At 41.9% G+C, this 144179-nt stretch overlaps 3 protein-coding genes across 3 annotated transcripts in view; 1 reads left to right on the top strand and 2 right to left on the bottom strand.

Moving 5' to 3' along the window:
* ccdc78 (coiled-coil domain containing 78) overlaps positions 1–21244 on the bottom strand; it is a gene marked incomplete at both ends in the record, with an annotated part of 25073 nt that extends 3829 nt beyond the window's left edge. Inside the window, 12 exons of the mRNA XM_080747513.1 lie at positions 1068–1072; positions 1903–2077; positions 4334–4542; positions 5283–5408; positions 9040–9118; positions 13438–13526; positions 13712–13762; positions 14173–14349; positions 15491–15670; positions 16896–16982; positions 17079–17210; positions 21233–21244. Of these exons, the coding sequence (XP_080603639.1) occupies positions 1068–1072; positions 1903–2077; positions 4334–4542; positions 5283–5408; positions 9040–9118; positions 13438–13526; positions 13712–13762; positions 14173–14349; positions 15491–15670; positions 16896–16982; positions 17079–17210; positions 21233–21244 (1322 nt within the window). The remainder of the gene's footprint in view (positions 1–1067; positions 1073–1902; positions 2078–4333; positions 4543–5282; positions 5409–9039; positions 9119–13437; positions 13527–13711; positions 13763–14172; positions 14350–15490; positions 15671–16895; positions 16983–17078; positions 17211–21232) is intronic.
* A 2686-nt stretch (positions 21245–23930) lies between these two features.
* Positions 23931–112280, bottom strand: ift140 (intraflagellar transport 140 homolog (Chlamydomonas); the record flags this gene model as incomplete). Its single annotated transcript, XM_080747512.1, has 31 exons — positions 112194–112280; positions 111273–111437; positions 106973–107194; positions 106233–106354; positions 105556–105698; positions 104493–104668; positions 103291–103382; positions 102616–102722; positions 102300–102442; positions 100247–100450; positions 98770–98842; positions 97519–97610; positions 95363–95490; positions 94616–94733; positions 93969–94090; positions 93204–93339; positions 92044–92175; positions 90586–90621; positions 86829–87082; positions 44237–44414; positions 41965–42155; positions 39386–39481; positions 38678–38810; positions 37931–38074; positions 35565–35693; positions 32613–32795; positions 31936–32142; positions 31276–31488; positions 29976–30142; positions 28655–28796; positions 23931–24152 (listed from the first exon to the last, which is right to left on the bottom strand). Exons 2-31 carry the CDS (start codon positions 111417–111419, stop codon positions 23931–23933), a joined length of 4452 nt encoding a protein of 1483 aa, XP_080603638.1. The 5' UTR covers positions 111420–111437; positions 112194–112280.
* tmem204 (transmembrane protein 204) lies at positions 49689–71687 on the top strand. The gene is made up of 4 exons (XM_080747753.1): positions 49689–49957; positions 50815–51157; positions 55191–55346; positions 69551–71687. Exons 2-4 carry the CDS (start codon positions 50845–50847, stop codon positions 69793–69795), a joined length of 714 nt encoding a protein of 237 aa, XP_080603879.1. The 5' UTR covers positions 49689–49957; positions 50815–50844; the 3' UTR covers positions 69796–71687.
* Positions 112281–144179: the final 31899 nt, after the last annotated feature.

Genomic DNA, 144179 nt, shown 5'->3' with positions numbered 1-144179 from the left:
TTAGGCCTAAATGGGTTAATCTTCATTTCGACTAAGGCTGGGCGATATTCGATAGCGTTGTTGAATACCTCGATATCGATATTACTCACAATATTAGTAAAAACAATTGCATTATAGTTTTTAATGTTTTTTCTGCTTTAGGTCCACTGCCTGCCTAACCCAGATAATGAATATCATATCCATGCATGCACACTGCATAGTACACATACTCTAGAACAATGACATTAAATGCCTTATTTCCATTTTACAACCATGGTTTTATTGAAATAACCACACCTGGTTACAGATGGACTGCTTTTTTGCATGTGCTACGTGCATGCATAGTGTGTCTGTTAATTAATTTGACATACACCAATACCTCATTTCAAGCCGTCTTCGTTGATATGTATACCTCGCATGTTGATGCCTCGATATTGATATTTTTTTTGATATAATGCCCAGCCTTAATTTCGACATAGCATCTTTTCGACGGTACATCTTTTCGACGTGGGTGAATGTTATCCTGGTGAAATGCTAACCTACCAACGCTGGTGAATGCTAACCTGGTGAATGTTAACCACTATGCCTAAACCTAACCCAAACCTCAGTAAAACTATGCCTAAACCTAACCCTAAAACCTAACCCCTAACCCTTAGTCGAAATGATGGGACGTCGAAACAGCGAGATTTCACCGATTGAAACATATTGATCATACTGTATAACCTGGGCTGCACGCTAGATAGTTAGTTTACTTTATTGACACAAATGTATAAAACATTGGGTCCAAACAATAATCGAAAACCCATTAATAAAAAACTTTAAAAGGTACAAATTACAATACATTAAAAAACATACATTTCTAAAGCCACTGGATAAGGGTGTACAAATTCTATACTCACTTGTGAAAGCCAACTGTTTGAAGTGGAATTCTGGGGGCAGCGTGCTGTAAAATAATAATCAGGGAGGGGATGATGGTGAGTGGTTTCATGTTTTCTTTGTCTTTATTACATTTAATTAGTGTATTTATTAATTAGTGTATTTATTAATCTTCACAAAATACAAACAACACATATAGCCTATCACAGCACCAAAACTAAAGAGGTGGCAGTTGGGAAGGTCACATTTCACAGAGAGAGTCCACTGCAACGGTATGAAAAAATATCCATAAGCCATGAGGAATGAACGTTTTCTTAATTCAGAGCCATTTCAAAAACAAATGGGAGTTTTACAGTCTGTGCAACAAAGCCTATAATCCTTCAAGACAAATACCGCCTTTATTATTTAAGATGGTCTTTGTTCCCTAATAAGATCGTCTTTGTTCTTTGAAAAGAAAACCAAATACCCCCCCACCCCTTTCAAACACAAACAAACAGCAGACAAAAGAGAGAGAGAGAGAGATCAGTCAACTTCAAAGCAGCCCGCCTGTCTTTTGAATTCTACCTCAGTGGTGTCAGTTCAGCCAAAAGCTAAGGTATGGCAACATGACTGGTGCTTCGCGCGCGTGCAAAACACCAGTCAAACAGGCATGATGAATTGATTATAAGAGTAAGCCATTTACCATGAGAGGAGTGGGTTGTTGGCTGATTTACCACTGTTTCAGGGTTGTGTTACCAGTTACCTCGAATGGTAAATTGCTTTTCTACCACTTCTACCATATAAATGAAAGAAAACACAGTTGTAACTTGCATTGATCTTGGAAATGTTACAACTGTAACACAACAGTGGGCGGGGTTGAGTTGGGGTCCAACTCAAGGTTGTTGGCCTATTTACCACTGTTTTAAACCAATCAGAATCCAGTATTTGAACATGATGTGACTAGAAAAAGTGGTAGAAAGTACATTTTATGTTGTTCCCCTGTAGCCAAAGTACGGCAGCTGCCGCAGCCGTACCTTGCCATACCCAATTGACGCCTACTTGTCCTACCTGCTCCTGGGCGGCTCGGAGCTGAGCCTCCAGCCTGGCCTTGTCCTGCCGCAGCCGCTGCACCTCCCTCTCCGCCTCGCCTTTCAGCTCACTGGAGTCCAGGCTGAAATGGTCCTCTGGGGGGCCAGGGTCCAGCCCGCCCTCCGGCCTGGACAAGATCTGCTCCCTCTGGACCCTAAAGCGGAGGGGGGAGAAGGGTATCAGTGGCGTCAGTTCAAGAAACCAGTCATGTTGCCATACCTTAGCAACAGGCATGATACATTTATTTTAATAGAAGTACATTCTATTTTTTCCCCCCGTTTCTACGGTTTCTTGGGCTGGATATGGCAGCCTGGAACAGTTGTTCAAGCGCAGCTAAACTTGGCATGTTAGTAAACGTGCCACAATTAACAATAATGAATTGCACCTGTGCAGCTGACCTACGGAACCTGACCTGCGGAACCTGGGAATATACCATTTTGTCAAGATGGGGAGAATAAAAGTGTGCAGAATATAATCATAATACCTTGTTAAAGTGACCATTTTGTAACATTTTGCATTTGTAGTTATTTTAATGTAATTTAACAACATAATAACCAGCACAAAGAGATGGATTCATGGATTCATATTTAAAAGTAACTTTTATTCTCCCCCTGGGTATGGCAGCTGCATACCCTTGCCATACCCAATTGACGCCCCCGGATGTCTGCAGTGTTGCTATGGCTCTGCTGCAGTATGTCCACATTAGCCTGGAAACCAGACAAATCTGCCAGTGTATATCACAAAAGAAGCCCTCTGCCGATTAGTCTAGCTCCGCTCGGTTGTGATTGGATTTAGCTGTCCCCGAAGTTGTGGGGCACCAATCAGGGCCCAGTACTCAATTGTTTGCATGGACAGTTTGGACACTGAAAGTGATCTGTGTTTACATGACTCAATTTAGTTGATACAGTATTGATACTTTTGTAAAAGTATCAATACTGCTACGCAGAAATACCATGTTAGGGCACGGTCACACCAAACTACCTATGAGAGTGGATTCCCCATTCCGTCAATGCATTTCAATGAGAATGGATTTTTTGGGGTAGAAATCCCCTACTGGCAGGAAACGGCTCTGTTCCCATTGAAATGCATTGGCAGAATGGGAAACCCACTCTCATAGGTAGTTTGGTGACCATACCCTTACGTAAAAGTCTGGAATTCAAAATTTACTTGAGTAAAAGTACAAAAGTAATGGTTTAAAAATATGGTAGCAAAATACTGAATGTCCCAGTCCCAAGTTTTCAAATGTACACTAATCTTTTGAAAATGAAATGGTGGTGAATGCATGTTTTGCCATAACGATTAAAACCGACAAAGTACGTTTTCAAACAATAGGCTCTATGCACAGCAGCCATTTTGGAGAGAAGTTGGATGGTCTTCTCACTTCCTTCAAAGGTGTTACCAATGATACTAATGAAGGCTCTGTTCCATTTCATGTAGCACAGTGGTTCTCAAACCTTTTACGGCTGCATTTGGTTCCATATTTGAACACTCTCAAGAGTAACACCTTCTAAGGGGTCATTTGAAACCCCCAAGGAACCATGAGGGTCCCTGTGAGGGACCACACTTTGAGACCCACTGGTGTAGCAGAGTGTTTCTAGTGAGCCAACATGCACAATATTACAGCACCCTGACTCTGTTTGACCAGAATGGAACAGAGCCTTCATTAGTTGTTGCGACCGAAGGTCGCATTATACCCTGAAAAACCTTGTCGCTTGTCTGTCTGTCTGACTGTCTGTCTGTCTGTCCGTCCGGCTGTACAGGAAGTGATGTCAGTGTGATGTCAGTGAGTCACAGTCAGGAAGTGATGTCAGTGTGATGTCAGTGAGTCACAGTGATGTGGTACAGAATGACTCATATATGGGCATAAAAAGGTACTGACAGTCAGACAAGCTACGAGATTTCTCAGGGTATAAAAGTCCATATATGGTCATTCCCAGAAAAAGAAGAAAGAGAATGTTAGGGTACCAAATATGGCCCATATATGGAGATCCAAAGGCATCAAACCAAGGCCCTAACTCACCAAGGCCCTGCTTGGCATTACTAATTAACGTACGTTTAATGCCCATATATGGAGATTCCTATATTGTCAATATTAAGGACATTATTAAGGATATTATGTTATCAATATTAAGGACATATGGGAATGCCCATATTTGGTAATGTCCATATATGGGCATGTTTCGACATAACTATCATGAAGGGGTCTCCATGTATGAGTAACTGGTCCCATATACATCACTGGCCAGATGGCCAAGAATCAACCTCGCCCTTTAGGTCGCATGTCACCCTGAGGTCGCAAGTCACCCTGAGGTGTCTTACTAGTATGGTAACACCTCTGAAGGAAGTGTATATAGCCTATTGCAGTGGAGTAAAAGTGCAACAATGGCCCAGGCTTTCCAGGAAGCGCCACCTGTATGCAATGAGCAGGGCGTGGTGCGTCCTGGTGGTCCTCTGCAGCCTCTTCTTGTAGGAGCGAGCGGCCGTGGCGAGCTGCTCCTCCCGGGCTCTGTAGGAAGAGCGCACGTCCTGGAGCATGCTGTCCACAAAGGCCCGGGTCTTCCCCCGCTCGGCGGGGGGGCCCTTCCCCCCGGCCTCCGCTCCCAAGCCGTCCACGTACTCCTGGAAGAAAGACACGACGCAGATGTTTTCTGGGGTTTGTGACGGCTGTGGGTTGAAAAAGGCTGGGCGGCGGACATATACTGTGAGGGACGAAACGTGCATGTGTTTAGGGGTTTGGGGGAAACGTAACCAGCAAACCGCCGCTGGAGGTCTGACGGCTTCTTTCCGGGATGGGGTGTGTGTGTGTGTGTGTGTGTGTGTGTGTGTGTGTGTGTGTGTGTGTGTGTGTGTGTGTGTGTGTGTGTGTGTGTGTGTGTGCGTGTGTGTGCTAGGGATGGGACGATGTGAAAATGTCATATCACGATTATTGTGACAAAAGAAATCGTGATTCACAATATTATCGCGATAATCAAAATCCATTACCTTGGGGCGGAACATTTGCCAAAAAATAGCAGATCTACAAGCTCACAACGCGTCGCAAAAGACATTTTATAGTGAGTGAAAAAAGACTGTATCAAGTATGTACAGTATATTATAAGTACCTTTTACCAATTATAGAGGGTTTAAATGGAGCTCGGCAAATAAAAGGTGAATTGATGCCAGTGCATGACGGAGGACGATATCACGATAAATTAAATCTCCACGATACGATTATCGTGAGTGTTCTTTATCACGATAAACGATAATATCGCTTATCGTCCCATCCCTAGTGTGTTGTTTGTGTGTGTGTGTGTGTGTGTGTGTGTGTGTGTGTGTGTGTGTGTGTGTGTGTGTGTGTGTGCATACGCTGTGGTGCTTACAGCTAAGTCCTGTAAATAGCACACCAGTCTTGTGCGGTATTCCTCGTTGAGCTCTTTGACTTGAAGCTGCAGTTTGGAGTTCTCCTCTTCTACCTCCTTTAGCTGGCTCTGGGAGCACATTAGGGCCTACATCGGAAACATACAGGCAACAGATTAATTAGGCCCTACATTAGACTGTCTCTGGTGGAAGGCTAACAGTGGTGGATAAAGAAATAATAATAATAATAATAATAATAAAACTTTATTTGTATAGCACCGTAAAGCTATCCACAGAGGCTGCCTGTCTCAGGTGTAGTGGGAGTTTATTCCAAGCTGTCGGTCCGTAGAAGCAGAAAGCTGCTTCACCATAGTACTCAAAATGTTTACTTAAGTAAAAGTATCAATACTGCAATATGGAAATACTTGGTTGCAAGTAAAAGTCTGTAATTCAAAATGTACTTGAGTACAGTATTGGCATCATAATGTATTTGAAGTACCAAAAGAAAAAGTACTCATTATGTCGAATGTCTCATTTCAAGTTTCTAAAAGTATAGAAATATTTAAAAAACTAGAAAAGAAAATTTCTAAGAAATTTTAAGTGTGCCTGCAGCTCGCTAAGTCTGTGCAACCTTGTGTAGCGGTTGGTGTTAGCATTAGCGTTATTAACATTAGCATTTTTTTGCATAAACGTTAACATTATTGTTCTTCATATGACACCACCCACATGTCTGTACGACAAACGGTTCACGAGAAAACGGGTCACTTCCTGTTTGGTGAGGGGCACTTCCTGTTTGGCGAAATAGGCCCCAATTAAGTTTAAGGACTCGCAGCTCTACCCACGTCACAAGGCCAGCAGCCAATCAGAAACCAAACAGGAAGTCAGCCATTTCGACTAATTAGTGGCGTTTTGGCGCATTTTTGGCCGTTATCACGGGTCGCACTTTAACGACAGTTTTGTGAGAAAAAAAAAGTTTTTTGAGAAAAAAAAAAGTTTTTTGAGAAAAAAACATTTTTTTGAGGAAAAAAAAAATTTGAGAAAAAAAAAATTGAGAAAAAAAAAATGTGAGAAAAAAAAATTGAGAAAAAAAATTTTTGAGAAAAAAAAAGTTTTGAGAAAAAAAAATTTGAGAAAAAAAAAATTTTGAGAAAAAATTTTTTTTGAGAAAAAAACATTTTTGAGAAAAAAAAATTTTTGAGAAAAAAAAAATTTGAGAAAAAAAAAATTTTGAGAAAAAAAAATTTTTGAGAAAAAAAAATTTTTGAGAAAAAAAAATTGAGAAAAAAAAAATTTGAGAAAAAAAAAAATTATGACACCAGCCGCGAGTCTGTACGACAAACGGTTCATGAGTTATAGAGGCACTTCCTGTTACAGAGGGGGCGGGGCTTAATCAATTACAGCTCATCCCTATTGGCCGGAAAAAGACCAAAGTTGTGTGTGCATTTTAAAGTTTAAATCACGTTGCTAGGCAAAAGTATGGCAGAGTTATGTGGCGCCAAAGTTTCTGGTTTTTTTTCGGAGTCCCCCATTCTAAGTCAATGGGGTTTTTGGGCGTCGTTTTTTGCGAATTACATCGCAATCGTATCGTGGATCGGAAAGAAAAGTAATAGCACACCATTCCCGGCCGAGCCGCACGTTTTGATGTGTATATTGCGGGGGTGGCGTAAATCGTGCGGCAGTTATTACGTGCCGAAATTTCCCCCATTCTAAGTGAATGGGGTTTTTTGGCGTCGTTTTTTGCGAATTACGTCGCAATGGTAACGCGGATCGGAAAGAAAAGTAATAGCACACCATTCCCGGCCGAGCCGCACGTTTTGATGTATATATTGCGGCGGTGGCGTAAATTGTGCGGCAGTTATTACGAGCAGAAATTTGCAAGAACATTACTTACTTACTTACTGACTGACTGACTGACTTAAGTATGGCGGATTACAATAAGTGTTCTGCTATTGCATAGCAGGCACACTTAATAATAATGAGTTGCATCGCATTCGCAACCCTGGTGACCTAGCCTGGGATCGCTTCTTATTTCGGGCTTTTGATCTGGTCGGGAGCGGAAACCGCCTACAGTACGTCTTTTTGTAGTCCTGGACGGACTACACTTTGGCCGGAACTACCAAAACGGAAATAGTTTTAACCCAAACAATAGGCTCTATGCATATACACCATTTTGTTCTACTTCCGGGTGTCTTTTGACTTCCTTCACAGGTGTTACTGATGATACTAATGAAGGGTCTGTTTGATTTATTGTACAGTGGTTCTTTAATTTCAAGGACCCCCATAACTCTATACAAATGGAATCAACAAATGGAATCAAATGGACCCAAACGGGTCCATTTTCTTCCATTTGTACACTCTCAGAGTTACACACCTGTATGGGGACATTTGGAAACCACTCAAGAACACTTTGAGACCCACTGGTGTAGCAGAGTGTTTCCAGTGAGCCAACATGCACAATATCAGCACCCTGACTCTGTTTGACCAGAATGGAACAGACCCTTCATTAGTATCATCGGTAACACCTGTGAAGGAAGTCGAAAGACACCCGGAAGTAGAACAAAATGGAGTATATGCATAGAGCCTATTCCCCACACTCAATGACATAGTTTTAGGGCCTACCCAATAAAACCCTTGATGCGGCCTTGTTTTGCTTCTTTTTTTTTTTTTTCTTTCTTTTTTTTAAGTTTGGTATATCCATCTTTTAGTCCAACTCACAGTGACTGGCAAGACTACACTTCTCTAGCATTTAAATGGGGAGTGGGGAAACAAACGGGGGGGACCGAAACAAAGTGACTTCTGCTGGTTTCTGGTTTAGGCCACGCCTAGACCGGATCAAACGGCCCGTTGTAAACGAATACCAGGCTTTCCTCCGAGGTGGAAAATCTGGTGATGCGAGGTTACTGGTGACTGGTGAAGTTAGCCACACCCACAGTGTTGTTGAATGGTAAAAAGGGAAGGGGATGATGTGATGTCATTACATCAGTGTATTTCAATTGGGCCTTTTGACTCAAGAGACTTTCAGCTTTCAGGAAGTAACCAAATATACACAGGGAAGACATGTTTGCGTATTATAACCACACCTGGGGTTCTATTAGAGTTATGTTAACTCCATAGACACTAGGGCATTCACCAAATATTCGAATATTCGAATATCAAAGTCACTATTCAACGTTGTTCACCAAAGTCGATTTTTTTTTTTTTTTTTTTTTTTTTTTATTGTTTTCTCTTTAAAAAATATATAGTTTATAAAGCTTGGCAAGATAGTAAGTCATAAGAATGAGTTGTCAATGCCCCTGGTGGATGAATTTGTTAATGCTCTATACCAGGGGTTCTCAAACCTTTTTAGCCCGTGACCCCCTAAATAAACATATTTAAACTGGGGACCCCCACCCTGAGAAGCACTTGGAATTGTAGGTACTACATTTAATGTGACTCGGTTCCGAAGACAAATATTGTGAAAATAGCAGATCTACATGCTCACAACGCCTCGCGTTGCGAGGCGTTGTGAGCATGTAGATCTGCTATTTTCACAATGTTCGCCTCTTGCTTACTTAATATTTGACAGTTTGACAGTCCTGTAGAATATTTGACTATTCGAATACTTTGAGGTCGAATAATTCGAATACTAAAAATCACTATTCGTGAATGCCCTAATAGACACATACAAAACGGAAAAAGTACAAAACCATGGCACCACCTCTTTAAAATGCAGATTTCTTTACGCCCTTGGCATTAAACTACCACTGAGTTAAGTGTGTGGCAGGGGATTGGTGCGCTCACCGTGCTCTGTTCCGACAGCTTCTGCTGGGTGGTGTGTATGGCTCTCCTGTTGTCCCACTGCTCTTTAGCCATGGCCACCCTGCATGGCCAGGACCACAACAGAGCGGTGACCATGCCCCAATGACAGCCACATCACAGGAGGAACCCCAGACAACCACATCAGACGCACAGAGAGAGAGAGAGAGAGAGAGAGAGAGAGAGAGAGAGAGAGAGAGAGAGAGGCCATGGAACAGAAATCAAAGGGGGGAAGAAACCACACAGCAGATGTGTGTGGGCAGTGTTGGGTTCAGGAGGGTTATACAATTGGTAACAGAGATATACTGTACACCAGGGGTTAGTGGGAGAAATATGTGAAAAAGGTGTTCACTTCCGGCAGAAAGCGTGAAAATTTGCACCTAGGGGTATTTTTGTGCGCTGAATTAAAAAATTGACGGTCCCAAGCACTTTTCTCAAATTCACTTTTCTCTAATTCACTTAAAAAGACCCCCCAAAAATCTTCTTTAAGTAGCATGTGAGGGGTCTATCTAGGGGGTTTTCATGATTCTGAATCCATTCCAAGCATTTGTTTTGCACAAAAAACATTCCTTGGGCAAGAAATGGACCCCACAAAACTATGGTTTAGTGATGAGTCATCACTTTTAACAGTTGTGTAGGGTCCATTTTTAGCCCAAGGAATGTTTTTTTGTGCAAAACAAATGCTTGCAATGGATTCAGAATCATGAAAACCCCCTAGATAGACCCCTCACATGCTAATTAAGGAAGATTTTTTGGGGGGTCTTTTTTCCCTAGTATGGTTAAGTGAATTAGAGCCACCAGATCCCATGGGAAAAGTGCTTGGGACAATTTTTGAATTCGGCACACAAAAATACCCTTAGGTGCAAATTTTCACGCTTTCTGCCGGAAGTGAACACATTAAACTATTTTTGTTACATATTTCTCCCACTAGGTAGGCAACCTTAGACACTGCTGCCAACAATGGCACAGAAGAGGGTGATCACTGGCACACTGGCATGACTGTGAGGGAGAGGATTTTTATTTTTGAATGAAAGAAAATGACAATAAAATCAAGACCCCTCACATCTTGCAAATGACATCCTGCACTCATCCTGCACTCTGAACTCCAACTGGGGAGGGAGTCTGGGAGATAGGCGAGTTATTTCCCCGAGTCTAATGATCATTACATCCTGATGTGAGAGAAGATTGTTCAAAAGAAGAAGGAAAAAAAAGATGCGTTTGTGTGCTGAAAATAGGCGATCTGAAAATAGCCGATCTACAAGCGCTGCGACACGTTGTGAGCTTTTTCAGCATGCAACACCTGAGAGCAACCAAACATAAAAATGACTCTCTTCTCCGCTAAAAGATGTGTTGGAATATTTTATATTGATATGGCACACTGACTATAGCAAGAAAATAAAACGTCATGTCTTCATGTCTAAAAGTTTGCCGACCCCTGCTGTACACTGTTAAATGAAATAATCCTAAATTTACTGAAAGTAATCAGATTGTGTGAGTTATTATGCTCCGGGAATACAATCACGTGCGGGTAATTGGTAACATGTACCTTTTGCATGTAATCTTCCCGACCCTGTGTGATGAACTGGATGATAATTATTACAAGATAATGATGGTAAGCTAGCTTACATCGTCTCAATCACTGTTGTTGAAGGGCCTTAGTGAGGGGGCATCCTAGCTGCTCTTTGGTTTATTTGTTATTTTATGGCGTGGCACCGAAGGGCCCTATAGCCATCTAGAACATTGTTTGTCTGTATATCTCTGTACCTTTCTATCTAGTTCTGTTCCCACAATAGTAGACCAATCACAGCTCAGCTCACACGGTCAGTCATGTGCATAGAATGGACGGTTCTCAAGTCGTGAACCACAGAATCCGACCCACAGAGAGATAATTAAGTGTGTTCCCACCGGTTCCCACATGTGAAGCTAATGGTAAATGTTAAATTTACCTTTATATAGTGCTTTTCTCCAAAGCCCTTTACAATGTATTTCACATTCACCCACTCAACCATTGACACCATTGACGTGGACATCCTACTTAATTCATGGACTTCATGACTAAAGCCCAGTGGAACTGAAGACTCTCAAAAGATCAGTTCACTTTGACTCAGATGCAATATAAAATGATATAAAAACTATTTACAGCACTGTAACATTCACACATCAGACATGTTGCTCCAGCAAGGCAAAAAGATGGACTGACTTGCTCTCCTCTAACCTTTCATTCTTAATTGGCTAAAACAAAACATCGCACATTCTTCTCTGCAGAGCTCATTAAAAGCCCCGAACCTTATCTCTTTCACACAGCCATAAAACAAGGGAGGCCACTACAGTATGTAGTACCCATCCTCCCTCGTCTCTACCAGCAGCTGTGTCTCAGGGTCATGAAAATATAATAATATCTAATTCACCTCAAGATGTAAGGCAACCAACCTGCTCATTGGGAGCGGTTAGGGGTTCAGAGTGTCTCGCTCAAGGACACCTCGACACTAAGCCAGGAGGAGCCGGGAATCGAACCTGGAACCTTCGGATTCCAAAGACGGCAGTGTTGTTTTTGACAGCAAATTTTGATTTAGTTTTAGTCATAGTCTTTTTAATAAAATGTCATTTGGTTTTAGTCATAATTTAGTCACCTGAAAAGTATTAGTTTTAGTCTAATTTTCATTGACAAAACACTCATTTTAGGCAACTAAATCTACAGTTAGTAAGGGGATTTTATAAGATATTTGACCAATCTGCAAAGTAAATCGTTACCAAGAAATCTCTTCACCAATGTGTTTCTAAAGGTGTGTAATAATATGTACTAAAAGGTTGAAATTCAACTCCCGGGGGAAACCTCATAAAAAAACTGATTTGTGTTTTAAGTAGCATGTGAGGGGTCAAACTAGGGGGTTTTCATGATGCTGAATCCATTTCAAGCATTTGTTTTGCATGAAACACATTCCTTGGGCTAAAAACAGACCCACAAAACGATGGTTTAGTGACGAATCATCACTTTTCACCGTTTTGTAGGGGCCATTTGTAGCCCACGGAATGTTTTTCGTGCAAAACAATGCTTGCAATGGATTCAGCATCATGAAAAAACCCTAGTTTGACCCCTCACATGCTACTTAAAGCATATTTATTTTTTGTATTTTGTATCTGTATAGTAAAGTTAATGGGACACAAACACAAATCATTTTTTATGAGGTTTCACCCGGGAGTTGAATTTCAACCTTTTAGTACATATTATTACACACCTTTAGAAACACAGTGGTGAAGAAATTTCTTGGTAACGATTTACTTTGCAGATTTTCTTATGTTCCCCTTACTAAGTTGATTTAGTCAACTGAAATGTATTTTGGCAGGCCTTGATTAGCCTGACACTTCAGTCCGCACATCACCACCCCCTGCTGGTGGGTGGTGTGTAGTGTGGACTGAAGCTGCACACATTTTAATCTATTTCGAAAGCGCCCAAAGAGCGGGCGCATTGAATGGACCAATCAGGGTTGTATGCTTGGGGCACGTGTGTGGCTGCTCCGGTCCCAGCCCCCTCCAAACAGAGCTCTTGAGCTCACGTGAGACTCGCTCGTGGACTCTGATTGGTGTCCTCTGCCCACGTGAGAGTCTAGTGGACTCTGATTGGTCCGTGAAAACTGTCATGGCGGAGTCAGACTCGACTCGTATTATTTTAATAAACTATGAAATAGTGCAGTTTCTTCACGTTTTAATACCATTTTGCACTAACGTAAACATGCAGACATATAATATGTTATGAGAAATAACGTATTTTTGCAATGTCACGCCACGTCGCCGTCGCGTGTGTGTGTGTGTGTGTATGTGTGTGTGTGTGACGTCAATAGGCTTTAGCCCCCCCCCCCCCCCCCCCGCCGAAATAGAATGTCTGCCCTCAATTTCAGACTCTCATCCCGAAGTGAAACGTAGTGTGAGATGTCTGGCGCTCGCAGTCAGGCAAGGCCTTGATAGCATCGTAATGACTGATTTTACACTTGGTTGTGTGCTGAGAATTAGCCGAACACCTGAGAGCAACCAAACCAAAAATGACTCTCTTCTCCACTAGTCCCTCCCTAACGTTTTAGTCTAGTTTTTATTTTGTTGACGAAATCGTCAATATATTTCGTCTTAGTTTTAGTCATCAAAGCTGAGTTTTTATTTTTCGTTTAGATTTCGTTTTCGTCAGTGAATAAAATGCAGTCGACAAACATTTTTCGTCATAGTTTTAGTCGACGAAATCAACACTGCCACTGCCACAAAACTGCCACTGCCACAAAACACTCACAAATTGCATAGCGCTGAATACCTCGTTACTTTCTAGATTGCATGGGGAATCCGCTCTGTGTCATATGTTTAAAAGTAAATGATAATAGACTTTTATTTCCAACTCACACTTTCTCCTCCAGTTTCTCCTGCTGTTCCTCGTAGCTCTTCTTTATCTTCTCCAACATGACCTTGATCTCATCCTGGTTTCCAAGCAGCTAATAAATAATAACATTAAATCATATTATAATATTCATGATAAAACATAAATAAGAGGCTGGTGACTTGAGCATATGAGTTTGGCTAGGGCTAGGCTACCACTGAAATGCATTTGAAGCTTGCTGACTGACCACTGTGTCATTTGAGCTCTGTTTTTTTATATCCAGCAAGAGAAAAAACTCACACTTTTCTCCATACTTTTTCGCTCTTGATCCAATGCTGCCAGGTCCTCTGGCTGTCAAACAACAACAACAACAAAAACACATGTCTAAGCTTGCAATTTCAATTACAGAAGATTACAGTAGGAAATATACTAAATATACTACCAGCAAATTCAGTTATTTTATGCATAGGCTATTGTCCCCAATTGTTTTTGCAGATTAATCTGATTTCATCGCAACTGATGCCAGTCCAAGCCTTTTATTGTATGCAAACATTAATTTATTAACCAATTTAAACGTGGTATCCCAATTTTGGGAATGTCATTGTAGAACAAGATATATATTCCCCTTTTCGCCCCCAAAAAATATCAAAAACAGTTGCTCTACAAGTAGATCAACTATTTTAGAAATGGTGACAACCCTTTTTTCTTTTTTGCCACCCTGCTATTTCTTCCTGAAACGACGGCCTCTGTTCTGTTCTAACCTTGACTCTGCTGTGTGACATGCGGCTGACCAGGGCCCTGACGCGGTCCAGCTCCCCGTGCAGACCCTGGGTGGAGACCCTGGCGCTCTGCTGCTGTTCCTCCAGCTGCCTGCGGAGGGCGTCCTGGGTCTGGGCCAGGCCCAGCAGCTCTGTGCTCAGCTCCTCACCGTGGGCCACCTCCAGGGGTGGAAAAAAGTAGTCACATTCTTTTTTTAAAACGTTTTCTTTTTTTAAGAAAATGTAGTAAAATGCAATGTGCTCTGCGCCAAGTAAAAGTCCGGAATTCAAAGTTTTCTTGAGTAAAACTACAAACATATTGGCATCGAAATGTACTTAAAGTACCTACCAAAGGTAAAAGTGCTCATTATGCAGACTGTCCCGTTTCAAGTTTTCAAATGTATACAAATCTTTCGAAAATAGCAGATCTACAAGCTCACAATGCGTCGCGACGCATTGTGAGCTTGTTGATCGGCTATTTTCAAATGGCCGAAATGTGCATAGATTTGAAGTGGTTAATATGTTTTGTAATAATAATCAATCTACAGAGTAACTAGTAACTACAGTTTTCAAATAAATGGAAGTGGAGTGAAAAGTACAATATTTGGATCCGAGACGTAGCAGAGTAGAAGTCAAAGAATTGGAAATTCTCAAGTAAAGTACAAATAACTAAAAAGTGTAGGCCTAAGTACAGTACTGAACCCATTTAGGCCTGAACACATTATGACGCAATATGTTATGCTTTAAATATTAAAAAATAGCAGATGCACGGCACTCGGTGCCGCGCTGTGAGCTTGTATATCTGCTATTTTTGAAAAATCGTGAAAATTCAAATTTTGACCCGATTCTATAAGTGTCTTTTGAATCCTTCTAAGATTTTTGGAAAAAACCTATGTTTCTATGACAGCAATCTGGCCAGCCATCGTCAAAGAAAAGGTCCTTTTCACTTAACTGGAGCTCAGTTAGTCTGTTCTTGAGAGACTACTATGTCAGTGGTTCTCAAACCTTTTCATGTGAAGGACCCCCAAACTGATATGTATTTGGCCACGGACCCCCATCTCAAAATATTTAGTTCCAGGGACCACCCAGAAGCAAAATTTGAGTTACAACCGTTCGCTTTGAAAATACATACAGTATATTCAAAGATTTGCACACATTTTCACGACTTTTTCAAAAATAGCAGATATACAAGCTCACAGCGCGGCACCGAGTGCCGCGCTGTGAGCTTGTATATCTGCTATTTTTTTTATATTTAAAGCATAAAATATTGCGTCATAATGTGTTCAGGCCTAATTATGGGTTTAGTTACTTTACAGCCCACCTCTGTGTCGTGGGCCTCGGCCAGAGCCAGGTAGTTCCTCTTCAGCACCACGTACTCGTCCCTCAGGTCTCCGCCGCTCTTCTCCGACAGCTGCAGGCGAGCCTCGGCCGCCTGGAGCTCCCTGCGCAGAGCCTCTCGCTCCGAGCCCAGCTCTGCTATCACGCCCTCTTGGTTCAAAATCTGCATTACATATTACATTATGCATTACATATTACATTATGCATTACATATTACATTATGCATTACATATTACATTATGCATTACATATTACGTTGTTTACAGTAAATGTTATGCACTTTAGAGGAACTGCATTTTTTTAATGAATCATACATAATAATAATAATAACAACTAGACTGCACTCTGTCGAGGTGCCAACTTGTGCCTTGTGCACTCGTGGCAATATATGGCCTATACGTGTGTGCCAGCAGAGCGCACAACTACTGCGATTGGTGCTGTTCACTGCTCTCTGTATGTATCAGGGCCGGATTAACACCTCAGAGGGCCCCTGGGCACTGAAGCGCCAAGGGGCCCCTGTGTGCACGCAAAATGTTTTGTAGGCATATGTAGGCATGTAGGTCCAATAGAACATCTGCAGCAGCAGTTGGCTCAGTGCGGCCCGGCAGAGTTTTAATCAGTTGACTTGACTTTCATGAAATATTCTACATTGCACTTAACATAATCAGCACTTTTCAGCAGCATTCTCACAGCATTTGTTTCAGGGAGTGGTGGACATCATTTATTTCATTCTGATTAAAAAATAAAAAATAAAACTTTTTTTTTCCACCTTGGAGGGCCCTTGATGCCCAGGGGCCCCTGGGCACGTGCCCAAAGTGTCCATATGGTAGATCCGGGCCTGGTATGTATGTATGTGGGTCTGTATGTATCAGGTCGCACTTGTTGGTGGTGATGTCACCAAGAACGCTGCTCCCTCATTGGATAAGGCCGGAGGCCCTGCTTTGTACTGTCGGCCGGAAACAGACGGCACCGAAAGTAGTACTTGCGCGCTCTGCTGGTGCAATTAATAAAAACTCTGTCGCAGACAGTACAAAGGCAGGGCCCTTAGCCAATGAAGTGTGAAAAATCTGGGAGTGGTGTTATTTGGTGGAGTATTGGTTGAGCTTCACATGACACGCTGTAGAATAGTCACGAGCGAGCCCACACTTGTTTCGTAGGAAAACATATTTCTAGTTATATTGTGATGTCATGTCGCCCAATCAGAAAAGGGACATTGAACTCAATGGACTTTTAGGGTTACTCTAGATGAAATAATAATAGCTGGACAAGGATTATATAGTCTGGTTGTGGTTGCCCTGTAGCCAACCACACTAACAACAGCAGCAACAACAATAATAAATCATATAAAAGCCTTTTGGATCATAGGCCTAAGTAAAGTAGATATTCACCTTGTTTTTCAATACAAAGGTCTCCTCCTCAAAGTGCTCTCTGAGTTTATTGGTCTCGATTTTGACTTCCACAAGTTCCTTAGATATCTGAAACATTAGTAATGGATGATTAATTCCTCTGGGAGCAGAAATGGTAAGGCTATACTTACAATACATGAAGTGAGGATATAGCTATAGGCCTACCTTCAGTTTCTCCTCTTCGCTCTGAACCAGCTTGGACGACAGGTCTGTCTTGGAAGCAGCCATGTGGGCTAATCTGCTCTCCAGGTAGCCCACTTTGGTAAAAAGGACTTCATGTTTGTCACGCAACTGACCCTACATGGTTTGAAGCAGACACAAGCAGTCATAGAAGCTTGTTGGCAGAGGTTGGACAAAATTGTATTATTTAGTTTTTCAACTGATTCTGTCAGGAAATTAGGTCTACTAGCCAGGATAAACAAATCTACCCTGATCTGCTCATGGCAAATACCCACAGTGGCCAAATCAAGTTGGGCTCCCATCGACTTTCTATACAGGAGGAAAATACCCAGAAACAAAAAAATCTGCTTTAAGTAGGATGTGAGGGGTCTAACTAGGGGTTTGCCATGATTCTGAATTCATTTGCAAGCATTTGTTTTGCACAAAAAACATTAATTGGCCCCAGAAAACGCCCACAAAAGGTGATGACTCATCACTTTTCATCACTTAACCGTCGCCTTAAAGCATCCTTCTTAAAGCAGATTTTTTTTTCTGGGTATTGTCCTCCTGTATAGAAAGTTGATGGGAGCCCAACTTGATTTGGCCGCTGTGGGTAGGCCTATTTGCCACGAGCAGATCAGGGTAGATTTTTTTTATCCTGGCTAGTAGACCTAATTTCCTGTCAGAATCAGTTGAAAAACTAAATAATACTATTTTGTCCAACCTGAGTGTATTTTTTGCCTAGATTTACTAGACTAGTATCTGCATGACTGTATCTGTTTGTAGTTAATAGATACATTTATAATTAGTTGCATTTCTGAAGCATTTGACAATGACAATGGTTGAAACCACATGTGTTTTTGGTTCACACTATGACATGTCTAGTCTAGTCCAACATCTTTCTTCTAAGAAAGCTATCATAATGCAGTAACGTAGGGAGAACCATATTCAAGTAGGCTACTGGAGCAGCACAGTTCACTTACATTTTCTTCAGTCAAAGACCTAATTCGTTCTTGGAGTTCAGTAAGTGCTAGACGAGGGTCAAGAGAATCCATCTTAATCGGAGAATCAACAGTAGGCCAGCTTTTTGTTACACTGACACTGTAACCATCAACAATGTTGCTATGACTACTTTTATGATAGGCCTAACTGTGGGGAAACAAAATAAATGTGGTATAGAAATGCACATGTGTTGCAGTATTATATTGTAAGGTAGGGCTATAGGCCCTAAACGGTTATTTTCGTGTGTGACTAAGAATCGTAGCTTACTAAATATTAAGTATTTCCTTCTTTGCAATTAACTCTTCTGAAATCACTGATGAGGACTGCCCGAGCCCTTATTTGCTTAACAACGGCGCCCTCGCGTGGCGACAGGTTGCTACTTGTCCAAATGACATGTCATGATGATGACTTAAGTGGTGGAAAAAGTAGCCTACTCAAATATTTTACTAGTAAGTAAAAGTATCAATACTGCAATATAGAAATACTCTGTTATAAGTAAAAGTCAGGAAATCAAAATATACTTGAGTAAAAGTACAATAGTACTGGCATAAAAATGTACTTAACATTTGCCTCTGAGATGTAGTGGAAATTGGAAATACTCAAGGAGAGTACAAATACCTAAATATTGTACTTAAGTACAGTACTTAAAGGAGCTATAGTCAACTTTTTCATTGTAGGGCTGACACTTTGTTTACATCCTAGTCTATAGACTAGAATGTAAACAAAGTGTCGGTCTGACAATGGCCAAAATGATTATTTTATCATTATTTTACGCTTTTTGTGGTCATTTTTGAATAGAAACACATATATGAAGCTTATTTTTTATAAAATATTTTCGAAACATTATTTTTATTTTAGCATCCGTTTTTCAAGAAAAAGTTGACTATAGCTCCTTTAAGTAAAGGTACTTAGTTACTGATGAAGACTATCATTTTCATGCATAGTCAGACGCATTGCAAAGATGGTCAGAGTACCAAATGACCAAGATGGGGTGGTTAAATACATTTTTACACCTTAATGTGGAATTCAACCTCTATGAATTAATTTTGGGTCAAATGTCCCCTGGGGTCTTTTTTCCTGTTAGGCCTGCAATGCAACAATTTTGACACAATTTTACCTTTTGTACTTTAAGAATAAATGCATCCATTTTCAACTTATTAGTCCTATAAGTGTATTGGTTAAAGCAATGGTCATAGAATACTGGGGCCTTTCTCCCCCTCCCAACATTCTCCATTCACCGTTCACTCTCACAGTCACGCTCAGGCCTTCTCCATTCACAAAGTATTTTCTCTCACATTTTCATTCTTACCAACAAAAAAAGCTCCCGCACACGGTCTTCAAATGCAACTAAGAATGTTTTGCATTTAAAGGACAACTTTTAGTTTTTTACAACAAGGGTTCATATTTTAGATTGTACTCATACCCTGCCAAAAAAGAAGTTTCTATGATAAAAACGTCTTTAAAACGTCTTAAAAAAAAAAAAAAAAATTGAAATTTTTTTTTTTGGACCTCCAACAGTGTACTAGGCATGATCGCGATCGCGAAATTGCATGTTTAACCCCCATACCAACCCCATCTTTCAAACATGGCAGCCATGTTTGTTTACATTTGAAGAAAACATAAGGGCTCCTTTCTCCTGAATGCCTGAACGGATTTCCAAGCAGATTTTTTTGTTTGAAAGCTGTGAAAAGCATGCACATGCATAGTGCATGATCTGTGCACGAATGTGTGCACCAGCGTGCACACTATTTTTTTAACCCTTTGTTGGCGAACCGGCAATATAAGAGGTCATCCCACTATAAATATGGCACCGACTGAGTTAAAGAATATAAAAGATGAGTGTTAAAATGTTTTCATTTACTTCTTTCTATTGTTTTAGAGATTCTTATTTCAGTGGTTGGGGGCATGTGTACAACTGGCTAAATATGTCATTTTACACAGAATAAGCCCAGGTTGGATGTGACTTATGGGGGCTAGAAGTGTTACTGTAAATAGCAATAAAGAAACTGCTGGCTTATTATGTCTAAAAAGACATTATTTAGCCACTTGTACGCGTGCCCGCATGCGTACGCATGCCCCACATTTTAGCACGGTGAACGCGATAAAACAATAGAACGAAGCAAATGAAAACATTTTAACTCACTTGTTCTTTTCTCTAATTACTGTACAATCTAAAATATGAACCCTTGTTGTAAAAGAACAAAGTTGTCCTTTAAAGACCCTTCAGTTCCCCGTTTGGTCTTCTCCTATGCACCTGTTGCTTTTCATTCTTACACACACGTCCAATCACATTTCTAATAGGTGAAATGTAAGATTGTATGTGTAAGTCAAAATATTGCAAGTGAAAGACTATTTAAGCGAAAGGAGAATTTGTGTATGAGTGACAATACTGTAGGCGTAGGCTATACAGTAGGCCTATGTGAAAGGAGAATGTCCAGTATGTGTCTGAGTGCCAGAATGAAGTGTGTACGTGGGTGTGAGAGACAATTACTGTGTCGTACACACAGTAATTGGAAGTGGGAATAAAAGTGGGAATAAAATACAAACATTGACATCAATTGCATGTTTTCACAAGCTTGATTTTAGTTTTGGTAGGTGGTCTATTAGAGATCCTTCAAAAACATTTTTTAAATAAAATAAGTTCATTCATCATTCACTTTTCACACTTTGCATTATCACCACCAGAAATACAACTTTCATGAAACAATGCATACAAGATTCTTGTATACTCCTCTTAGGAACAAAAACATTCTTCCTAGGCAATGTGAAAAATGTTTTCTGTGTTTGTTCGTTTTTCTTTTATTCCATTTGATAATCTTCAAAGAATAGGATTTTGTAAAACTATATGTTTTGAATACAAAAGCCATGTGGTGTACAATCACTTTTAAAGAAATATGTATTTTTTGGCTGCATGATCCAAGACAGACCTGTCCTCCAAACTGGTGCAGACTGCAATTAGGGGTTCAGTGTCTTGCTCAAAGACACGTTGACACCAACTCTAGGGGAGCCCGGGATCGAACTGGGAACCTTTCGGTTCCCAAGCGGACGCTCTACCTCCTCCGCTACGGCCGCCCCTGTATATAACGATTAGATTATTTTATTGTGCAGCACTTTTTAACTTTTATTCCGAAAGGTGCTTCATCAATAAAAAAATGTACCTTACCCGACATGTGATACCACCATACAATGATCTACTTCCCCTCAGACACACAAATCATTATATCAGGAGCTCACTTCACACATAATTTGAGTTTTGTTTGTAGTTCATTCACTAGGCTACAGTTTCAGCTACAGCTACCACACATAATCCAAAACATTACATGGTTGCTGTAATGTTAAGATCAACCAACTTTATACATTTTACTGCATATTGTTTCTGGATTCATTGAAACATGGGATGGCTCATCTTACTCAGTGGTTTGCGGTATTCTGATTTTGCTTTGTTTGCGAACTTGCTCTGTAAAGAATGTTGAATTGAAAAGCTCTATTCAAAGAAATTCATTGTCATTATCATTCTCCCTACACAACATTAAAAAAATCTTGCGCAAATGTACATTCTATCTCAGATGTGAAGTATAAATGCACCAGACATTATCAAAACAAAATATTCCATAGAAATCTATGTCTTACATGAATAATTTGTTGAGTTCATAAATAAAAAAATATACACATTCTTCAAATGTACAGAATTGTCACCATTTGGGGAGCACAACATCAAATATGAATACCAGCTGGCGAAAAAGGCAAATGTCCAGCTTTTATAAACCAAAGTCTGCTTAAAACCCATTTAGAACGGGTACACATTATTGTGTATCATTATTTTATGCTTTAACTATTGAAAAATAGCAGATATACAAGCTCACAGCGCGGCACCGAGTACTGTGCTGAAAAATCGTGAAAATTTGAATTTTGACCCGATTCTATAAGTGTCTTTCTACCACTTTTTCTAGTCACATGTTCAAATACCGGATTGTGATTGGCTTAAAACAGTAGTAAATGAGCCAACAATACTCATCTGTGTGAAATGCCCGGATGCGTTCTCATGCAAATGAGGCACATTTCCTAGATCAATGCGCCTCATAACGCATCCGGGGATTTTCAGAGCCGGAACACCTTTCCCCAACCAACAATAACATGGTCGCGGGCGTCCTATGTTTAGTAGCGAACGTACTATCGTCACCGATTTATTTGGATCCAATGCAATCTGGCAACTTTAAAGACCCTTTTCTCTGAACCTATGCTTTTCTGGAAGCGACCATCCTCTATTTGCGGCTGAAACTGTGCTTCTAACTGACGCTAGACTAGCAGCAAGCTAGTGATGCATCTAAATATGGATCAGTATGGAGTTGGCGCCATCTGGTGGTGACTAGAAAAGTTGTGTTTGTGGGACTATTTTACTGCGCTGAAACAATTAATGATTGTAACTAAAGATCCTTACAAGTTACAACTGTGTTTTCTTTCATGTATATGGGAAAAGTGGTAGAAAAGCAATTTACCATTCAAGGTCGTGGGTTGTTGTCTGATTTACCCACTGTTTCAGGGTTGTTTGCCACTCGCCTGCGGCTCGTGGCACAACCCTGAAACAGTGGGTAAATCAGACAACAACCCACTCCCTCTCATGATAAATTGCTTACTTTGAATCCTTCTAAGGTTTTTTGAAAAACCTATGTTTCTATGTCAGCAATCTGGCCAGCCATCGTCAAAGAAAAGGTCCTTTTCACTTAACTGGAGCCCAGTTAGTCTGTTCTTGAGAGACTACTATGTCAGTGGTGGCTCAAACCTTTTCATGTGAAGGACCCCCAAAATGATATGTATTTGGCCACGGACCGCCATCTCAAAGTATGTAGTTCCAGGGACCACCCAGAAGCTTTGAAAATACATATATTCAAAGATTTGCACACATTTTCACGACTTTTTCAAAAATAGCAGATCTACAAGCTCGCGGTGCCGCGCTGTGAGCTTGTATATCTGCTATTTTTCACTGGTTAAAGCATTCAATCATTCTAGGCCTAAATGGGTTAAGGCAAGCAGCAGAGTGGCTTTAAAACGTAACCGAATAGTTGCGTGAAATGAAATATTTGCGAAAACGTCCTCTAGATACAAAATATTTGGGCTTCCCTTGTTCTTTGCACATAGAAAATGCTTGTATAATAGTTAATAATACAAAATATATAGTCTATTGAAGTCTATGAAACATGTATGGCTCTGGTTAGCCTTTTGAGCCTTGTGGGACGGTGTTTAGAGTCATCTGAAGCTGGTTGATAAAAAAAAAGGTTATTGGGGTCCCCAGTGGCACCCCTGGTAAGAGTGCATACCGCATAAATAAGGCTATAGTCCTTGGCCCGGGTTTGGATATGACGGTATGACCCAAGGGTCTTCTTTGCTGCACGTCATCTCCCCCCCCCCCCCCCCCCCCTCCCCCCTCTCTCTCTCAAACATGTCCTGTCTCTCGATCAACGTCGATATAAAAAGCGGAAATTCCCCAAATATAATCATAAAAAAAAGACGTTATAAATGACAGCTTTAGCTAGCAGCTGTGATTTGTACCAGCAGCAGCGCTGCTGGTTTAAAACACATCCGGTGCCCTAGATGGCGCCAGAGCCCCCCCCCCCCCTAAGTGCCCAGATCCAGCTCCATTGTATTGTAAAGGGCTCTGTTGTGTCAGTGCATGCGTGATGTCATCACTTGGTCACATGACCGTAGACAGGATGTTGTTGTCATTCACCCTGTATGGGCCAGTATAGCCAAAAGCTACTGTTAGCCGATCATAATTTGGTCATTTTGCCAGCCATGCCTAGAGTTTTAGCCATAAAAACATACATCAGAGATAAAGAGCTTTAAGACAGAGTCTCAGGGTCAGTTGCCGTGGTGAGACTCCAAGGCTTCGTCCTCCTCCACTTCGTCCTCTTCTTCTCCGCCGCTGTCCCCGCGGTCCGCCCGGCCGGGGAGGTGTCCCCCCCGTCCCACGGGTAAACCCACCGCCCTCTGCAGGGCGTCCAGGCTGGCCTGGGTGACGTAGAAGCTCACGTCCAGCGAGGAGGGCAGCAGCTTCTGCAGTTCTTCGAGCTTGCGGTGAGCCTGGAGATCACAGGGAGGGGGAGGGGGGTGAAGAGTATTGGAACTGTCGTAGATTAGAGTTTATCGTGATTGATTATGTGTGACGTTATAGGGTAGATCATGTGTTCACTGTTCATTGATTATATTAATATCTAGGTCTTTATGATGATACTAATACCTGATAGTTAGGAGTAGAGAGGCCTCCAGTGGGCCTCAGTAACTATTGTTTTGGTAAAGCCTATCTTGTTATGGTACAGCTCGTTCCAGAGGCCTTGAAGCCACCCAGTGTAACTCTAGTGTTTGACCATTCTTCTGGGCAGAACTCATTTACCACTGCCCAGAGTGATAATTGTACTTCTGTCCATGATATCATGTTACATAAACTTGACCACCACCACCACCACCTAATATAATTGTCTTGTCTCCTCATTTTCTCATGATTATTGATTGATCTGAATTCCACCACAGAACTCAGAGGCGTAATTTGACCAATATCTAGGGTGTTGCAAGGAATGGAGTTTGTCCACGCACGTGAAAAATGTCGGGTTTTATCCGGTTTTGGGTGTTTTTTATTTCAGTTTCGGGTGTTTATTCCCCACACAGCAGTCTAACAAGGAGATGCAGATAGCTGTATAGATAGGCCTACTATTTGACATGCAGCGAAACACACATACAGTTTTTTTATTTTTTATTATTAGAAACAATACTTCCATAGGCGTAGTTTGACATTTGCCCTTTCATTATTGGTATCGCAGTTGCAGCAAGAAATTTGGTACGAGAGATATTTGCTTAAGAAGTGCCAATAAGAATAAACCATTTGATAATCTCTGCTATAATTTCTAAATGGCTACAAAACATTGTGTTTGATGCAGGACAATAATTATTTTAATAACAATAAGGGAATATCAGTGAATAATTATACTTTACATTTTAAACACCTTTTTAATTATTATTTTTTTGAAATTTAGAAAAAGTATTTTCTTAACTCACTTAGCGCCGAGCGAGCCAGATTTCAATATGAATCTGCGCTTATAACGCCAGGAAATAGCTATATTGAATCCCCAAAATCACATTACATAAACAGGTACACTGCCTGCAGATGCCACAAGATGACCACTAGAGTGAGCCATAGCCCATTGACTTTCCATGGTCCCATGTTAAGTCAGAATAAAAAACAAGGTTCATGACATAACAGGATGGTACAATGACATGCTCTCCATTGACATTCAATGGACAGGCCGCGGGCCGCCATTTGAGCTCAATACTGCTCAATTCGTGCTTGATCGTCTCAAACCACCATTGGTATGGGCATCGGAACGTATATAGATGCCACACAGAAAGTTTCCGAATCAAAATCCGACCTAGTGAAGCTACGTGAGGGTCGGATGGTTTGCATTGAGCCTAGCGGCTAACAGAGGCCTACGTAAACAGGAAGCTATGGCTTAAAGGTGACGTCATAATCGTATCCTTTTTTTTCACTGTTTTCATCTGTATGCTAGTCGAAGGTAAGCTAACCGTTCCGCTCCGTCTATCAACCCAAATTAAAAGCTTAAACAATGCTTTTATATAAAAGTCGCTCCGAGTCGCTCGGCACTAAACGCCATCATTAGTTAGTCGCCCCGAAAGTCGCTCGGCGCTAAGTGAGTTAACATCATTAATTTTCAAGCCTAATATGTGTAATCTTTGAGTACAGTTCGGATATTGCAGGTATGTACAGGTATATTCATAGCCAGACAACCAGAGAGAGAGACAAGAGAGAGAGAGATAGATGATCACTTAACATTCCAATCAATCAACTCAATTGTCGCCAGCTGGTCTCTGCGTGAAACCTAAACTCCAGTGAGCAGTTGGTTAATTCTTTAAAAAATCATAACTCTTGACAGGAATGGGCTAGAGACTTACTTTTTCCCCCTAAATGCTCAGAAATGCTAGGCCCAAATGACGCCACTTACGGCCACAGGAGGTGGGGCTGCATTCATTTAGCCTCAAGCAGTGGTGAAAGTGGTTTGAAATTCTTGCCGGAACTGTCATAAATTGGCCGCGCGGCGACCCAAGTGGGAAGCCGCGCGTCCGGAAAAAATTTGGGAGGCATAAGAAAACTGCATTTTGGGAGGCCCACCTGCTGCCCTTCTATAATAAGCCTCTTCATATTGTTCATTGTTCCATACAGAAGAGTAAGCATATATATATATATATATATATATATATATATATATATATATATATATATATATATATTATTATATTTATTATATTATTATATATATTATTATTAATATCATTATAACCAGTTATCTAAAGTAACTAAGTAGACCTACATTTACTAAAGTACTGTATTTAAGTACAGGTTTTAAGTATAGCCTAGCCTACTTTACTGGAGTATTTCCAATACTTTTAATTCTACTCCACTACATCTCCCATTTCCAGATGCAGAATTGAATCATTTTGGTCTATTCTGCATGTATTGCCGCATGCAGGCACAGACACGAGTCCTCCTAGAGATGGGATTTATGGCTCTTTGAAGTGAGCCGGATCTCTGGGATCCGTTCCTTTCAAAGAGCCGTTCAAAAGACGTAGGCCTACATTTTGATACTTCTACTACTCAAGTACATTAACATTCCAAACTTCTACTTGATTGCAGTATTGATATTTCTAAAGGAATTGAGTAATTTTCCCACCACTGTTCATTAGAAAGGAACGGCTCCCTACTGTGAACCGAATCATATCGTTCATTTCAAAGAGCCGTTCAAAAGACTCGATTCGTTCGCGAACGTCCCACCCACTCGCTCCGTGTCAAACAAACACTGAAACGCAAACAGACTGGATCACACTGACCTACACAAACCCACGGGAATAATTTAGAAGCACTTTATCAGAAAATATAACTATTAACACTTGTGTACTGTATGTTAATCTGACTTTAGTATAGGCTATTGTTTTCTTCCTGGACGTGCGTTTGTAGCTGGTTATTTAACATGGGATTTTGACAGCTGGCTTCTCCTCTTCTTAACGGAACTCCGTTCCGGCCCCGAATGTTTTAACGGAACGGGGGTTCCGGCCGTTCCGGCTCACTTTCACCACTGGCCTCAAGCCATAACTATGATCCTTGTTGAAAACAGCTAGCGATTGGTTGCATGCAATTGGTTAGCTATTGAAATATAGCAGATCTTGTAGATCTGCTATTTTTGAAAGTCATGAAATTCAACTCATTATAAGTACTTTGGTCGGATGTACAAGCATTTCAATTGGCACGATTGGTTGCATGCAGACGTATTATTGATCGGCATGAATCCTGGGTAACTTGGTATCTATCTAGTCCAGGGTTTCCCAAAGTGGGTGCCGTGGCACCCCGGGGTGCCTTGATGCCAGTCTAGGGGTGTCACAGAATAATCTGATAATATTTGGAATTCATATCACATCAACATCACTTCACTGTGCTTCACTGTGCCGTACTCGATGAGTTCTTTCTCCATCTACGGCCAACTCTCTTCACCAAAAATAGCAGATCTACAAGCTCACAACGCGTCACAGTGTGACGTGTTGTGAGCTTGTAGATCAGCTATTTTTGGTGAACCTTCCCCCTAGAATAGAGATGCTGGGGTTAAAGTGGTTAAATGCACTAAACGGATATTTCTCGGTGACATAGCCTACTGTATCCCAGGTGGAAAGATGTGCATATTGACGTCGCATAATATGATTAAAAAAATTGTCATTGTAATTCAGGGGTGCCGTGGATGAAAACGTTATCTACAGGGGTGCCCGAGTCAAAAAAGTGTGAAAACCACTGATCTAGTCCAGTGTTTTTCAACCTTTTCTCTGCATGGGCACACTTTTCATGTCCCAAGAATCCATGGGCACACCAACATAATACAGGGGTGTAAATATCGTCACTGTCGGGAAGAAACCTCGTATCTCCAAGTTTCAAATTTGTACGTTTCTTCGCGAGGTAAAGCCCTGCTTCATCATACAAGGCTGTGGCACAACAGTAGTGAAAACAGCAGATCTACAAGCACACAACGCCTCGCACCGCGAGGCGTTGTGTGCTCGTAGATCGGCTGTTTTCACCAGTTTAAAGGTGATACACCATGCATTTAAAAAGTATTTTATGTCATATTGTTTATCTAACTGCTTCACCCCCCCCCCCCCCCCCAAAAAAAAAATCTTTTTTTTAATGTTTTTTTTTCCTTCAAAAACGGCCGTTTATGACGTCACAAACGGCAGCAAATCTGGACAGCCTGTTTTGAGAACCCGTGGGATGCTTTTAACCTCCACCTTCCCAAAACCAGAGAAAGACACAAACGGTCAGAAATGGGACTTTGTGAGGATAGAAGGTGCTAGTGGGACCCCAAAAAAAGGTTTTAAAATAGGAAAAGTGAATTTTCATGGTGTTTTTAAAATGATAAATACAATACTGGCTTTCTTTCAAGCAGTTTCAAGGGGCACACTTGACCCTTCTCAGGGGCACACCAAAGGTCCCCAGGCACAGTGGGTGAAAAACACTGGTCTAGTCAGACAAGACTCACGACTTGGAAGCTGCCCTGCTGACAGTGGTGCTCCACCAGGAAGCCGTACGCGTCTCCGATCCGGACAGCCGGGTCCAACTCCGCCTCTTCCAGCAAGGCCTCACACAGCCGCACCGCCTCGCCTGGGTCCTCCTCGTACAACCTGGAGGAGGGATGGGACCATATGAGAACTTCACATCGCGATCATTGTGACCAAAAGATATCACCATTTACGATATTAACGCGATAATCAAAATATCCCCAACATCCATTATTATCCTGTGGCGGAACATTTGTCAAAAAAATTGCAGATCTACAAGCTCACAACGCGTCGCAATTTTATGGCAAAGAGATTTGGTAGAGAGTGAAAAAAAAAGACTGCATCAAGTACGTATATTATAAGTACCTTTTACAAATTATAGAGGGTTTAAAAGTGGTCCTGGATATGCAGCTCGGCCAATAAACCGAATTGATCCCAGTGCGTGACGGAGGACGCTTTCACGATGAATTAAATCTCCACGATACGATTATCGTGAGTGTTTTTTTTTATCACAATAAACAATAATATCGCTTATCGTCCCATCCCTAATCTGGAGATGACCCAGAAAGTAAATAAATAAAACACCACTGTGTTCTTCCTTACTTGAGTCCATGAGTAACAAAGTATACTCGGTTGATTGAGGCCACAGTTCTTACCCTTGCTGTGTTGCAGTTACTGTCTGTCTCAATCTCTGTCTTTTTTACTAGCTTTGGATTGGCAGCTTTTATACCTATTAACACATGGGAAGCCAAGGTTTCTAACATTTCTAGCTGTTGCTGCTGCCGTCGTTCACTTACGCTTTAATTTTGAAGAGCCTCGGAAGCTTCGTGCGTGTGCACGTGAGTGTCCACTGACGATTGAGGAGGATAATCCATTTGTTTACAAACGCTCGCGAAACTAAAATCCAAACCGGGGCCGACCATCGCGGTAAAGTGTCGCCGTGAAAACAGGCAGATCTCTGCTTCCCTGGCGTTCTTTGCACCTTATTCATAGATAAAGCTGTTTTTATGTTTCAGTCTAGAATGGAAGTCAATGCAGCCTAGACCATCCATTTTGCTTCTCTGCGAGCCACGGTATGACGTATGGACCAGGGTCTTTCACAGGGAACACAACATGCGCGCAGCAGCACGCTGCACAGTTAACCCTTTGTCTCGTTCCTGAACGAGACAACTCCTTTTGGCACAGCGACCTCCAGTGGCCTTATCTCGTTACTGAACGAGTTTGGCCCCTTGGGTGTTAAAGGGAGTAAAGACGCCACATTTAAAATCATGAAACAAGGCTAAAAGACGGCGATGCTCTCACCTGCGCACCTGGACGAACTTCTTGATCAGGGTGATCTTGTGTTGCAGGTCAGCCATTCGGGCCTCCTGTTCTCCGGGGTTGCGACCCTTGGCTTTAGAAAGACACTTATAAGCCTCCGTCAGAGCACCGAGCGCCTTCTCATAGTTCTGATAATCATCGATCTCAACCTGGACGAACATTAGAAAACATTGTTCTTAGTTTCTCCAACATGTATTCCACTCATTATATGCAAGTACTTTCTACACTAGTCATATGATAGACCACATGAGACTGACACAATGTCCATATATGGGCATTCACAGATATGGGCTTAATACTGATGACATCAGGGATCTCCATATATATGGGCAAAAAAGGGACAAGGAAGGAATTAATTTGCAAGTGACACAATATGTCCATATACGGAATTCTTTTGCAACATCATTGTGGCGTCAGAACAGGTCAGCTATATCCTTCAGCTGAGCTGGGATGAGGTGTCACACGCACATGAGGGTGTAACGCACTGCGACGCACGCACGGGATCTGGAGGTTTTTATAGTAAATGCGACCTACCGTCGCAAAAAAGGGTCATAACATGCTGCTCAGGCAAGCACACACACTTTTGCTTAGGAAATTAAATGAACAAATACAAGGGCACAAAACGAGAGGCAGATGTTGGGAAAGCGTTCTTAACCCATTTAGGCCTAGAATTATTGAATGCTTTAACCAGTGAAAAATAGCAGATCTACAAGCTCACACACTGCAAGCTTGTAGATCTGCTATTTTTGAAAAAGTCGTGAAAATGTGTGCAAATCTTTGAATATACGTATTTTCAAAGCGAACGTTTGTAACTAAAATTTTGCTTCTGGGTGGTCCCTGGCACTAAATATTTTGAGATGGGGGTCCGTGGCCAAATACATATCATTTTGGGGGTCCTTCACATGAAAAGGTTTGAGCACCACTGACATAGTAGTCTCTCAAGAACTGACTAACTGAGCTCCAGTTAAGTGAAAAGGACCTTTTCTTTGACGATGGCTGGCCGGATTGCTGACATAGAAACATAGGGTTTTTCAAAAAGTCTTAGAAGGATTCAAAAGACACTTATAGAATCGGGTCAAAATTCTAATTTTCACGATTTTTCAAAAAATAGCAGATCTACAAGCTCGCAGCGCGGCACTCGGTGCCGCGCTGTGAGCTTGTATATCTGCTATTTTTCAATAGTAAAAGCATAAAATAATAATACACTATAATGTGTACCCGTTCTAAATGGGTAAATAAACTGGCACTTGAATAATCCGTCCTGAATGCGGCGATATCCCACCTGAGCACAGGCTTCATAGAAGCCAGCCAGCAGCTCCGGTGCCCTGCCTTTGGTGTAGTAACCAATAATGTTCTTCATGATGTCTGGGTTCTTGCGCCAGTCCAGAGACTGCAGGTAGTTGGCAGCCATGATGTAGATCTCCTTCTGACGAGACACGCCGGCGAAGAACATGATCTTCTCGGTGTCACCGGACTTCAGAAGTGCCCTCATGGCCTGTTACAAATTAAATAAAAAATATCTAGCTATGGTGTTTGACATTTATACTGTGTGTATATACACAGACATGGCATATTCATGGGTTGCATTTATAGTCCTACACCAGCCATTTTGAGGACCAACACAGGTGTTTTGATTAACGTAGAACATTGGTTCTATGCCAATCAGACAAATTGAACACCTGTGTTGGTCCTCAATATGGCCGGTTTAGGACTTTAATGCAACCCATGAATAGATGTTACAGATGATTTGAATGCTATGTGGAATTTAAGACACAATTTAATAGGCTATAGTTTGCTTTAGTTAAGCCCAACCTTTTTTTGTAGTTGGAAAGGGAGCTAATGTAACACAGGTGGAGAGAAAAAGACTTATAGCCATGTCTTTTCTATCTCCTGTACATATGCCGACCTTTCTACAAGCATTTACCACACACCGCCTTCTAACCTTGAGCTTGTTGCCAGCCTGCGTGTATTTCTTGGTGGCCAGGTGGTAATTGCCCTGGCGCATGCAGCAGTCGGCTATCCTCTCCAGCAGGTCCTTGCGGGCGTCTTCGGACAAGTCTTTGGACTCTTTGGTGACGGTCATGTTCTCCGCCAGCTCCTCCGTGATGGTCAGATTCTGGTCCACGCACAGCTGCAGAGCGTCGTGATACTGACGAGGCACACCACACACACACACACACACACACACACACAAACACACACACACACACACACACACACACACACACACACATAGAGAATACTGTGTAAACGTGCATGTGACAACGACACCAACAGTGACAGAGAAACAGACATGACTGAAGTCTAAGTTTAAGTCTACATTTAATGTGACTCGGCTCTGCAGATGAATATTGTTAAAATAGCAGATCTACATGCTCACAACACCTCGCAACGCGAGGTGTTGTGAGCATGTAGATCGGCTATTTTCACAATGTTCGCCTCTTGCTTACTTAATATTTGACAGTTTGGACAGTCCTGTCGAATATTCGACTATTCGAATACTTTGAGGTCGAATAATTCGAATACTAAAAATCACTATTCGTGAATGCCCTAACACACACACACACACACACACCCACACCCACACACACACACACACACACACACACACGCCCCTACCTTCTTGGCTGCCAGCAGCATCTCCACAGCCTTCATGTATTGGTCATGTTTGATGAAGAAGTCCGAGCATCGCGCCAGGAGAGCAGGGTCAGAGTTCTCGTTGAGGTCCTCGGCTATGAACTGCAGCGCTGAGAACTGCTGCGTGGCGAAGGCCAACTCCAGTGCCTTGGACACATGACCTGCCTGAAACAGACGAGATGCGTGAAGGTCCAAACCTCATTTTGTGTGCCTTCGGTTCGTAGCTTTAAGCCAGGGGTGCCCACACTTTTTTGACGTGAGATCTACTTTTAAAATGACTAGCTCAGGATGATCTACCCATCCAAAATGTTTTAGCTGAGGGCCTGAGGGGGGCTTTGGAATAGCAGCACTGGCGTTACATTTTAGACAAACACACTTACTACAAGGGGGAAATAAATGGGACATAGGCTACTGTGGGAAATGTCTTCATCCAATTCTGTATGGAAGTGGTAGGTTTTGGGGTTCATTGTAATGCTACTGACTCTTGAACAAAGTATTGCATTGGAGGTTTGCCTACTTTAGAAGCCATGAAGGGAGCTGACAGGCCCTTCTTGATGTCATATTGACATACCGGTATTCTTTTTATATTTTAATTATATATTTAGAGGCATGTCATGTGGTCTACCTGCACACCCTTGGTGATCTACTGGTAGATCATGATCTACCTTTTGGGCACCCCTGCTTTAAGCCAGATCTACAAGCTCGTGCGAGCTTGTAGATCTGCCATTTTTGAAAAAACGTGAAAATTGGAATTTTGACCCGATTCTATAAGTGTCTTTTGAATCCTTCTATGTTTTTTTTTGGAAAAACCTGTGTTTCTATGTCAGCAATCTGGCTGGCCATTGTCAAAGAAAAGGTCCTTTTCACTTGAACTGGAGCTCAGTTAGTCTGTTCTTGAGGGACTACTATGTCAGTGGTGCTCAAACCTTTTCATGTGAAAGACCCCCAAAATGATAATGTATTTGGCCACAGACCCCCATCTCAAAGTATTGAGTTCCAGGGACCCCCCCAGAAGCAAAATTTGAGTTACAAACGTTCGCTTTAAGAATACATATATTCAAAGACATGTTCACGACTTTTTCAAAAATAGCAGATCTACAAGCTCGCAGCACGGCACTCGGTGCCGCGCTGTGAGCTTGTAGATCTGCTATTTTTCAATAGTTAAAGCATTCAATAATCCCAGGCCTAAATGGGTTTAAAAAAATGGACATACAAGAACCATAGGCAGAGCAACACCATTTACCATTTACAGCAATCTGTTTTTAATGTTTAGATAATGCTGAGAACAACATAACTAAATCTAACTATGTGACTCAGTATCCTTGTTTGGAAGTTCTGTTATTACTCTTGTCCAGGTTTTGTTGAGCTGGTCATCTATCACCCCCTTGTGGTAGGATTAAGAATGCCATGCATGTCTGACATACTGAGTGAACAGGGATCATCAATCACTATACTATGTTGGCTTGTGGAGGAATATTTTGTCAAAATGCAATTTTTGCTAAGAACATACAAAATGTGTGGACAACAATATTACCAGAAACACATAAAGAGCTAGCCCTGAATGACCATAACAGGTCAGTAACTCTGAGATTGTACACTCTCTGAGTTAAGAACCACTAGTTCTAGTTGGACTCCTAGGGTGCGTTCGGAAACCCGCACCGGGTGTGTGCTCGGTGTAGTGAGTGCAGTGGGCGTGGCGTTGTAGAGTGCGTTCAGTGTGGCTTATTTACGAACGACCAGTTTTAAGAGGCAGCTGTGTGCTTTTTCACTCTGAACTCTGAAGGTAAACTTTCTGAAAAGCAGCAGTTGCTAAAGTAACGTTGATAATGAAAGGAGATGTAATTCATAACATTGGCATACCTGCTGTTAGTTTACATGTTGATGTGTGTGAAACTATCAAGCCCAAACGACCAATAAAGCTGTAAATGCTGCATTTTGCTGTCATTTGCTCCATTGTTCACAGCTGAGAAGCGCTCGAGACATGGCGATGAAAGCCAACCAATCAAAACACCGCACCACCGCACCACACCGCCTAACCCCATCTTCTGAGTAGGGTTGGTGAGTGCGTGCACTCAACACACCAGTGCGCCGCGCACTGGATTTCCGAACGACAACGCACCAAGTGCACCGAATAAACGAACGACAACATGGCACACCAGTGCGTTGAGTGCGCATTTCCGAACGTGCCCATAATATGCCATAGTGTTGCAGTAGATACATGTCATACATATTTTGAAGTAAACCTGGAGTCTTGACATTCAGTAAGCGGGTCTTATGATCGGAATAAGAACATGATAATGGTGTGTAAAAGGCAAAATCTAGAATTTGCCAAGACTTTGCCACGGACATGTGTCCACGTACAGACATATTGATGACCCCTGTCTGGGTGTGAACCATTGAAGGACACACACACATGGCAGAGCATTGGGACTAGGGCATTCACGAATAGTGATTTTTAGTATTCGAATTATTCGACCTCAAAGTATTCGAATATATATTCGACAGGACTGGCTAAACTGGCAAATATTAAGTAAGCAAGAGGCGGACACTGTGAAAATAGCCGATCTACATGCTCACAACGCCTAGCGTTGCGAGGCGTTGTGAGCATGTAGATCTGCTATTTTCACAATATTCATCTGCGGGACCGAGTGCTTGTCAGGGTAGGGGTCCCCAGTTCATATATGTTTATTTTGGGGATCACGGCCTAAAAAGGTTTGAGAACCCCTGGTATAGAGCATTAACAAATTCATCCACCAGGGGCATTCACATCTCATTCTTATGACTTCCTATCTTAGCCAAGCTTTATAAACTATATATTTCTTAAAGAGAAAACGATAAAAATAAGCGAATATTCGACTTCGGTGAACAACATCGAATAGTGACTTTGATATTCGAATATTCGAATAGTTGGTGAATGCCCTAATTGGGACACACCTTATGGTAGAGTGCAACAGCCCGGTCCATGTGGTCTCCTTTCTCTTCATAGTAACACGCCGCCTCCATCATGTCCTCTGGGTTACTGAGCAGAGCTAGGTTCATCAGCTGGTCGTCCAAGCCATTCTCCTGCTCACACCCAAAGTCAGGGGCGTCACAAGGGGTAGGAAAGTGGGACTGAGTTACTGGGGCCCAAGGTGGAGGGGCCCTAATAACTTTATCCATTGAAAAATAGCAGATATACAAGCTCACAGCGCGGCAGTGAGCTTGTAGATCTGCTATTTTTGAAAAGTTGTGAAAATGTGTGAAAATCTTTGGATATATGTATTTTTTTAAGCGAACATCTAAACAACTAAAATTTCGCTTCTGGGGGTCCCTGGAACTAAATATTTTGAGATCGGGGTCTGTGGCCAAATACATATCATCTTGGGGGTCCTTGACATAGGTTTCTTGCACACATTTTCACGATTTTTCAAAAATAGCAGATCTACAAGCTCGCAGCGCGGCACTCGGTGCCGCGCTGTGAGCTTGTAGATCTGCTATTTTTCAATAGTTAAAGCACAGGGGCCCCACAGTGAATCCTTGTACCCGGGGCCCAGAATTTGGTGCGACACCCCTGCCCAAAGTAACACATTACAATTATTACAGCCCATCCGCACTGCCAGCGAGCGAGCGTTCCGACGCGTTGTCGCGCGAAAAGCCGTCCTCATACGGAGCGTCGAGCCATTGCGTTGCGACGTGGCCTGAACCAATCAAATAAAAATAAAAGAATAGTAATAAAGTGTTTGGGAGGCGGGACATGGCCACGAAACCTCGCTCATAGATACAGTTGTGCTCGAAATTATTCAACCCCCTCTGAAAGAAATGTTCATTAGTGTAGCCACTGTTCCTTTGACGTAGAACTTGTGAGCTATGCTCAAAACTGGAACATTCAGTGTCTTTGCAATTGTTTTATATCCTTTTCCTTTTTTATACAAAGCAATAATCTCTCCTCTGAACTTTTCTGACCATTCCTTAGACTTAGCCATGTTTCTAACTGCTCTAATCAAAGTCAACAAGTCAACAAACTTCTGGTCAGGCCAGATTGCACATCTGATGCTATTTAAGCCCTTGATTAGTCGATTGCAGTTGATTACAGATGTTTTCAGGTGTAACTAAGAGTAGAATAATTCAAAGTGAAAGTGACGTTGAAAGTGGCATTTAGCATTGAATTATTTAGCCTATAAAACTGATTTTCAGAGAAGAATTTTGAGCACAACCATAGATAGACTCTGCTGAGCGAATATAGGAGGGGTGGACGACGTCACTGCACGACGCGTTGTCGCTCGTGGTATGTCAGGGCGGTCTCATTGAAACAAATGTATTTTAATGAGATTTCATGGCTTGTGTTGCATTGCTCGCGTCACTGGCAGTGCAGATGAGCCGTTATAGTAGTGTTAAAGTTGTACCATGTAACTTTTTTTATAAAACAAATCTTAAAATTGTCCTAACTGTTAAATCGCTAAAGTTTTAGAACACCCACTCCGTTATTTTCAGCTTCTGAAGCCTTCTCTTTATATGTTTTCTATGATCCTGGCCGTGGACCGGATTTCGCGCCAAAATGACGTAATCTGCATCATCTGTATACGTTGTGTATACGTTGCCCAATCACATCGCCGATCATGCACACATGGTACACTACCGGCCAATCACAGCGCATCTTGAAGTGGGGTCGCCATATTTGTAGTCGCCCGTGTGTCTCTTTACTCAAAAGGTAATCTCGCCTACCAGGCAGGGTGAAGTAGTCCGTTTCTCCGGAATGCCTGAACGCACAGGAACCAGGGACCCCTCTAAAGATAGCTCTCGGCGTTGTGGAGGCAGACGCGGGGGTGTGAAGGTACGAAAAACGGGCGAAAGACGCGAACGCGACCGCGGTTTGCTATAGGGCTACTGACCACTAGTTGAGCATCTTACACAGTATAGCTTTAAAGCATAAGGGGCATTGTTAGGTGGACACAGAGCGGAGTGGCTAAATCTTTTGTAAAACTGTAACAACCTTTACTAGGCAATGTTTACACAAGCCCCCAAAAATATTAACAAACAATTCATGTGCCAAGCAATGTAGTTCTTCAGTGACATTTAGCAGACTGGTTGCCAAGCAACACACAGATGCAGCAACACACAGACGCGATGGAAAGCATGCTTAAAGATTGGGATGGGAAGATTACATGTATGATCATATCGGAGAGCTTTAAAATCAATAGTCTAGAAATGTCATAGTCAAACAATAACAGCATACCTTTGCTAATACTGTACATCTGGATGGTGTGTTGATGTTATGGTGCATATTACTGTAGCTACTAGCTAGTAGATGTACTATTGTTTACCTTGCAGAGCCGTATGGCGTTGTTGTAGGCCTGGGCTCGTGTGTAGAAGTGGACCGCCTGTCTGATCTCATCATGGCCCTCGTACTGTCTGGCCAGGTGGTAGGAAGCAGCCCTGTTCCCCGTGTCATTGGCTATCTCGGATGCCTGGCAAATAAGTAGTAAGTAGGCCATCAGCATGCACGCCATTGTGTCATCGCATACCGTGATGCATAAACATCACTGCACACTTGTGTACTCAAATTAAGACAGAGGCAAGACAGCGTTGAAGCAACGTTGGTTGAAGCATTTCATATCTCGTTTTGACCTTTCAGTACAGTATTCTTTACACACGATACAGAAACAGAGTAGACAATTTTTTTTTTTTTTTTTTTTTCAATTTAGTCGTTATGCGACTGCCAGTGAGGAGCCCCCACCAGGAGGACGTAGAGCCTTCGTCCAAGTCCTCCCGCCCAACACTCCCTGCTGACAGGTACCGCCCCCAGCCCGTAGGAGTACTGTACGTGCACGTCGTGCAGTTACATTTATCACCCTCCCCGCTCGGCATCCCTCCCCCGAACACAGGCCAATTGCGTTCGTGTAGACGCCTGACGAAGCCGGATGCACCACGGTGGATTTGAACCCTCAACCTCCGTGGTGGTGGGCAGGGACTTTACCACTGCGCCACCCGAGCAAAAGCAAAACATAAAACATCATCTTTCAAAATAATAAATGCATTCAACACCACCCAATCTTCCCGCAGTGCGTTACCTTCTGAATGTTCCCAACATAGCAGTGGACTCGGACCAAGGAGAGGTAATCCTGGGCATGCTCGTAGTAACGCAGCGCTGAGGTCATGTCTGACTGGCTCTCAAGGTACTGGGCCCACCACTTGTAGACGTTCCTGGATCGATGGGAGAAATGGTTCGTTTTCCTACATATCATTCATAACAAAGATCAATCACGTAAAGCAGAGGTCTTCAACAGGGGGTCCGGGACCCCTAGGGGGTCCTCGGAGTTACTACAGGGGGTCCTCCAAATCGTTGTGTGATAGAAACACATTTTTTCTCCCCTTTTTTATATTAACCACTTGAACCCTAGGGTCCATATTCGGAGAACTTTAGCCAAAAATAGCAGATCTACAAGCTCACAACGCCTCGGCTATTTTTGGCAAAGAGCTTTGGAGAGGGAAAAGAGCAGGCTAAGTACAGTGAAAGGTCAAGTGTATTAAGTATTTACGGTTCAAGTGGTTAAATAACTGAAAACCCACGTTAACATGAATCCAAAATATACTGATGATCGTGCTGTCAAACAATGAAACTATATGGAATCTTAATAAGGTTGTGGGGGGTCCCTGCTTCATCTCTATCTCAACTAAGGGGTCCTTGGCCTGAAAACGTTGAAGACCCCAGACCATTTTAATCGCGACGCAAATTAAGGATTGCAATCGATGTGTCTCCAGCGTTTCCCCAGACATACTTGTCCTTCATTTTGTTCACGTAGATCTCCAGAGACAAGGCATCTTCCTGGAGCATCCTGGGCACCTCAAACCTGTGGGTGTCCGACTTCTCATAGCTGAAACAGACATTCACAGTTGGACAACCCTCCAATACAGCCATGGTCAACAGTATAAATACCATATCACTTATTTCCAGGTGGTCCGCAACTAAATGATGTAGAGTCTGTAACCAAATGTACCCTTATAGATCTTTAACTCTTGAGAGCATAAAATGAAACCAAATGGAGACCTTACGGATCCATTTGGTTTCAAGAGTTAAATTATTGTTAAACATCTGTATTACTTACGTACAAGAAGTCTACACAATTAAGTACCATGCATAGACAAGAAACGGAGGGTGAGAGAAATTTCGTCCGGTTTGTCCGGTCTGACTCCCAAGCCTCCGTACTCCGGATGATTTAGATCTGTATACGGACCCTTACGGACAGCTCCCAACTGGACGGACTGAACGTACAAGATGTATATCCGTAGCAAGAAGTACCCACGGCCACCGTCATAAAACATAGTAGTGATGAAAATTACTTTAACTCTGCTCTATGACAGCGGTTCTCAAACTGTGTGTCCCAATATAAATATATTTTATCAAGAAACGGAAAAAAGGTCGTTACACAACCACTTGAAGAGGACGCCTCGACTCCTCACTCACTCGCACGCACGCACGCACGCACGTGCACACACACACAGACAGCGAGGCACACAAGTCACAAGAAGAGATGATGATGCGGTTCATTTATTACTTGGGAATTATGTTCAATATATGAGCGGGTGTACGTGTGTTTTGTTATAATTACTCCGGGTCCGCATCCATGTGGTTAAATTTGTACCCTCGCGGAGTTGCCATTTACCGCAATAACATTGCTGACAAACAGCAGAACCAGTCCAGACTGTTACCACGTATTTATACCAAACATCACGGCGGGTCAAAAAAGAAATCTGTGGTTCTACATATTTTGGCTAAATGCTTCGGTTTTTACACGTGTGAGAACCACCTTCATGTGGCGCGCGGCCTCAACGGGAGCAGAATTGGAGCGGAGAGCGGGTCTGCACATAAATAATGTGCATGTCTACTATGCATGGCGACGGATTTACCGTACGTAGTTTCTCACCCAAAACGTACACAAAATCAAGCATACGTAACTATAAATGGCCCTTAAGAGAATGTAGAAGAATTGTTATTTTGATTGGCCTGTTATCTCTCCTATGGCACCAACATCAACACAGCATGAAATCGTGGACAAAATCTTATCCAACGATAACAAAATAATATATACTGTATACGTTTTGGGTCTGAGAGGCTAAATCTCATCAAATGGTGGTACGTGACTCAAATGCAGAATAAACTAGAAGCAGTGTTCTTCCGAGCACAGGTCTCCACCAGGCTGTGCGTCCTGGTGGTGCTACTGTATAATAGGCCAATGTAAAAAGGGTGGCATATGTTCTTCACCTTAGACCTTTCATGGCAGTCGGACGCTGCATGCAGGTTTGAGGCATTGTGTTCCAAAAATGTGTTTTGCTAAAGTCTACCTGCTGGTGGCGCTATAACAGGCCAATGTGAAAAGGGTAGCATTAAGTTCCTTGACATAGTGGGAATATGTGTGGCAAATTTCACGGTAATCGCAAGCTGCGTTGATGATTTGAGGCATTTTGTTCAAAAAGGGGGCAATCCTGCAAACTTTGGAAGCTAATATTAGCCAATCAGGATGGAATATGAAATATCAGACAGATCAGACTTGATCACATGACTATAGAGATACTGTGTACTGATTTGTGTTATTCTTGGAGAAAATCTGAAGGAGTAATATCCAAAAATGTGTTTTACATAAGTCGGCCCAAAGGTGGCGCTATAAAAGGCTGATGTGAAAAATGCAGTGAAAAGGTTTTTCCTTGGTCTCTAGGGAGTGCGTGTACAAAGTTTGACACTGATCGGTGGAGTTATAGGTAAAAACACAAATTGGCCTGTTATAGCGCCACCATGGGGCTGATTTGAACATTTTGACGTGGCATTCCTTCCTCGGCCTAGTGGGAATGTGTGTGTGCGATTTCATGATAATTGCACTATGCGTTTGTGATTTGAGGCATTTTGTTCAAAACGTCTGAATCCTACAAACTTGATTTGGAAGCTAATCTTAGCCAATCAGGATGGAATATGCAAAATCGGACAGATCCATGTCGATCACATGACTGTCGAGATACTGCCTACCGATTTGTAGGATCTTTGGACAAAATCTGTAAGAGTAGTGTACAGAAATGTGTTTTGCGAACATCGGCCTCATGGTGGCGCTAGAAAAGGCCCATTTGAAAAATGTGGGTCAGAGGTTCTGAATTGGCATCCAGGGAGTGTGTGTGCTCATTTTGGCAGCGACCAGGCCAACGGCGACTGATTAGGTGGTAACAAACTGCGAGGACGCACGCACGGACGGACGGACGGACGGACGGACGGAGGGGAAAACATACTCTCCCCCATGCCTTCGGCTGGTGGAGACAACAATGGACCATGAAAAAGGCTGAAAAACACTGACTTATTGCTGCTGGGTCTTACAATGTGAGGGCCAGGCTCTTATCGCCCATGGCCTCCAGGTGTTTGGCATAGTTGTAGTAGGTGGTGCGCAGGTGGATGCGGTCGTGGTTTTCGGCCGTCTCCACTGCCTGCTGCCACTGGCCAGAGGCCTGGTAGAATTTGTTGAGGAGGTCGTAGCGTTGGCAGCTCTTATACAGCTTCTCCGCGTCGTCCTGTGAAAGCAGTGGTTCCCAAAGCTTTTAGCTCGTGACCCAAAAGAGACAATTTGTTTGCCCCGGAAAACTAGTGAAAACAATGTGACAGTGTAGCGGGTCCATTTGGTTCCATTTGTACACTGTCAGAGTTACAGACTTGTGTGGGCCAATTTAGACCCCCCTAAAGGAACCCACAGAGTCCCTGGAATCCACTTTGAGAACCACTGTTATAGAAAACCTCTCTAGAAAACTAGAAAATGTGCCCACTGGAGCACACATACCTCCATCAAGATGTTATAGAGCTTCTGGTGTCAGTTAATCAGTTGTTCCTTGACCCCGTTATACTAAATGGACCACGTTTTTGACATGATGTTGAAATGTGGGACAATACTAAGATGACTGATATTGTACATTGTGTGGTGCTCATTAGTCCTTAGTTTGCAGAGTGTATCAGTTGGTAATTCAATAAATCAACAGAGCACACAGACTATCCCCAGCCTCTAGTGGTGCCAACTGAGATGGTGTAATTTGAAAATAGACAATCCGGATCTACAAGCTCACAATGTGTCGCGTAGGTCTGCCATTTTCTAAATGTTTGTATTCATTTTATACATTTGAAAATGCATTTCTACACTGCAGCATTGAAACTTTTACTTAAAGGACAACTTTAGTTTTTTACAACAAGGGTTCATATTTTAGATGTAATTAAAGAATATAAAAGATGAGTGTTAAAATTATTTCATTTACTTCTTTCTATTGTTTTAGAGATTCTTATTTCAGTGGTTGGGAGCATGCGTACAAGTGGCTAAATGTGTAATTTTACACAGAATAAGCCCATTCCCAAGATACAACGCAACCTTTCATGGTTGGATGTGACTTATGGGGGCTAGAAGTGTTACTGTAAATAGCAATAAAGAAACTGCTGGCTTATTGTGTCCAAAAAGACATATTTAGCCACTTGTATGCATGCCCCCATGCATACGCATGCCCCACATTTTAGCACGGTAAACGCGATAAAACAATAGAACGAAGCAAATGAAAACATTTTAACACTCACTTTTTCTTTTCTCTAATTACAATCTAAAATATGAACCCTTGTTGTAAAAAAAACAAAGTTGTCCTTTAAGTCAAATATTAATTTGAGTATGTTTTACACCAGTGGTTCTCAAAGTGGATTCCAGGGACTCTGTGGGTTCCTTTAGAGGGGTCTAAATTGACCCATACAAGTATGTAACTCTGACAGTGTACAAATGGAACTAAATTAACCTGCTAGGGTTCTATGTGTACACTGTTAACTGATTTAATGCCAGGGGCCACAAGGTGCCGCTAGAGTGCCTGACATTTCTGTATAGGCCTTCGCTCTAACTTCCGTCGACACAGGCAGTAGTGGCTTGGGATTTCACTGCAACCACTGTTATGGATGAAGACCGGAGGAAGTTAGCTAACAGTTAGCTATTAGCTTCTTCATTTTTTAGAAGCCCGATCTGAAGCTATTTTAGCCGCAAAAAAACGTTGTCGCTGCACTGGGAACACAGTTCAGAGAAAAAGGTCTCTAAAGATGTGAGTTTGTATTGGAGTGGGCGGCGCGGTGCGGCGGCGTTGCCCGATTACGGGCCGATGTAAACAGAATCGCGGCCCCGGGCATGGATGGAAAATTAGACCGGGGCTTCGTTGAGGCCTCCGATTAATTAATTCATTTTATTAAATATCCCGGACTAGAGCGGGATAGGCACCCCGGAATACGTAGCGCTGCCGACAGTATAGATTGAGTTTTTGGGGGGGGGCTCTAAACTTTATTTTAAACCATTTTCAATGGAATAAATCGTCGGACCATCTAGAATCACTCGTTGGAAAGCGTAGGACGAGCCAGGACCACCCACATCTCTACAAGCAGCTCAGGGTAAGTAAAATAGCAAAAAAAAAACATTGTATTGGATTGAAAAAACGCCGAACTTGTCCGGGATAGGCACAAAAAGGGTTAAGAGTTAAGGGGAGACCTTGAAATGTGAAAGTTTGAGATTAACGGTTTTAACACCACTGCTGGAAGCTCGAGGAGCCATTGCTGTAGTTACTATTGACAGCTAATTCATTGGTCTTACCAGCATGCCAAGCTGCATGGCCAGTACTGCCACCTGGGCCTCCAGTTCAGGCTCGGCCTGGGCCTCCCTCAGTGAGCGTGCCACCCTGGCATTACCCATGTTCCCCAGACAGACTCGGGCCACGTCCAGCCGGCGGTTCTTCACGCACATTCGTGCCATGTTTTCCCATACCGCCTCACTGGAGAGAAGAGAGAAGATACGACTTTAGGCCCGTTACAATTATTACATAATCCTCTAATCGCGATTAGTTGACATGATTGATTATTTTGTCATCGTCGTCATAATCGTTTCCATGTTGAAAGACATAAAAATAGTGAAAATGGCAGATCTACAAGCTCACATTGCGACGCGTTGTGAGCTTGAAGATCGGCTATTTCCACCATCAATGTTCTTTATAAAGTATAAGGTTTTCAAACATGTCAGTTATTTCTTCGTATATTTAGGTATGTGTCATATCTGCCATGTGCAACTTCATAGCCTACAAGCCAAACAGAAATCTAATTGTCAACGACAAAAACAAATACATCGTTAATCGCAAATTATTTGAGTGACAATTAATCGTCACGTGAAATGTCAAAATCGTGACAGTCCTAGTAAGGGCTCGGTTATAGTTTGTTTGTTGCGTGTGGCTCTCATTACAAAAATGCATTGTGAATTTGGCAGAAACAACCAACAGAGTATTCTGCTAAACACTGAACGGCTCATTATCTCCATTTTCTTTATGTTGATCTACAAAGACGTTAACGTTTTCCTGCAGTTAATGGCCCTGAAAGCTTTCAGTGAGTGGTTCAACCATAAGTACGAATAATTTGCTAATGAGAGAAGTGCCGCTTTATCAGAGATATATCAAAATCTTAAAGAAAAATGCAGATTCTATCATGGTGCAGACATTAACTTCCCCAAATGTGATGGAGAATCTTAGTTGGTCTACACCAGGGGTCTTCAACAGGGGGTCCGGGAGCCCTAGGGGGTCCTCAGAGTTACTACAGGGGGTCCTCCAAATCTTTGCATGAATCCACTGGAACTCTAGTGTCCTTATTCTGAAAACTTTAGCCAAAAATAGCAGATCTACAAGCTCACAACGCCCCATTCTGTGAGGCGTTGTGAGCTTGTAGATCGACTATTTTCGGCAAAGAGCTCTGTTGTAGAGGGGAAAAAGAGCAGACTAAGTACAGAGTGAAAGGTCAAGTTTTATAAGTATTGACGGTTCAAGTGGTTAAATATCTGAAAACACAAATTGACATGAATCCAAAATACACTGATTATTGTCAAACAATGAAACTATATGGAATCTATGAACAGATTGTGGGGGTCCCTGCTTCATCTCTCTCGCAACTAAGGGGTCCTTGGAGTGAAAACGTTGAAGAACCCTGGTCTACACCGAGACTACATTACGTAATCCAGCTCCTCATTTCAACATCAAAACACACAACCACATGAATTTCCCACTAAAAATCTTTTCACAGGCAAATGGAATTTCAGCCACAACCTGTGTGTTGTGTGGGACCATGGAAATGAAACGAGCCAAACTAGAGGAATAGGGATGGGACGATAAGCCATATTATCGTTTATCGTGATAAAAAACACTCACGATAATCGTATCGCGGAGATTTAATTTATCGTGATATAATCCTCCGTCATGCACTGGGATCAATTCACCTTTTAGTTGCCGAGCTGCATATCCGGTACCACTTAACACTTCTGGTGCCAACCCCGAGTTTCCCGAGTTTGTATAGGTACCACCCCTGTGCCAACCCCGAGTTTGGGCCGTTTTTGAAAAAAGTTTTTTGGACCTCCAGAAATGTAATAGGCATGATCGCGATCGCGAAATTGCATGTTTAACCCCCATACCAACCCATTCTTTCAAACATGGCAGCCATGTTTGTTTACATCTGAAGAAAACATAATGGCTGCTAAATCATGAATGCCTGAACGGATTTCCAAGCGGATTTCTTTGTTTGAAAGCTGTGAACAGCATGCACACACGTGGTGCATGATCTAGGCATGGGCGTGCGCGATCCGTGCACTATGAATTACATGGAAGTCTATGGAGACCATGGCATCTTGGACCTTCAAAGAGAATAATTCATTGCAACTTAAGTGTTAAACTGGTAAAAGGTACTTATAATAGGCCTATACATACTTGATACAGTCTTTTTTCCCACTCTCTATCAAATGTCTTTGCCAAAAGATATCCGACCTCGGCTATTATTTGGCAAATGTTCCGCCCCAGGATTATGGATTTTGATTATCGCGACAATATCGCAAATCGCGATTTCTTTGGTCACAACGATCGTGATCTGAAATGTTCATATCGTCCCATCCCTACAAGCTAGAGGAATGCTTTTCTTGTTGCCCCTGGTCCTCTCCCCGTCTCTCACTGACGTCAAACCCTTAACACCAGCCCCGGCCCCCACCCCTTCTCTTCTGCCTCTATTTCAGATTTCAGATTCCACACCCATCTGGTCTCTATTTGTGTCCCTCCTCCCCCCCAGTCTCTTTAGCCGATACAGATGTGGGCTGTTTATTAACCCATTTAGGGCCTAGAATTATTGACTGCTTTAAACATTGAAAAATAGCAGATATACAAGCTCACAGCGCTGCACCGAGTGCCGCGCTGCGAGCTTGTAGATCTGCTATTTTTGGAAAAAGTCGTGAAAATGTGTGCAAATCTTTGAATATATGTATTTTCAAAGCGAACGTTTGTAACTCAAATTTTGCTTCTGGGGGGTCCCTGGAACTAGATATTTTGAGATGGGGGTCCGTGGCCAAATAAATATCATTTTGGGGGTCCTTCACATGAAAAGGTTTGAGAACCTCTGACATAACTGAGCTCCATTTAAGTGAAAAGGACCTTTTCTTTGACGATGGCTGGCCAGATCGCTGACATAGAAACATGGGTTTTTCAAAAAACCTTAGAAGGATTCAAAAGACACTTATAAAATCGGGTCCAAATTCTAATTTTAATGATTTTTCAAAAATAGCAGATCTACAAGCTCGCAGCGCGGCACTCGTATATCTGCTATTTTTCAATAGTTAAAGCATAAAATAATGATACACAAAATGTATACCCGTTCTAAGTAGGTTAAAGTTGGGCAACAGGAAATTCCCCAAATCTTTGGGGGCCCTGGGTAGTATGAGGGAACAGAGGCCAAAGACATACAGAGAGAGAGAGAGAGAGAGAGAGAGAGAGAGAGAGAGAGAGAGAGAGAGAGACCTTACACTGGAGGTCAAACGTGGTTTTCTATTCCTGAGGAGCAGCGTTTGTGTTTTCTCTGTGATTTGGGAGTTGTGGAGGATGAGTTTCATTTTGTTTTTCACGGTCCACTGTATCATGTCTTAAGAAACTCTGTATTTGAAAAAAATGCAAGCCAAAAATCCAAAAGCCAAAATTTGTTTTGGATGTAAGCCATTTACTATGAGAGGGAGTGGGTTGTTGGCTGATTTACCACTGTTTCAGGGTTGTGCCACGAGCCGCAGCGAGTGGCAAACAACCTCGCGTCACAACCTCGCGTTGTGAGCATGTAGATCGTCTATTTTAAATGGGCCCGTAATTGGCTATATGCGCAACAGCCATTTTGGAGAGAACTTGGGTCTCTTCTCACTTCCTTCAAAGGTGTCACCAATGATACTAATGAAGGCTCTGTTCCGTTTCATGTAGCACAGTGGTTATCAAACATTTTATTTCAGGGACCACCATAACTCTGAGAGCATACAAATGGAACCAAATGGACCCGTAAGGGTCCATTTGGTTCCATTTGTATGCTCTCAAGAGTTACACACCTTTAAGGGGTCATTTGGAACCCCCAACTGGACCACACTTTCAAACAGTGTTTCCAGTGAGCCAACATGAACAGTATCAGCACCCTGACTCTGTTTGACCGGAATGGAACAGAGCCTTCATTAGTATCATTGGTAACACCTGTGAAGGAAGTGAGAAGCGACCCAACTTCTCTCCAAAATGGCTGCTTTGCATAGAGCCTATTGGGACGCCAGGTTATTTTAGCCGTGTGTCAAATCAACCCAGTGTTTGACCGTGCATGGGAAAAGATGTGAGCTATTTACACAGAAGAACACACACAAAGACGAAAAAGGAAAGACAGGAGAAGGAAGAGAAGAGAAAGAGGGGTCTACGTACATATGAGCACCCCCCCCCCCTTCCCATCCTCTTTTCCTCTCAGGAAACGCATCCTGTTGCTAGTTGACCATGGCAGCCAGCAACCAGTTTGTCGCACACGAGAGAAAGAGGCTCGAACGAATGGCTCTCAGGGGCTCCGCAGAAAAAGTCGAACAAGCACACGCGCGAGCGGGCGGGCGGGCACGCGCACACACACAAATGCACACGCACTAAGGAGGTAGTAATGTGTGTCAAAGCATGCTGCAGCCACAGAGAGATGTCCCTACTGTGACACAAATGGCAAAAATGTCCCCTCCCACTTCAACTTTGACCTGTGGCACTGGAGCTGGAGCAGTAGTAGGAGCAGTGCCGATTCCCACAGAGAGAGAGAGAGAGAGAGAGAGAGAGAGAGAGGGTGAGAGGAGATACAGCGAACAAGCAAGAGAGACAGTGAGAGAGAGAGAGAGAGAGAGAGAGAGAGAGAGAGAGAGAGAGAGAGAGAGAGAGAGAGGGTGAGAGGAGATACAGCGAACAAGCAAGAGAGACAGTGAGAGAGAGAGAGAGAGAGAGAGAGAGAGAGAGAGAGAGAGAGAGAGAGAGAGAGGAGATACAGCGAACAAGCAAGAGAGACAGTGAGAGAGAGAGAGAGAGAGAGTGAGAGAGACAGTGAGAGAGAGAGAGAGAGAGAGAGAGAGAGAGAGGAGATACAGCGAACAAGCAAGAGAGACAGTGAGAGAGAGAGAGAGAGAGAGAGAGAGAGAGAGAGAGAGAGAGACAGTGAGAGAGAGAGAGAGAGAGAGACAGTGAGAGAGAGAGAGAGAGAGAGAGAGAGAGAGAGAGAGAGAGAGAGAGAGAGGGCGGGGGAGTTTGCAGCAAGGCAGAGTGGGAAGATCCTCCAGCAGAGTGTTGGGTACACTTTGGTTGAAGCCATCATCAGGGAGGCAGCCGACACACACTCTGACTGGACCCTCTGCAATTTCCCTGCTTCTCCAGCCCTCCCCACCCCTTCAGCCCCACACGGCATCTCGAGAGACAACACAGAAAGAAAGACATTTCTACGCCCAGACTACACGCACGGACTGCAAACCATTTGCACACTCACACAGTGTGAGTGCAACAAGTTGAGAGCTGAGTGGTGAAGAGAGAAGCGGAGAAACAAAAGGAAGCATAACGACAAAGTAGAGAAGGAGAATAAAAAGGGAACAGAGAGCGCGTCGGTGCAGGACAGTCGAGCGTGCATCCAGGCAGAGGCGGTTGGAATGGACCCGGGTGTCTGTCGGATTAACCCCTGTGTGCCCGCAGCACAGTCCGAGGAAGAGGGCTGAGGAGGAGGACCTCGCGGCCGACGCGAGGACGACACCCAGCTCCCCCCGAATGAGGATGAGCGGAGATGTCCTTTAGCTGAGACCTCGACGCAAAAACGCGCTCGCCATCCCCCCCTATCGTCCCTCGCTACCGCTCAGCGGCCCCGCCGCTCACTGGAGGCGGAGGAGGCAGCCGCGGCGGTGGTGGAGGAGGAGGGGGAGGTGGACAGGAGGACCCCGGAGGCCCCCCGGAGCGACACCCCCGCCCGCGGGGAGAGGCGGGGTGCCGAGGGAGAGGAGGTAGGGATGGGGCGATGAGCGATATTGTCGTTTATCACGATGAAAAGAAAAACACACTTGCGATGATCGTTATCGTGGAGATTTCATTTATCGTGAAATCGCCCTCCGTCATGCACTGGGATCAATTCGCCTTTTATTTGCCGAGCTGCATATCCGGTACCATTTAAACCCTCTATTGGTAATGTACTTATAATATACGTACGAATACAGGAAAGGTCGACCTAAAACCTTAAGTCGACCCAAACTCGTTTCCCAACGGGTCTGTGGCCTTAAGCTAGATGCGAATAGACCGAAATCTAATCTTTGCTTCTGGGGGTCCCTGGAACAAAATATTTTGCGATAGGGGTCCATCCGTATTTTGAGATGGGGGTCCGCGGCCAAAAACATTTTGAGGGTCCTTAACCACTGATAGGCACATTCTAAAAATGTCTTCCAAATCCTAACAGTTTTCCTGAAAAAACGTATGTTGCTATCATTGTTTCTCAAACTTTGTCATGTCAAGGACATGACAGGATCGCAAAATATTTTGTTCCAGGGACCCCCAGAGGCAAAGATTTGATTTTGGTCTATTCTGCATCTAGTTTAAGGCCACAGACCCGTTGGGAAACGAGTTTGGGTAGACTTTGTTTTAGGTCGACCTTTCCTGCTACCATGCGTACTTGATACAGTCTTTTTTTTCCCTCTCCACCAAATCTCGAGCTTGTAGACCATCGCACAAAAAACAGCCGATCTACAAGTTGTGCTTGTAGATCGTCTGTTTAAATCATTTTTAAAATGGCAAATGCAAAACGAACGGTTTTGGACGTACACGTTTTTCACCCGACAACGACGATATTATGGTCTCGTCCCCCATATAGGAGGAGGTGGTGGCCGGCGCCGGGCACCGCATGGCCGTGCAGCGGCTGGTGGTGGCGGCGGTGGCGGTGGCCATGCTGTCGCTGGTCTTCAACAACGTGGCGTGCTTCACGCCCGGCTGGGTGCTGCAGAAGCTGGAGGACGGGCGCAAGCGCAGCGTGGGGCTCTGGAGGATGTGCCCCGTCGGCGGCGGCGGCACAGGGGGCCACGACGAGCCCTCCTCCCCGGCCGCCGCGGCGGCGGCGGCCCCGGGGGGGAGGAGAGGGGGGCCGCAGAGGCAGTGCGAGAGCCTGGGCTGGGGCTCCGAGTTCGCGGGCTACCAGGAGTCCCGGAGCACCGTCAAACGTACGGTTTTATATTCGATGTTTTCTCTAGTTTTGTTCAAGTGGAAGTAGGGGTGGGCGATATGGTGATAATTATCGTTGAGAGACGATACAATGTCTCCACGATATGCCTTTTCAGAGCTATCGTATGTATCGTGATACGATTGGGGGAGCCTTGTAAAACATCCTGTTTAATCGTTAACACGGAGATTCATTGAAGTAGTTCTCGAACTTCAATGAACTTCAAAACGCATCAGTAGTTCTCAAACTTTAAAATGTCACGGTCTCCCCTTTTCATTTGTATACTACTGTCAGAGTTACATACTTGTAAAGTTCAATTTAGACCTCCCAAAAGGAACCCAGAGAGTCTAGTTTTTGTCAAGTACCTTGAAAAATAACCATAAAAAGACGTGAAAAAGAATCGTGATAAAATCGTGTATACAGCTTGGGAAAATATCGTGATATTGTATTTTTCCATATCGCCCACCCCTAAGTGGAAGTGTGATGATAAATCGTCGGGGCAGAAACCTTGTATCTCCCGAGTTTCAAAATGGTGTGTTATTTCGTAAAGTACTTCATCATACAAGAGCGTTGCACAGAAAATATATAGCAGATCTACAAGCGCACAATGCCTCGCATCGGCTATTTTCACCACTTTAACTCGTTTTTAAAATAATACAAAATTGACCTGTTTGGACAGACGAGGTTTCCACCCGACAAAGACGAAATGGGATAAGTCGCGCAATGTAACATTCCCATTGCAATTCGTCATTGAAGATGATGTAGTGACTAGCAACATTGTGAAATGTATATCAGCATGATGCCTAGATACAGCAGACAGACGTGTTGCATTGTGAATGTCAGGGGCTATCTCCTGTAAACCATTAGTCTGTATTGAGCTAATTTATGGCATGTACTGATAAGATAGGACATGTTGGGCCCCACTGTTTCCTGGGGAGTCTCTCTAATGGCTGGCCAGAGATCCATTATGTTGAAACTGAGAAACACAGAGGTCACGACAACAACATCTAATGGTTCTCCACTTTGTTCATCTAAAACATTGGACCGATGCTAGCGCGTGTATTTGAAAGGTAGACAAGTCTCGTCTCAAAAGTTCTTATCATCGTTGAGATAATATTTGGGCTAAATTTCAGAGATAACATCATGTCCTATGTCAGTGTTTCTCAAATGTTCAAATCTCAAGGTCTCCCCTTAACTCTGACAGTGTACAAATGGAACCAAATGAACCAGTTAGGGTTCATTTGGTTCCATTTGTACACTGTTAAGAGTTACAGACTTGTACGGGTCAATTTAGACCCCCTTAAAGGAACCCACAGGAGTCCCTGGGATCCACTTTGAGAACCACTGTCTTTATGTCATATGACAGTCTTTACAGAGTAATTCCAGGACTAGTGCTTGGGAAACAAATCGTCGTTGTCGGGTGGAAACCTTGTATGTCCAAAACAGTTTGTTTTGTATTTATCATTTTAAAAATGATTTAAACTAGTGAAAACAGCCGATCTACAAGCACACAACGCCTCGCTGTGCGAGGCGTTGTGTGCTTGTAGATCTGCTGTTTTCACTACTTTTGTGCAACGGCCTTGTATGGTGAAGCAGGGTTTAACTTTGCGAAATAATTTACAAATTTGAAACTTGGAGATACAAGGTTTCTGCTCGACAGTGACGAAATAGATGCACAATCCACCAGCAAACATTTTGGGGGTTGTTGATGGCCAGCAGAAGACAAAAGATAGATCTCAAAGTGCTCGCAGTGATTACCTAGCCTAGTTACTCGTGTCCGTTTCCCATAGTTAGGAATGTAGCCCAGCTATTTCGCCCATAAAGTGCCCCAGCAAGCCACAGCTTTCAAACGTTCTAGCTACAAAGACGTCTAGCCATATAAACCACATCAACCCAAGCATCAGTATTCTTCTGGGCTTAATAATTCATAGGCCTAGGATTATTGACTGCTTTAACTATTGAAAAATAGCAGATATACAAGCTCACAGCGCGGCACCGAGTGCCGCGCTGCGAGCTTGTAGATCTGCTATTTTTGAAAAATCGTGAAAATTTGAATTTTGACCAGATTCTTTAAGTGTCTTTTGAATCCTTCTAAGATTTTTTTGAAAAACCTATGTTTCTATGTCAGCAATCTGGCTTAGCCGTCGTCAAAGAAAAGGTCCTTTTCACTTAAATGGAGCTCAGTTAGTCTGTTCTTGAGAGACTACTATGTCAGTGATATGTATTTGGCCAAGGACACCCATCTCAAAATATTTAGTTCTAGGGACCCTCCAGAAGCAAAATCTGAGTTACAAACGTTCGCTTTGAAAATACATATATTCAAAGATTTGCACACATTTTCACGACTTTTTCAAAAATAGCAGATCTACAAGCTCGCAGCGCGGCACTAAATGGGTTAATTCTCGGAAAACACACTGAGGCCTGAGACTCTCTTTTCCTGTGGTGACGAGATTAGTTTGAGAAAAGCATATGACAATATAAAGATACATTTAAACAAAAAATAACATGATTAATAACATGAATAATAGGCAAATATGGATGAACATTAAGCAAACCTTTGTATAACAATCTACAAGCTCACAACATGTGAACCAGTGGAAAATATTGTCTTTAAAAAAATAGCAGATCTATAAATTCACAACACATTGCATTGTGAGCTTACGAATCGCCCAATCTTTTAATCATATCAAAATATGTTGGGGCCATTTCTACCTTTACTGATAGGGGATAGCGGAGATAGACAGGACACAGGGAGAGAGAGATGAAGGGTGACACACAACGAAGGTCATTGGGAACGGGAGTCGAACCTGCAACACGCTGTCAGGCTGCATAGATGCAACTGGACCGCTAGGCCAGTGGGCTCCCATGAATTGCTTATTTTTGCTACTCATGGTAGGGTGAATTATCAAGGGCTTGAATTGGTTAAGCGTTTTGATTTAGGCGCGATCAGGGCAACATTGTGTTCACCAATCTAAAACACTTCACTATGCCGTTGGTTCTCCAAGTGGGGCCCGGGGACCCCCAGGGGTCCTTGGGGGAGTTCCAGGGGGTCCCCAGATGAACGATAGTTAGGAACCAAATGGACCCTTATGGGTCTGTAACTCAGAGAGTGTGGAACCATTTTGTACACTCTCAAGAGTTAAATTAACATTGATTTTACAATATTATAGATTGGGGTCTCAGAGATTAATTAAGCCATTAAATGGGGGTCCGTAGCCTAAAATGCACATCAAACTGGGGGGTCCTTGAAATTAAAATGGTTGGGAATCACTGCTAGAGCCGTACAAAAAAAAACATTCTATTATGGGGTCCCTGGCATATCTTTTCAAATGGGGGGGTCAACGGGCTAATAAGTGTCAATTTGGGGGTCCTTGGTATGAAAAAGTTTGAGAAGCACTGCACTATGATGCCAACCCATTTAGGCCTAGAATTATTGAATGGTTTAACCAGGGAAAAATAGCAGATATACAAGATCTGCTATTTTTGAAAAAGTCGTGAAAATGTGTGCAAATCTTTGAATATATGTATTTTCAAAGCGAATGTTTGTAACTCAAATTTTGCTTCTGGGGGGTCCCTGGAACTAAATATTTTGAGATGGGGGTCCATGGCCAAATAAAAATCATTTTGGGGGTCCTTCACATGAAAAGGTTTGAGAACCACTGAGATAGTCATCTCTGAAGAACTAAAATGCCTGGGTTTCCGAGGCTACTCAAGAACAGACTAACTGAACTCCATTTAAGTGAAAAGGTCTTTTTCTTTGACGATGGCTGGCCAGATTGCTGACATAGAAACACAGATTTCTCAAAAAAAAAACCTTAGAAGGATTCAAAAGACACGTATAGAATCGGGTCAAAATTCTAATTTTCACGATTCTTAAAAAATAGCAGATCTACAAGCTCGAGTGCCGCGCTGCGAGCTTGTATATCTGCTATTTTTCAATAGTTTAAAGCATAAAATAACGATACACAATAATGTGTACCCCGTTCTGAATGGGTTGTTAACATGCACAACTCTCTTCCCTTTGGCCGCTCCAGTGCAGTTTGACATGATGCGGGCCTGTAACCTGATGGCCACGGTGGCCCTGACAGCCGGACAGCTGATCTTCCTCCTGGGGCTGATGGAGCTGCCCTTCGTCACCCAGGACTCACAGTGGTGGGAGGAGGCCATCGCTGCACTCTTCCAGCTAGCCAGTGAGTACCACTGTTTCAGCAAGTAGTCTAGTACGGTCTAGTACCACTGTTTCAGCAAGTAGTCTAGTACGGTCTAGTACCACTGTTTCAGTAAGTAGTCTAGTACAGTGGTTACCACTGTTTCAGTAAGTAGTCTAGTACAGTGGTTACCACTGTTTCAGCAAGTAGTCTAGTACAGTGGTTCTCAACCTTTCACTCTTCCAGCTAGCCAGTGAGTACCACTGTTTCAGCAAGTAGTCTAGTACAGTGGTTACCACTGTTTCAGCAAGTAGTCTAGTACGGTCTAGTACCACTGTTTCAGCAAGTAGTCTAGTACAGTGGTTACCACTGTTTCAGCAAGTAGTCTAGTAGGCCTACAGTCTAGTACCACTGTTTCAGCAAGTAGTCTAGTACAGTGGTTACCACTGTTTCAGCAAGTAGTCTAGTACAGTCTAGTACCACTGTTTCAGCAAGTAGTCTAGTACAGTGGTTACCACTGTTTCAGCAAGTAGTCTAGTACAGTCTAGTACCACTGTTTCAGCAAGTAGTCTAGTACAGTCTAGTACCACTGTTTCAGCAAGTAGTCTAGTACAGTCTAGTACCACTGTTTCAGCAAGTAGTCTAGTACAGTCTAGTACCACTGTTTCAGCAAGTAGTCTAGTACAGTCTAGTACCACTGTTTCAGCAAGTAGTCTAGTACAGTGGTTACCACTGTTTCAGCAAGTAGTCTAGTACAGTGAGTACCACTGTTTCAGCAAGTAGTCTAGTACGGTCTAGTACCACTGTTTCAGCAAGTAGTCTAGTATGGTCTAGTACCACTGTTTCAGCAAGTAGTCTAGTACGGTCTAGTACCACTGTTTCAGCAAGTAGTCTAGTACGGTCTAGTACCACTGTTTCAGCAAGTAGTCTAGTACCACTGTTTCAGCAAGTAGTCTAGTACGGTCTAGTACCACTGTTTCAGCAAGTAGTCTAGTACAGTCTAGTACCACTGTTTCAGCAAGTAGTCTAGTACCACTGTTTCAGCAAGTAGTCTAGTACAGTCTAGTACCACTGTTTCAGCAAGTAGTCTAGTACAGTCTAGTACCACTGTTTCAGCAAGTAGTCTAGTACAGTCTAGTACCACTGTTTCAGCAAGTAGTTTAGTACAGTGAGTACCACTGTTTCAGCAAGTAGTCTAGTACAGTGGTTCTCAACCTTTCACTCTTCCAGCTAGCAGTAGCCAGTGAGTACTACTGTTTCAGCAAGTAGTCTAGTACAGTGGTTCTCAACCTTTCACTCTTCCAGCTAGCCAGTGAGTACTACTGTTTCAGCAAGTAGTCTAGTACAGTGGTTCTCAACCTTTCACTCTTCCAGCTAGCCAGTGAGTACTACTGTTTCAGCAAGTAGTCTAGTACAGTCTAGTACCACTGTTTCAGCAAGTAGTCTAGTACAGTGGTTCTCAACCTTTCACTCTTCCAGCTAGCCAGTGAGTACCACTGTTTCAGCAAGTAGTCTAGTACAGTGGTTCTCAACCTTTCACTCTTCCAGCTAGCCAGTGAGTACCACTGTTTCAGCAAGTAGTCTAGTACAGTGGTTCTCAACCTTTCACTCTTCCAGCTAGCCAGTGAGTACTACTGTTTCAGCAAGTAGTCTAGTACAGTCTAGTACCACTGTTTCAGCAAGTAGTCTAGTACAGTGGTTCTCAACCTTTCACTCTTCCAGCTAGCCAGTGAGTACCACTGTTTCAGCAAGTAGTCTAGTGAGAAAGGGGGGTCCACGTGTATAGGGTGGATTTTTTTTTCGCCACCTGTTTTTTCTTAATCCTTAAAAGGGTATATTTTAAAAATCACACCCAATGTGAAGTGAGCGGTGGTCGTATTTGCATAACATCTTCAGACTAGGATTTAAGTCTAGGATGTACAGGCTATGCTACACACACACGTTTTGCTATGGCAAAACGCTGAGGAAAAAGGCTACAGACATACAACATATTACATCACTAGACAAACATGATGCTACGCACACACATTTTACTATGGCAAAACGCTGAGGAAAAAGGCTACGGACACACGCACAGCCACGTATAGGAGCGGTTTGCACCGCTCAAAAAGAAGACCCCCCCAAAAAAGTGCAAGGTGCAAGAAATCATTCAAAATGAACCCCAAGCTGGCAACATATAATTTAGGCTTTCATCTCAAACACCACAGAGCAGTCTCCCAGGACAACCACTGCACAGGCTAAAGAACATTGCCAAACCTTGCAGACATAAGACAAAACCTAAGCATTAAAGCTACTTGACCAAAATTAGAGACACGTAGATTTAAAAATTGCGATTAAAAAAAAACATTCTTCACACAAAACACTAGAACTAGTAGAACATGTCAGCATAGGAGTTTATGGTTGCAAGGAAGCCACAGCTCAATGCAAAATGCAAGTAAGTAGTTGAAAGGATGCTTTTCGTCATTTTAGTTTTCCTCCGGTCTAAAAACAGCCACATGGTTGCTATGCTTCACCGAAATGAATATCCCCCCCCCCCCAAATGAAACACCTGAGTGGAACCTTATGCACAATTACACCAAAATTAAACCGACTTTAAAGACTGAGGGACGGCAGAACAATAGTAAACCAGAAAAAAAAAAGAAAGCAGACGCATGGGCCCTTTGTCATATCAATGTGGGCATTTTCAAGTAAAAGTCAATCAAAGGAAAACAGAACAACCAGGAATAGAAGTGGGAAGAGAAGAGAGGAGGTGAAGGTGAAGGTACTTTAAGTACATTTTACTTGTAATGGAGTATGTCTATATATTGCAGTATTGATACTTTTACTTAAGTAAGGAATATGAGTACATTTTCCACCACTGGTGTTGTGTTGCAGCCATATTGTGGGCATGGCCAGTCTCAGTGGCCTCCACTGGGGACTGGGGACATTTGTGACGATATGTGCATGCATGTGTGGGCTTGGAGAGGGAGAGAGAGAGAGAGAGAGAGAGAGAGAGAGAGAGAGTTGTTTGGAGAGGGGCTTCGGCCACTGGGGTAGCATTGTGGAGGCAGTGCAGCCTGAAAGGGGGTCTTCTGGGCTAAATTTAGTCCTGGTCTTGAGCTGGTCGGCCGGAGCTGCAGCGCGCCAGAGAGCGACTGTCGGGCGCCAGGATATCCCTGCTCAGGACGAGGAAATGCCTGTGACTACCTGTTATGCAAACCCCCAGAACTGGAGGAGGAAAACGAGGGGGGGGGGGGGGGGGGGGGGGCGGTGGGAAGGGAACGGTGGCGGACGCGAAAAAGACAGTTCGACAGGGACTGTGTGTTTGTGTGTGCACGCAGTGGCGTCAGTTCAGAAAAAGCTAAGGTATGGCAACATGACTGGTGTCTTGCGCGCGCGCAAGACACCAGTCATGTTGCCATACCTTAGGAACAGGCATGATACATTTATTTTAAGAAGTACATGACATTTTCCCCCCCCGTTTCTACGGTTTCTTGGGCTGGATATGGCAGCCTGGAACGGTTGTTCAGCTAAAGTGCAGCTAAACTTGGCATGTTAGTAAGCGTGCCACAATTAACAATAATGAATTGCACCTGTACCATTTTTGTCAAGATGGGGAGAATACAAGTGTGGAGAATATCATTATAATACCTTGTTAAAGCATTGAAGTGACCATTTTGTAAAATTTTGCATTTTGTAGTTATTTTACTGTCATTTAACAACATAATAACCAGAACAGATAGACAAAGAGACATTCATGGATTTATATTTAAAAGGAGCTTTTATGTTCCCCCCTGGACCCAGGGTATGGCAGCTGCATACCCCTGACATACCCAAATTGACGCCCCTGTGTGCACGGCTGGGAGGAGTGTGTGTGTGTGTGTGTGTGCGTGCGTGTGTGTGTGTGTTGTGTGTTTATAGGGTGTTTCAGTAGAAAACTGTCCTGTGATACACACAGCATGCAGGGTGGGAACGGCTTACTGACCAGATAAGCTTGGCCTAGCTTTTTTTATGCCCGTGTTTACAAAATGTCCAGGAACAGAGGCAAATAAAAGAGTCCCCTCTCGACATGAGATAAAACACCCCAGTTCTTCGGCACGCACAAGACAAAAGCTTTTATCTGAAGGCCGTGGTGGTGTTGGGGACAGGGGAACCACCCAAATGAACGCTCATTCACAGAGAGCTCACACACACAGTCAAACTTATCACTTGGACAAAGCATAGTTTAATGGTAAAATAAGTTGTCATATTGTCATGTTCCTCTAGTCATTTACTTAAAATGGGTGGTGACTGTTTTTAGCCATTTGCACAAACTGGCAGATTGTGATTGATGAGGTGATGCCCGCCACAAACATGAGTTATAATAGTGACAATGGCTAGAGAGAAAGACACACACCTATTTCCCTCCCTGACTTCTAAAAATAGCGATCCTGTTTGGGGGAAAATGGCATCTTCCTTTTTAGCTCTTTCTGAACGCCTGCTGAAGTTCTTACCATATATAGTCACCAGTGTTGCAGAGTAATACGAGATGGATCTTTTTGGCAGATAGGATGTGTCCCAACAGAGTAACAAAACTCTGGAGGATATTACTGAAAATAAACCATTGGTGATGACACACACACAAGCAAAAACACGCAAGCCATTATGTCTGTCTTGGTCTTCATCTTAACATTATAGAATTAGCCAGCTCCCGAGCCTGGTTTGATGTGTGCGTTAAGGGTTAAGGGTCCCCGGAGCAGATCAATGGTCCAACTGCCTCCAAACGTAGCGATCAGGGGTCTAGCTTTTTGGAAGTCTACCTTTGGATGTGCGTGCGCGTGTGTGTGTGTGTGTGTGTGTGTGTGTGTGTGTGTGTGTGTGTGTGTGTGTGTGTGTGTGTGTGTGTGTGTGTGTGTGTGTGTGTGTGTGTGTCTGGGTGTGTGTGGGGGGGTTACTAGGAACTGCTTGGAAGATGGGGGGTATGGGAGTGCATACCTCCTCAGGTTGGAAGAGGCTAAATGCCCGAATGGCACATTTATTTTCTAGTCTTTCGGAATCTGAAGAGAAGGGGTCTGAAACAGTTGGTCAGCGACTGCAAGTAGCTTCCCTGTCAATATGCTCTACTCCGGACAGATTGTTCCATAGTACCCTTCATTAATCCATTCCTATTATGGTTCCTGGCAATGAATGAATGAATGAATGAATGAATGAATGAACGAACGAACTAGGTAATGTTTTCCTTCTCAGATGTGCCAAAAACCTCAGCTATCACACGTAGACTGTGGAATAATAATTCATCCAAAAAAAAAAACATCCAACTCCATTCAGTGATATCTCAACACTATGGGCCAGGCCAGGGACTGTGTCACCCCCCGGGACAGAGCTCTGAACGGACGGAGCTCTAGTGGGTCAGAGGTCCAGAGTGCAGGTCGTGTGGGTTTAGAATTAGAAGTGACGTCTATTGATTCAAACTAAAGTGTCGTTTCTTTTATTTTTTTGGTGGGCACAGCTGGCATCGAGCCCACACTGTGTCCTTGCCTATTGTGTCTCGCCACACACAAAATGGCAACGGCACTCAGAAATAAAAAGAACAATGCAGAGGGAAATGATATGTGCTTCTCTATTAGAGCCAGATAATGGCCAGTCAATCGCTACGGGCCTAGTTTCTGAATACAAGCACCAGGAGCCCTCTGGGCAGCATTTAATCTAGCTCAGATTGCATTTTGTTTTCAGCCGTGGGTTTCCTTTATTTGGAACAGATTCTTAGAAGGATTGGATGGAAGTTTGAGCGTTTGAGGAGTCATTGAGGCAAGTTGATTATCAGCCATGTGATGGGAAAAGTACTCTAATGATTTACACTTAAAAAGTATCAATGCTGCAATATAGAAATAGTATGTTAAAAGTAAAAGTTGTGAATTCAAAATGTACTTGAGTAAAAGCACCTAAGGTATCGTCATCAAAATGTACTTAAAGTACCAAAAGAACGACTCATTCTCGTACCAGAAGTACTCATTAGACAGAATGTCCTTTTTCAAGTTTTCAAATGTATAAAAATCTTTTGCAAAGCGATGCATTGTGAGCTTGCAGAACGGCTATTATCAAATGGTCGAAATGTAGGGCTGAAGTGATTCATGTATGTGTTGTGATAATAACACCTATATATATATATCTCCCAAGTAACTAGTAACTAGGGATGTCCCGATACCACTTTTTGGCTGACCAAGTACAAGTACGACTACTTAATTTGAGTACTTGCCGATACCGAATACCGATACTGTAAGTTAAGTTAAGTGCTTAAATAGTGTGTGGCGCTCCAAAATAAAATGCTTTAAATAATTATGTTGTCATGCCTAGAGTGAGAGAAGGTGAAAACACTGTTCATTTATTTGAACTAACACACTCAAAACTGTGTCTTAGGACTTTTGAAATGTTGTTACCAACATATTTATGAAACAAAATGGTATCTGGCGCTGCAGTGTACAATATCGGACGAGTATGAGTACAGCAAAATAGGCCAGTATCGGGGCGAGTACCGATACTGCGAGTACCGATACCGCATCCCTACTAGTAACTAAAGTTTTCAACAAAAGAAATGGAGTGGAGTGGCAGTAGAGTAAAAGTACAATATTTGGATCCGAGGTGTAGTGTAGTTGAAGTAAAAGTATTGAAAATACTCCAAGTAAAGTACAAATACCTCAAGTACAGTACTCGAGTAAATGCACTTAGTTACTTTCCACCACTGCCCTTAAGAATTAACAAAAATGCCATCATGGTTCGCAGTCAGGGGCGTCAACTGGGTATGGCAGGAGTATGCAGCTGCCATACCCTGGGCCAAGGGGGGGGAAAAAAATTGTCTATCTACAAACGCTAAATTTAACAAAATGGTCACTTTAACAAGGTATTATAATTATATTCTCCACACTTGTATTCTCCCCATCTTGACAAGATAGTATAGTATATTCCCAGGTTCCACTGGTCAGCTGCACAGGTGCAATGCCTTATTGTTAATTGTGGCACGTTTACTAACATGCCAAGTTTAGCTGCACTTGAACAACCGTTCCAGGCTGCCACATCCAGCCCAAGAAACCGTAGAAACGGGGGGGAAAAATAGAATTTACTTCTTATGCCTCATTCACACTACAGATATATAGTTGAACGTTTAGCTTGCTTGGTCAATGTTATCTCAATGGAAACCAGCTTTAAAGCTTTCAAAGCTTTGTTCTGTGTATGTCCTGTATCTTTAAAGCTGGTTTCCATTGAGATAACATTGACCAAGCAAGCAAAACGTTCAACTATATATCTGTAGTGTGAATGCAGCATTAAAATAAATGTATCATGCCTGTTGCTAAGGTATGGCAACATGACTGGTGTCTTGCGCGCGTGCAAGACACCAGTCATGTTGCCATACCTTAGCTTTTTCTGAACTGACGCGACTGTACTTTCCACCACTGCCCTTAAGAATGAACAAAAATGCCATCACGGTTCACAGTTACAGTTACAGTATATGGAGGGCGAGGCAGGGCAAGCTCAGTGAATTTCCAGAAGCGAGATAAGCCTTGTTTAGATTTTGTTTCTGCCTGACAGATCATGTCAAATGTCCAGCAAAATAGGTTAACCTTAAGCAAGGGGCGTGGCGGGGCGGGAAGGAAGGAAGGATGGAAAGAGGAAGAGAGGGAAGGAAGCCGCGACAGATAAGACCATGCCAAAAAAAAAAAAAAGAGTTTCACACACACACACACAGGCAGACCACCCTGGAACCTGGAAAGGAGATTATTAATTTTTCTTAGAAAAGGGAGCCAGACAGGTTAACCTATTCAGAACGGGTACACATTACTGTGTGTGTATCATTATTTTATGCTTTAACTACTGAAAAATAGCAGATATACAAGCTCGCAGCGCGGCACCGAGTGCCGCACTGCAAGCTTGTAGATTTGCTTTTTTTTTTTTTTTAATCGTGAACATTTGCATTTTTTTTTTTTAAAGATTTGTTTTTGGGCTTTTATGCCTTTATTTGACAGGATAGTAGACTGACAGGAAATGGGGAGAGAGATGGGGAATGACATGTGGCAAAGGTCGTCCGGATCGGGAATCGAACCGGCGACGCCAGCAGGCATCATAGCCTAATATATGGTACGCGCCTTGACCACCAGGCCAGCGGGCGCCCCAACATTTGCATTTTTTACCCGATTTTGACCCGATTCTATGAGTGTCTTCTAAATCTAAAATAAATATATATATTTTTTTACAGTATGTTTCTACTTCAGTGGTTCTCAAAATCTTTCACGTCAAGGACCCCTAGTTATATGCATTTTGCCACGGACCACCATCTCAAAATATTTAGTTCCAGGGACCCCCCAGAAGCAAAATATGAGTTACAAATACATATATCCAAAGATTTGCACATGTTTTCACGACGAAAATGGCAGATTTACAAGCTTGTATATCTGCTATTTTTCAATATTTAAAGCATTCAATAATTCTTGGCCTAAATGGCTTAAACATGAGCAGATAGGCGGAGCAAGCAGTTGCACGCTAACAACACACACACACACACACACACACACACACACACACACACACACACACACACACACACACACACACACACACACACACACACACACACACACACACACACACACACACACACACACACACACACACACACACACACACACACACACACTCTGCAGGTCGATGTGGCTATACACAATGACACACATACACAACATTTATCTTACATCCTCCTCACTCAAACAAAGGCAGACATATCACATTACAGTCGGCGGTGGAAAGTTATAAGTGCATTTACTCAAGTACAATTTGGAGGGACTTTTTACATTACTTGGTACTTCCGTTTCTTGATTTCTTCATACTTCCAACACTGCATCTCAGATGCAAATATTGTACTTTTAACTCCACTCAGAGGCGTCAATTGGGTATGGCAAGCTATGGCAGCTGCCATACCTTGGCTACAGTGGAAAATACTAAAATGTACTTTTCATTGTGCCTGTTGCTAAGGTATGACAACATGACTGGTGTCTTGCATGCGCGCGAAGGCGCGCGTGCAAGACACCAGTCATGTTGCCATACCTTAGCTTTTTGCTGAACTGACGCCACTGACTCCACTACAAAACCCGATCTACAAGCTCACAACGTGTCGCATTGATCTTGAAGACCCGCTATTTCATACACAATGATTTTTAGCTTTAAAAAAAAAAGAATTGTGCTTATACTTTGGTATCTATATTGTGATATTGCACCTTTTACTTAGATACATTGGATTACTTCTTCCGTCACTGATTACAGTACAAGGAGAGAGAGAGCGAGCGAGCGAGAGAGAGAGCGAGAGAGAGAGAGAGAGAGAGAGACTAGGGCATTAACGACTTGTGATTTTTGCAAGTCGACTCGACTCGGTAAAAAGTTGAGTTGAAGTCGACTTTATCGTTTGATGATGTCATCACATCACACACGACCCCCCCCCCCCCCCCCAATTATTTTTGGGGGGTCCCCAGATGATTAACTTAATGTGAAACATTGTTTTCTCACTCAACTGTAAACAAACCAACATAAAGTTTAAGTGTATAGACTGGGTATCTTCACATTTCTAAAGTGACAATTTAAGGACTTTTTTATACCTCTAAAGTGACAAATTAAACATTGTCCAAATTGGCAAATATATAGAGGCAGAAATTGTGAGAATAGCCGATCTACATGCTCACAACGCCTCGATCTGCTATTTTCACAATAGAAAGTATTGCTTTTTTTTCCAACTTCGACTTTCTCTGGTGGGAGTCGACTTGTGTAATGAAGTCGACTGAGTCGACTTCATTACACAAGTCGACTTTTTCGTTAATGCCCTAACAGAGACAGTGAGAAATAGCAGAAAAGCCTTCCACCGACAGAGTTCTGCCGCAGGAAAGCATTCTGATTCACATCCTAATGGGCCGACTGACATCCCCCCTTTCCAGTGATATTTTTGGTAGCCTTTATTTATACCAGTGTGGATGGGACAGGCTTTCAGACATGTGTTATTGTTGAACTAGCGACTGGCTCCAGGACACACTTGAGAAAGAAGGGGAACGGGGCGTGAATCCTCTGTCATTGACCAGAACGGGTGAATTGCACTCTGAATAGCCCTGATCCATTATCCTTTGTGGAGGGAATATTTCATTTCTTCTGTGAAGAATATGCATAATGTGGACATAATGAGGGGGTGAAAGGAGAAGTTCACCCCCAAAATGACTTTTGTTCTATTGATTACTCACGCCATGGAGACTTGAGTTCAATAATATTTTTTTAGTTTTTTGCCGCATTCCTAAGACAACAATTTGATTACAATAAATGTACCCCCATTGATTCTGGATGGGGACCCAAATACAGTCGGGTCCCCATCCGGAATCAATGTGGTAAAATTTACTATAATCAAAATGTTTGTCTTAGGAATGCGACAAATAAAAAAATATATTATTGAACTCAAGTCTCCATGGCGCGAGTAATCAATAGGAAAAAAAAGTCATTTTGGGGGTGAACTACTCCTTTAATATGAATAGACTTTATTTGTATAGCACCTTTGAGACCTGGGATGACAACAGAACCTAGAAATACAAAGTATGACTATATAAAGATTGACAAGAAGTTTAATACTAAACTGTTGCTTCGCTTTACAGTTTTATAACCTACATGCTGTTGACATAAAGTATCCTCCATAACATCACACAATCATTCTGTGCACGTCCAGACAGTGTCAAGTGCCAAAAATAGCAGATCCACAAGCTCAGAGGGTGTCATGCTGCGATGTGTTGTTGTGTGCTAGTATATTGGCAACCACGTGCAGTATAACTCAGTCATAACACTTTGATACTGTATCAGAGTCTGAGATACCATACGGTGCATTTCAAGAACAGTTTTAAGACATACATCATAACTGTCATGAACAAGGCATAGTCTGTGAAATGAGGCTTTAACCCATTTAGGGCCTAGAATTATTGAATGCTTTAACCAGTGAAAAATAGCAGATATACAAGCTCACAGCGCGGCACCGAGTGCCGCGCTGCGAGCTTGTAGATCTGCTATTTTTGAAAAAGTCGTGAAAATGTGTGCAAATCTTTGAATATATGTATTTTCAAAGCGAACGTTTGTAACTCAAATTTTGCTTCTGGGGGGTCCCTGGAACTAGATATTTTGAGATGGGGGTCCGTGCCAAATAAATATCATTTTGGGGGTCCTTCACATGAAAAGGTTTGAGAACCACTGACATAGTAGTCTCTCAAGAACAGACTAACTGAGCTCCAGTTAAGTGAAAAGGACCTTTTCTTTGACGATGGCTAGCCAGATTGCTGACATAGAAAAATCTTAGAAGGATTCAAAAGACACTTATAGAATCGGGTCAAAATTTAAATTTTCATGATTTTTCAAAAATAGCAGATCTACAAGCTCGCAGCGCAGCACTCGGTATCTGCTATTTTTCAATAGTTAAAGCATTCAATAATTCTAGGTCTTTATCTTTTTTGTATATATATGAAAATACAAGAGGGTATGTGGGACCACAATATATCCGTTTGTAACACGATTGGTCTCGCAACGATTGACCATAATGTGAGCTGGGAAAAAGCATTTCCTCTCCGAGGACAATAAACTACATCTTAACCCAATCTAATCTAATAACTTCCCATAGCAGACATTACAGCCTCGCCACCATTGTGATGAAGACAAAAGAAAGTAAAAAAAAAAACAGCATGACGCTTAAGATGGCGTGTTTATTTTACACCTTTGCGTGCAAGCTGCAGTTCCGTGATGCGTGAGATGCTATATAGTCTACTGTGAATCAAAGAAATGACGGGGTGGAAAAAAAGAAAGGCTCTCTCTCTGGGTACATACTGTGATATTTTTACGCTGTGGAGGCCTTTGATCCGAAAAATCTCAGAAGCTCTCCCTAGGAGGAAACAGACTTCTGGATTCAAAGACCCCTGCTGTGACTTTTCATCACTGTGGCAAAAAGGGGATATCCTTATCACTAGCCTCATCACTGACCGAAACAGTCGTATTATGAATTGCATTTCTTCAATGAACTCGCTTGGCAATCCTTGGCTCTCACGAGAGCAGTGCCAAAACCCTCCTTCATTAATAAATAAGAATGAAGATGAATCCAGTCGGCAAGTATAGGGCAGTCACGATTATGACATTTTACATGACGATTACTCATACAGTGCCAAACGACTTTCAGATCAACTTTCTCACTATGGACTTCCCTGCCAGACGACTTAAATCGACTTTTACTTAGAAAAAAAGTAGCAATATTATTATTATTATTATTATTATTTTTTTGGACCCCATTAAATCTAGTAAACATGATTTCAATCGCGATTTTGCATGTTCCACCCCCATACAACCCCATCTTTCATACAGGGTAGCCATCTTTGCTTACATAACATGTAAAACATAATGGCTATTATCTCAAGAATGCCTGAACGGATTTCCAATCTGTTTTTTTTGTTTGAAAGCTGTGAACAGCCTGCACAAACATGGTGCATGATCTGTGCATGGGCGAGCATGATCTGTGCACTATAAATTACATGGAAGTCTATGGAGAGGGCTGGCAGGGAGAACCCAAAGAAGGCATATTTAATTGGCAGTAACTGAGTTAATTGTCACTCAAATAATCGTGATTAACGATATAATTGTTTTTTCGTCCTTGACAATTACATTTCTGTTTGGCTTTTAGGCTTTGAAGTTGCACATGGTAGATATGACACATAACCTAAATAGACAAAGAAATTACTGACATATTTGACAACTTTATACTTAAAAAAAGAACATTGATAGTGGAAATAGCCAATCTACAAGCTCACAACACGTGGCGATGCGACGCGTTGTGAGCTTGTAGATCTGCTATTTTTTTTTAATATATGAACATTTTTCAACATGGAAACGATTATGACGATTATGAAAAATAATCACGATTATGTCAAATAATTGCGATTAGACGATTATGTAATAATTTTGACAGCCCTATTGGCAAGTAATGTTTTAGTTATCAATGCTTGCCCCGGCGATTCTCAACCTGCTCACTCGTGGGTAGGGAGGATAATAAATAACTGGCAAATCAACAAGACCACCAAAAAATAACTATCGACTTGATTAAAATAAATATGCTCCGAAAATGTATGCAGCCCATCCATCTGACCACTTGAGTCATTTAGCTGCCGTAAATGGTGGTTGGAACACTTTTAAGGCCCTGATCCTGAAAAGACTGGGTAGTACTGTAATGTATTTGTACTAGGACATTCACGAATAGTGATTTTTAGTATTCGAATTATTAATATTCGACAGGACTGGCCAAACTGCCAAATATTAAGTAAGCAAGAGGCGAACATTGTGAAAATAGCCGATCTACATGCTCACAACGCCTCGCGTTGCGAGGCGTTGTGAGCATGTAGATCTGCTATTTTCTCAATATTTATCTGCGGAACCGAGTCACATTAAATGTAATACCTGCAATTCCAAGTGCTTGTCAGGGTGAGGGTCCCCAGTTCAAATATGTTTATTTTGGGGGTCACAGCGTAAAAAGGTTTGAGAACCCCTGGTATAGAGCGTTAACAAATTCATCCACCAGGGGCACTGACAACTCATTCTTATGACTTCCTATCTAGCCAAGTTTTATAAACTATAGATTCTTTAAAGAGAAAACAATATAAAAAAACTTTGATTCGAATATTCAAATATTTGGTGAATGCCCTAATGTGTACCACTGGCTCAACTCATCAGGCGCAGTATATCCCTGCAAGACCCGAATTAATTTCTACTGGCCAAAAAAAAATAAAAAAAATCTGATGCTGTTGTAGGAGTCCTAATCACAGGAAAATGTAATGTTAAAAAATTAATAATGTTTTTGTAAGGTGTTATAGCGATAAATCATAAATCATGCTCTAATTTGCATTTTGCATATGTACATGTTCTAGACATTCTAATGATCACGAAAACATATATTACAGGCATTTTACTTATGTTTTAGTGAGGAATAGCTTCAGTTAAAAAGTGAGATGTTGTTCATCCAGACGCTGGAATTTCAACTTCTCTGGGAGGTGTGAATGTCAGCCCCTGTGGGGGGTATTTATATGCAAATATCGTGGCCAATGGCATTGTAATACTAAACAATAGGATTTAATGGTGATGTTAATGTGAAAAAAAGAACAGGAAAACTAATTATAACATTTTTTTTTAAAAAGCAATGCTGGGCCTTGCAGGGATTTGAATGCACCATTTACCATTCTTGTGATCTTATCCAGGTTTCGTGCTGGTGATCGGCCTCGTGACCTTCTACAGGATTGGGCCCAACACGTTCCTGTCATACTCCTGCTATGTGGACATAGCAGCGTGCCTCCTGGCCACGCTGGCCGCCGCCATGCTCATCTGGAACATTCTACACCGCCGCGACGACTGCCTCGCGCCCCGGGTCATCGTCATCAGCCGAGCCCTGGTGTCGCCCCTCCACCCGCGTCTGGACAACGACTACGTGGAGTCACCCTGCTGAAGCCCCGATTCATACTTCATACTCGCAGCGCGATGGTGGTCCTACAAGCTCACAACGCGCCGCGGATGCGACGCGCCGTGAGCTAGTAGATCGGCTATTCTTGGACGTTCTCGGCACACGACATTGGCCGGTCGACACTGAACTCGGATGTTTATTGGCTAGTCGGGACAAGACAAAAAAGAAAAGAGCTCTGACTCTTGCCTCGTTTTCAACCAGGTGTCTCGGATGTGACTCGCTGGATGACAGGACACTTACATTGCAGCTATGGTTGCAGGACAAACATGTACTTTGCTGTTGTGCAGCACTATATTTTACAGCTCCTCCCGCCACGAGCACATCGAAATTATATTGCTGCTTTGTGTTTGGATTTAAACTGATAAATAAACATATCCAGCTACGTGACTTAATACAACTTTTGGAATATCACTATTAATACACAAAAGACCAGGGTGATATGAACGTATCGTTTCAGGTATTACATTTACGCTGGATTTGAGCTGAAATATAGTTTAGCCTCGTAAAACGCCCACTTCCGGAAAACATTTCAGTTATTTCGCACCCGGATTACGGAAGTTGGTTGTTTTATTAGGCTAGTTTAACACAGAATTTTAATGGAATTTCCCTTTATGAAATCCCCTGCTTAACAAAAGATCAAGCTGGATCTTGACAATTATTATTATAAGGCATTTGTACTGGTATATACTTTCCGCATGATAAAGATAGGGTTAGAACTGCCCTAACCCTAACCCTAGGGTTAGAACTAAGAGTGACTTTGGATTGCAAACATGAAGTAGAATTTGCATTATGAAAATGAGTGAAAGCGCCATTTTAGATATTCTCCTGGAAAGTATTGGACACTTGAATAAAATAAATCGATAAACAGCTATTACAATACCATAATACCTCACCATGCCTTAGCTGTCTTAATTTAAAGATTTGCAGCACCTGCCAAGATAAACATGTGGGTCAAAAGCAGGATATTCAGCTGATCAAGGCCAAATATTTCATCAGATTTGATCAGGGTTCCCACACATCTTTACCAATTTATTTCCAAAACTTTTCCAAAGCTTTTCCAGAATATTTAACCCAATTTCCAGGACTATATAACAATAATTCAGCTCAATAACGAGCCACCCACTCCTATGCACAGTGCCCAAAGACAGGTAGTGTATGCCAGTGGTTCTCAACCTTTTCAGGCCGTGACCCCCGAAATCATATTTGAACTGGGGACCCCCCGGCACCCTGACAAGCACTAAGTTGAGGAATTTTGTATAACACGGTTTTATTGTGAAAATAGACGATCTACGCGAGGCGTTGTGAGCATGTAGATCGGCTATTTTCACAATTTCTGCCTTTAATATTTGACAATTTGGCCAATGTTTAATTTGTCATTTCAGAGGTATTAACAAAATCAATAACCAAAGACAATGCATAGCTATTTTTTCCAGGACCTTCCAGGACCCTTCCAGTACTGGAAAAAAAAATTCAAAATATTTCCAGGAATTTCATGACCGTGGGAACCCTGTTTGATTAATTAACTATTAACACGAGAACTTATTTTCACAAAACATAGAAAACAGCAAAGTCATCTGTACCTCTCCCAATATTTTTTTCCAGTGCCTTCTATTACTTGGTCAACCAACAATGGATAACCTAGAATCTTCATTTTAACATGAAGGCCATTTTTGGTAATGCTTTCCTCATGAAAATATGCTTACTTGTGGTACATAACAGTATACTTAAATTAATGTCCTACAATTGTATAAGGAATATTGCTATTATTATTGTGACCGTATCATACAGAACTCTGCTACGTTGCCAAACATACAGTAGGGGTGCCGGTGCATGAATACAATAATATATCATACAAATTCAATAAACATATTGTTGGATATCCAGATGTCAATGATTGCTATTATTTGGTTTTCTGCTAACACTTTTCTTTTTTACTGTTATTTCAGCCAGAGCCAGCTAAATAATGATTTGGATGCTTATTCACGAGAAACAAAAGAATTCACAATATATATATATATATATATATATATATATATCTATAAATGCGAGAAGTCTCTGCGTGTCTGTCTGTCTGTAATCCGCGTATCTCGAGAACCGTTCGTCCCACCAGCTTCAGATTCGGCACGCGCGTTCCCCGCCGCGGCATGGAGTGCAGTGCCGGGTCTCGACCCGACCCGACGCGCGGTTTTCCCGAACCGGCGCGAAACGTTCGGAATCTCCTTATGCGGGGTTGATTGTTGACATCAGGCTGTTCCGGAGGAAATCGGCGAAAGCTCTGACTCATTGTGACATCACTTCATAAAAGGCTCTGACATCACGTACGCCACATGAGTCAACAAAAAATCTCTGTGAGTGTGTATGTATGTATGTAATCCGCGTATCTCGAGAACCGTTCGTCCCACGGGCACGCGCGTTCTCCATATATGGGCATAAAATGAATGCCCCCATATATGGGCATAAAATGGATTGCAGACAGACAGATACAGATATCTCCATATATGGACATAAATGGACAGAGGCAAACAGATGGTCAAAGATCTCCATATATGGGCATAAAATGGACGCAGACAGACAGATACAGATATCTCCATATATGGGCATAAATGGACACAGGCAAACAGATGTTCAAAACGGGTCCTATGACAACAGGTGTGAGGTTTGCATTAAAGGGGGAACCGGCACTGTGTCTGCAACACAGTTGGAGGCACAGACAGATACTCCATATATGGGCATAAAATGGACGCAGATAGACAGATATCTCCATATCTGGGCATAAAATGGACCCAGAACTATAACTGCAGTGATCTCCATATATGGACATAAAATGGACGCCGACAGACAGACAGACATATACAGATATCTCCATATATGGGCATAAATGGACACAGGCAGACAGATGGTCAAAACGGGTCCTAAAGGGCGGGGCATTCATTCCCTATTTACATTGTTCCGAGTTGGCCAGGTCGCCGACTAGACTAGTATTATTAATAATAATAATAATGAATACTTTCATTGTTGTTTATGTTAGTGAGACAGTCAGAGAGAGAGAACAGAGACGGACCCAATGACAAATGTGTCCAGGAAGCTTTTGGATGTTAAATACAGAGAGGAATTTCAACGTGTCAGACTCAAAGGTCTGTCTGACAAATGTATTAGGATTTTATAGCAACACACCAAATAGTCAGTAATTAAGTTGCATTCAATTTCAGATTGATTGCTACTCTATGCCTTGTTGTGTCCGCAGCATTTACTGTGAAGCAATGATATAACAATTTATTTGCAGTGGAGTGCGAGAGTTCTTTTAGACACAGTCTAGGTTTTTCAAATGTTATGCTCCGACAAAGAGAAGGAAAGAGCAGTAATACAGAAACATTTATAACTTCTATTTGAATTGAGACTCTGTGCATGGTGTCAAATCCATTAACCACATGAACCTTACTGTCCCTATTCTGAAGCAAACATTCTGTGAAAATAGCAGATCTACAAACCAAGCTCACAACACATTGCATAATGCAATGTGTTGTGAGCTTGGTTTGCAGATTTGTAGCTTGGGTTTATCATCTGATGATAAACCCAGAGGGGGGAAATAGAATGGGCTTAGTACAGCTCCCTGGAGGACTCGAGTCAATGTATTATGTTTTATATGGTTTAAGTGGTTAAAAAGCTCAAAATGGCAGAGTTCCATTATTAAACTCCAGCAAATAGCCACTTGGAGCGCTTTAAAACTCAACAATGCTTCCTAGCTGCAGCCGCAACACAGTAAAAAATGATATTGGGTGATATTGGTTTGATTGTAATCCTTCGGGCTGGAGCGGCACCTGTCAGCAGGGAGAGTTGGCCTGGAGGAGTAGGATGAAGGCTCCATGTCACTAGTTGCGTTTCCATAAAGCTTGTTTGAAAATAGGAAGCAAATTATCAGAAATTTGCAAAAAGACAAAGCGAATTTAGCCTGTTTCCATTAAACCGATGAAATGCAATTCTTGGGAGAGCCTGGGTCCGTCTGACCGACCTGTTGGCTGGGATCGGGCTGATTTCTTTAGACCGAACCCGAGACGTGAGCACTGCACGTCTGACTGCTGTGACTCGCTGCACACTCATCCTGCAAGTTTCTGCGTCTGGAAGGTGGGCCGATCTGCAAGCTCACAGCGCGTCGCGGATGCGAGCTGCTGTGAGCCTGTAGATCGGCCACTTTTGGCACGCAACACGGTGTGATGATGAAGGGTTAGCCAGGATTTACTTGGGTGATGTGACGGACGAGGCCCGCTTGCACAGTAGATAGATAGATAGATAGATACCTTTATTATCCCAAGGGGGAAATTCAGTGCACACAACAAACAGCGCCGTAAAATAAACATCCAATGCAAGGTACAGTAGTTGGGAACACGGCGCCAACAAGTTCGTAGCTCCCTTCAGCTCCCTTCAGCCAAATCGATATCATGCAAGTTCAATGCATTTTAATTCAAAACCTATTTGCTTAGTGTTTCCATTGCACTAATGCGCATTACATTATTTCGATAAAGCCTCAAAATCCACCTTCTCTGAAAGTTTATTCGAATTTTGAAGTGTTTCCATTAAAAGATTTATGCGCAAAAGCGTTAATGAGCAAAAAACAGCTTCATGGAAACGCAACTATACTGACGCAACTAGGTGACTCAGTAGCATACAACAATTAGGGATGGTCCGATCAGGTTTTTTGGAACCGATCACCGAGCACCGATCACAAAAGTTTGATCACCCGATACCGATCAATCACCGATCCGATCAAGTTATTATTTATATATTATTTATATTTTCTAAATGTTAATGTTTTAACTTTAATTAATTAATTCACTCATGAATTCATTTATATATTTGCCTTATAGTTATTTACCAGCATTGCTATGTATTTATTATCATAGCAGCAACTAATTATTCCTTCAGCACTGTGGAAATCAATACCCCAAAATGGCCTCAAGTGGGCATACTGAACGGCTGGTTGATTGGATGCACCGATCGGATCGGATCGGTGAATTTACCTTTTGATCTAAACCACCGATTATCGCCGATCACGCTTTGATCGGCCCGATCCGATCCATTGCCGATTGATCGGTAACATCTCTAACAACAATAGTGACAACACACAAATTTGTGGGGGAGGAATCAATTGGCACAACAACTAAATTGGGAAGAAAAAGGGGGTAAAAGAATATTGTCTAATAAAAAAAAACCTACCACAACATTAGATCCTATCAACATGAATTGATATTTTAAAGGACCATAACAGTGTTATTACATATTTAGCCCGTTGACTAACAAGTCATGGATTCTTTACACTACTGACAATTTTCCAAAGCATACACCATTTTTAATTATTTTAAATAATTACCAAATATTGTAGCTCAAGCTCTCAGGTGACTGTCTGTGCTTCAACAACTAACATTCATATTATCATTACGAAGTCATGGACATCGGAATAAAATGTATTTCGCAAAACAACCTTTTCTACAGGGACTATTTCCATCAAGACTAGTCAATCTACAGCTTCGGCTGCATTCAAAAATGCTACAATAATGTAACAATCGACAAAATGAAGGAGATGCAAATTCACTATGTCTCTGCAAGTTGATTTTCATAAAATGCAATGCAAAGCATTGAATAAACACAATATATTATGGCTGATAGATATCGATCTAAATGTGTACATTTGATTTGTATCCTTTGAATACACATTTATGGCTCAAATGAAATGCTTGATTCATGGACCAAATATGACCTAAAACACTAGAATACCTTGTTTATAAGTCCATCTGTTATGCAATGGTATAGTGTTTGTTTCCTAACAATACAGTAGCTGCTGGGGGCGTGTTCCCTCCTCTGCGTCATCAGTGCCCACACCCTAGGTGGGGTTGGCAAAAGGGCCTTTCTGTGTGGAGTTTGCATGTTCTCCCCGTGTCTCCTAGGGTAGATACCCTCACAAAAACATGCAGTAATCCTGGTCTCTATAAAGCCTCCCCCTGGCCAGCCGGGGCGCCTGATGGAGGGGAATGGAACTGGTTGGAATAACGTGTTCCTTCCACGCGCTACGTCCAACCGGGGAAGCTCCCCCTGTCAGGTGATAAGAAGCGGCCTGCTCACTCCTCATGCATTGAAGGAAGCATGAGCTCAGTTCGGGGCCCTCCCCAGGTTGGCAGAGGGAGAGTAGAGCCCAGGATCACAGCTTAGGCAATTGGCACCGGGTGAAAAAATGGGTTACAAAAATCGTGGGATAAAAATTTAGAAAAAAAAACGAAAAAAAAAAAAAAAAAAAAAAAAAAAAAAACAATACAGTAGCTGGAGGATGACTTAGTCAGTCTTTCAAGTGTCTTTATTGGTTTTCTTGGGTACTAAGGAAGCTCAGTACCCAAACCCATTGTGAATGAATAAACATATACATGAAAAGCATGCATCCAAAAACTATTTGGCAATTATGGGAACATACGGTTACGGTATGAAATCCGTTGTATTTTTTGTAAACGTTTTAATATTAACACGATTTGAGACGACAACAATCGCAAAAAGAATTTACGCCGCCTGCGTCACTTAATATTTGGGTCTCGTTAAAACACAGATTCCATTGATTAAAATAGAGAGGAAGCAGGAATGAATACACTGTTTTCATGCAGTCAAGTGTTTCCCAAATAACAAACGGCACGAAGACCCGAGAGCCTGGACCGCGGCCAATTCCGGCATGCCACAACGTCACCCATCAAACTCCACTTTGCTCCTGGAGACTTCCCAGAGCAGGGACGTGCTGGGCCCCTGATTCAGCCCGGGAAAAAAGAGTTGTAGAGGCCCTCATTGCGCGCTATAGAGAGAGATCTCTCTCTATAGCGCTGCTGCTGCTACCATTTCAGATCATGACAAGTGACAAGCCAGTGGGCCAATTACATGGGTTAAATTTTTCGTTGTCGGGTGGAAACCTTGTATGTCCAAAACCGTTTGTTTTGTATTTATCATTTTAAGAATGATTTAAACTAGTGAAAACAGCCGATCTACAAGCACACAACGCCTCGCACCGCGAGGCGTTGTGTGCTTGTAGATCTGCTGTTTTCACTACTTTTGTGCGTATGATGAAGCAGGGCTTTGCTTTGCGAAAAAAACTTGGAGATACGAGGTTTCTGCCCTATAGTGACGATTTACTTTGTTGGCCGCCCAGCCCCCAAAATGGAACGAAGGCCGACATTTTATTTTTATTTTTTTCCTAATGGCCGGCCTGGACCGGCCGGGAATGAACCGGCCGTTCGGGAGTTGTCCCACTTTTCCCAATGGCCAGCACGTCTCTGTCCCAGAGTGTTTTTTTTTGTCTCAGATGGGAAATGAGGAACTATCCCCTTTGAATAGGAGTGCCACGGTAAAAAAAAAAAAAAGGACATTTGTAAACGAAGGCTTGTGTTCATATGGACAGAGAACCCGGCAGCATGTCACCTGAAGTCAAGGACAACTTGAATGAGAGGAAATAGCGCTGTGGTCTGGACTGAAAAAAAAGAAAAGAAAAAAAGACATTCCACTTTGTATTGACACACTGCTTCAGGGCAGGGGCGTCAATTGGGTATGGCAGGGGAATGCAGCTGCCATACCCTGGGTCCAGGGGGGAAATAAATGTTACTTTTAAATATAAAGCCATGAATGTCTCTTTGTCTATCTGCGCTGGTTATTATGTTGTTAAATTACAGTAAAATAACTACAAATGCAAAATTTAACAAAAATGGTCACTTTAACAAGGTATTATAATTGTATTCTCCACACTTGTATTCTCCCCATCTTGACAGAATGGTATATTCCCAGGTTCTGCAGGTCAGCTGCACAAGTGCAATGCATTATTGTTAATTGTGGCACATTTACGAACATGCTTAGCTGCACTTGAACAACCGTTCCAGGCTGCCATATCCAGCCCAAGAAACCGTAGAAACCTGTAAAACCGTAAAAATTGAAAAAAAAATAAAAAATAAAATAAATGTTTTTTTCCAGACATTGTGAAAATAGCAGATCTACATGCTCACAACGCCTTGTGAGCATGTAGATCTGCTATTTTCACAATAGAACCGTGTTATACAAAATGTAATGGCTCTTTTCCAAGAGGACTCCCATCTTTGCCATACCCTAGCTTTTGCTGAACTGACGCCACTGCTTCAGGGGGGCTTCCACAGCGTACTGTAGATACAGCTGCTTTGGATTAGGCTGTGTGTGAATGTACTGTAAAAGGCTTTGCAAATGTAACCTTGCTATTTTATCTTTATATCTACCAACCATCCAGGACACAGGCCAGGCCAACCGACGTTCATTTCAAGTGGGATCTGGCCACCGGGGAGCTCCCAAAGCAAGCAAGGAATATGTCATTATTATTATTGTTTTATTCACATTACGACATGGTTATCTTACTCGACTCAACTGACATGTAATGTATTGTACAGTGTATGTAAAGTGGTGATAATTAAATTTGTGACCCATTTTCATGCACATAATAAAACAAGGTGCTTTTCAAAGAGTACTTTTTTTTTTTGTAAATGTGAGCTTGTAGATCTGCCATTTTCAAAAGATTGTTATACATTTGATTTTAGGGACATATTATGTCTACTTTTGGTACTTTAAAGGACAACTTTGTTTTTTTACAACAAGGGTTCATATTTTAGATTGTAATTAGAGAAAAGAGCAAGTGAGTGTTAAAATGTTTTCATTTGCTTTGTTCTATTGTTTTATCTTAAATTCTTTATTTTAAAATGTGGGGCATGCGTACGCATGGGGGCATGCGTACAAGTGGCTAAATATGTATTTTTAGACACAATAAGCCAGCAGTTTATTTATTGCTATTTACAGTAACACTGCTAGCCCCCACAAGTCACATCCAACCATGAAAGGTTGCGTTGTATCTTGGGAATGGGCTTATTCTGTGTAAAATCACATATTTAGCCACTTGTACGCATGCCCCCAACCACTGAAATAAGAATCTCTAAAACAATAGAAAGAAGTAAATGAAATCAATTTAACACTCATCTTTTCTATTCTTTAATTTCAATCTAAAATATATGAACCCTTGTTGTAAAAAAAAAAAACTAAAGTTGTCCTTTAAGTACATTTTTGATGCCAATACTTTTGTATTTTTTTTTTACTCAACTACATTTTGAATTCCCAGACTTTTACTTTTAAGACAGTATATCTACAGTACATTGAGTACTTTATCCACTTCTGGGGAGCAGGGATAATGTACAGTACCTGCCCAACACCACCATGGAGACTGGTGGTCCAATTCAGGCTTTTGCAAATCCCGCCCCATTCTGCCCTGTTACTATGGTGGGACATTAACCCTGGGCAGATTGTTTTTATAGTGGCAGTGAATGGGATTTTTTTTTTTCATAGCCTCATTATTGCAATTTAAAGTATCAAAGGAAAAACATCTAGGTGATATTAATAAAAAGGGAAGACAAAGGTACAGTAGTTACATTGCAAAACAGGGGGTTTCCCCGAAAATATATGTTTTAATTTGTTTAATCCCAGTGGGACAGAATCACTATTGCAGATTATGTTATAGTGGAAGTGGATGGGATTTTTTTTCCCTTCATAGCCTCATTACAGCTATATAAAGTACCAAAAAAAACACATCTACGTGATATTAATAAAAAGGGAAGAAAAAGTTACAGTAATTACATAGCAAAACAGTAATTTCCCCCCGAAAATATATGTTTTAATTAGTTTAATCCTCTGGATCAGAGAGAGAATAGAAATAGAAGGAGAAAGCGCATTGCATCTTGGGTAGGAAGAGGAGAACTATAATCTGTTCTCCTCACATAATAGGCTGGCTTTTCGTAATTCTGCCCATTTAAAATATATGTACCCAATCGTAACAAGTTAGACCATTGATAAGGTCCATGTGAACTAGTCTGTTGAAGCTTATTCATTACAATGATCGCAAACGCTATGGTCGCGAGCGGCCTGGCCGTGCTCCGCAGTGCGGACAGCCGCTGAAAGACGGCTGCCACTTTCTCCGACTGCAGAACTCCACCCCCGCTTGCAAAAAGTGAATGTATTTTTCTGGTTGGCCAGTCAGGGAGTCTCAGGGACCAATCAGAAGGCTGACAAACGGTGAATTCCTTCACAGTGCCTCTGGCTTGGCCGGGCGCTCCAACAAGCACAAATGGCTATGCTTGTACTGGGTGAGAAGCCGGCAAGGGAGGGTCATCTCTATTATTATTAAATAGAATATTACATAATAGCCTAATCCCAATTATTTGAGATGAACGCAATTATTTTGCATAATCGCCATAGTCGTTTCCATGTCGATCATTGTTTATACGTGTTCAAACAATTTATGAAAATAGCAGAATAGCAGTTCAACAAACAACCTCGCGACACTCTTTTTACGTTTTGAACGTCAGTAATATCTTTGTATTATAACCACGACTAGAAGCCAAACAGAAATCAAGTTTGTAGGAGAGAAGATCTCTGTCGCTGCAAAATTGCAAGTGCAGCGACAGAGATCACACTCATATAGTTTGGTCAGGGCACCTGTTCAGGACTCGGGGGCCGGAACTGGGAGCTACGTATTGTACATGGACGATCCTAGGAATAATAGTTCCTAGTCCCATAGTTCTCAATCACAGCAGGAAACCAGGGGATTGCCCACTTCAGGTAGGGAACGAGTCGAGGACGGAGCAGTATAGTGTAAGCTTTGGCACACCGTTGTGAGTTGAGCTGGAAGGCAAGGCAAAGTTCTAGTCTAGATCTTCATTCCTATATGGTCATGAAAATGAAAAGGGTCATGACCGAAAGATCGCAGATACTATGGGCCATAATTGGTTTTCTCAGGAGGGTGGTCACAGGTCAGCACCTCCCTTAGGGATAAAGTGAGAAGCTCACTCATTCCACGAGACTTGTATAGATAGAAAGAAGCAGCATGTGGTACGCATGCCTCCTTTCCAGGCACATGCCAGCTGGGAAGAGGCCACGGGGTAGACCAGGGTTCCCCAATAGGCGGCCCGCAGGGGGCTACTGTCTGGCCCACACCAACCCCAGTAATAATGGTGGTATAAGAGCAGCAACAACACTAGTATATCGTCGTTGTCGGGTGGAAATCTCGCATCTCCAAATTTGTAAGTTATTTTGCAAATCATACAAGGCCGTCGCACTAAAGTAGTGAAAACAGCAGATCTACAAGCACACAACGCCTCGCACCGCGAGGCGTTGTGTGCTTGTAGATCGGCTGTTTTCACTAGTTTAAATCATTTTTAAAATGATAAATTCAAAACGAACGGTTTTGGACATACAAGATTTTCACCCGACAACGACGAAAACTGTCGCTGGAGTAGCGGGAACGCCACCGTCGCCCCCTGCAATGTTGTGGCCCTCGGCTTGGTACCCTAGACATAACTCGGCCCTTGGGGAAAACTAATTGGGGAACCCTGGGGTAGACCAAGGTCCAAGTGTTGGGATTATACCCCCACACTGGTCTGAACGCCTTGGGATCCCCCAATTCATGGCAGGCAAATGTGGCCAGGGAAAGGTTTGTCTGGCGTTCTCTATGGGGCTGTTAAGTATGACATCATTTTGGCAGAGGAGAATTTCTGCCCCCAGTTTCCGTGAATCTTTTTGCTATTTTTACTATTTACACATTTTTCTTCTCTTTGTTGTTGAAAGGAAAGTGTTAGAATTATACTTTAGTCGTTATTTTTGTCTCGGATCTGTTGAAATAGCGAGGGACAGAAAATGTTCTGGGGGCAGAGTTCTCCTCTGCTTACAAAATGATGTCACGGCTTAAAAGCCCCATATAAACTTCTACCTCCACGACAAGACTTCGGATGAGAGGTTGAAGATGGATTGATGGATGTATTATCACTGGTATATATATATAGTATCAAAATTGGTATGTACAATGTATTATTGCGACCGTAGTTATCTTGTCAGTAGTCTCTCGAGAACAAGCTTCTATGCTCTGCAGAAAAGGACCTTTTTCTTTGACGATGGCTGGCCAGATTGTCTTGTCAGTAACGTCAGTAACGCCTGTCAGAGGCCGGATAACGCCTCCATGTCAATAGCACATTGTTGTGACGTCACATTGCGTCCATGTCCCTTGTAAGCCCATATATGGAGATCCCTGATGTCATCAATATTAAGCCCATAGCTTGGAATGCCCATATATGGACATATTGTGTGAGTCTCATGTGGTCTATACAACATAAGACATCTATGATGTCAGGCATATCCATCCATATTTGGGAAAATATTCTGTCCAACTTAAACAACCAACCGCAACTCATATCACATGCACTTGCAAATGAATTCCGTCCTGCTCTTTTCGCCCTTAGGCATCTTACTGGTATACTATTCATGTATTATCAGTTCTAGCTTTTGAAAACGTCAGTAGAAGTTCACACAGCTTAAATGACAGTAGGCCTGTCACAATTATTACATGTTTGTCTAATCACAATTGTTTTGTCATAATCGCCATAATCGTTAACAGTTCATATATTTTCAAACATTTAAAAATAAATTATGGAAATAGCCGATCTTGTAGATCGTCTATTTCTACTATCAGTGTTCTTTTATATGTATAAAGTTGTCAAATATAATTTCTTTGTATATTTAGGTTATGTGTCATATCTGCCATGTGCAACTTCAAAGCCTACAAGCCAAACAGAAATGTAATCGCCAACGACAAAAAACACAATTAAATCGTTAATCGTAATTATTTGAGTGACAATTAATCGTCATGTTAAGTGTCCTAATCGTGACAGCCCTACATGGCAGCCCCTGGATTTGCTATGTGAGAACTGTTTGCCCGTTCAAAGACCATTTCCATGGAGACGAGTCCCAGCAGATAGAGGTTAGTGGCCTGACACAGACCAGGAAGTGCATCACACCGTTGGGCGGCGATATGCGGGAATCTAACACAATACATATCTCTTTTCTTTTTTTCCCCCCCTTTAAACCCATTTAGGCCCAGAATTATTGAATGCTTTAACCAGTGAAAAATAGCAGATATACAAGCTCACAGCGTGGCACCGAGTGCCGCGCTGCGAGCTTGTAGATCTGCTATTTTTGAAAAAAAGTTGTGAAAACGTGTGCAAATCTTTGAATGTATGTATTTTCAAAGCGAACGTTTGTAACTCAAATTTTGCTTCTGGAACTCAATATTTTGAGATGCGGGTCCGTGGCCAAATAAATATAATTTTTGGTCCTTCACATGAAAAGGTTTGAGAACCACTGACATAGTAGTCTCTCAAGAACAGACTAACTGAGCTCCAGTTAAGTGAAAAGGACCTTTTGTTTGACAATGGCTGGCCAGATTGCTGACATAGAAACATAGGTTTTTCAAAAAACCTTAGAAGGATTCAAAAGACACTTATAGAATCGGGTCAAAATTCTAATTTTCACGATTTTTCAAAAATAGCAGATCTACAAGCTCGCAGCGCGGCACTCGGTGCCGCGCTGTGAGCTTGTATATCTGCTATTTTTCAATAGTTAAAGCATAAAATAATGATACACAATATGTGTACCCGTTCTGAATGGGTTAAACGAAGCTGCAGTAAAAATAGCCGTGAATGAGTGACTTACTAAAGCTGTCATCACGCATATTAAGTTCTATGGAACATCCGGACAATGGGATATGCCATTTTCCCCTTTTTGTTTGTGTGTTTTGAGCTATTTACGTAGAGTATAATGATTGTACCGTACGTGGGGGAAAGCGGTACCTCAGTCAGATTTCCCCCGAACCATGTATTCCTCTAAATGTGATGCGTTACGTCACTGACATTGCTCCCCAAGTTCTCTTGTACATGTTCACCTTAACCAACACCTTGGCACGCACGCACGCACGCACGCACGCACGCACGCACGCACGCACGCACACGGTATTCACGCAAGTGACAGTTTAGAAGTGCATCGCTTCATTGTAACGTTCAGTGCTACTTCTGCACACATAATGAGCGTGCGTTCGTGCAAAAACTTCACAGTAGTCCTTAATCACATCCTGTGCTTAAGAATCCATTTCACATCCTCAACAAGTACATAAAGGTTTGCTTAAGAGGATATGAGTAAACCACAGTGTTCCTTGTATAATACAAGCCTCAGAGTTGAAGCTCGGTGCTTAGTTGCGCAAACATCATTGAATGTCCCAAGGGATCAACTGACCAAGCGCAGGCACATTCAGTCTTTCTTCTTCCCAAAGCAGTGTCAAGTGCCGTTCTCATTTCTTACACAAGCGGCAAGGCTTCAGAGTCCTGCATTCCCTATGCAAACGCAAGGGACGTTGTTTTCCGGACCTCAGGTCCAGGGATGGGACGATATGAACATTTCGTGTCATGATTATTGTGACCAAAGAAATTGTGATTTACGATATAGCGATAATCGAAATATCCCCGACATCCATTATCTTGGGGCGGAACATTTGCCAAAAAACAGTTTTTGGGCAAAAAGGTTTGGTAGAGAGTGAAAAAAGAGTGTATCAAGTATGTTATTTCCAGGTCCGTTTTACCAATTATAAAGGGTTTAAAGCAGGGGTGGGCAACTTTGATGATGGCGAGGGCCACTATAGTTCCACCTTCACTCCAGAGGGCCACATTGCATAATTGTTACGTCCTACTTTGTCATTCTACTATCTCATACAAAAAAAGCAAAAATAGCAGATCTACAAGCTCAAAACGCATCGCGCTGCGATGCGTTTTGAGCTTGTAAATCGGCTATTTTTGCTTCTTTTGAATTGGAATCCTGAAATGTAACATTTTGATTTAATTTCAAACGCATTTAGTTATTTACTCATTAACTTTATGAACTTAAATACAAATACATTGGACATAAAAAATATACTACTATACTAGTCATTAAGCTACTAATATAGTCTGACAGAATTAAAATCAATAATATATCAGTATTCCAGTATTAACCTGCGGGCTGCATTAAGCGACTATTTCACGATAAATTAAATCTCCACGATAGGATTATCGTGAGTGTTTTTTATCACGATAAATGATAATATGAATTAACGTCCCATCCCTAGTTCTTCATTCCCTGTGCAAACGCAAGGGACGTTTTTTTTCCTGACCTCAGGTCAGAGAGAGATCATGACCTCTTCCTCTTCACCGACCTCAACGGTTGAAAGGTGCCGAGTGAAGTGACAGGGGGCGATCGAAAAGCCACTGACAACAATGTCCCGTTCAGCCATATCAAGTCAAAGCGCGGTTTGTTAAGGCTCTCCCGGCCGAAAAACCCCTCAAGAGAGGGTCCGGAGAGGAGTCAAGGCCACGCTAACAATACACATCTCCCCCCCTGCCTTTCCTGAGCCTTTGAACTAGAGCGCCGCACAGGGTGCAATCACAGCCCCTTTTTAACCCATTCAGAACGGGTACGCATTATTACGCGTTATTTTTATGCTTTAACTATAAAAAAATAACAGATATACAAGCTCACAAGTTGTGAAAATGTGTGGAAATCTTTGAACATATGTATTTTTAAAGCCAACGTTTGTAACTCAAATTTTGCTTCTGGGTGGTCCCTGGAACAAGATATTTTGAGACGGGGGTCCGTGGCCAAATTCATATCATTTTGGGGGGTCCTTCACATGAAAACGTTTGAGAACCACTGACATAGCAGTCTCTCAAGAACAGACCAACTGAGCTCCAGTTAAGTGAAAAAAGGACCTTTTCTTTGACGACGGCTGGCCAGATTGCTGACACAGAAACACAGGTTTTTCAAAAAACCTTAAAGAAGGATTCAAAAAGACACTTATAGAATCGGGTCAAAAATCAAATTTTCACGATTTTTCAAAAATAGCAGATCTACAAGCTCGCAGCGCGGCACTCGGTGCCGCGCTGTGAGCTTGTAGATCTGCTATTTTTTTCAAAAGTTAAAGCATAAAATAATGATACACAATAATGTGTACCCCGTTCTGAATGGGTTTAACGGGGCCCTGGTGGAAGCGCCTGCCGTGGCTGGCAAGAGGAAGTGATGACAGCCAATCAAACAGGGCAGGGAGGGAGGGATGAACGGTTCCGGCTAGCAGGCATGCCCTCCTGCACGTCTTCCCCCCCACCCCCTCCCCCTCTCTTCTCACGCTGTTGGCTGGGCAATGACATGACACAGTCACACACACACACACACACACACACACACACACACACACACACACACACACACACACACAATGGCCACGCATTCAAAGAAGGATCCCGGGCATCCTTCAGGGACTGAGACGTGGAGGGTCACAATGTCATATAACAACACGGCTGAAGTGTGTAGGCACGTAGGCACCCGCGGGGTACGTGCGTGCATACATAGCGCACACTACACACACACACACACACATTAGGGCTAGGGGTGGGCGATATGGAAAAATACAATATCACAATATTCTCCCAGGCTGTATCATGATAGATGATTTTATCACGATTCTTTTTCACGTTGGTTTTTATGGTTATTTTTCAAGTTACTTGACAAAAACTAGACTCTCTGGGTTCCTTTTGGGAGGTCTAACAAATGGAACCAAATGGACCCGTTTCATTTGTATACTGTCAGAGTTAAGTGGAGACCTTGACATTGTAAAGTTTGAGAACTACTGATTTAGACCAAAATGCAGGTTTAAATTGAATTCTGCAAAGAATCTCTGTATTAACGATTAAACAGGATTTTTTACAAGGCTCCATCAATTGTATCACGATATAAACGATACCTCTTAAAAGGCATATCGTGGAGACATTGTATCGCCTCAACGATAATTATCACCATATCGCCCGTGACCCAAAAGAGAAATGGGACCTGGGACCCAAACTCACAACGAGCTTGTAGATCGTCTATTTTCATTAATTCCAAAACTTTTGTGTTCTAATTTATGACATTTCTTAGATTTAAAATACTTACGTTTTGAAATAATAACAATTAACAACAAAAATGTTGGAAACCAAAAGGTTAAGGGACCCCAAATAAATGGGTCCCAACCCAGTGCATTAGGGAATCCTGGACAGCGACGGACACCGAGACTGCGAGACACCGAACAGACACCCGGGTAAAGACATTACCTTTTGATGAGCTTGATGGACTTGAAGGCCTCGTCCATGTCGCCGATGGTCAGGTAGAAGCTGAAGTTGAGCATGGCGTCGCGGGTGGCCTTCTCGCAGTCCTCCAGGCCCACGAAGTCCCTGAGGGCCCGTCTGGACACCATGTGGGCGTTCGGGGAAGGGCCGTCTGCGGCCGGCGACTCGCCCGAGGCCAGGGCCTGGCCCGGGGTGGAGGAGGAGGCTGGGGCTGACAGGCCCACATCTGTCTCACCAGGCTGGGGAGAACATTGGCGATGATACAGATCAGTGTTTCTCAAACTTTCAAATTCCAAGGTCTCCCCTTAAAGGAGCTATAGTCAACCTAGACTAGAATGTAAACAAAGTGTCGGTCTGACAATGGCCAAAATGATTATTTTATCATTATTTTACGCTTTTTGTGGTCATTTTTGAATAGAAACACATATATGAAGCTTATTTTTTTAATAAAATATTTTCGAAACATTATTTCTATTTTAGCATCCGTTTTTCAAGAAAAAGTTGACTATAGCTCCTTTAACTCTGGCAAAACAACAATGAATGAATGGCTAAGCGGCTAAAATAAGAACACAGTAAAGGATATCTATTTTCAGGCGTTGACACTAAGGGTTGCTTTCGGGTTGCCTGACCGGGCAAGGGCTCGTTTGAGAGAGGAAGCAAAAAAAAAAGGGAACGATAATTCAAATTTTACCTATAATTTTAATATGGACGTGGCAAGTGGGCATGACCTTTGGGCAAGTAGAACATGACCTGCAGTTGCCCGACGATCAAGTGCGTCTGAGACCTTAGTGTCAACCCCTGTATTTTCTTATATAACTTAAAGGACAACTTTAGTTTTTTACAACAAGGGTTCATATTTTAGATTGTAATTAAAGAATACTAGAAGCTGGCCCAGCGTCTAGTCGGCGACCTGGCCAACTCGGGAACGATGTAAATAGAGAATGAATGCCCCGCCCTTTAATGCAAACCCCATTATACCTGTTGTCATAGGACCCGTTTTGACCATCTGTCTGTCTGTCGGCGTCCATTTTATGTCCATATATGGAGATCACTGCAGATATAGTTCTGGGTCCATTTTATGCCCATATGCCCATATATGGAGATATCTGTCTATTTGCGTCCATTTTATGCCTGCCCCACCCTTTAATGCAAACCCCAATATACCTGTTGTCATAGGACCCGTTTTGACCATCTGTTAGCCTTTGTCCCCACCCTTTAATGCAAACCCCAATATACCTGTTGTCATAGGACCCGTTTTGACCATCTGTTTGCCTTCTGTTAGCCTTTGTCCCCACCCTTTAATGCAAACCCCAATATACCTGTTGTCATGTTGTCATAGGACCCGTTTTGACCATTTTGCGTCCATTTTATGCCTGCCCCACCCTTTAATGCAAACCCCAATATACCTGTTGTCATAGGACCCGTTTTGACCATCTGTTAGCCTTTGTCCCCACCCTTTAATGCAAACCCCAATATACCTGTTGTCATAGGACCCGTTTTGACCATCTGTTTGCCTTCTGTTAGCCTTTGTCCCCACCCTTTAATGCAAACCCCAATATACCTGTTGTCATGTTGTCATAGGACCCGTTTTGACCATCTGTTTGCCTTCTGTTAGCCTTTGTCCCCACCCTTTAATGCAAACCCCAATATATGGAGATCTCTGCACACACAGTACCGGTTGCGGAAAACTCTGATGTCAGACATCAGCTCCGCATTCAGGGATTCATTTTATGCCCATATCTGGAGAACGCGCGTGCCGGTGGGAAGAACGGTTCTCGAGATTCACATACATACATACACATTCACAGAGATTTTTTGTTGACTCCTGGCGTACGTGATGTCAGAGCCTTTTATGAAGTGATGTCACAATGAGTCAGCGATTGTGCCGATTTCCTCAGGAACAGCCTGATGTTAACAATCAGCTCTGCATAAGGAGATTCCGAACGTTTCGCGCCGCTTCGGGAAAACCGCATGCCGAGTCGGGCCGAGGCCCGGCACTGCACTCCGCGCCGCAGCGGGGAACGCGCGTGCCGAATCTGAAGCCGGTGGGACGAACGGTTCTCGAGATACGCGGATTACAAACAAACAAACAAACAAACAAACAGACAGAGATTTGTCGCATTTATAGATAGATAAAAGATGGGTGTTAAAATTATTTCATGTACTTCTTTCTATTGTTTTAGAGATTAATATTTCAGTGTTTGGGGGCATGCATACAAGTGGCTAAATATGACATTTTACACAGAATAAGCCCATTCCCAAGATACAACGAAACCTTTCATGGTTGGATGTGACTTATGGGGGCTAGAAGTTTTACAGTAAATAGCAATAAAGAAACTGCTGGCTTATTGTGTCTAAAAAGACATATTTAGCCACTTGTACGCATGCCCCCATGCGTACGCATGCCCCACATTTTAGCACGGTAAACGCGATAAAACAATAGAACGAAGCAAATGAAAACATTTTAACACTCACTTTTTCTTTTCTCTAATTACAATCTAAAATATGAACCCTTGTTGTGAAAAAACAAAGTTGTCCTTTAATAACGTAAAACTTAAAAATAAGAGTTTTAACATGATATTGAGGAGGAGACTTAGGGAGACGGGCACAAAGGAGCTGGCCTTCAAACAGAAACACCAATACGGAACAACACGGAGCTACAGTATATCACTTAAGACCTGGAACACATTATTACGAATTATTACTTTTAGAAGACATTCATAGAATCAATATAGTCAAATACTTGCACAAAGTGCCACGATGTGAGCTTGTAGATCTGCTATTGTTTTTATAGTTAAAGCATAAAATGACAGCGGTTCAGGTCTAACACGACACACAACACATATACCGATGTTTCCTGTGGATATTGGCAGATTTCACCCAGGTTTTTTAACTCTCACTCATGTCACTTTGTCTGCTAAACAAAAATAAAAGTAAAACAATTCAGAGGAGGCAAGCAGTGATCACCCCATGATGTGCACTGCAATGTAGTTTCAAATGCACCGCTTTTTTGAGAGTAAAAGAGAAAAAAAGACATGTGTGACTTGGCAGGTTGCCCCAGGAAATGTGCCAATCTCAACAGGACACAACGGTGCGTTCCAGGCCTTAATGGGCAAACATGACGGGTAACTCGCTGTACCTGAGCTTGATAAATATACATAAAAAGGGCCAAACGGGGTCATTTTAAGGCTGAAAGCACACAGCACAAGGCATTTTACTGAACTACTCAGTCAATGGAGGTTGGGGCGATGGAGGAAGGTCACAGTGGTGCTGAACTGACTGCAGGTGCGGTGCACTCTGCACAGGGCTGTCACGATTATGACATTTTACGTGACGATTAATTGTCACTCAAATAATTGTGATTAACGATTTAATTGTGTTTTTGTCGTTGACAATTACATTTCTGTTTGGCTTGTAGGCTTTGAAGTTGCACATGGCAAATATGACAAATAACCTAAATATACAAATAAATTACTGACATATTTGACAACTTTATACTTAAAAAAGAACATTGGTAGTGGAAATAGCCGATCTACAAGCTCACAACGCGTCGCATCGCGACGCGTTGTGAGCTTGTAGATCTGCTATTTCCACTATTTTTTACGTTTTTTTTAAATATATGAACATTTTTCAAAATGGAAACGATTATGACGATTATGAAAAAGAATCACGATTATGTCAAATAATTGCGATTAGGTGATTATGTAATAATTGTGACAGCCCTAACTGTGCACACACTTACTTCTGGTAGGAAGACGCCACCCCTCCGAAACAACAGCTGTTGGGAGGTGGTGTTGAGACCAAATGCACGCATGTGATATATGGCAAAATCTAGCGGTGTTCATTAAGTCACAGTTCACACACAGTCCCAAGTGGCCAACGTGGTAATAATGTTCCACGGATGAGCCCTGCATAGAGTATATCCACCATACAGTATCAGGCTAATCTCACTGAAACTACTGAAATTCAAAAAGTAAAATGCAAAAGCATAATACACAGTGGTGGAAAAAGCACTCAAATGTATTTACCTGTAAGTAAAAGTGTCAATACTGCTATGTAGAAGTACAAAAGTATTGGTATCAACATATATTTATATATATATTTAGCTATTCGTTTTCAAATGTATAAACCCTTTTGAAAATAGCAGATCTACAAGCTCACAAAGCTTGTAGATCGGCTATTTTCAAATGGCCAAAATGTATAGGGTTTAAGTGGTTAATGTATGTTTTGTAATAATAATAATCCAAATATTTTGCCTCTGAGATGTGTAGTGGAGTAGAAGTTAAAGCAAAAAATTGGACTTAAAGGCCTATAAGTAGAGCACTTGAGTAAATGTAAGCAGTTACTTTACACAAAGGACCAGAACCTTTTCAGGCCGCGACCCCCAAAATGATCATATTTTAACTGGGGACCCCCCCTCCCCCCCGCCCCGAGTCCCTGACAAGCGATAATCTTGAGTTGAGGCATTACATTTTGTATAACACGGTTCTAAATTGTCACTTTGGAAACGTGCATATAGCTACACTTAAACTTTACGTTGGTTTGTTTACTGTTGAGTGAGAAAACAATGTTGCACGTTAAGTTAATCATCATGGGGACCGCCCAAATTTATTTGGGGACCCCCCCTGGGTTCACATGTTGAGAACCACTGCATAACCCAGAGTAAGCTGTGTGGCTCCCTGCAGTAAGCTTTCACGAATAGTGATTTTTAGTATTCGAATGATTCGACCTCAAAGTATTCGAATAGTCGAATATTCGACAGGACTGGCCAAACTGTCAAATATGAAGTAAGCAAGAGGCGAACATTGTGAAAATAGCCGATCTACTATAGATCTGCTATTTTCACAATATTTATCTGCGGAACCGAGTCACATTAAATGTAATACCTGCAATTCCAAGTGCTTCTCAGGGTGGGGGTCCCCAGTTCAAATATGTTTATTTTGGGGGTCACGGCCTAAAAAAGGTTTGAGAACCCCTGGTATAGAGCATTAACAAATTCATCCACCAGGGTCATTGGCAACTCATTCTTATGACTTCCTATCTAGCCAAGCTTTATAAACTATATATATTTTTAAAGAGAAAACAATAAAAAAATAAAAAATAAGCGAATATTCGACTTCGGTGAACAACGTCGAATAGTGACTTTGATATTAGAATATTAGAATATTTGGTGAATGCCCTACTACAGTGCCTACGGTACCTTGCAGGTGAAGTAATAGTAGGGCACGTCGAGGGCCAGCAGAGCCTGTTGTCCTGTGGGTTTGGGGTAGCAGTCCTGCAGCAGCAGCCCGTGTTCCTGAGTGCAGAAGAACGTCACCACCGACACGTCCACCTGGGCCAGGAGGAGAGCACAACACACTGGCTGTTAGTCAGTGGTTCTCAAACTTTTATATTTAAGGTCTCCCCTTATAGGGATATTTCACTTTCAAAAACACTTTGTCATTTTATCGTCTAATCGGGCTTTTGGGAACACCCAGGACAGTTTTTGAATTTCTTCATTCAGTATTTAGATATTTGATATTCATTTCCCCCCCATTTCCCCCCTTCCAGGACCTCCCTATACAAACCCATTATAACTTCAAACTCCATTTTAACTATGATAGATTCGATGAAAACAACTGTCCTTTTTTCTGGTGACTCCTCCTGGCGCCCTCTGAATACGGGAGCAGACCGTGTTTTTTCGATAACCTTTTTCATTGATTTCTATTAATCGTTTATTTATTTTTAATTAAATACCATAAAAGATTATAAACAATAAATGAAAAAGGTTATCAAAAAAAACACGGCCAGCTCACATATTCAGAGGGTGCCAGGACAAAAGCATCAGAGCTTGTTGATCTGCTATTTTCTTAGGAAAGTTTCAGATTTCAGATTTTCAAGAGTTCTCTACAGAGATACTGTTCCCCCCCCCCCCCCCCCCAGCCCGCCCGCCCACCCGCCTGCACACACACCCGCCTGCCTGCACACACACACACACACACACACACACACACACACACACACACACACACACACACACACACACACACACACACACACACACACACACACACACACACACACACAGAGCTGGTTAAACATTTTGCCTCAAGCTAGATGCAGAATAGATGTGCCTCATGCTAGATGCAGAATAGATAGTAGATACACCATAAAAATGCTAATATACAGCATACGATTTGTGAAAGTGACAAACGGGCTTCACAGTTATGTCAGGTGTGTTCATATGCTAATGGTGATGCGATTTCAGATCAATTGCTCCAGCCACTGAGGAGAAACGCTGTGACAGACACTCAGACACTCACTCAGACACTCACTCAGACATTCGCAAAATTATAGTATAGATAGAACGCATGTTTCTACCGTGTCTGAGGGGCTCGTTGAAAGAGATTCACAGCTGACCGGCACCGTCTCGACCACAAACAGACGAGGCTCACTCTCGTCCCAGAAGTGAGACACAGGGCAGCGGCCATTGAGCTCCAGGGCCTGAGTGTGTTCCCTTGAAGACAGAACAGACACATACAACGTTAGCTCGGCAATCTCTGTATATACACCATACATGGGCAACTGGCGGCCCGGGGGCCACATGCGGCCCCCACCTTCACTTTATGCGGCCCGCAGGTTGATACCGGAATACTGATATATTATTGATTTCAGCTGTTACAATTCCAAACATGACCTGCATTAATTCCTTCAGTCTATATTAGTAGCTTAATGACTATTACAGTAGTATTAAAATGTTCAATGTATTTGTATTCAAGTTCATAAAGTTAACATGAGTATATAATTAAATGTGTTTGAAATTAAATCAAAATGTTACATTTCAGGTATTCCAATTCAAAAATAACAAAAAATTATTCAGGATTCCAATTCAAAAGAAGCAAAGAATAGCCGATCTACAAGCTCAAAACGCATCGCAGCGCGATGCGTTTTGAGCTTGTAGATCTGCTATGTTTTGCTTCTGTTGTTTGAGATATTAGAATGACAAAGTAGGACATAGCAATATGCTATATGTGGCCCTCTGGAGTGAAGGTGGAAATATAGTGGCCCTCCACCATCATCAAAGTTGCCCACCCCTGGTATACACACAACAACACAAGCGTGGACTAGCATGGCTGAAAATAGCACCTTTCACCATCTTCAGGCTGCGAGATGCCGCTGGGCGGTCGGCCTGTGAAGAAGTCAAAGTGTGTTACGGTGTCCATCTCCACGTCATAGAAGTACACTTTGTGATCCGGTCGCCCGTTCACCTGAGAGGAGCGGGAGAGTGAAAATGACTTCAAAAACAGGGCTGGTAAAAAAACAAGATCCCACGATTTCCGTAAACCCATTTTTCACCCGGTGCCAATGCCTAAGCTGTAATCCTGGGCCCTACTCTCCCTTTGCCAACCTGGGGAGAGCCCAGAAACTGAGCTCATGCTTCCTTCAGTGCAAGAGGAGTGAGCAAGCCGCTTCTTATCACCTGATAGGGGGATGTTTCCCCTGTAGAGTGTAGCGTGTGGAAGGAACACGTTATTCCAACCAGTTCCTTTCCCCTCCATCAGGCGCCCTGGCTTACCAGGGGGAGGCAGTATAGAGACAAGGATTACTGCAAGTTTTTTGAGAGGGTGTTTTTTTTATGACTAGCACGGCTTGGGTGCAGCAATACTGGGACCTGATGGTAGGTGTGGAGACAGCACTACTGACTGCGCCACCGTGCCCCCCACTGGTGCATTTTAATTAAAACAGTGAACTTGAGTTTGTAGAATTGAGACCTGGAGGAGATGAATGCTCACCTGAGTAATGAGGATGCTGACTTGGTTGCCGTTGGCGTTACACTTGACTGACCGCAGGGCTCCCAGATTGGAGATCTGGTCTGCCAAGCTCTTAGCATTGCAGTGAGCTTTGGCCTCTCTATGAACACAAACAGTAACACTGTGTTTGTTGTTGTTTTTAATGTTAAATGTGTTATATAAATAACAAGTGTCTTCACTTGACTAATCTGAGTGTCTTAGATATGGGTACACATTTAGTAAGCATTGACAACACAACACTATTGATTATTGTCAATTGGCATGATCACATCATTAGTGATGTATGCGTTAATGCGTAGCATTTCAATTCACCCTTTGTTAGCCTTCTGGTTGGTCCCTGACTGACCAACCAGCAGGCTCTATCTGCCTTGTCCCGCCCTGGTTCTGCCTTTTTTTTATGTTGAATTTGCTAAAATATATTTTTTGGAGAAATACAAACATTGAGAAACATGCTGAGTCACTATACTGCCACTGAGCAGCTCCATTTTACTGAAACCAAGTTTGAAATTAGAATTGAACACACAGAATAACAATGCAAAGCAACTGAATTACAATGGTAGTGGATGGAGTGTCCCACCAGTCCAAGACACAGCAACCAATGGGTGTGAAGACGAGCAGGACAACGGGCGGGACTTGACAAAGGGTGAATTGCACAGGGAAGGCACGGTTTTATTTCCACTTTAAATATGGACTGACTGGTGGAAGTATTCATTAAAACAAATACTGCACCTCCTCGTGAGGTCAAACACTTTGATATGTGCCGCGTCCGTGCCAACCACCAGGTAAGCCTGGCACACGCTGAGCAGAACGGGGTTGCCCTCTGCCTCCGAAAAGACCAGCAGCTGCTTCACTGTGCCCTGGTTAGCAGAGAGAAGGACAAAAACATGGTTCAGCTTTCCAGAGAGGGAGAAAGAGTGAGAGAGATTAACAGAGAGACCACTAAGCTGTATGTCCTATTCATTCCGCTTCTGTTAAGTTTAACCATGTTTGTTATTGTGTAAAATGTTATTCACACAATATAGTAGTGGTGTGCATTAAAGGCGCCAAGTAGGGGTGGGCGATATGGCGATAATTATCGTCTCGACGATACAGCTTTGCCACGATATGCCTTTTCAGATTATCGTTTCTCTCGTGATACAAACAGTCATACAGAAAAGGCTCTGGATACAGCGAGTGCACGTTCTATGAGTCGCTGCTCTATTGCTTAATTTATACTTCTATAGTACGGTGGTGTAATTCACCAAAAAGAACAGATCTACAAGCTAACAACGTGTCGCGGCTCAACGTGTCATATGGCTTGAGGATCTGTACCTTTGCTTTCACGGCCCCGCCCCCGGGCAGCACGCAGACAGGCTCCGAGTGTCTACACTCTACAGTGACTGACCGGAGCACCGAGCAGCACGGCACACTGGTCCACGACCACGATTTAGTTTCACTTTCACGGGACTTTATAAAGCAGTGATGCAGCTTGCCCTGCATTCTTTGAAGCATATTTTTCACAATGGATGCATTAAACTAACAGGACGCAAACTACTTTATCCGTCCTGCTATCGCTATCAGCCATCTCACTGCAAACTGCTGAGCTGTGTGTGTGTGTGTGTGTGTGTGTGTGTGTGTGTGCGTGTGCTGGAGTGGAGTCCACAGCTGTGTGTTCTGGCAGTATTGATGAGGTGATTTAGATCGCCTTGTAAATGCATGCTTCTGTTTTTATTAACTACAAACAAGTAGCTATAAAGTGCTTTGTTTGTTATGCTTTCACCGTTGAAGCATGCGTGTGTCTCGCGGTGAAATCGTAGCGTCTATTTCGCGTCTATTTCATAATTGGCTTAGTTATAAAACCATGCCATTTTTGTTTAGTAGAAAAGCTAAAAGCTAGGATGATAACTGTATTGTAAAATACGGAGTAATTCTGTAAAAAGAAAGCTTGTATCATAACAAACCTCCTGACTTTGGTTGGTCGTAGGGTAATTTGTTTTCCCCCAAGTTTCAATGGTAAGGCATGGGTTGTTGTCAACCTGTGGGTCGAGACCCCCAGAGAGGTCCCGAAATGATTTAGCCAAATTGTTTTGAAAATAGCCGATCTACAAGCTCACAACACTCAAAAACATTTTATGGGAACCCATAAAACATTTCTTGGACCCATTTGAATGACCTGAACCATCATCACACCAACTAGTAAATATTTTGAGGTAAAAGATGTTAATTGTTTAATCAAAAATCAAAATGTTATCATTAAAAAAATCATAGATTAGGATATCTATCTTTCTATATGCAGCATAACAATGAATAGATTATCAATAGAATATCTGTGTGGGTCTAATAATCATAATAAACCTAAAAACTCGCATAAAACAGTATCGTGATAATATCGTGTATCGTGATACTGCATGAAGAGTATCGTGATAATGTTTTTTTCCAGTATCGCCCACCCCTAGCGCCAAGTGTCACATAATGTAAGTGTTGGCACAAACATAGTTTAACAGTTTTCCGTTAATGGCATTATTCTTAGATTTCACATTTGTTTTTCTCCAGTCATTAAATAATTACCAAACTTATGTGAACTATGGAGTCAATAATGACGAAATATAATGACGAAATATCACTTCGTCATGGATGGCTGAATACGGTATATATTTATAGCTACAGTTTTCAGATAAGTTACGCTTTACATAAATAAAAAAATACATTCAGACGCCACAATAATATAACTTTGAGTCTTTGACAAAGAATAACTATGCGATGAAATTCATCTCTAGCGAGTTTCGCGAGTTCTCTGCAAGTTGATTTTCATACTGTACTGAGAAGAACAAAGCAATACAAATTCAAGCTGTGGATCTGCTCAAATCTGACACAGGTGGTGAATGGAGAATTGGAGGGAAACACACCTGTGGCGTGCGGACCTGGACCCGGTTGGGTTCCACGGTGTAGATGTTCTCCCCGTGCATGGCTAACACTTGGGACTCGCACTGGAAAGAACCTGGGGACATCAGCAGTGACAGGACATTAGGGACGGGACGATATGAAAAGTTTCATGTCACGATTATTGTGACCAAAGAAATTGCGATTTACGATATTATCACGGTAATCAAAATATCCCCAACATCCATTATCCTGGGGCGAAACATTTGCCAAAGAATAGCAGATCTACAAGCTCACAACGTGTCTTGAGCTAGTAGATCGTCTAGTTTTTGGCAAAGAGATTTGGTAGAGAGTGAAAGAAGACTGCATCAAGAGCTGTGGAAGGCCAGGAGTGATCGTGAGATGAGATGGAGAGAAGACGAGAGTAAAAGTAGACAATTTAAATAAAAATCACACCCGTGTGAACTGAGCGGTGGTCGTGGAGGCTGCGCAACAGCAAAACAAATATATAATAATAATTATAATTATAATAAAAAAGATTAAATAAATATTTTTTAAAAATATTTAAAATAATAATAATAATAATAATAATATGGGGGGGGGGGGGGGGGTGCTTGCTTGCGTGTGAGAGAGAGAGCCATCCATCCATCCATGTCACTCAGGCCACCACTGGTATTGCAGTTGATGCTCAGGGCAGACTAGACTCAACAGCACCTCTCTGGTCACCAGGGGTACTTAGGCTACATACGGACCCACCCACATACATAGACGGATACACACACGGCCACGCTATGGAGACGGTGTGACCACCGCTCAAAAAGAGAGTTAGGATGATAGCTTTTGCCAGGTCTGTTCAGAGTAGGGATGGGACGATATGAAAATGTCATATCACGATTGTTGTGACAAAAGAAATCGCGATTTACGATATTATCGCGATAATCAAAATCCATTAACCTGGGGCGGAACATTTGCCAAAATATAGCAGGTCTACAAGCTCACAACGCGTCGTAAAGACATTTGATAGAGAGTGAAAAAAAGACTGTATCAAGTACGTATATTATAAGTGCCTTTTACCAATTATAAAGGGTTTCAATTATACCGGATGTGCAGCTCGGCAAATAAAAGGTGAATTGATCCCAGTGCATGACGGAGGACATATGACGATATATTAAATCCCCACTATACGATTATCGTGAGTGTTTTTTATCACGATAAACGATAATATCGCTTATCGTCCCATCCCTTGTTCAGAGAGCTTGTGCTCAGAGAGTGATTACCTGTGTTGCGTAGTGCTTTGCCTGCGAGCTCATACACAGTGACATGTTTGCCGCTCCATACGGTCACCGTGTCCTATGGACACAAAATCAACATCACGTTAAAGTGAGGACACATTGATTCACTCATCTTGCGTGGGAATAGCCTCGAATGGGCATTCAGCAATTTATGGCTCTTTTCGACAATGAAGCGTATCAGAAACTGACATTTTCCAAAAAGTTATTTTTTCTGGTTCATGTTTGCAAAATAACCAGAACTAAGCTGAAGCTCCTAGTGCTTTTCAATGGGGCATGCTGGGCTTGTAGATCAGCTATTTTAGCTATTTTAGGAAACATTTAGGAAACAAACAAGTATATTTTCTGAGTTATGGGTTCTCAGAACTCTATCTATCTCTAATCTAATCTACTCCTGAGCAGGGCCCAAATTAGGTTCTGTGAACCTTCTCTGAAACAGAGCCATAGCGGAAACAAGTCCAGAACTCTTGTGAAATGTCGGCACGACATGCTTCGCTTAGTTCTTGTAGTCGAAAAGAGGTATTAGGCAACTGGTTGTCTGAAAGAACGAAACAAGCTAAATCTCCCCATTTTAGATTTTATACAATTCTGTTAAATGTTAACCCCACTTTTTTTTCTTTTTCTTTTTTTACTTGTGACCAAAAGTGTACAGTTTTCCCTACGCAATCTCCTATTGACATAGATAGAACAGCATTTGTCCTTTTATCATATTTAATTTTTCTATCCACCCGTGTCTGCGAGGTACAAGAAGTACAAGCTCACGTCGTGTCGCAGATGCAACCGTTGTGAGCTTGTAGATCACACTTGGCTTTGCGACGCCGGAACTGCCGCACAACTCTGTGCAATGCACTATGGGACGTTGGAAACTTGTGGATATAAGATGATGTTCTGGCCACACACGTGATGTCTATTTGTTTGTCTTTTGTCATGAAAAATGGATAAACTTTAAGTGGGGAAAAAAAGCAGAAAAGAGGTATTAGTAGGGCTGTCACGATTAGGACATTTTACATGACGATTAATTGTCACTCAAATAATTGCGATTAACGATTTAATTGTGTATTTGTCGTTGACAATTACATTCCTTTTTGGCTTTTAGGCTTTGAATTTGCACTTGGCAATCATGACACATAAATATACAAAGAAATTACTGACATATTTGACAACTTTATACTTAAAAAAGAACATCGATAGTGGAAATAGCCGATCTACAAGCTCACAACGCGCCGCGATGCGGCGCGTTGTGAGCTTGTAGATCTGCTATTTCCACTACTTTTTGAAAGTGTTTGTAACTATATTAACATTTCTCAACATGGAAACGATTATGACGATTATGCAAAAGAATTGCGATTATCTCAAATAATTGCGATTAGACGATTATGTAATAATTGTGACAGCCCTAGGTATTAGGGAACATAAACTATGAACAACACACTGACAACCAGGCCACTATAGTCTCCTGGGTTACCTGGGTGACGCAGACTCCCTTGACGTGCATGTCAGAGCGCAGAGTGAGCTGCTCCCCTGTGCCCAGCAGTGAGATGTTGAGCTGAGAGGGGGTGAGCTGCACTGCCGCCACCTGCTGGCCAAAGTGGGCTGACATCACATGCTCACTCAGGATGGTCACCGTGGTCAAACTGTTGGCTGCCAACAGGTTCAGACTGGAGCCCCACTGGGAAGTGCACAAAAAAAGACAAAACAAAAAAAAAGTCCTGTTTGTACAGAACTCTATTGCGATTTCAAAGCATGTATAGCTCTGAGCATTTGTATTTACATCTGAAGCATGTAGCTGACAATATGAACAACCTACAGGGCTGGAGCCATTTTAATATTATACACTATGTCTAATGTGAGCGCCACACTAGAAAATACTGTTCCTGAACAAACAGTGTGGGTTCGAGTAGCATGATAAGTACACTATGATCAGGGGTGCACATAACTGGTACGCAAGTGCGCATGCGCCGTCAAAATAAATATTGCGTGCCGGATCAAACAACGTGAAGCGCTTTTGCGTACTGCCGCTGGTAGCTTTATTTAATTCTTTATTTAGCGTCAGACAATAGCTCTGGTGTCACTTGCTGCACGTTAACACGTACGTCCTGTAAGTAGACCTAAAGATAAAAGTGGTGTGTTGACTAATCATTAAAAGTGTCTCTTATTTTGAAATCCGATTTTAGAAGAAGTCAGTCCTAACCCAGCTGCCATGACACTTCTGTTGTTATGCTGTTCGAAACTCTAGTGTAACTAAGTAAACACGGACCCACGTGGATTAAAAACAATATATTAGCCACAGTTCATATTTACGATAGCATATTTAAACCATGCTGTGACTTAAACAAGAACACACTTTGGAAATACGGCACGTTAAACTCTTGGAATCTCCACAGCAGCATACAGTGAGTAGATCATTATCTCATCTGTCTGTGTCTCTCATGCTGGTTTACGTCGTGTCACAAGGCTTTCGCGTAACATTGTGGGAGCAGAGCTTGTAGCTCCAATAAAACGTTTGCTGTGCAGTTATCAGGTGCAAACGAGATCGGCCATCGCCGGCGTCTTTTCTCTTTACTAGGCTATTATTTATTTTGTCTTGCACTCGCATGAGCGACAACTGGATGTGCAGCATATCTATTTGATACATGAACATCTGCCGTCATTGCTTTTAAAAAATGGCACTTTTGAATAGGATAACTATTTAACGTGCAGCACTGAAAGGCTTGCATTGTAGACCTAGTGTTCTATTTATTTGGTCATGTCAGAACCCTGGTCATGTTTATAGGCCTATTTAAAGAAAAAAGAAACAAACAAAAAAAAGTGCACACCAAGCAACATATCCAGGTCCTCCCCTGAGTACTAGCCCCAAAAAGTTATGTGCACCCCTGACAATGATGATGATGTATGATGATGATGTATAGCTATGTGCTCATCATTATATTGGCCAATCAGAAAAGGGACACACGGATAGGGACATCAGTATTTGACACAATTGAACACTGTGATAATGGACATGGACAAAAATAAAAATAAATGACACTCAACAGTTCAAAGTAGGGCATTCACGAATAGTGATTTTTAGTATTCAAATTATTCAACCTCAAAGTATTCGAATAGTCGAATATTCGACAGGACTGGCCAAACTGTCAAATATTAAGTAAGCAAGAGGCGAACATTGTGAAAATAGCCGATCTACATAGGTCTGCTATTTTCACAATATTTATCTGTGGAACCGAGTCACATTAAATGTAATACCTACAATTCCAAGTGCTTGTCAGGGTGGGGGTCCCCAGTTCAAATATGTTTATATTGGGGGTCACAGCCTAAAAAGGGTTGAGAACCCCTGGTATAGAGCATTAACAAATTCATCCACCAGGGGAATTGGCAACTCAAAAAAGAAAAAAAAATATATTCGACTTCGGTGAAAAACGTCGAATAGTGACTTTGATATTCGAATATTCGACTATTCGAATATTTGGTGAATGCCCTAGTTCAAAGTAAAGTACGGGTAAATAAGATCCAAAAAGTACCTGTATCTGGGTGACATTGCCATCTATCTCAGTGGGAGTCTGTAGTTTCCACTGAGCCTTGGTGTCTGCCCTGTTGCTGCCTGGCTGGACCACCATCTTCCACATTGCTATATGACCCCGGCTCGTTCCTGCCGCTAGGATTTCTGGGGAAGATGCAATATTTTTAATAAGCTGACTGAGACATTTAGACTGGCCTAAACTGAGAGCTTGAGTGAACTCATGGCAGTTCTTGTTAATGGAAGATGCTTAAAAAGATGTGTGAATTGGAAATGTATTTTTGGGAGTACAGTCAGCAGTATATTGTATTTCTACTTACCTTTTCCAGGACAATAGGAAACACAATTGATCATCTCTCCTCTCTCAAAGCCCAGAGTCTCATCCAAAGACAGAACATAGTTGTCGTCTCTCTCCAAGTCCCACAGCCTACAAAAACAAAATGATGATTGCATTACCTAGTACGTAGTAAGCGTGTGTTCCTAGTAGGGCTGTCATGATTATGACATTTTACATTACGATTAATTGTCACTCAAATAATTGCGATTAACGATCTAATTGTGTTTTTGTCATTGACAATTATATTTCTGTTTGGCTTTTAGGCTTTGAAGTTGCACGTGGTAGATATGAAACAGAACCTAAATATAAAAAGAAATGACTGACATATTTGACAACTTTAGACTTAAAAAAGAACATTGATAGTGGAAATAGCCGATCTACAAGCTCACAACACGTCGTGATGCGACACGTTGTGAGCTTGTAGATCTGCTATTTCCACTAGATTTGACTTATATGAAAATTGTTCAACATGGAAACGATTATGACAATTATGAAAAATAATCACGATTATGTCAAATAATCACGATTAGACGATTATGTAATAATTGTGACAGCCCTAGTTCCTAGTGTGTGTGTGTGTGTGTGTGTGTGTGTGTGTGTGTGTGTGTGTGTGTGTGTGTGTGTGTGTGAGAGAGAGAGATAGAGAGAGTTTTCTGACCTTATGACCTGTTCACCCGTGGCTGTGATGAGGAGGCCATTATCTGTCCAGACGATATCTGCACACTGGCCGCTCTTGCTACTCAATTTCACCTTATTGAGATAAACAAACAATAATGTGATTGGGGGGACTTTACTTTTTAACACATCTGGTGCCAACCCCGAGTTTCCCGAGTTTGAAAAGGTACTACCCCTGTGCCAACCCCGAGTTTCCCGAGTTTGGGCCGTTTTTGAAAGAAAAAAAAACGTTTTTTTTTTTTTGTTTTTTTTTTTCAAAAAGTTTTTTTGGACCTCCAGAAATGTATTAGGCATGATCGCGATCGCGAAATTGCATGTTTAACCCCCATACCAACCCATTCTTTCAAACATGGCAGCCATGTTTGTTTACATCTGAAGAAAACATAATGGCTGATAAATCATGAATGCCTGAACGGATTTCCAAGCGGATTCTTTTGTTTGAAAGCTGTGAACAGTGTGCACACACGTGGTGCATCATCTAGGCATGGGCGTGCACTTTTTACACAATTGCACAATTACATGGAAGTCTATGGTAACCATGGCAACGTGGGACATTGGCCGGAAAAAATCATTGCAACATAAGTGTTAATAACCAATTGTCTGGATAGTGACGGACAGATGTACAGACAGAGACACAGGACCGACAGCATAATCTCCAGTAGGGGTGGGCGATATGGTGATAAGTATCGTTGAGATGATACAATGTCTCCACGATATGCCTTCTCAGAGAAATTGTATATATCGTGATACAATGAGGGGGCCTTATAAACAAATCCTGTTGAATTGTTAATATAGAGAATTAATTTAAACCTGCATTTTAAGTTTACAATGTCAAGGTCTCCCCTTAACTCTGACAGTATACTGTCAGAGTTACATACTTGTAAGGGTCAATTTAGACCTCCCAAAAGGAACCCTGTGCCCCACTTTGAGGACCACTGGTCTAAATGGTCTGTTACTCCTTTTTCTTTTCGTTTTTGTTACATTGTAGGTGGTTGTACTGTCAAGTAACTTGAAAAAAGAACCATAAAACCAACATGAAAAAGAATCGTGATCAGATTGTGTATTGTGATACCGCTTGGAAAGATATTGTGATTTAGTATTTTTCCATATCGCTCACCCCTAATCTCCAGCATCTGGCTGTCTGGCCATGGCGGAGATAAAGAACTGTATGGTTGTTTGTGTTACCTTCATGAGCTCCTGAGCGCCTCCCTCAGGCCCAAGGGTGTACTGAGACAACAGCAGGGTCTCTGTGACCACGCACAGGGCCTCCCTCTTCCCCAGGTAGAAGAGTTTCTGAATGGGGCCGTCCACGCTCAGGAGCGCCCCGCTCTTACCGCGTTCATCCACACCATGGACCTTGCCTTCATAGGAGAAAAAGATAAGCACATGAATCCTAGCGTCTCTATTCTGGAGTAAACATTCGTGAAGATACCCAATCTAACAGGCGCACAACGTGTTGCATTGTGGCACGTTGTGAGCTTGAAGATCGGCTATTTTTGGCAAAAAGAAGTTTGGTCTGGTGTAGAGGGAGAAAAGGAGTGGGGTATAGTAGACCCCAGAGGGACCCTGCTGGTTAATAAAGTAGTAGTAAAAAACAAAACTAAAAAGTGATTGTGAACTTCCTGTTTTTTTAGCCGCTATATTTGGTGGCCTTGACATTATACTTTTCTACTGTGATTGCTAGGGCTGTCACGATATAACATTTTACATGACGATTAATTGTCACTCAAATAATTGGCGATTAACGATTTAATTGTGTATTTGTCGTTGATAATTACATTTCTGTTTGGCTTTTAGGCTTTGAAGTTGCATATGGTAGATATGACACAAGACATAACCTAAATATACAAATACATTACTGACATATTTGACAACTTACTACTTAAAAAATAACATTGATAGTGGAAATAGCCGATCTACAAGCTCACAACGCGTCGCGATGCGACGCGTTGTGAGCTTGTAGATCTGCTATTTCCACTATTTTTTACTTTAAAAAATATGTATGAACATTTTTCAACATGGAAACGATTATGAAAAATAATCCCGATTATGTCAAATAATTGCGTTTGACGATTATGTAATAATTGTGATAGCCCTAGTGATTGCAGCAAAATTGGGGTTTAAGAACTTGCGACTAAGATCCAGCGTGAATGAACCCAATTCATGTTTGGGTTGTAGAGTTATGCTAGGGCACAGAAAATGCCCAAATACACGCTTGCATAAAAAGACCCCACACACACACACATACCATCCGCTGTGCTAACGTAGAAGACAAGTCCCTCCTGAGGACCCATCTTGAGAGGAGCTCCCCTCCCATCTTTCCTCCAGTTGAACATGTCCAGAGCACTCTGGTCTCCACTCACTGCAGCCCGGGCTAACATCGCCACATCTCTGGAACAGCGGGGATTGGAAGGTTGTCAATTATTTTAACTTAAGTAAAAGTATCAATACTGCACTGTAGAAATACTGTAAAAGTCCGGAATTAAAAATTTACTGGAGAAGAGTATCAAAATGTACTTAAAGGTACCGAAAGTAGAAAGTACTCATTACGCAGCATGTCCCGTTTCAGAGGTTTTCAAATGTATAAAAATCTTTTGAAAATAGCAGATCTACAAGCTCACAATGCATCGCATTGCGCAACGTATTGTGAGCTTGTAGATCGGCTATTTTCAATTTCAAATGGCCGAAATGTATAGGGCTGAAGTATTGACTCAAGTAAAGTACAAATACCTCAAAATTGTACTTAAGTACAGTAAAAAATATATACTAAATAGCAGTGATTATAACCACAGTCACAACCACTTCAAACAACAACAGTACAGTCTGGAGTTTGTTATAATATTCACAAAAGGTGAACGGGTGCAAAATGACAAGGTGAACCACATACTGCGTAAGAGCATGCTTTCCAGAGCCATGGTGACTTACTGTCCAGGCAAGGCTGGTCTGAAGATGCAGGAGGTTATAGGTTTGTTGTATTCGTGCTTGACAAGGTGGTTTCCCTGAACTCTCCCTCTGGCATCCAGCTTCCACACTGCTAGCACTCCCATCTATCACAGCAGGTGAAGAATACAATTGGTTCCATTTGTACACTCTCAGAGTTACAGACCTGTACGTGATCATTATTGGTACTCCGCTACTCCCTAGGAATCGTTAAGGGGAACCGTTAAGGAATCGGACCCTTAAGAGGGAATCGTTAAATCATTAAAATTCTAATGGCTCTCAACCCTCAGGGTTCCCACACATGTTTACCAATTAATTTCCAAAACTTTTCCAGAATATTTAACCAGATTTCCAGGACTATATAACAATAATTCAGCTCAATAACGAGTCGCTTACTCCTATGCGCAATGCCCAAAGACAGGTAGTGTATGCTAGTGGTTCTCAACCTTTTCAGGCTGTGACCCCCGAAATAATCATATTTGAACTGGGGACCCCGGCACCCTGACGAGCACTAAGAGTTGAGGAATTTTGTATAACATGGTTTTATTGTGAAAATATTATACAAAATTATATTGTTCTAATTTCAAAATATTTCCAGGAATTTCATGACAGTGGGAACCCAGAACCCTAGACTCGATACTGCATGTCACATTGCAAATAGCGTCTGTGCAGTAAAACCCACAAACGCAGCGATCACGAGACAGCTTCCGGCGCTCGGCACACACCTGGTCCCCGGTGACCAGTCGACTGCCGGAGCTGCTCCACTCCAGCAGCGTGATGCAGGCGGCGTGCGTGGCGGGCAGGCCCGCCTGCTCCCCGGTGGGGTGCGTCAGAAGCAGCACCTCGCCGTTGTCCCAGCCCAGCGCCAGCAGGGGCTTGACGGGGTGCCAGCGCAGCACCGTGGGCTGGTGAGGACGCTCCACGTGGCAGCTCTCCACGAACTCCCCCTGCAATGGTAAACGGGGTGGATTTCAGCGAGTCTGTGGTGAACAACTTCCTAACTTAGACTGACGGAACTATTGCTGTATTGACTTTGACCTCTAAGGAACTATTGCTGTATTGACTTTGACCTCTAAGGACCTTCCAGGGAGAGTGCTCATGTGCGTCTTGCGGTGACACGCTTCCTAGTTTCTTCTTCTCTGAGCTGTCTTTTTGTTTTTTGTTTCGCACTGATTTTTGACATTGCACTATTAGGTTGTGTTGGTAGTTTCTGAGTATTTTGCTTTGTTTAACAATGACAGTGAGATACTTGTTTGCACTAACTAGCATTGACTGCTATGGTCTCTTTTGTAAGACACTTTATGTATATATACTTATATATTATTCGCCCCCTCTATTGATGCACCTTCTCTTTATTGGTACTGTACTGCTCTTGTTTTTGTTTGTTTTTTTCCCTCTTATCTATCTTTTTTCTTACGTCTCTGTAACTTTGTAAATAACTGTATACTATACTGCTGTGCTACAACTGGACAACTGAATTTCCCCCTTGGGATAATAAAGGTATCTATCTAACGTACACGCAAGTTGCTTCCATACAGTATGTACGGTAGCCATGTAAAAGTGCAGGAGGATTCAGGGAGTCTAGGACTGTAGATCACTGGTTCTCAAACTTTTTCAATGTCAAGGACCCCCAAATTGACACTTATTAGCCCACCACTGCTGATTATATATTTTATATTAATGTATGCATCATTTCTGTACTATTAGGGCTGTCGTGATTATGCCATTTAATGTGACTATTAATTGTCTCATAAATAATTGCGATTGGCGGTTTAATTGGGCTTTTGTCATTGAACACTGGAACATAATGAGGCTTTCCTCTGAGGCTTTGAAGTTGAGGGCAGACATGTCAAACAACCTCCTAAATATACAAAGACATAGCTGACATATTTAATAACTTTAAATTAAAATCTGCCATTTCCACTATTTGAAAATATATGATCATATTTCAACATACAAGCAATTGTGATTATCTCAAATAATTGCGATTAGGTGATTATGTCATATTATTACCCGGCTTGTTTGGACTCTTGATTCTGATTGGTCGAGCGCTGAAATCAGAGGTCTGATATTCCCCGATAACAGACCGCTCCACTCTATAACAGACCGCTGCCTAATCAAAGGCTCAGAGCACCTGCTGCAGTCCAGCTGCACTGCGAGAATCTTAGCTGTATCCAAAATGTCAGCCATGTAAACACACACACAGCGACATTTAGAATAGAGATGGACCGATTGCAAAATTATTGGCCGATTCCGATTTCCGGTTTTATTAAATTCTGATCTGCCGATACCGATTTTTCCGATACCGATTTTCTATCTAAGAAAGAACAATAATTATACAATACACCATATATTTTTTGGCTTGAGTACCCTTTCCATGATTTTTTTATCCAAGTACTCCCTTTCCCAGACAACATTTTGCTTATATAACTGCAATTAAAACCACAACTATGGTAGGCTATATGCATAACACCCCTGTTCAACAATATAACATCACAAATAAGAAATGGAGTGAGTTTCAAACAGTGCATCCTGAGCAGATTTATTTTCAACACTGACAATAAGAGTCAGTTTTCATGTCAATAACTAGTAATCAACAACCAATCATCAACTGATCAACAAAATTCAAAAACACATCTCAGTTGGCTGGTATTCTACCATGTAATTTCTTCAGTATCCCATGCAGTACCTCTGGGTATCACCAGGGGTACTCGTAGTACCCCAGTTAAACACTGGAATAGTTGACTTTCAATGTCACAATCAACAATTTTTTAAGCAGCACTGAGTTAACTTAAGAAAATAAAACTTGAACTCAATCTAGTGCAATGTTTGTACTTGAAAAATGAAAGCTGGTGCTATTTAACTATTATTATTATCATTGTTATTAACACTTGGGGAGCCAAACTCGTTCAGGGACGAGTTATGGCCACTAGATGTCACCCTGCCACAGGAAGTTATATCGTCGAGGGACGAGTCAACAAATAGTTAACTTTTCGAGACCGCAGCTTCCCTTTGCATGCCCTGAATCCATTACGTCACCCAGCCAGGGCAGGAAGCCCCCTGTCTCTCCCCACACGGAAGGATTTTACATGGCTTTAGATTCTACTTTGAAACATAAGAACGGCTTTATCTGAGAATGAGGTAAAAACAGCCCCATGGAGGCAGAGAGCTGATTGTTTTCACGGCGACACTTTACCGCGAATTTACCGCGATTTTTTTACCGCGAGTTTCGCGAGCGTTTGTAAACAAATGGAGTACCTCCTCAATCTTCTCTGGACACGCACGTGCACACGCACGAAGCTTGCGGGGCTCATCAAAACATAACGTAAGTCAATGGTGGCACCAGCAACAGCTATAAATGTTATAAACCTTGGCCGCCCATGTGTTAATATGCTGGTGAAATTGGCTTGGCAATCCTTTCTGTTTTTATACTGTCATTAGTATCAACAAGCAACCCCCCTGGTTGCTTGTTTCTCTCTCAAAAACAAAACCTGGCAACATTGGGTGATGAGACTCAGAGAAGTGTTTATCTTAGCACAGGACGCTAAACAAGCAGGCTACAGTGGACACTCATGCTGCTCATGATTACATGCATTTATGTAGCGCAATATTTGGGATATGTGTGGCTGGCTACCAACAGGGAGGGAACATCGGAAAATCACTGTTGATAGCACGTAAAATAGACGATTCGCACGGGAAATAAAATAGACGCTTCTCGGACATTTTTAGCGCTTCTTCGGCAGCCTTTGCTATAGAGCACATAAAGCGTGTGCATTAATCTGGCCATTCTTTAGCATGATGTGAGTTTGTATGCCTTGTAGATCAGCTGTTTTCGACTAAACTCACGCAGCCAGCCACCAGTACACCACTCGCTGCTGTTCGTTGTGGGTGTGAGAGTCAGAGTGTGTGTGGAGGGAGGGAGGGACAGGGAGAGAGAGCGAGAGAGATAGACGGAACACTATAGCACCGTTCAGCTCGCATCGTTGCTTTTGTTCAGATGTACTGTAATGAGATGGAGTTATTTATTTGAGCGAACGGGTAATATCAATGCAAAGAGCGAGTTTTGGATCATCCTGGCACACAGTGAAATAAGTCCAAATCTGCAACATGTTTTCTTCATGAGTCTGTTAGCGTTAGCTTCGCTGCTGCTTTGTTTTGGTCAGCGCGCGTTGAGCCACATGTTGCGTACTGCGAATGCGTGTCATTTTTGATCGGCGGAAAACCGGAAATTACGTTAGGACCGGCCGGTCACCGATTGAGGCCGATTTTATATAATACCGGCCGATTTTCGATACCGGCCGATACCGATGTCCATCTCTAATTTAGAACTAAATGTTGCTCTCAAGAATGTTTTTCAGAATATTTTAAGCGAGAAATAGACAACGTAGTATCAGAAAATGGATTCTATCTAATCAGCACTTCCTTGTTTTCCAAGGCGACCGTGTCGCGCTGGGGGGACGCCAGCGCGACACTTGTGGAAAACTTCCAGCCGTCTGTAAACAAGGAAATACTTTGTTTTTTTTTTAGTTTTGAGTCGAATTATTAATTTTATTTAGTAGCCGGGTAATAAGCGGGATAATGAATGGCTACAGTATAACTGTCCTATATATGTTTATTGGGTTAGTTCAGTGTTTCTCAACCTTTTTTCTGCATGGGCACACGCACATGTCCCAAGAATCCATGGGCACACCAACATACTACGGGGGTGTAAATATCGTCACTGTCAGGAAGAAACCTTGTACCTAGTTTCAGATTTGTACATTTCTTCACAAAGTAAAGCCCTACTTCATCATACAAGGCTGTAGCACAACAGTAGTGAAAACAGCCGATCTACAAGCACACAACGCCTCGCACCGCGAGGCGTTGTGTGCTTGTAGATCGGCTGTTTTCACTAGTTTAAATCATTTTTAAAATGATAAATACAACACTGGCTTTCAAGCAGTTTCGAGGGGCACACTTGACCCTTCTCAGGGGCACACCAAAAGTCCCCAGGCACAGTGGTTGAGAAACACTGGGTTAGTTTACTTGTTGCAGGTAAAGGTCGATCTTGCCCCCGGTAGAAGGGTGGTTGGATGCTACAGCCAGGACGGGGTGAGTGGAGTGCCATGCCACCTGAGAAGGGACCCCACTGGACTCCGGGGCAGCAATGCGGTGGTCAAAGTAGACTGCCATGTCCCCAAGGGCCCTGCTCTGTTCATTAAAGAGAAGAGAAAAGATAGATACCTTTATTATCCCACGGGGGGAAATTCAGTCGCCCAGAGGCGGCACAGGAGTTAAGGATACAAGTTACAGGGAAGTATGAAAAAGAAAAAGTACTGTTGTGAACAGCGAGAAGAAAACAAAACGAGGAAGAAGTGTCAAGAAAATAATACTCACAAAAAGTAGCCTACAATGTTTATTATAGATTATTTATCCATAATCCAGATCATGGCACTGTCACAAGTTAACCAAAGTTCCATTCAAAAATACTATATATTAGTAATGAAAGGTGCACCATTCATTTGTAGTTAGATAATATTAAAGCTGGAAATCAAAATACATATTTTATATACATATACTCATCAACTTGCAGTACTTTCTGTCTCATACTGCATATATAGCCTATACTTTTGATATAAGAGAAGCAATGCCAACCAACAGGTTGGAACTGCTTATTAGCTTCACAGCTAATTATAAAATACTAGTAGCCAATAGCCAGGTTAGCTTTTTTTACTGGCTAAATGCATAGATATAGATCACTCGTGATAAGTTGTGAACTTGCCTACTGTATGTTCATCCGTGCGTTCACTATATTCATTATTAATGATGATAATCAACTAGCAAACGCTAATCCACTGATGCTTGGAGGGCCCTTAGCTACAGTAACATTAGCATTCCTCGCTAGCCAGCAATGCCATATAACGAAAACGAAGCATTCCTTGCGTCGGACTTGGAACCTTCACTTACCTGAAGACCTCCTTCACGGGTGTCGTGTTGTGAGTTATATGTTAAAGAAGAGGGAAAAGGTGCAGAACTGCTAAATGCTACTTTGTGTTGTCAAGCCTCCCCTGTGAGGAAAAAAGCGTCTCTTCTAGTTACCCCTGACAACTGGTCTGGAGGAGGAGCTACGGAAATGACCGAGGAGGACCCGAAGATGTTCAACTCTTGTTTACATGCCGAAAATGGTTCGTTCAACTAGTGGTTCTCAAACATTTTCATGTCAAGGACCCCCAAATTGAGAATGACACTTAATTAGCCCGCGGACCCCCATTTGAAAAGATATGCTAGGGACCCCCATATAAGAGAAGATTTTAGGGCTCTATAGGCAGTGATTCTCATTTCGCAACCATTTTAATTTCAAGGACCCCCCTATTTGACATGCATTAGTACATTTAATGGCATTCCTATCTCTGGGCCCACCATTTATTTATTAACGTAAAATCAAAGGGTTCATTTGTACACTCTCAGTTACATACCCATAAGGGTCCATTTGGTTCCTAACTATAATTTTGCTGGGGACCCCCTGAAACTCCCTTAAGGACCCCACGTTGAGAACCGGCGTGGCCAGCGATTCAGGGGCCGAAGCCAAGCTATGGTTAACTTAAACAGCAGGCAAAAAGGACATATAATTGCACAAGGATAAACTTAAAGTGCAAAGAAAAATCCCCAGTTGTCGTCAATTTCACCCAGCGCCACTTTAACCCCCACAGGCCCCAAACAATTTGTTGTGATTTCTTGGGTTTAAATCCTATTAGTAGACCTTGTATCTGAACTATACTGTCCTGTGTTTTTCCTATGCAAACTGCTAATAAAGTATTCAATCAATCAAAACAATGATTGGCATTAGGTTAAGTTTTCCCACCGATTTTAAAAATGAGAAAGCAGTACTGACGCCTCTCTTACATGAAGTTAATTAATAATGTACTTGCTAGCAATATAAAGTTTACAACCACTTTACCTTGTGACTTAAAGGACAACTTTGTTTTTTTACAACAAGGGTTCATATTTTAGATTGTAATTAGAGAAAAGAAAAAGTGAGTGTTAAAATATTTTCATTTGCTTCGTTCTATTGTTTTATTGCGTTTGCCGTGCTAAAATGTGGGGCAGGCGTACGCATGCAGGGGCATGCGTACGCATGGGGGCATGCGTACGCATGGGGGCATGCGTAAAGTGGCTAAATATGTCTTTTTAGACACAATAAGCCAGCAGTTTCTTTATTGCTATTTACAGTAACACTTCTAGCCCCCATAAGTCACATCCAAACATGAAAGGTTGCGTTGTATCTTGGGAATGGGCTTATTCTGTGTAAAAAGACATATTTAGCCACTTGTACGCATGCCCCCAACCACTGAAATAAGAATCTCTAAAACAATAGAAAGAAGTAAATGAAATAATCTTAACACTCATCTTTTATATTCTTTAATTACAATCTAAAATATGAACCCTTGTTGTAAAAAACTAAAGTTAATAATGTCAAGAAAAAAGTGAGCCCATCTTCAAAAAGATTTTATTGTTCAGTAGCAGACATTACCCAATGTTCCAGTTATATCACATGGGATGAGTAACATCTGTATTGTGTGTGTGTGTGTGTGTGTATGCATGTTCACAGGATGTCCTTTGTAAACAAACGACTACAGTGCAGAGATTTTCCTGTACAGGAAATGGTAAAAAAAAAAGAAGGACATCCTCAATACATACATTTTATTTTAGGATAATGGCATCCTCCTGAAATGTTTCATCTGATAGATGTGGGTGAACATCATGGATGTGTGAACACATTATGTGTACACACATAATGTAATATTTAACATGCAAACACAAAAACGTGCTCACGCATAAACATAGAGAAACAGACAGGCACACGCAAACGCACAGGTTGACCACATGTTCCAGGAAATGAATGCTACGATATGAATTGAGTGGGCCCGCACCTGCGGCCACCAGCTCTTATGCTGAAAGGACGTCCTTCAGTGTCAGGATCATGTCCATCCGCCTGGCCCCTCTGCCAGCTTACGTCCGGTGGGGAGGGGAGGGGAGGGGAGGGGTGGAATGGCATTCATCATCCTTAACCCACTACTCCAGTCCCCATGGGTTCCATGAGAACCAGGACCACGTGGCTTCTGTCCGCTAGTCAAACCGAATCTGCCCTGCATTTATGAGACTTATTTATTTTATTTTATTTATTTATTATCCCACTGAATATCGTCACTGTCGGGCAGAAACCTCGTATCTCCAAGTTTCAAATGTGTTAATCTTTTCGCAAAGCAAAGCCCTGCTTCATCATACAAGGCCGTCGCACAAAGGTAGTGAAAACAGCAGATCTACAAGCACACAACGCCTTGTAGATCGGCTGTTTTCACTAGTTTAAATCATTTTTAAAATGATAAATACAAAACAAATGGTTTTGGACATACAAGGTTTCCACCCGACAACGACGATATGTTTGTCCTTCATACTCATATACTGCATGGTAAAAAAAAAAAAGATATACCGGTATATCTACATCAATATGTCCATACACGGCCAAATATGTCCATGGCAAGACTTGGTTTTGTCCATGGCAAATTCTAGATAAGTCCCCAGGTTTTCTTCAGAATATGTATGACACTTATTTACTATGACACTATGGCATATTGGGAGTCCACTACTAGTGGTTCTCAAATGTTTTATTTGCAAGGACCCCCATAACACCGAGGGGCCTTTTCCACCGGCAAAGAACCGGTTCTGGTTCTTTCTCCCACCTATGGGATGAACCAGAGGCAAGAACGAGCCAAGGTTCCAATAAAGTTGAACCGGCACTGGTTCTGGAACCAAGGTTCTTTTGGTGGAAAAGGCCGCCTGAGTGTGTGCAAATGGAACCAAATTTGTACACTCTGTATTACAGACCTGTTATGGCCAAATAAAGTGAATATCGGGTGGCAAATTGAGTGCTGGCAAAGTGAGTTTAATGCAATCAGATGGGACTTTTCTGTTTTTTTTGCCACTCAGTAGGCATTGCTGCATAACTTCCGGGTGTGTTGATGATACCCTCTATATCAGTGTTTCTCAACCTTTTTTCTGCATGGGCACACTTTTCATGTCCCAAGAATCCATGGGCGTGTAAATATCGTCACTGTCGGGAAGAAACCTTGTATTTCCAATTTTCAAATTTGTATGTTTCTTCGCAAAGTAAAGCCCTGCTTCATCATACAAGGCTGTCGCACAACAGTAGTGAAAACAGCCGATCTACAAGCACACAACGCCTCGCACCGCGAGGCGTTGTGCGAGGCACACTTGACCCTTCTCAGGGGCACACCAAAGGTCCCCAGGCACAGTGGTTGAGAAACACTGCTCTATATGATCTCAAATATGATCTCAAATATTTGACAAAAGTGTCCACCACAAGCCAGCATGGCGACGACCACTGCTTGTGGATTTAGCGATTTGTAATGCAGACCCAGTGCTTGTGGATCCAGCTGTGTCTTCAGGCTCTTGTCAAGCATTACCAGGCTCTGCACATCCAAACTCCTGCAGTCTCCGTCGGCATCCCTATCAGCCACATGTGTGAATTATACAACAAAGACAAGTTTATTGTCTGGCAGCACTCCTCAATGTTCAACCATAGATATGTAGACGTAAATAGCATTGGCTGCTGCTGTTCATTGGCATGATGTGTAAGTGCGGCCCCCATACTGCCATTGCATGTACAGTATATGCCTGTTGAAGCAGGTGGTCTCTCCACACTCAAAATCATCATAACTCACTGAATTGTCAGGCAATTTTGAATCAACCGTGGTATGGTTTGTTACAAATGCCAGACATTATCACATGGGAAATTAATATAGAAATATCAAAACAATCACGCAATATTGTACTATTGCCTCGTCAAACAATGCAATTTTTATCCTTGGAGGGTAAAACTTTTTTTTGTAATGATTATCGGCCAATCGCGTCAGGGATGGACTTTATAGGACAGGAAATCCTGGATCCTCATCTATTTCCCAGCAATGGTCTCCCCAGCTGTGCATGGCTGTGGGCTGTCCATGTATGTATGTCTGTGTGTCTGTGTCTGTGGCTGTGTGTGTGTGTGTGTGTGTGTGTGTGTGTGTGTGTGTGTGTGTGTGTGTGTGTGTGTGTGTGTGTGTGTGTGTGTGTGTGTGTGTGTGTGTGTGTGCGCACGCGCGCGCACGCGCATGCGTACGTTTCAAGGGTGGAAGGGACATCCCTGACTGACGCACCAACTGCAGGTGCAACCTTAGGCCCACTTAAAGTTATGTATAACCGTATTCCTTACTAGGAATAACCAGGGGATTTCACCCTGTACTCTGATTAAACAGTAGGATGGTAATAGTTGTTAACATTTTATAACACCATATTAAACTGTAAAACCGAAACACCGTACAACCCTAATTGGTGTGCGGAACTCCAGTGGTGTAAAGTAACTAAGTACTTTTACTTAAGTACTGTACTTAAGTACAATTTTGAGGTATCTGTACTTTACTTGAGTATTTCCAATTTCTAATACTTTTACTTCTACTCCACTACATCTCGGATCCAAATATTGTACTTTTACTTCGCTACATATTTTGAAAACCTTAGCTACAAGTTACTTTGCAGTTATACATTATAATATAAAAAAACATATATTAACCACTTTAGCATTATTTTATCCCTTGGCTATTTGAAAATAGCCGATCTACAAGCTCACAACGCGTCGCGATGCGACGCGTTTTGAGCTTGTAGATCTGCTATTTTCAAACATTTTGTACTTTTACTTTTGGCACATTAAGTACATTTTGATGCCAATACTTTCATACTTTTACTCAAGTACATTTTGAATTCAGGACTTTTACTTGTAATGGAGTAGTTTTATATTGCTGTATTGATACCTTTACTTAAGTATAAAATGTGAGTACTTTTTACAACACTGCGGAACTCCCCAACAGGGGTCTGGAGGTCCTCCCCCCAAAACTTCTTAACAGATATATATTTTCCTGTGTTCTGTTGAATTTTGTGCATGTTTGATACTTGTATCAGGCTTGCTTTACTATAAAGCCTGCTATAGCAGGGGTACAATTTCAGCCTTAAAATGCCAAATGTAGGTGTACAGATTTGATGGCTGAAGCAAAGTAAGCCATCCTTAATAATGACTTATCATGTGGGAGTCCTCCCCCAGAAAATATTTAACATAGTAGTAATTGCCAATCATACTGGCGAATCCAGGAGCATTGACAAGCCTGCCCAATGAGCCTGGACAATTTGGCGAGTTGGATTTTTGGAGAAGTGACCGGTTACCCATATATAGATACTGTTATGTTTGTTCCATATCGTCTCTGTCGGATAGAAACATCATATGTATGGGTGGGTGACGTGACGTAACGTTTTCGCTGTTCTCGGTGTCAAACATGTATAAATAAAAAATATATTTGTCAAAAACCTTCTGAATATTGTGCAGGACATTAAGCTTTATGTGAACTTACTCAAGATTAAAACATTTCATTCCTCATTTCTTCAGAATCTTCAACCAAACATGGCAAAACTCATATGGTGTGACTGTCCTGACCTTGTTTCTCAAAGTGGGAACTTGAATAAAACTAAGAAAAAGAATTGCTAAAAATCATTTGAAAATGAATTTAGGCTAAAAAAAAATGTCTATTTTGAGCCTATATCTTTTCAAAGTCAAAGCATAATGTTTTCAGTCATTTCTGATCAAAAACATTTTGTCCCCCAACCCAAAATCATTTGGTGTGACACTAGTTTGGAAAAATTAAACAGGCAATTATTTGGACACCTATTGGCTAGAGAGGTCCTTCTTCTGTAAGGCTATTCAGCACTCCCAGCACAACTGCAAGACAGGTGTCTGAGGTGAGTTATGATTTTAACATTTTCATGAAATGCCATCTTGTTGAAACGTTGACAAACTCACCATTCTGGATGTCTTTTGGTGTGACACCTTTTCTTTAAAAAAAGCTTAAGTTATTTGAAGTTTTGGTCATATTTCCATGTAGATCTAGGCTGCTTTGTTATAGCTAGCATGCTGTTAGCATGCTAATGTGTACATAGTAGCCTCAAGGTAAACCTAAATGGAGAAAACAGTAATATGGTGTGACAGTGACACTTAATCATATGGTGTGACATGTCTGCTTGTCACACCATATGACTTGACTGTCACACCATATGATTTATACTGTATTTAACTACAGATATAACAACAAATAACAAAGTTCCATGTTTCTTTTGTACATTTAAACATTTGTTTTAAACATTTTTACATAAAATGTAATTTAGCTTCATTCAGTGATACTTCAAATTCATCAGACAGAGCAGAAACCCCTTCACAGAAACCTTAACATATTGTTTCAATCTAAACAATATTTTCTCTTTGTCTTAAACTATACATTGCATTTTCTTTTGTCAGCTGGAAAATGACAAGTGCTGAGAGAACGAGAAAGTACAGGGAGAAACTAAACAATGACCCAGCAAGGAGAGAGGAGCCAAAGGGGCGAGACTGCATTTTCTACGAAGAGCAGGAGGTTGTCTGTGGCATAGCAGAACCGCAACAAGGCAGCCGGTTTGCTACCCTCACCAAATACGACTGGCTGATGTACAATACAGTCTAAATGTATAATCTAATCTGATCTAATACTTTTGTACTTTCACTCACTGGACTGGACAGTGGACAGTGTTAAGGTAGGACCCGAGACAAAACTAGCGAAAATAGCTGATCTACAAGCTCTCAACACGTTGTGCTGCGAGAGCTTGTAGATCAGCTATTTTCGGAGTTGCGCAACCCAGCACTCTTTAGCTAGTGGAGATGTGGTGTAATGTCATGATTCCTAATTACATTTGTTCAACACAAAATGCTGTGTTCAAGTTCAGGAGACTTCGGAAAAAAGCAATTTACCTGAATGCTGAGTTCTGTTTCCACTAATTGGTGTTAATAAAATGTTGCATTCAATGCCTTGGCTCCAAGTGTGGCTATGCGCCTTATTGTCCCTTTAGGATCCTTCTGCCGTGGGCCGGCAGAAGACTTAGGTGTGCGTAGCATTCCTGTGCACATCCTCATCATCCATCTACTACTACAATTCTTTCTTATCCCATGTTAAAGCCCTACAATAATATCCTGTTCAGAAATATTAAGGCCATGTTATCCTGGGTAATTGTTTAATCAATCAGTAGTTCAGTTCAGTACTCACTAATAGGTAGGTTAAAACACAGTTTGCTTTGACACATGAAGATATGATCATACGGTGTGACACTAAATCATTTGGTGTGACATTCCAAATAGTGAGAAATCATACCTTTATTAATGATTAAACCAAAAAAATGTTTATGGATTACATAGAGAATATTATCAGGAAGAGTCACAAATATTTGTGTAATTTTAGAGAAAGTTTTGACAGAATACATTTAAAATATGTTGTAAGATCATGAACATGGGCCTCACACAGAGTGTCGATTATGAAAAAAATATACAGATATAATTAATTTTCAAAAAACTATAGTGGATCACTGGTTAGTTATGATAAAGGACTTTGATAAAGTGAGTAACTTAAGAAAGATGTATTCCATTTTCATTTTATGAACAATTATTTTCATGTCACACCATATGACGATTTTAGGCACAAGTACAACAAACTGCTGAATAAAGTCTGATTCCAATAAAATATCTAAAAACAAAATGTATTTCCATAAGGTTGAGAGTGAGTAGAACAAAAGTAAATAACTTTTATGCCTGCAATTTAATTTTTTTTTAAAAACACATTTTTTGGGGCGTCACGTCACTGACCCGTATATCTACTTTTTTTAGTCACAGTATTATATTGGTAGCCTGTATGGTCGCCTGTAGATGGAGCTGGTGAGCTTGAACTCCAGTCTCCCAAGTTTGGGGTTATTAGGGTTCACTATACCGGTTTGACCAGCAGATAGAAAAATCTGCGTCTGTGTGTTTCACAGTGTTCTGTATTTTTGTCACTGCAAAGTCTTGATATAAAAAGTCAACGACAGTAAAGAGTGTTCCTTTCTTGGAGTGAAGTTACCACACTTTGTTTTGATGGGTCGGTATTATAGAATATTTAAATGGATGATTTAGTTCATTTTTGTGAATTGGGGAAACAAGGGAGCCATCTGGTGGCGAAAGACTGTAATAGCAGTCTCTGATTGCATCAATTTAACAGCTGTCATCTCAGATCAGGTAAAGCATGTTAAAATGTATAAGAGGTAAAACCGTGTAGGCCTACTAGGGTATTTTGGGAGGCATAAACCATGGTTTAAAAATGTGGAGAAATGTATATCATTTGTATATCAGCACTGTGGGCAGAAACCAAACCTGTAATACCTGTGAAAAATATAATAGTGGTGTGTGTGTGTGTGTGTGTGTGTGTGTGTGTGTGTGCGTGTGCGTGTGCGTGTGCGTGCGCGTGCGCGTGCGCGCGTGTGTGTGTGTGTGCCCGCGCGCGCGTGTGTTAGGGATGGGATGATACACGATAAAAACACTCACGATAATCGTATCGTGGAGATTTCATTTTGTGATATCTTCCTCTGTAATGCACTGGGATAATGCACTTTTTAATTGCCGAGCTGCATATCCGGTACCACTTAAACCCTCTATAATTGGTAAAAGGTAGGCTACTTACTTATAATAATAACAAACTTACTTTATTATACTGTAGTGAAGTATGGCGGATAACAATAAGTGTTTTGCCATTGCATGGCAGGCACATTTAACTAGAATTTTAAGTGTGACTGCAGCTCACTAAGTGTGTGCATTAACATTTTAATTATTAGCATTTGTAGCAGGGCAGGGCTTACAAGGGGACGGGGCTTAGGTAATAAGTTCTTATTGGCCGTTTAAGTCCAGACACTGAGTTTCGAGAGGGTATCATGCTGCAAACTGGAGTTATGGATGTTTAAACTCAGCCAATAGGAAGACAGGGGGGCTTAAGTAATACGTCCCTCTTGGCCGTTTAAGTCCAGACACCAAGTTTCAAGAGTGTACCACCATGCTGTGAACTTGAGTTATGGATGTTTAAAGCCCAGCAAATAGGATTATAGAGGGGGCGGGGCTTAATTAAAGTTTAAATAACGTTGCTAGGCAAAATGCCAGAGTAATGTGGCGCAAATGTTCTTTTTTCTTTTTTCAGAGTCCCCCATTCTAAGTCAATGGGGTTTTTGGGCGTAGTTTTTTGCGAATGATGTCGCCATGCATGGTAACGTGGATCGGAAAGAAAAGTAATCCGTACGTTTTGATTCATATATTGCGGGGGTAGTGTAAATCGCGCGGCAGTTATTACATGCCGAAATTTGTGGGATCATTATTAACTAACTATAAGTATGGCGGATTACAATAAGTGTTTTGCCATTGCATGCCAGCTACACAGTGGCCATTTCCAAGTGTACATCTGACATTTCAAAATGTTCTAATATAAATCCATATAACATGGATTTGGTTTAGCTTGCTCTGAGTATGCTTTTGAGTACATTGGGTTGTGAAAGGCAAAATTGTGAAAGTGCTGCAGGTGTACGTTAACAACTTCCCCATAGGTACAATAGTAGGAGGTTTCCCTTGAGAAAGTAATGCAGGTGTACGTTAACAACTCCCCCATGAGTACAATCGTACAACAGTAAGAGTTTTCCATTGTGAAGCAGTAATTAGGAGCATCTGTGTGTTGTTTCGAAGGAGAATGAAGGTCTTGTTGTAGATGGAATGTGAAGAACTCCTGAAGAGTGACATTGCCTCTGGCAGAATTTGCATTAACATTCAGGATGGGATTGTCGATGCTGAAGCCAGCATCTCCATGTGGCAAGATCAAGAGATAGGCAGCTGGGTCAGACATAGGGTAGCGAAGAGAAAAGCCTGGTCAAGATATGAGGCAGAGACCGTTAAAGGAGGTGGGGCTGAATCGTGGAAGTTGTCTTCTTTTCACAGTGCGGTATCCCTGCTCCGTCGGTTGTGCTCGCAATAAACAACATATAAACTAAAGCATATTGATTCAGGCGATATTACACCTATTAAAAGCGAGTTAAGAGCTACAGCACTTCCACTAGAAATCTTGGAACCAAGCGGAAGTCATATCTTGGCCAGGGTGGACATAGGGTGGAGTGAATTGATCCCTTTATGCTCATATATGGGCATCATTCATTCTCCTCTAACAGGGTTTTCATTGTTTTTTACATTATTTCTCACAACGCACCATGTGAGCACCATATACGGGTTTGTAACATCACACAACGCACATGTGAGCACCATGTGAATACAGTCTTTAGTGTCTTTTAGGCCTGTGACTCTGGCTCCAGAAAATTTAGATACCCCTACCGGAGGTAGAACCAGACACAACATAGTTTTTCCTCATCTCTAAGGCCTCCCATACATGAAATGGATTCTTGTATACAAATATTTTACCGCAAAAGTGGTGAAATTGATATATAAATGTATACACCCCAAACTAAAAACAAGGCAAGTCCGATTCACAATGGAAGCTCTGAGAGGTTTAGAACTTGCCATACTTGAAGCCAGGACATCCCTCTACATCCTAGAAAAGACCAAATGTCAATATCTGAATTTAAATGGAAGATATAGTAATATGAACACATACCCACAATAGGCAGAAATGTAAATCTATGTAGAATACTTTCTTTACTTTCTAGTGACTCTGACATGGATTGCCATATCAACACACATGAGGGCTTGTTGGAAAGGTGTGACTCCACTGAATTCAACAAAATTCTGTAAAGGTAGCTTGTATACTCATGGAGTTATATCACTAAACGTATATGGTGTCCCAAATGAGGGGTAATGAAACTGTCCATATACAGTGTACAATATCACACTGATTAGTTTTATTTTCAATTCTCTTATCAAGGGTGGAAAATGTTTACAGATTACCTTGAGTAGAAGTTTGAGGAAAAGTATCATGTCCCAAAGTTGAGAAAGTCTGACATTTTATGCAACAATAGTGCAGGGAGAAATGGAGTTCTACAGTACTCAAATTATTTAGCAAACCTGGCTGAAGGAAACCGAGCTCCATCCATTTGATGCTCAAGAATATTATGCAGCATTATAATGCAGCATTTGTCTCCTTCTGTTCTATCTGAATATTATTGCCTACGTGGGCTTTTTCATAAACTGTAAAAAAGTAAATCATTGCAAATATTTTGGAATGTGAAAAGATGAGAAGGACCTTACCAAATCTGTTGAAAAGCTGAAGAGTGACCTAGCTAATAAAGTTTAATTTAGTTTAACCAGAATGAAGTGTGATCTACACACATTCAAAATCTATCACTTTTTTTGGGGGGGGGGGGGGGGGGGGGGAGGAAAGAAACAAGATCCATAATGTCAGAAAGCCCACAGCAGAAGGCCTTCAGATGGTGATTAAGATGCCCTAAGGTTGAGAAGCGACCTCACCCTAAATGGCAAGGTCGCGCGCGCAATCGCATATGGGTGCGTGCACATGGCTGCTTTGGCATGTATACCCTTCTGCTGAGCTGGTCGAGTCATCACTGTGATGTCAGAACAGGTCAGCTATATCCATGCAGTCCGTAATGTCAGATGTAGAGTTATTGACCAGCTCCATATATGGAGATCTAGTTGATGATCCAGTCGGATATCCTGAGTTTGATGAGGTCAGTGTCGTGATCTTCTTACTGTATATGGAGATCCAGGTGATGATAGTCAGCAGTTTTGATTTGCAAATGAATTCTGTCTTGGCCATATATGGAGCGTCCATATACTGTATGGGCATTGCCAAATATGAGCTTAATATTGATGACATCATGCATCATCATCATGCCAGAACAGGCTCATATTTAGAGAATTATCTTTGCTAGTATTCTCTTACCTATACCAGTCATAATGGCTGTCCATGTTCTGGTCTTGTACTGGCCTTCCCACAAAATGTATACAGTATGAGTAAATCAGCACCATTCGTCACAGCACCACGCCTGCCGTTAGGCGTAACTCTCACATCGGCCAAAGTGTGAAACAGATTCACACCATCGCATGCATGGTGAGGCGATTTTGATGGAACGTACAATCCACACTGGCCTTCTTTAACGTGCTGCGGTCTGTAATGTTACGCTTTAGCAGGGTGGATGTGTGATTCCCCTTTACACACATTCACACAACCCCACCCCGAGAGGACAAAGAAAAAACAGACACACGCACACAGCGTGAGCTAGAGTATGTTGCAAGAGAAGGTGAAAAACGGAAGGCGTCCACATAGTGCAACTTCAAAACAACGGATGGATTTGTTTTGCTGCTTTGAATTAAATCTCTCCTCTGTTGATTTGAACAAACACTTTTTGACCGTACACAAATCATTCTTTAAATCTTTTCTGAGTAATGTGTTTGAGTTAAAACAAATATGTTTTTGTTGTTGCTGAATGGTCAAATCACTAATAGTAATAATCAATCTAATCTTTTTTCCCCCGTAACAAGGGTCCCCATCGCTCTATTTCAGTTATCAGAACTTGTTTAGGGTTGCCAACAATTTCATCCAATTAGCAGAGAGAACCCGTTTATCAGCTTATTTTTTTTTTATAATTTTCCATGTCGTCACTGTCAGGCAGAAACCTCCTATCTTTTGTATGTTAAACAAAGTTGTATCAAACCCTACCCAGTCCTCTTGAGACTGGTGCATGTATACTCTCTCTATCAGCATGTGCAACTTGTTTATCACTATTGTTGTTCTTACTGGAATAGTTTTCTCAATGGAAACATTATAAGATACACTTAATTTTGAAAGAAAGTATATCATCTGTATATGGAGACAGGGTTTTATGAACATCATCTCTCTGTTGAACAATATTAAGTATATGCATTGAAGGCCTTCCGCAATCTGCTTTTTTAGAAATACATGCTCTATGTACAATAACCATATTATTGATACCACATAAGGCTCTGTATCCATTCTGGTTAAACTGAGTCAGGGTGCTGCAAAATGTCAAAACTAAAGCACTTTTTGACTGTTTGTCACAGGCCTACTAATGTAGCTAATTTCTATATTCTTGCTTGTAGGCCTATTGATTTGTTGCGACCGTCAGGTCGCAGTTTAGTATCAAAACCTCCACCGGCCGTCCGTCCGTCGGTCGGTTACACGTCACACGTCACACCTTTGCCCTGCTCATATCTCCGCATCAGTATGACATCACACTGCTGACATCAGTATGACATCACACCGTACACAAATGACCCTTATATAAGACCGGCATTATCTACCGACAGATTAGTAACAAGATGTCAAAATCGTCTAGGAAGGATGGTGTGAGTCATGCTGGCACCCTTCGCGGCAGGAGGAAGCTGGTGCAATCGACCCCTTGGCTTGTCGGGACCCCTGCCTACTAACGGGGTGGCAGGCTATCATCTCAGACTAGAACCCGTACGGGGTGGCCGACACCAGCCCATTGACAAGAGAGAGGCCTTGATGTCCCTTTACTCTTTGATGGGGTGGCCAGTTGACTAAGAGTTTCCGTTCGGGCCTTCTCGATATTGTACAGATTTCCACGGGAAATCTGGGGGTGGCTGTTACAAAGACCCTCACTCACCTTCACGTCATGTGGCTAGTCGTTAGGTAGCCATAGTTACACGTTGAAGGTTGAATCTCCAGATATGGAGATAACCAACACATCCCTCCATATATGGAGATAACCGTTGAATCTCACTAAGTCTGACCTCACAAGCCCCATATTTGGACACAAACAACATATAACTCCATATATAGAGACAGCTGCTGACATCAGTATGACATCACACTGCTGACATCAGTATGACATCACACCGTACACAAATGACCCTTATATAAGACCGGCATTATCTACCGACAGATTGTGGAGATAAGCGACCAACGGTCGCTTATCTCCCGATTAGCGAGTCTTACTGGTATATTATTGTTTCTAATGAATGTAATCAATGTCATAATTCTGAATCAACAATACACTCCTCAGAATTCATGTTATGCATCAATAATAGGCCAACATTATAATTCACCATTATACATCATTCATCATACAACAGGTATTTCCGACAAAGCAATCTGATTGGTTGAAATACCTTGCTTCAAACAAGCGTGACAGCACACCTAGCATGTGCTTATGCTTCTTATGTTGCTGTTAATAACCACAACCAGCCCTGCGGGTCTCAGGGTCAGTTCCACGGTATCTGCTCCTGATCAGAACTCATATGAGGTTCTGAGAAAAATAAGTGACTAGGCTGCATGCGCGCGCGCGCGCGTGTGTGTGTGTGTGTGTGTGTGTGTGTGTTGAAAAGTCTATTTTTTAACAGTTTAGATCTACCAGTAGATTTTAACAGTGTGTGTGTGTGTGTGTGTGTGTGTGTGTGTGTGTGTGTGTGTGTGTGTGTGTGTGTGTGTGTGTGTGTGTGTGTGTGTGTGCGCGTGTGTGTGTGTGTTCCCCTCCTCCTCTGTGGAGACTGTGGTTAAACTGCCTCTCTTAAAACGGCAGTTCTTTATTAATATGACACTAATGCACTGCCATGCGTTGTGAGCTTGTTGCGACCGTCAGGTCGCAGTTACTATCAAAACCTCCACCGGCTGTCAGTCAGTCAGTCAGTGTGTCTGTCTGTCCGTCACTTCACACTTTTCCCCAACTCATATCTCCGTTACCGTTGCCCCAATCCAGCAAAACACATTTTTGGACACTGCTCCTACAGATTTTGCCTTAAAATCATGCAAAGTGGTACACAGTATCTCTATACTCATGCCATCAACATGCATCTGTCCCATCTAGCGCCACCATCAGGCCGATCTTTGAAAAACACATTTTTGGACACAGCTCCTAAAGATTTTGCCCGACAATCACGCAAAGCGGTACACACTATCTTTCTATACATGTGACCTGACGGTCGCTTATCTCCCGATTAGGGAGTCTTACTGGTAGATCTAAACTCAGCACAAACAGAAAGGAAACCTGACTTCGGTCCATTATATCTCCCCTTTAATAATACCAATTTATATTATGTTTTATATCCTTTTTATCGTTGATTCGTCACCTTTACAACGAGGTACAGCTTGTATGCATGGGGCAATAGAGGCATGAGCTACACAGCCAAACGTGTGGGTAGCGCCAACCAAGATTTTGCCAAAATGGCTTGGCTGTTCTGTTGGCATTTGCTCTCGTTTTTGGCTTCCCTGACACTGAGCTTAAAATAAACAAAGTGTAAAAATGGCCAATATGTGTTGTTTTTTCTTTACCTTATTACTGTGGGAGAGTGCAATCATTCAATGCTCCAAGCAACAAAGCATGACTGCTCTCCATTCTGACATGTCGCCACTCCGACATTGACTTCTTATTGTCGGAGTGGCGACACTTCCATAGAGGTTAAATTTAGGGTAAGGGTTAGAGATAGGGTTAGTGTCGGAATGGAGACATGTCGGAAAGGAGACATGTCGGAATGGAGACATGTAACCGCAACAAAGGTGAACACCAAAAGAACAGTATTGCAGGCCTGCCAGGCCATTTTGACAATTTTTGGAGGGGCGCTAACCACACGTTTGGCTGTGTTGCTCATTTCACAAATGCCAGATTCTTACAAGTTGTACCTTGTTGTAAAGGTGACGAATCAACGATAACAATGATATCAAACACAATACCATTTGGCATAATTAAAGGGAAGACATAAAGGACCGAATTTTGACACAAAACTCCAACAGAATCAAAAACACACAACTTGAAATTACATAAATAATAGGATAACACATCTTAGAATCCACCATTATACATCATTATACACATCTTATAATTCACCATTATACATCATTATTAGGAGTGTAACGATATAGTAACTGTATCGAAATATCGTTTTTAACTTAAAAAATCGAAGTAGATCGAAATGAAAACAGCTAAAATCGTTTTTTTTTTTTGTATCGTATCGAATCGGCAGTGCAAAGAATCGATTATATCGATACTACCTACTTGTGCATTGTAATTAGCATTTTTAAGAAGAAAAAATGAAAAGGAGGGGTTTAATTACTTTTCCTTTCCATAAAGCTACACTGGTCTATCGATAAATGTGTGTAATCTCTGCAGGTTCATGTCAAGGTGCAGGTTTGTCAATATACAATGTCCATGTATTTGGCAGATAATCACTGTGTTTACTTATTTATATCCATAATAATACACGTTTCCCTTAAAAACCTGCACTATCCACACCTTTCACACTGATTTAATTTCTTTGCTATAATAGTTACTATATCGATTTTAAATAATTAAATCGAATCGTATCGTATCGCCATGAATGAACCAATATCGTCCATGTATCGTATCGTCAACCATGTATCGTGATATGTATCGAATCGCTATTAAAATATATCGTTACACCCCTAATCATTATACAACAGGTAGTTCTGACAAAGCAATCTGATTGGTTGGAATATCTATCTACAGTACCCTTGCTTCAAACAAGCATCACAACACACCTAGCATGTGCTTATAATTCTTATGTTGCTATTAATAACCACAACCAGTCCTGATTTGTGGGAATCCAGAACTCAGGGTCAGTTCCACGGTGCCTCCTCCTGATCAGAAGTCATATGAGGTTCTGAGAAAAATAAGTGACTAGGCTGCATGATCAACCTGACTAGGCTGTTTGTGTGTGTGTGTGTGTGTGTGCGTGTGCGTGTGCGTGTGTGTGCGTGTGCGTGTGCGTGCATGCGGGTGTGTTCCTCTCCTCCTCTGTGGAGACTGTGGTTAAACGGCCTCTCTTAAAAAAGCAGTTCTTCATTAATAAACGACACTGACACACTGCCATGCATTGTGAACTTGTAGATATATTATTTTAATTATTTACAAAAAAAAAAAAAAAAAAAAAAAAAATATATATATTTATATATATATATATATATATATATATAATAAGATAAACAAGCCCAAAGTTGCTTATTATTCTGTCTGGTGGAATGTCCAAAACCATTCTTTTTTTTTTTTTTTTTTTACCGTCAGGTCGCAGTTACTATGAAAACCTCCACCGGCTGTCAGTTAGTCAGTCAGTCAGCCAGTCAGTCAGTCACGTCACACTTTTCCCCTACTCATATCTCCGCCACCATTGCCCTTATCCATGCCAAACTTTGCACACACACTCCTTGGCTGCCAAACCACAACCCCCTCCCCTCATTTCTCACATGGAGGCCAATTCTTGCAAAACACATTTTTGGACACTGCTCCTACAGATTTTGCCCTAAAATCATGCAAAGCGGTACACAGTATGTCTAGAGTCCCATCAACATGGATATGTCCCATTTAGCGTTAGATTAACAGTGTGTGTGTGTGTGTGTGTGTGTGTGTGTGTGTGTGTGTGTGTGTGTGTGTGTGTGTGTGCGTGTGTGTGTGTGTGTTCCCCTCCTCCTCTGTGGAGACTGTAGTTAAACTGCCTCTCTTAAAACGGCAGTTCTTTATTAATATGTCACTAATGCACTGCCATGGGTTGTGAGCTTGTTGCGACCGTCAGGTCGCAGTTACTATCAAAACCTCCACCGGCTGTCTGTCAGTCAGTCAGTCAGTCTGTCTGTCTGTCTGTCTGTCTGTCTGTCCGTCACGTCACACTTTTCCCCAACTCATATCTCCGTTACCGTTGCCCCAATCCATGCCAAACTGTGCGCACATGCTCCTTGCCTGCCAAACCACAACCCCCACCCCTCATTTCTCATATGGCCCTCTTCTAGCGCCACCATGAGGCCGATTCTTGAAAAACACATTTTTTGGACACTGCCCTAATATCACGCAAAGCGGTACACAGTATCTCTACACTTTCGGCATCAACATGCATCTGTCCCATCTAGCGCCACCATCAGGCCGATCTTTGCAAAACACATTTTTGGACACAGCTCCTACAGATTTTGCCCGACAATCACGCAAAGCGGTACACACTATCTTTCTATACATGTGACCTGGCGGTCGCTTATCTCCCGATTAGGGAGTCTTACTGCTAGATCTAAACTCAGCACAAAAAGAAAGGAAACCTGACTTCGGTCCATTATATCTCCCCTTTAATAATACCAATTTGTATTATGTTTTATATCCTTTTTATCGTTGATTTGTCACCTTTACAACGAGGTACAGCTTGTATGCATGGGGCAATAGAGGCATGAGCTACACAGCCAAACGTGTGGGTAGCGCCAACCAAGATTTTGCCAAAATGGCTTTTCTGTTCTGCTGGCATATGCTCTCGTTTTGGGCTTCCCTGACACTGAGCTTAAAAAATTGCCAATATGTGTTGTTTTTTCTTTACCTTATTACTGTGGGAGAGTGCAATCATTCAATGCTCCAAGCAACAAAGGTGAACACCAAAAGAACAGTATTGCAGGCCTGCCAGGCCATTTTGACCATTTTTGGAGGGGCGCTACGTTTGGCTGTGTTGTTCATTTCACAAATGCCAGATTCCTACAAGCTGTACCTCGTTGTAAAGGTGACAAACAACAGAATCAAAAACACACAACTTGAAATTACATAAATAATAGGCCTACACATCTTAGAATCCACCATTATACTAGCCTGGCGGGGCCCGACGTTATCTGTGTTCATTCCTTCCACAGTATAACGTCTGGCCTTTGGCCTATTGGCAGCTTGAAAAGTGGGCGGGAGTACTTGCCTTGACAGACAGACTCCTCTAACCAATCACCATCTCTCAGCCAGTCGGAAGAACGGCAAACAAACACGTCTTTTCGGCCGATAAACTCCACTAGCGCATCCTCCGTGTTGCTTTTTAATTGTTGTAATTGATTCCAACTCTGAAATAACTGCACTTATTGGTTGTTTTATGGTTAGAGCGTTAACTGTTACACCTTTTGCATCGCGAGGGCAGCCATTGTTGTTTTGAAAATGCTGCAGCCTGCAGCATGCATCTGCGTCACCGTCTACACATGGACCAATCAGGGAAATCTTTTCACTTGTTGTCAGGAAGACTACGTTTGTTGTGCGGAAGCATAGTGCGGAAGCAGTCACTGATTGGCCCCGATCAGAGAATAATCGGTATACTCGCTGCCAATCAACGGAAGTCCAGACGTTATACTGTGGAAGGAATGAGTGAGTGAACGCAGATGACGTCGGGCCCCGCCAGGCTACCATTATACATCATTATACACATCTTATAATTCACCATTATACATCATCATACACATCTTATAATTCACCAACAGGTAGTTCTGACAAAGCAATCCGATTGGTTGGAATAGCTATCTACAGTATCCTTGCTTCAAACAAGCATCACAACACACCTAGCATGTGCTTATAATTCTTATGTTGCTATTAATAACCACAACCAGCCCTGATTTGTGGGAATCCAGAACTCAGGGTCAGTTCCACGGTACCTCCTCCTGATCAGAACTCATATGAGGTTCTGAGAAAAATAAGTGACTAGGCTGCATGATCAACCTGACTAGGCTGTTTGTGTGTGTGTGTGTGTGTGTGTGTGTGTGTGTGTGTGTGTGTGTGTGTGTGTGTGTGTGTGTGTGTGTGTGTGTGCGTGTGCGTGTGCGTGCATGCGGGTGTGTTCCTCTCCTCCTCTGTGGAGACTGTGGTTAAACGGCCTCTCTTAAAAAAGCAGTTCTTGCAATATGTTCTGCATATACATTACTGTATACCCTGGGGAAGTAGTCTGTGGAAATGTTGGTTTCCTCACTCTGCGTCCTAAAATAAAATATTGCCACTTTATCAGTGTGTGTGGCCATATTCTTGTCTTTTAAAGACTACCATTTAGAAGCCTGTAGTGTAAATATATTCATTAATATATAATATTAATACATTTATACATCACCAATTACCTGGTTGACAATAAATATTGTTGTTGCGACCGTTACTTGCACACTATCCAAACCTCCACCGGCTGTCCCTCCGTCACTCCCTCCGTCACTCTGTCACACGTCACACGTCACACTTTTGCCCTGCTCATATCTCTGCAACCGTTGCCCCGATCCATGCCAGATTTTGCACACACACTCCTTGCCTGCCAAACTACAACCTCCAAGGACCCCCGGAGTTTCGGGGACCCCCAGGTCCCTGGGGGACCCCCAGGTGTAAAAAATTACCAAATGTGCAAAAATGACCAAATGACCACCCCAACGGGGCTGCTCTCTCTGTGTCACACACACACACACACACACACACACACACACACACACACACACACACACTCTCTCTCTCTCTCAAACATAATGTGTGACCTGCCAAGTGGCAAGGAATGTTGCCACTGTCCTCTCTCTCTGCCTCCTGTCTTCACTTTACATTAGGGCTCTTGATAACATCTACTAATGATTTATAGATATTTAAGGAATGTTTTACAAAGCATAACCATGAACAAACAAGGAGGCCACATTAACAGACAGATATAAATAACCAGTAAGGAGATAAGCAACCTCATGGTGGCGCTAGAAGAGGGGCATGTGAGAAATCAGGGGTGGAGGTTGTGGTGGAGTGTGTGCAAAGTTTGGCATGGATAGGGGCAACGGTGCCAGAGATAAGAGTAGGGCCAAAAGTGTAGCGTGACGTGACGTGACGTGACGTGACGTGACGGACGGACATCCGGTGGAGGTTTTTATAGTAACTTGCGACCTCACGGTCGCAATGAATAGTCTTCACTTTACATTAGGGCTCTTGATAACATCTACAAAGCGTATATTAAACATGAACAACACATGGAGGTCACCTTAACAGACATTTGTAAATGCATTCCTACCTACACATTATGTGAATTTTAGCATTTTAGCATTTAGCGTTATAAATGATTTAGTAAGCATTTACAAATGTATATAAATGGTTTATTCATGATTAGTTTACTACTTACTAATACCTTACTAATAACATGTAAATGATGTTTAAAACAGTTATAAATGTTTAGTTAAACATTTACAAATGTCAATAAACAGTTTGTTCATGTTTTATTACTCATCTATAAACTGCTTATAAATGTTTATAAATGATTTATAACAGGTCATTATTGTAAAGTGCTACCGAAATATGTAACATTGAGCAAATGTGGCATCATATACACAGAGACCAATAGTTGGAAATTACTGGTATTTAGGAGAATTGACCTGTTCAGTCATCGCCTATACCGGTACATCCACCACGCCTTCTTCACACCGAGTCCCATCCAGAGACCACTTCCCCTTCACAGCCTTATAAGAAGCTGTAACTGTGCCTTGCCTTGCCTTGCCTTGCCCTGAACCTCTGTGTTCAACAAGATGCATCTGATCACACTCATCCTTGGGCTGATGCTGTTAGCAACAGGTAAGCCATTTTAACTTAAGTCTTTTTGAGGTTTAAAGGACAACTTGGAGAAAAGATATGAGTGTTAAAATGTTTTAGTGATTTTAACGATTTGATTTGCATGCATGCCCCCAAGTGGCTAATTATGTATTTTTAGACACAATAAGCCCATTCCCAAGATGCACCGCATGGGCAGATGTTTCATGTAAATAGTAACAAAGAAATTGCCGGCTTATTGTGTCTAAAAAGACTAGGGCTGGGATGCGATTAAAAAGTTTAATCTAATTAATTACAGGCTCTGTGATTAATTAATCGCAATTAATCGCATTTTAATCGCACATTGATATTTGACCTGAAGCATTTTTTCAAGTAAAACTCATTTTGTTGTACGAGGGAATCAACGAGTGAGTTTTTTAAATCTAAATTTCGCATCCACTGGGCCAAGCAAAGCGCTCTGATCGGCAACTTCTCCCTTTGCGTTTGTTGTCGTTTCTTGGTTGGTGCATCGCTATGATCGGTATGCCCGAAACTGAAGGTTCTGTGGTGCAAAAACTAGGTGCGATTAAAATGCGTTAATTTTTTTAATCGCGTTAATTTTCTGTAATTAATTAATCACAATTAATCAGTTAAAGTCCCAGCCCTAAAAAAGACATATTTAGCCACTTGTACGCATGCCCCCACCAACTTTAATCAAAATACAAAAATCGCTTAAACAATAGAAAGGAGTAAATTAAAACATTTTTAAACTCATCTTTTACTTTCTCGAATTACAATCTAAAATATTAACCCTTGTTGTAAACAGACAAACAAAAAAAAGTTGTCCTTGTTTTTACATTTTCTTTTCTGTATGGATTTGTTATGAATTTATTCCACACTCAAATGTATTCCACACACATTTTGTCTGCTATCTCATGAAACAATGTACAATTTCACTCAAAGGAGAAACTGTCCTTTTTATGGCTACATAACCTCTCAAATGTAATCATCTATCTTTAATCTCGCAGAACCACAGTTGCTCTGCTTTCAAAAAGAAACAGTCACTGCTGTTCAACTCAAAAGCCTTCAGAGAGTCCTTCCAAAAGACACAAAAATATGAATTTAGGTCATTGGTGGGCCTACTTGTACGGTAAATAAGTATGTAACTTTTAACATGCAGCGGCATAAGATGCACACATTTCTTACATATTGTGGGTGTGAAGCCTGGTTAAAGGCCTCTCCATACTTCGACCGAAATGTTCGGTGAGTTGTGTTTTCCGACGTGCAAATTTCCGAACTCTCGTTCGGTCCAATGCTTTTCAGAAGTCCCGAGGGATATCATTTTATGGTAGAAAAGGACCTTTTGACCGAAAACGGCGGTTTCGGTCGAAGTATGGATAGGCCTTTAGAATCTACAGTAGTCTAGGCTATAGGACATGCATGTTGTCAACCCCAAAAGCATGAACTTGATGCTGTTAAGTTGACAGGACTTTTTAACATGACAACTCTGGACCAAGTACCATGTTTCTGAACCAGACAGTTACTTCTAGTCCTGAAGAGACCCGCACCTGTAAGAGGAATTCACAACAGACAGCTGGACCTGTTGTTAATAATGCTTGAGAACCGGGAGTCATACACTTAAAATAATAATGCAGTAATTTAGTGATGAACAGTTAAACTAACACACTGCTCCTAATACACAGATGACATTTGTGTTTAATGGCTAGATTAGTTTTCTATTTTCTATTTCTAACTGATGGTCTTCTTCCTGTTGTCTCAGGATATGCTTTGAGATGTTACGAGTGCGACCCGGGAGATGGATTAACCTGCACGGATGAAATAACGAAATGTCCCAACAGCTCTGATAAATGTGAGGCATCAACAACCAGAAACTTTACCGGTATGTAACAGAAACAGAGGTATAACCTCTGCATTTTATTGTTGTGAGGTAAAACGCTGTTGTAGATTACAGTATCTTTCTGGTATGATTAAGACATTATTTGGCAGAGATTTAATATCTAGCTTATTTTTCTTTAGGTCGTGGATACGTGGATGTTACTCAGAAGAAATGCGTGCCAGATGATGAGTGTGTTACTGGGTCAATGCGTTCCAAACAAGGAATAGATTTCTACCGGTGTTGTAGCACTGACCTCTGCAACGTGATCAAACGTAAGTACCTACAATCAAAAGATATTCCCATAAAATATAAGATTTTCATGAATTAAAAAATATGATTTGTCTAAGCAATTAATTAAATAAATAAACAAAGAAATTCCATAAATAAGAAAACAAATCAAATGTTTAAGAAGTAGTGAAAATAGTCAAACTACAAACTGCAGCACATCATGAGCTTGTAGATCTGCTGTTTTCACTAGTTTGGGTCCCAGGCAAACGTCAACCTTTTCGACCTGAAGTTGGGAACCAATGTTTTAATCTATGTTTGATAAACTCTATAACCACTGTACATATAAATGATAAACGCTATAACACTGTACATATGAATGATAAACTCTATAACCACTGTACATATGAATGATAAACTCTATAACGCTGTACATATGAATGAGGAAAAGTCAAGATATTCATGAAGACCCATAGTACCTCCAAGGTGTATTTACATTTTATACATTTAACCCTTACAGCTACTGTCAACGCTAATCCCAACGGTTTGAAGTGCTACGCTTGTGAAGATGACGACTGCTCCCACATCGTTCCATGTGTTGCTGATCAGGATCACTGCTTCTCAAACACCTGTAATAAGATGATGAATTTATATGATGCTTCTCCTTTTCACCCAAATAGTTCTGGTTCTCAAACCTCCTTTAAAAGTGGATTATTAAGATTTATATATCTTATTGTTTTGTTTTGTCACAGGGACAGACAGTGAAGGAAAGGTGGAGACCAATGCGGGCTGTGCCTCAAAGAGCGTTTGTGAAAATGAAGAAGAGGGTGTCTGCTGTGAAGGTGACTTGTGCAACGATGCTGATTTTAGGGCTAAAAGGTCTGGAACCACTGCTGTCACCCCTAATGCTGATTTTAGGGCTAAAAGTTCTGGAACCACTGCTGTCACCCCTAATGCTGATTTTAGGGCTAAAAGTTCTGGAACCACTGCTGTCACCCCTAATGCTGATTTTAGGGCTAAAAGTTCTGGAACCACTGCTGTCACCCCTAATGCTGATTTTAGGGCTAAACGTTCTGGAACCACTGCTGTCACCCCTAATGCTGATTTTAGGGCTAAAAGTTCTGGAACCACTGCTGTCACCCCTAATGCTGATTCTAGGGCTAAAAGTTCTGGAACCACTGCTGTCACCCCTAATGCTGATTTTAGGGCTAAAAGTTCTGGAACCACTGCTGTCACCCCTAATGCTGATTTTAGGGCTAAAAGTTCTGGAACCACTGCTGTCACCCCTAATGCTGATTCTAGGGCTAAAAGTTCTGGAACCACTGCTGTCACCCCTAATGCTGATTTTAGGGCTAAAAGGTCTGGAACCACTGCTGTCACCCCTAATGCTGATTTTAGGGCTAAAAGGTCTGGAACCACTGCTGTCACCCCTAATGCTGATTTTAGGGCTAAAAGTTCTGGAACCACTGCTGTCACCCCTAATGCTGATTTTAGGGCTAAAAGTTCTGGAACCACTGCTGTCACCCCTAATGCTGATTTTAGGGCTAAAAGTTCTGGAACCACTGCTGTCACCCCTAATGCTGATTTTAGGGCTAAAAGTTCTGGAACCACTGCTGTCACCCCTAATGCTGATTTTAGGGCTAAAAGTTCTGGAACCACTGCTGTCACCCCTAATGCTGATTTTAGGGCTAAAAGTTCTGGAACCACTGCTGTCACCCCTAATGCTGATTTTAGGGCTAAAAGTTCTGGAACCACTGCTGTCACCCCTAATGCTGATTTTAGGGCTAAAAGTTCTGGAACCACTGCTGTCACCCCTAATGCTGATTCTAGGGCTAAAAGTTCTGGAACCACTGCTGTCACCCCTAATGCTGATTTTAGGGCTAAAAGGTCTGGAACCACTGCTGTCACCCCTAATGCTGATTTTAGGGCTAAAAGGTCTGGAACCACTGCTGTCACCCCTAATGCTGATTTTAGGGCTAAAAGTTCTGGAACCACTGCTGTCACCCCTAATGCTGATTTTAGGGCTAAAAGTTCTGGAACCACTGCTGTCACCCCTAATGCTGATTTTAGGGCTAAAAGTTCTGGAACCACTGCTGTCACCCCTAATGCTGATTTTAGGGCTAAAAGTTCTGGAACCACTGCTGTCACCCCTAATGCTGATTTTAGGGCTAAAAGTTCTGGAACCACTGCTGTCACCCCTAATGCTGATTTTAGGGCTAAAAGTTCTGGAAGCACTGCTGTCACCCCTAATGCTGATTTTAGGGCTAAAAGTTCTGGAACCACTGCTGTCACCCCTAATGCTGATTCTAGGGCTAAAAGTTCTGGAACCACTGCTGTCACCCCTAATGCTGATTCTAGGGCTAAAAGTTCTGGAACCACTGCTGTCACCCCTAATGCTGATTTTAGGGCTAAAAGTTCTGGAACCACTGCTGTCACCCCTAATGCTGATTCTAGGGCTAAAAGTTCTGGAACCACTGCTGTCACCCCTAATGCTGATTTTAGGGCTAAAAGTTCTGGAACCACTGCTGTCACCCCTAATGCTGATTTTAGGGCTAAAAGTTCTGGAAGCACTGCTGTCACCCCTAATGCTGATTTTAGGGCTAAAAGTTCTGGAACCACTGCTGTCACCCCTAATGCTGATTCTAGGGCTAAAAGTTCTGGAACCACTGCTGTCACCCCTAATGCTGATTTTAGGGCTAAAAGTTCTGGAACCACTGCTGTCACCCCTACTGCTGATTTTAGGGCTAAAAGTTCTGGAAGCACTGCTGTCACCCCTATAATCACTGCTACCCCTAGCATCACTGCTATTGGTCTTATAATCACTGCTATCCTAGCATCACTGCTATTGGTCCTCACTGGTGTATGCTTTAGAGGTCTTCGGACCTGCCCGAGATCCGAAATTACCCGCGATCCGAACCGCCCCGAGCCGGGTAACGGGGCCGTTTTCGAGCTTTTACCGCGGGGCGGGCCGGGGCCGGGGCCGTATGCCCCGGTTCCCCGGGTATCTCCTGTTACCCGAGTCTTTTAATTTTTTCAGGTCCTGCCAGTGTTGCCAGTGAAAAGGGTCTTAAAGGAGCCCCAAAATGTTTTTTTTTTCTATTGATTAGTCACGCCATGGAGAGTAGAGTTCAATAATATTTTTTTGTTTTTTGTCACATTCCTAAGACAAAAATGTGATAACAATAAATTTACCCCAATTCGTTCCGGATGGAGACCCGTTTCGAAACGGGTCCCCATCCGGAACGAATGGGGGTAAATTTACTCGAATCAAATGTTTGTGACTAATCAATAGAAAAAAAGTCATTTGGGGGGTGAACTACTCCTTTAAAGCCCATATTCGACTGCATCTTTAGCACCAGCTGTGGGCCTATATATGCTTGTCTTTTGTTTGTGTGTAACTTGGTTTTAAGTAATTCCAGGTTTTGGGTATATCCTCTCCACTTCTTTTATTTTCCATCCTGGATGACAAGCTTTACATCAATATAAGTCTCAGCCTCTAATCCTGGCAGATGGCAGATTTTACTTACAATTTACAATTCAGGGATTTAAGCCTAATCCAGAGCTATTTACAATAAGCAAAGACAGCACACATTATAGGGTAATACATCATGGACATCTAGGACCATTGGTAAACCAAGAACCTATCATCACTCTAACAATAGAATAATAACCAAATAAACATAAATATTCATTCTTAAATTTTATTTTTCATGGCTCACCAGTAAAGTCATGAAAATTCTTACATGGACATGTTTTCTTTTTTGTTTGTTTGTTTTTTTAATAACCTGGACACATATAGCAAATTTTTGTTTTACCTATTAATTTGGTCAATAAGGTACACAGAATGAGAGGCCTGCTCTGCCGGAAACACTGCGAAAAAAAGTTTCCCATTGACTTCACTATACTGGAAAAAAACACACCAAAAAAAGTAGCATGTGAGGGGTCAAACTAAGGGTTCTTCATGATTCTGAATCCATTGCAAGCATTTGTTTTGCATGAAAAACATTCCTTGGGCTAGATTTCAGCCTCTCAAACCTGTGAAAAGTGATGAGTCATCACTTTTCACCGTTATTTTGGTCCGTTTTCTAGCCCAAGGAATGTTTTTCGTGCAAAACAAATGCTTGCAATGGATTCAGAATCATCAAGAACCCCTAGTTTGACCCCTCACATGCTACTTAAAGCATATTTTTTTTGGTGTGTTTCTTTCCTGTATATTATAGTCGATGGAGTGAATATACAAATGGCCATAACTCTTTTTCGCAGAGTTTCCGGCAGAGCAGGCCTCTCATTCTGTGTACCTTAATGACCAAATGAATAGAAAAAACAAAAATAAAAAGTATATCATGACATCACAGGTAAAACCCTATTCTTTGAGCTTTTGGGCCCGTGGCTCAGTATAATGTGTAAGGATTCCTAACTGTTCGTGTTCCTTGTGTTGTTTTATTCTTTATGTGAACAAAAGTCTGTTTTGAAGTTTTTACGTTTTATTATTTCTGTAGAGACCGGCTTTACAAAATACCAAGGAACTGAAATGTCAACCAGCATCATGACATCATGCACCTGCTCCTATATGTGTATAGTAGCAGCTTTTGCTAAATCCTTTGTATTTACATTAGGCCTACATTATGTGTTTTTTTCATGAATACATGCTGTCCCTCAGAAATAAATAAACAAATTAATGACATATCTTTTATTTATTTTTGTCCTCAAACTTTATTTAATTCTCTGATTCCCTGATTCTGACATGAAGACTATTCTGATTCTGACAGGTTGTTTTTTGTCAAAGCCAATAAACATAATGTCTGCCTTTATTATCCGAATTAAATTATAGACTTGTTACAGGTTGCGTTTTAAACATTAAACCAATTAACATTAACAGCCTAATTAGACAGTTTATATTGATGGTTTTCATTTATTAATAAGCCTATCTGATTAGACAGAGTGTGGTAATCCTAAGGTACAATAATACAGCATTCATGTTATGCCCCGGCCTCTAGGAGAATACAGAGCCTTCCTCACACATACAGTACATAAAGATGCAGGTCTGTGGTTAACCTGCAGGGGGCAGTGTGGTTAAATACGCTAGTAGAGAAGGCCTGATCCCTTCATGTTAACCTGATCTAAGTTTCACCAAATGAACCCTGTCCAGACCACAGCATCCCTTTTCTGGAGCAAAACGTTAGGCAAAAGTAGCTGATCTACAAGCTCTTGATGTGTTGCCACATGACACATTGTGTACTTGTAGATCAGCTATTTCAGCTGAAGAAAATATTTAGTGTAGAGAGAAAACAGGAGGGGGCCAAGCACAGAGCCCTGGGGCTCTACAGACTACATTTAGCTTCTGTGAGATGTAAGCAGCAGGAGCTACAAGGACAGAGGGTTAGGTTTAGTGTCACAGTCACAGACTTTGTACCTCTCAAACAGTTGTTTCATTTATATGTTGTGTTGATGTTCTAGTTCCCACAAAGTTCATGTCTCACGTGTCTTGTGTCTCTCATTAGTCTTGGTTCCCAAGTCAGTCCTTGCCGGGTCATTGTTTGGCATCAAATCATGTTTCAGTGTTGCATCAGTTAGTCTTCTCTATTTATCTGTATTAAAACACCCAATCCAATCATGGGGTTTGAACTCATACCTTCCTTGCTGTCCTGCATATGGGTCCTCAGCACACCAGTACTGTATGACATGAGGTAAGGTTTAGGGTCTTCACCACACCAGTGAGGAATATTTTCAGACCTCTTTAGACCCTAACCCTTGTTACGCTAAACAATGTAAAACAATTATGTCCTGGAATGCACTACTTTGCAGGTTATAGTTGGCTCAGACCTGTATAGCTACAGGGTCTTCAGGCCATAATTGGTCTGTGCATTCTTTTAGTCTGAGCTATAGTTGACCTTTTGACCCGAGGGACTGAGTTTAGGATTGATTATGAAATTCATTTACTTGTTCGTAAAACGGCCGGGCTCCGTCGTACCTCTATGACTACCTGTCCAAAGTGCCCCTCAGGTCTTCTAAGGCAAATCCTTATGCCCACCAGGAGCCCCTGGGTGGGCATAATGCTCTTACCCCTTTTGCGCTCCAAGCTCAATTGAAGGTTTTCACTTTAGGGCCTGCAATTGAAAACGGTGTGTAATGGGAGCATGATTTTCAAACAAACGTCATTCAAATACTATAAATCACATGATTTAGGAGAAGTGACCTGTTCAGTCATAGCCTACATCCAGAGACCACGCCCCCTTCACCCTGACCCCCATCCAGAGACCACTCCCCCTTCGGGGAAATCGAGCTCTTTCGAACGACCATCATTTCGACCGGAGGGTTAGCGACTCACTCCACGGAGGTTAGGGTTAGGGTGAGGGTTAGAGTCGGGTGTCGAAAAGATGACATATACCGTAGTAACAGCAACCTTCACAGTCTTACAAGAAGCTGTAACTGTGTTCAGATCATCATTCTTCAGTGTTTCACCTGAACCTCTGTGTTCAACAAGATGCATCAGATCACACTCATCCTTGGGCTGATGCTGTTAGAAACAGGTAAGCCATTTTGAGTCTTTTTGAGGTTTAATGGGTCCAGTGATTCTCAAACTTTCACATTTCAAGGTCTCCCCTTAACTGGCAGTGTACAAATGGAACCAAATGGACTCGATAGGGTTCATTTGGTTCCATTTGTACCCTGCCAGAGTTACAGGTCAATTTCGGCCCCCCTAAAGAAACCCACAGAGTCCCCGGAATCCACTTTGAGAACCACTGAATTACTGTATTCGTTATGAATTTATTCCACCCACATTTTGTCTGCTATCACATCAAACGATGAACAATTTCACTCAAAGGAGAAACTGTCCTTTTTATGGCAACATAATTTTTCTAATTAAATCATCTATCTTTAATCTTGCAGAACCACAGTTGCTCTGCTTTCAAAAAGAAACAGTCACTGCTGTGCAACTCAAAAGCCTAAAAAGAGTCCTTCCAAAAGGCACAAAAATATGAATTTAGGTCATTAGTGGTCCTACTTGTACGGTAAATAAGTATGTAACTTTTAACATGCAGGGCATAAGGAAATGCACACATTTCTTACACATTGTGGGTGTGAAGGCTGGTTTAGAATCTACTGTCTGTAGGCTATAGGACATGCATGTCATCAACCCCAAAAGCATGAACTTGATGCTGTTAAGTTGACAGGACTTTTTAACATGACAACTCTGGACCAAGTACCATGTTTCTGAACCAGACAGTTACTTCTAGTCCTGAAGAGACCTGTTCAAACTTGAAGCGTTCCACGTGTAAGAGGAATTCACAACAGACAGCTGGACCTGTTGTTAATAATGCTAGAGAGCAGGGACTGGGAGTCATAAACTTAAAATAATAATGCAGTAATTTAGTGATGAACAGTTAAACTAACACACTGCTCCTAATACACATGCATGATGACATGTTTAATGCTTACATTAGTTTTCTATTGTAAACTGATTGTCTTCTACCTGTTGTCTCAGGATATGCTTTGAGATGTTACGAGTGCGACCCGGGAGATGGATGGTTAACCTGCACTGATAAAAGAAAGAACTGTCCCAACAGCTCTGATAAATGTGAGGCTATAACAGCCAGACGCTATGCTGGTATGTAACAGAAACAGAGAGGCATAACCTCTGCATTTTATTTTTGTGAGGTAAAACTCTGTCGTAGATTACAGTATCTTTCTGGTATGATTAAGACAGTATTTGGCAGAGATTTAATATCTTGCTTGTTTTTTTTTTTAGGTCCGGTTGACTACATGGAAGTTACTCAGAAGAAATGCGTGCCAGATGATGAGTGTGTCACTGGGTCAATGCGTATTAAACAATGAATATATTTCTCCCAGTGTTGTAGCACTGACCTCTGCAACTTGATCAAACGTAAGTCTAAATTATAACCATCTGTTGAGTGTTTTAATCCACTGGTTTCCAAACAGGGGGTCGGGACCCATTTGTGGGTCGCAGACACTTTTTTTTATGGGACCTTTAATTTTTTGTTCCCCAGATTTTGTCGACATTTTAAAAAAATATTCCCTCAAAATCTAAGATTTTCATGAATTAAAAGATTTTTCGAAGTAATCGATTAAATAAATAAACATAGAAATTCCATAAACAAGAAAACAAATCGAATGTTTAAGAAGTAGTGAAAATAGTCAATCTACAAGCTCATTTCGCAGCTGTTTTCACTAGTTTGCATCCCGGGCAAACGTCTAATTTTTCTCGACCTGAAAGGTTTGGGAACCACTGTTTTAATCTATGATTGATAAACTCTATAACCACTGTAAATATAATTGATAAACTCTATAACACTGTACATATGAATGATAAACTCCATAACGCTGTACATATGAATGATAATAACGCTGTACATATGAATTATAAACTAGCCTATATACTGTACTGTAACACTGTACATATGAATGAGGAAAAGATATTCATGAAGACCTATAGTGCCTCCAAGGTGTATTTACATTTTATACATTTAACCTTTACAGCGCTTGTCAACGCTACTCCCAACGGTTTAATGTGCTACACTTGTGAAGGTGACGACTGCTCCCACATTGTTCCATGTGTTGCTGATCAGGATCACTGCTACTCAAACCCCGGTAATAAGATGATGAATGTATATGATGCTTCTCCTTTTCACCCAAATAGTTCA

This window comes from Nannobrachium achirus, assembly GCF_963921795.1.
Source record: "Nannobrachium achirus genome assembly, chromosome: 18".
Lineage (NCBI taxonomy): Eukaryota > Metazoa > Chordata > Actinopteri > Myctophiformes > Myctophidae > Nannobrachium > Nannobrachium achirus.
Note: the sequence above shows the minus strand (reverse complement) of the source record. Positions and strands in the feature narration are given on the sequence as shown.

Bases quoted from the DNA above. Each gene is read 5' to 3' on its own strand.
- tmem204 (XM_080747753.1), top strand. From the start codon at position 50,845: ATGGCCGTGCAGCGGCTGGTGGTGGCGGCGGTGGCGGTGGCCATGCTG. The intron at 51,158-55,190 runs GTACGGTTTTAT...TGGCCGCTCCAG, and splicing joins GTCCCGGAGCACCGTCAAAC to TGCAGTTTGACATGATGCGG. The intron at 55,347-69,550 runs GTGAGTACCACT...GATCTTATCCAG, and splicing joins TGCACTCTTCCAGCTAGCCA to GTTTCGTGCTGGTGATCGGC.